This window comes from Trichosurus vulpecula, chromosome 3, assembly GCF_011100635.1.
Source record: "Trichosurus vulpecula isolate mTriVul1 chromosome 3, mTriVul1.pri, whole genome shotgun sequence".
Classification (NCBI taxonomy): Eukaryota; Metazoa; Chordata; class Mammalia; order Diprotodontia; family Phalangeridae; genus Trichosurus; species Trichosurus vulpecula.
The window spans coordinates 213,103,358-213,223,530 of NC_050575.1; the positions used below are offsets into that span (position 1 = coordinate 213,103,358).

Consider the following 120,173-nt stretch of genomic DNA (forward strand, 5'->3'; position numbering starts at 1 on the left):
GACGTCTTAACTCGTTTGTGAATTGTGTTTAAGTGAGGCAGAGTTGCACGAAGTCATTAGCCTCATGCTCTCTTCCAGAGTCATCAACGTCCAGTGACAAGACAAAAGTCAGGACGACTGGTGAGGGCCTGGGATGCAGTGGATGACTTCGGTGTCTTCAAGATCTGACCAAGCCCTAAGTACTCCACAGTGCCTGCTTCAGCCACCTTTATGGCTGATGGAACAAATTTTTCTCATTCACCTCTTCTATCAGGGGAAGTCTTTTTATGCTGGGTGTAGACACTCCCTTAACTCACGAGGTTTGAAGCCTATCAGTTACCCTCAACCTAGTTTTACTGTCATGCTAAGACAGTTTACTAGAGTGTGGCCACCATGCATGTCACAGCTTCCTGGTGGCACAGGTGAGAGTTGGGTGAAGGGTGGAAACCTAAGATAAGAAGTCCTGAAAAAGAGCTTGGCAAGTGATCACGCTGGAGATGCTAGTCTTCCCTAAGCACCCCATTCACCCCATCCTAGATACATGTACTATATATGTATATATGTAACTCAAGGGGCTGTCCTTCCAATTGCATACCATGATCCGGTCAATAACCATTCTTTATCCATTTGCTTTTTCCTGTGTGGATTGCAGACAAGTTTTTAAATGGTTGCGGATTTAATTGGAGAGGTCTTTATAGCACTCAGGAGGTGGAAGTAAATCTTCCACAAACAGAAATATCTAGACGACTTCACAGTCATTCGATTTCCATTTGGAATCTGCCCAAGACATACTCAGTTACAAGTAAACACTTTGGGGGACCATACATCCACTTGTTATGTACCTTGTTTGGTTTTGGCAATCCAAAAAGTATTGAACAAATTATCCATGTGATCGAATCTACCAAGAAATATCATATGATCTTAATTTATTCACAGGAGACACCTTGTTAAAGGAAAGTCCTCAAGGCAAGGCTGTATTTTGCTCTACTCAGTCAAATATTTTTCATAATAGTCCTTTTTCAGGGCTGTTCATCTACCTTAGGTGTCCACCTTTACCCAACTCTTATCTATGGCTCCAAGGAGCTGTAACATGCACAATGGCCACTCCCCAGTAAACCATTTTAGCATAAAGACAAAACCAGGTTGATGCTGACAGGACTCAAACCAGGTGAGTTAGGGGGGTGTCTGCCCCAAGCACAAGAAGACTTCCCTGGTAGAATGGGGGAGTGAGAAAATTTTGTTTCAATGGCCATGAAGGCAGTTGCAGCAGGTGCTATGGAGTGCTTAGAGTGTGGTCAGATATTGATACCACCAAGGTCATAGAAAGATCTGGTTTTTCCTCTACCAATTAGTAGTGATACTATGAAGATATGGCCTGCTTTAGGAAATCACTTGTGAAAGTTTGCTTATTCTGACCTCATATTTTCATCATATAAGATATGTCATAAATATGTTTGTAATTCATTCTTGTAACAATTCTATAGAGATAGTAAAGCAGGTAAATGAGTCGATAATTCCTGTGTGATCAATCACTTTTGGGGGGTAATAATAGTTTGTGATCCTCCTCCCTCCCCCCCAACAAAAAAAAACATATTTGGTGTCTTCCCTCTGCAATATCTTAAAGAGTTGATCCATTAATATTTTCAAAATGAAGTCACCTCTAGCACAGTTTTCTTCTGTGCCTGGTCCATATGTCCTTCCTATCTTCATCTTTGGATGGATTGCCATTTCCACTTCCTATGAATGCTGAGGTATTAGAACCCATTATTAGAACCTAGTTTGGTAGAGCTAAGTCATGCTCACAAATAATAATAATTACAAGATACAACATGAAAGGGCAGTACAGAAAATATGTGTTAGTTTGGTTCAGAGTAGGGAAGGATCACTTCCCACTGGAAAGAACATCATGGAGGAGATAGCATTTAAGTGTAGCCTTGGACAGGTGGAGTGGAGAGGGACAACATTCCAAAGAGAAGGAACAGCATGTCTCCTTCTAGATAAGTAAAGCCAGTCCCTACTGTTGTTGCTGTAAACATCAGAAGTTTTCCCTCGTAAATCTATTTGAAGAAGGTGAAAGGTTTCAAGAACGAAAAACAATTAAGTAGAAGAGGGAGTAGTCATGTTGCAAAGTTCAGAATACTTCTGCCCAGGCTTTAGCTCCCAGCACTACCTTGCTGGGTCCACTCTCGCAGGGCCAGGCCTGTTACATTTTACCCACCCCTCCACTCGGAAGGGATGGAGTGAGGGGATCTCCTCTATCCTTGGCTGGAGCCCCATCTAGCTGTGTTCTCCTCATTTTGGGGGCTCAGTGAGTAGCTCCCCCAGTTCCATTAGGTCATTTAAAATCAGATTAGCTTTTACAAAGGGATATTTACTTCAGAGATATAGCAAAAACAAATTTACAAATATTTCCTCCAACACCTCAGGGGCATAATTTTACCTATACAATTCAGTCTAGACTGAGTGAGAAGCTAGGCTCACAGTTTAGCCTAGTTCCTATATGGCTTTAGTGACACAAAATTCATGTTGAAAAGTGTCAGCCTTCTGCTGGTCAGGAGTTCTAGGAGCCTTTACCCTCGGGGCTTTGATGCTAGGTTGGCTTCAACATCTAGCCTGGATTCCTGGACTCCCAGAACCCTGTGGCTCAAGCTCCCTGGCCAGATCAAAGACTCCACAAAGGCCAAAGATGAAGGCTCATTTCTCTGGGCCACGTAGCCTCTGGAGGGGAAGGAGGCTCTAAAGTCCCATGATGTGAATGAAGTTACCTCCTGCCTTAGAGAAGAATGCCTACCACAAAAGCCACAGCAAGTGCTGAGTCAGGGGATTTTAAAGAACCCTACAGTTCTAGCTACAAAGTCAATGGAAAAAAAGATGCTTCCAACCACAGGGTAGATCAACACAGAAAGCCCACACATGCTCCAGTCCTCCTGTGCACAAGCTTTAGCCACATTTAGGATTGTATTTACCTGATTCATAGGCTTATACTTAAAGCCTTCCAAAATTGGAATGGACTGCCTTGGGAGGTAGTAGATTCCTCCTTATTAAAGATCTTCAGGCTGGGTAATCACTTGTCAGGTGTGTTATAATAAAGATTCCTTTTAGGAACGGGTTGGACTAGATAGCAATTGAAATCCCTTCCAACTCGTAGAATTCTGTGGTTCTTTATATTATGAAGTTGAATAAATTAACACATTGTTTGAACTCCATGGAAGGAGTTATATAAATGCAAAGTAACATTATACTAAATAACATATCACACACAAAAAAATTAAAGCCTACTCAGACTGTGTGTACTATATCCCTTCAAAATTAAGCTGACAAAAAAAAAAACACTCCACAATTGTATAATAATCCCAATCAGTCATCTACTCCAGACATCTTGTCAGGACTTCTAAATACCATTCTTTCTCTCCCCTCTACTTAATTTCCAAATCCCCACCCTGGGGCTGAGCTGTCCCAGCTGAGGAATGAGTGATTACAAACTCACCTAACCTACTATATCTAGCCAGTGCCAGATCATGCTTCATATCCCATCTAGCTATGTACTTTGGGGATCCTGAAGTCAATCTTTCTGCCATGTGCATGTGTCTCCTTCATTCTTTTCCAACTCCTGCCCTGAGGAGAATAATCAAATCATAAAGATAGTATATAGTAGGTCTGGGACCTGAACCCAGGTTGTCTGACTGCATGGCCTATACTTTTTCTACCATACCACATTTTCTTATCTAGACAACTGAAGTAGCTCTTACTTTGCTCAAAACAAAACACAACCTCTGATTGGCCACATAAACTCCTGTAGTCTTATAAATAGCAGACAGTTGACAAGACCATAGATATATAGACTCTTGTTAATAGATGTTCGATCTGTACAACTATGGTAAGGGTACCAGCACAATCAGTTATTAATCAATTAATCAACAAACACTGATTGAAAAAGTAGGCACTGGATAGCAGAGTGGATCAAAAACCAGAATCCTACAATGTGTTATAGCAACATTGTATGGTGATCAACTAGGAATGATTCTGCTCTTCTCAGCAACACAATGATCTAAGACAAGTACAAAGGACTTATGAAGGAAAATGCTAACGATATCAGATAAAGAATTGATGGACTCTGAATGTAGATCAGAGCATATTTTTTTCATTTGCTTCATTCTTTCTCATGTTTTTTTTTTCCTTTCGATCTGTTTTTTCTTTCACAGCTATGACTAACGTGGAAATATTTTTACATGATAGCACATGTATAAACTATATCAAACTGCCTACCATTTTCAGAAGAGAGGAGGGGAGGGAGGAAAGGAGAAAAATTTGGAACTCAAAATCTTGTAAAAATTAATGCTAAAAATTTTCTTCACATGTACCATGTGAAAAATAAAATGCAATTAAAAAAAAAAGAAAAAGTAGGCACTTAGTGCCAACTATCTATATGCTAGGTGCTATGATAGGCACTGGGGCTACAAGTACAAAAAATGAAATCATCCCTCTCCCTGATCTGCTAAATTAGGGCACTTCCCCTGGAGCCAAGTCTGGCCTTTTTTTTTTCAACCCTTGGACTAACCCCTTGCTAAAGGACTTAAATATGTGACCTGAAATTCCTACTTGATCTCCGTGGTTCCCATCACTGGGGATTGTGTCAAAAATGACTGATAATTAAGCAGGAAGCAAAGTCTATTCAGTATGCTATAAAAGGGAAAATGACCTGCTTTGGATCTTTATTTTCTTTTTTGAGAGGGTCACGTGGAACTCTACAGCTCTCCCTTAGACTTCCACTAAGTGAAAGAAGGGATTTCTCTTCTCTTCCTCTCTCCAGCCGCAGGTAGAGCTGTATGGCAGCTCTATGAACGTAGCAGTGAATACACGTGCTTGTTTAGGTGATCCTGAAGATAGATTTCAAGTCCCTAGCTGTCTCTTCTGCATTATGTCTTGATCTGAGCACATAGGTAACCAAAGAGCAATCTTGAGATGAAGTAGCCTTGAGACTACTTTAAGACCTCAAGAGATCTGGACTCCATGAACTGAAAAGGCTGTTTGCAATCATATTCTTTTCAGAGGAAAAGATGACAATCACCATGAGGATAAGTCATTTCCTGGCTGGCCAGAAGATCTGGACCTTGAGTTATTGCTCTGACATTGGAGACTATACATTTTTGTTACAAGGATTTTGTTTTTCTTTTCTCAGTGAGGAGAGAGGGAAAGAATCTATTTTTGTTATCTGAAAAAATTAATTAAAATAAAATTGGAATGTACATTTATCAAGCATATAGAATTAGATATACCTTTTTTCACAGTAAGGACATTTTAGCTCATTTAAACAAGAATTTAAATCATTGTTCATAAAGGTAGAATCAGATCAATCAAATAACCACTCTGAATCAGGAACTTAGCTTTAATAATATCTATGAGTGAATCACACGCATCACAGGCAGGCAGGGAAGACATACACACCAGGAAAATGAAGGGGCTAAGGCTCATGAGAAGAAAACATATGCCCATTCAAAAAATAGAATGCTGAGACTAGGAAAGGAGAACACAATTTCCAGGGAATATACTTCTGGGAAGACAGGACAGAGCAATTAAAATACCTTTCTCAGGATCCCATTGGACAAGTCTTACTAGAATACCTTTAAGCTCCTGGTTAGGCAGAAAAGGCTAGACAGTTCCTGAGCTTCTCAGTCCACAGCTAAGAAGCAATAGAAAGAGTGGAAAGGGGGAAAATCTACTCCTAATCTTCAATATGTATGAATTTCTGAATGGCAGAATGCATACATATCTTTGTGACCCTTTATATTCCCATGGTAAAAGATATGTACAAAAATGGTCTTTGACAGATATATAGATAGGTGAGAGTAAGAGAGAGAAAAGAATTAAATACCTTTTGATTTTTTTTTTTAAATTACCATCTTTTGTTGTTACATCAACTACTTTTCTCCTCTATTCCCTCCCCTAGTCATCTCCATAACAAAGAATCAAAAAAGAGAAAAGTCACAGTTGAGCAAAACCAAACACTTTGAACAAATTTGGCATCATAAACAGTACAGTGTTCCACACCCTTAGTCCCTCACCTCTTCAAAGAAGTGCAAGAGGCACCTTTTTTTTTGAATCTCTTCTTTAGGGCCCAGCATGGTCATTATAATTTCACAGCTTTCAGTTTCAATTGTTTGGCTGTTAAGAGTTCTTTCTACTTACATTTCTACAATTTATTAGGCGCCTATGACAGGCTAAACACAATGCTAAGTAAGTCCTGGGGATAAAACAGCTGCAATGAAATAACCCTTGTCTTCAAGGAGCTTATAGTCTACTGGGAGAATATTGACTAGGTCTTCAGCAATGGTCAATCTGTGACAAAACAAGAAGTTCCCTGTTTTTACTACTACCTTGATACAACTACTGTAAGATCTGGGATTTCTCCCTATGAACCCAGCCTTTACCCAACTCTTTATTGCTGTAATCTTCTGCATAATGTCATCAGTTATCTTTAGTCAAAAAAAAAAAACTGCTTTGCTACAAGCTAAAGATTTCAAAAAGTCAGTCTATATAGGCAGTCAGGTTAATACTCCTCTAGCTTAGAAGCTAATTCTAAGTGACTATTTGATTCTGGATAAATTCATCCCATTAGCTGAGCCCAAATTTGTTCCTGGCTCAGGCTCTTACCTCCTTGAAGCAATCGCTCTTACATGGTCTTCCCAGTTCATATCTTCCCCCCTCTCTCCCACCTCCACCACTCAGGACAGTCTACACCTTGACTAATACTACCATCTCTCTCCAATAACAGACCATACCAGGAACAGGGCTCCTCTAGAGCAGTCCACCCCAATCCATCCCTTCTGATTTTGCTTACTCTCCTCTTCTCTTTTTCTGGCTTTAAACTCCTCGGTGCTTTCATTCATTATTCTTCTGGGAAACCTGGAATCATAGATTCTAACCTTCCTTCAGTACCTAGGCCCTAATAGTTAGACTATGAACCAAGTGTCAGTTATGCAAATACACAGAAGGCAAAAGCCTGGTCACAGGGATCACATAACAGATCTCAGAATTTCAGAGTTGAAGGGGACACACTCCTAGAAGAATAAAAAATACCTCTGCAACAAGCGATGTACCAAGTGGTGAGAGCTGATTGTTAAATTTTTAGTGTGAATATTTATACCTTGAAAATAAGCAAATGTTACAAATCAGAGTTTGATTAAATGGTTTGTTGATTGTCTATAGACTTAAAAATGATAGAGAAAATATTAAGAATGCATATTAAACTTAAAAGTGTGTCTGTGTACATTTCTGCCGTGTGCCCCCCCAAGAGCTAATTATTGAATATTTACTAAGACACCACTGTCTACAACATACCTAACACATGGTGGAAATCTACCACCTCCTGGGGCAGCCCATTCCCCTTTAAGATAGCTCTTACTGTTAATGAAGTTTTTACTTATATAGCCCCAAACTAAATTTGCATTTTCTCACCATTGCTTTTAGTTCTGCCCTTTTCCAGGGCCCATAAGAGCAAGACTAATCTCTCTTCCACAAAGACAGTTTTTATATTTTCCCCAAGTTTTCTCCATGCTAAACATCCCCATTTCTTTCTAAACAGCCTCATATGGCATAAGCCAGGAAATCAGTAAGATGGAGGGAGGTGAAAAGGAGCTTTCACTCCGGGAGTTCAAGAAATAAAAAGCACATTAATGAGTTGGCAGTCACTCTGATGGTGCCTCTGCCACCCTCAGATGCACCCTGTCTGAAATGCACTCCCCCCTCACTATCCCTCTGAGAATTCCTAGCTTCCTTCAAGACTCAGCTCAAATGTCTCCTCCACTGCAGGAAACCTTTCCTGAGCCCAGTTTTTCCCTTCTGTACTCCCAAATTATCTCGTATTTAATTTGTATGTATTTTGTATGAACTCATATGTGTACATATTGTTTCCCCCTATAGAATGTAAGCTCCTTGGGGGCAAGACCTGTTTCATTTTTGCTTTTCTATCCCATGAGCCTAACACAGTGCCAGACACAAAGCAGACACTCAATAAATGCTTATTCATTAATTGTCCTTTGCTTCTACTTCTTTCCCAGGCAATGTGGAGCTATAAATAACATTAGTTCCATTCACCGATGCATTATGACCCTCAAGGATCATGTAACCTCACTGGTCTTAAAATACCTCCAACAAAACAAGGAACAGGTGAACAAGATATTTTGAGATTTTTTAAAGGAAAGGTATCAAACACTGTTCTTGTTATTCTCTGAAACTTGAATTTTAAGCAACTTCTTCTGACTACATATTGAAGTATCTTTTTGGTGAAGGTAAGCTAGAGAAGATAATAAATGTCAGCAAATATCCTCAACATAACTCCTCTATGTGTTTTACTGCAGTTGAATCTTATGTAAGAAAACCCTATACAGACATTTTTAGCTCTTTAATTTTTTTCCTGGGCAAATAATCACCCATCAGACAGAGAAATGGCCAGTTTGATACCTTCAATCTAGGCATTGAAGCCTGAGGGACAAAAGCTATCCACTGTATTTTCAGAGGGATGGGAAAAGGGGCTTCTTTCTCCCTTATTCCTTCCTTTTCTCCTTTCCCTTTTTGTATCATGGACTCAACCAACAGCAGGTATTTCTGAATGGATGAAAATGATGGAAAGTTGAAGAAATTAAGTTGACAGAGAAGGTGGAACTGCATACATTAATTTAAAACTCTCACAAAATGCTTATATGGTTCTAACATTGAGATGTGGTAGTTGGATACAGCCATTAGCAGAGGCTTCAATTACGAGCTTTTCCTTCTTTCAGGGGAAGGTGGAAGCTGTCCCAGGTTTCCCCTAATTCACTACCTCATTTCTGTTTCTAGCTTTGAGAGATACTAAAGAAAAGGAAAGGAAGGTATGAGCTAGGCAGCTAGGTGGTACAGTGCAAAAAGCAACAGACTTAGAGTCAAGATGGACTTGACTTCAAATCCTACCTCAGATACTTTAGATGTGTGACTGAACAAGTCTCTTAATCTCTCTCTGCCTCAGTTTCCTTATTCGTAAAATGGGAATAATATCACCTACCTCCCAGGGCTGTTGTGAGGATCAAATGAGCTAATATTTGTAAAGCGATTTGTAAACCTTAAAGCACTATATAAATGCTAGTTATTATTATTATGGCTTAACTCATTTAATTTTTGATAGTGTTCACCTAGGAGACTGCTTGGAATGAGAGGACCTCAGTCTATATATCCTGCTTTTCCCCATTACTCCAAGTGATCTTGGCCAACTCACTTCTCCCTTCTGGACCTCAGTTCCTCATTCATAAAATAATGGGACTGGAACCTTTCAGGTATAAATCCAATGATCTTAAGCCTTTTCCAAATTCTTTGTTGTTCAGTCATTTTTAGTCATGTCTGACTCTCTGTGACCCCATCTTAGCGTTTTCTTGACAAGGGTACTGGAGTGGTTTGCCGTTTTCTTCTCTAGCAAATTTTACAGATGAGGAACTGAGGCAAACAGGGTTAAGAGACTTGCGCAGGGTCACCTAGCTAGTCAGTATCTGAGGTCAAATTTGAACTCAGGTCTTCCTGACTTCAGGCCCAATATTCTACCCACATCTGTGCCTATGTACCACTAGAAAATAAATGGTCACAGAAGTCAGAGAAGAATGAAGGGCTATGGATAGAGCTACCTCTGTACATTAGGGATCAAGTTGAAAGAGTTCTAGATGTTTAGTTTGGAGAAGACTTAGTTGGAAGGAAAGGCAGGTAGGGAGAATGACATCCTTCTTGAAGGGGTGTTGCATGGAAAAGGGAATTGTGCTGCTTGACTCAAAAGGTTTGACATATGAGCAGTGGATGGAAGTTGAAAAAAAAAGCCAGAAAGTTTGGCTCCCAGACACTCAAATGAATTTGTGGTCTCATCCGTGTGGGCACCCCCTCTACGTCATTCATGCCTATTCATTCTTGTCGACTTTTGTTCTTGTCTTTCTGTAAGTTCTCTATGTTAACTTCGTATTTATGGCACATATACTTTTATATGTATTTCTTTTCCTTTCTTCTCCCCGTTAGAATGTAAGCTCATTGAGACCAGAGATTCTTTCATTCTTGTACTTGTATCCCCAACACCTACAATCAGCCGGGAATAGTAGATGCTTAATAAATAAATACTTGTTGATTGGTTGATTGTAAATAAGTGAGCAACAACTGTGCTGGGGACCATCCATTTTTGCTGTAATGAGGATACCATTGGAGCGTGAAGACTCTCCCTCAGCCATTCCTTGCTATCACCACATAACCAGTCCAGCTTCTTTTTCTTTCCCAAATTCCTCTGATGGCATCCTTTACGCTGTTCTTTTTTGTAATCTTTTGTTTGTAATATGTTGCATCCTACTCAAGCTGACCAAGAAACATCTCCACTTTCCCTTTGGGTGATACTCAGTTTCAATTCTTGGAAGACAATAGTGTTTCATGACTCACCAACATGCAACAAGAACATAAGCATTAAAAGAATATCTGAAGAATTAAAAGAATACCTGAAAGAATATCAGTATTTAAAAGATGAGCCCTTGTTTGAGGGAGAAGCTTGGTGTTGTTGAAAAACCTTTGAGGTTTTTTCAAGGCCTATTCTCTTCCTTTTGTTAAATTATCAATCCAACTCATTGTCCATTTGCACTATCTAAGATAGTGAGTAAGATGAGGGGGAGAGGTGGGAATTTTCACTCCAAGGGTTAAGGAAGGTAGTAGGGATATTAAAGAATTCAATCCAATCCAATAAACATTTATGAAGCACCTACTACGGCACTGTGCTGAGTGCTAGAGATACAATTAAAAGAAAGGCAGTCCCTGCCTTTGAGGAGCTTGCAATCTAATGGGGGAACAGGAGAAACAACATTCAAAGGAAGACGGGAAATATGGGTGAGACCAAAGGGTAGCTTGGAGTGGAGGGGGTGTCCACGTTGTTGAAACCAGGTAGAGCTACAGATGCAGAATTAACATCTGGCTCTGTTTTTTGTGTCCATGGTCTTCAGCAGCACCAAGTGTGTGTGTGTATGTGTGTGTGTGTGTGTGTGTTTGTGAGTATGTGTGTGTGTGTGTATTGATATTATATGTGTCTATGTAGTGATATAGTTCTATAGGCTTTCCATTAAACTGCATATCATAGTGATTTTTCATCCACTTAGTTTTTCTCATGTGGATTGTTAGACCAGACTCTTTAGAGTGGTCCTGGACTCATTTATTCTAGGGCTTGACACAATCAGAAAAAGATCACCCACAATTAAGAGTATCTGGAAGATCTTATCACCTATAGGAAATCTTTCCTTGACTTAGATTCTATGCTGCAGTTCCTCCTTGGCATCAGTGAATATCTTCAGGGACCAAACATCTTGCTTTTGTGTGCCCTGCTTGATATTAATGATCAGAGGGTCATCAAGCAAGGTTATTACTGCTGTTATATCTTTCAGAAATTTTATATAATTTTGACATGGTAGATGCCTTGTTAGAAGAGAGAACCCTTAAGGCAATGTTTCGCTCTACTGAATTAAATGCTTTTTAAAATCAATAAACAATAAGTATAGTGGGATTTTATATTCTCTACTTCTTTTAATCAATTGTGTAATGTTTGTGTAAGTTGTATAAATTAAAGACTAATATTATCTGTGGAAAGTCTACCTCTTCCCTACTAATATTTCCTTATTGTCAAGGCCCTTGTCTTATATGTAAACGATTCTCATAAACAATTTTCATAGTTGGGAAATGGTCCAAATGGCATAGGGGCCAATAATTATTGATGTCCTCTCAATTGCTTTTTTCCATTAATAATAAGGTACAAGATTTCTTTTCCCCAGCCCTTGTTTCCTGCTTTCAGATACCTGGAAAACTATTTCCTCAATGCCCACAAAATTGCGCTGCCATGGGTGATCTAGTTCAGCTGCTTTTCTCTATATTTGCCTTCGTCAGTGCCATTTCCTCTTCTTCTAGAAACACTTCTGGGACTCTGATAGGAGAATTCAAATGAAGTGGCTCCATTTTCCTTGTTGGTGAAAAGAGCTTGTTAATACATTTTTATTGGACCTTCTCCATCTTTCACTAGTTCCTAGTGTCTCCTTGTAGTGTCTTCTTTAAATGCCCTTGGGAAGACTTTGTTTTGAGGTTTCTCTGAGGCTTTCTTTAAATTGGTTTTCTCTCCACTGCTTCTTTTTGTCTTAAGAGGCAGTACCTACTAATTGTCTTTACCATCCTTCTTCTAAAGATTTTACAAGCGAGTTTATATTATAAAGTGGCATTGCCCTTGGCTGCCATATCAGTACTCTTCACAAATCAAGTATTTGTAGATTAAGGTTATTCTTTAATTTAGACTCTTTTGATCTCCCATTATGGCAACTGATTTACATTGCTTAAGCTGATTTTGTGGACAAAGGTCCCTTCTGTGAATCTGATCTTGTGCTCTGACCCATTAGCAAGAGATGAGCCTTTCTCTAATTACATAGGGAATTCCTTATTCCATCCTGGCAACTACGGTCTGGCTAGAAAATTATTGACTATTGAGATTCAAAGAGTGGGGCAAACTTATTGAAGAACCTTCCCTCTTTGGAGTCTACAAGAAGAGCTGTGGAAATGGCTGCACTTTTCTCTTTCGGATCCTTCTCTATTTGTATACCTCTTTCTCTCTCCTTTGAACAGCCAGCAAATGAAACCCTGGGGCAACAGCAGCTTGTAATCTAGGTATGCAACAGAACACTGATGTGCTGGCAAGGCTGAGGCATTGACCTGGACTCCCTGACTGCCCTTTTTGGTCTACCTTCACTATGTACAGGTCAACAACCAATGATCCTTAGAAATGGATATTTTTAGCCTTGGTGATAACGTCATGGGTTGTTTGATTTCAGTATCCAGACATCAGTCAACCAGAGGAAGGAGAATTTCTTTAGCAGCACACTTCACAGTGGAGAAGATGACTGACTACCTCCAGGGTCATCCTATAGCTAGGCAGCTAAGAATTTGAACATTGTGAGTTGTTTGGATAGTACAGGAGGCAAATGCAAATATCTGTCCTATATCATGTATATAATGGGCTATTTGAGTACTTTCTGAATTTCTTTTTTGTTTTGTTTTGTTTTTGAGGGGGGGAAGGCAGGGCAATTGGGGTTAAGTGACTTGCCCAAGGTCACACAACTAGTAAGTGTGTCAAGTATCTGAGGCCGGATTTGAATTCAGGTCCTCCTGACTCCAGGGCCGGTGCTCTACTCACTGCACCACCTAGCTGCCCCTCTGAATTTCTTTATGGTCTTTTTGCCTCATAGTTTCTGTGGCAGAAAAAATAAATTGCTATTCTATTGCTGATACCAATATTGTACATTGAATACCTTTTATTGAAATAATGTTGTTCTCCTTGGACACATAATAAAATCAATTTCACCAGCTCCTGTATTTCCTTTTCTAAGGCACAGACAAACCAAACAAGGCTCAATAGCTTTTGGTTTCCTTGCTATCATCGTTAATTCAACAGATACAAGGACACTCTCAAGGTCTCGCTGCAGAACTTTGAAATCAATTGTGAGACACGGAAGACACCGGCACAGAACTGCCCAGCATGGTGTGCCCACATCAGAGAAGTCACTGCGCTCTCTGAGCAAAGCGTAATTGAAATAACTCAAAAGAAGCATGAGATGCACAAATTTAGAGACTCTACCTCAAATGTTCACATGAACTATTTGCACTCGACCTGTGGTAGAATATTCTAAGCTCATATTAGTCTGATCAGCCCCTGTCAGACACACGGTAACTTGACTCTAAAATAGTGATGTCATTTTGGTCCTCTTAGAGAATGAAGGACAACAACCAAGCAACCAGCTGAGAAGACAAATAGGAGATAATAGCTAACAGGGATGGTCAGATCAAGTAGAGATTTTTTTCAAGAACAGGTGTGTTTGGGGACAGCTAGGTGGTGTAGTGAGTAGAGCACTGGCCCTGGAGTCAGGAGGACCTGAGTTCAAATCTGGCCTCAGACACTTGACACACTTACTAGCTGTGTGACCTTGGGCAAGTCACTTAACCCCAATTACCCTGTCTTCCCCCCTCCAAAAAAAATTAAAAAAAAAGAATGGGTGTGCTTGTAGGCAATAGGGAAGAAGCCAGTAAATAGAGATATTGAAAATTAGAAAGTGAGTGGGAAGATAATGGGGGCACTCTGCTGGAGAAGTTAAAGGAAATAGAATCAAGAGTGTACATAGAAAGGAGGATTTGCCTTAGCAAGAGAAAGGGTTACTTCTTTTTCAGATACAAGGTTGAAGGAGGAGATGGTAGGGGAAGATATCAGATTTATGGGAAACAAAGGAGAGAGAAGAAGGCTCTCAGTGAATGGCCTCATTACTTTCTTTTTTAAAAAAATATTTTTAAATTTATTTCATTAAATATTTCCCAATTACATGTTAAAAATTTTTTAACATTCATTTTTTTAAAATTTTGAGTTCCAAATTCTATCCCTCCCTCCTGCTCCTCTCCCACCCCTTGAGAAAGCAAGCAATATGATATCAATTATATATATGAAGACATGCAAAACATATTTCCATATTAGCCATGTTGTAAAAGAAAATATACACCCAAAAAAACAAGAAAAAGAAAGAAAAATGTACCCCAATTTGCACTCAGAATTCATCAATTCTCTCTTGAAGTAAATAGCATTTTTCATCATGGGTCCTTTGGAATTGTCTTGGATCATTATCTTGACCAAAGTAGCTAAGTCTTTGACAGTTGATCATCCTTACAGCATTGCTGTTACTGTGTACAATGTTCTCGTGGTTCTACTCACTTCACTTAGCTTCAGTTCATATAAGTCTTCCCAGGTTTTTCTGAAACCACCCTCCCTGTCGTTTCTTAAAACACAATAGTATTCCATCACAATCACATACCACAACTTGTTCAGCCACTCCCCAATTGATAGGCATCTCCTCAATTTCCAATTCTTTGCTCACATCTACTAGTATTATAAGGTTTGCAAAGTGATTTTCTCACAACAGACCAGTAACATAGGTTGGAATAGGGTTTGGACCTAGGACCTCAGTACAGTAGGGAACTCCCAGATAAAGAGATTCCCTCTATTAATCCAAGTGGGTATCTTTTCTGCAACTTGCTGGGTTGGATATGGCCTAGAACACTGAGAAACTGAGCAATTTACTGAGTGTTACACAGCCTACATGTGGCAGAGACTTGAACCCAAGTCTTTTAGGACAGCTCTCTATCCACCAGGCCAAGTAACTTCTTCTGAGGTTAACAATCCTTGTATTATGTCCATTTTGCAGATGAGGAAAACAAGGGGGCTCTGAAAAGCTAAGTGACTTTAGTCAATAGTCAAATTAATTTGAACCTTGGCCTCTTTGCTCCAAGTCCAGGCTGCTTCCAATATCACTACCTAATCCCTTTGCTCACTAAATTCTCTTTCTTCTCAAAGGAGAAGTGGGGTAAAAATAACTTTCACAAAAGACGATGAAAGATTTTCCCATGACTTCAAACCGAGACTATAATACCACTCTGAAAGTACACAAAGCCAAGCCCCTCTGTCAGCAAACATAGTTGGGCAGATAGCCTGTGGTTTCTATGCAACTAACTGCCTAGCAGTGATGTGGTTTCAAGTTTTCATTAAACCAATTAAGGACCTTAGGTGTGGTATACCTGCACACCCTGTGCTAGCCTCGGTGCACCCGAGGAAATTCTAATTAAGTGAAGAGGCAGTCTAGTTCTGTTGGATACCTTTAGAAGGAGAGCCTGCTTTCTACCTTTTCAGCCCTCATCTTGCTGAAGCAGATCTCAGATGAGTACTTTTACTATCAACAATCCCTTCATTTCAAGGCTTCAAAGGCGTTTCTCAGCATTAATTAAACCTCACTGCAACTCTATGAAGTGGGTAATTATTATAATCATTTCTCCATCCTGAATGGATAAACCTAAGGAGAGAGGTTAAGGGAAGTTAATTCCCCAAGTTAGGCTGACTCAGTGACAAAAATACCCAGGGGATTTTTATCATCGGGATCAGCAATAAAGAAATGGACATCATTGTACGGAACAAAAGGGGGTCTATTTACAGCTGAGTTGTTGAAAAGTTAAGTCTTCATTTTTCAAAAAATCCATCTCAGATCTGTAGAAGGAATCACAGACACACTTAAAATACCCCGTTACCATATCATTAAGCTCCATTTTTGTTCTTTGCCCCTCCACGCCCTCTCCCATTTTCCCTTCCTGGTGACCGTTGATAACCTTCTCAGTGTCTGAACTTTGGCTGTCTACCAGTTGTTGAGGCAGTAATTAGCCCACAGAGAACTATTATAAGTTTAAGAGATCTGGTGAAAGAGACCTCGAGCTTACTGAGGCGCTGGACATATTGCCTAAAGTAAAACAATCAGCACAGTTTGACGAGTGTTTATTAACCGATATATCAATTAACAATTATTTATTAAGTACCTGTGTGCCGCACTAGGTGGTGGAGATATGAGAACAAAAACCATATGGTCTAATGGGAAAGACAAGTACATATGCAAAATACATACAGTATGAATGTAAAGTTTATCAAATATATACAAGGTTGTTTGGGAGGGAGGGAGGATAGCAGCAGTTGTGGGGATTGGGAAAGGCTTCATGCGCAAGGCTTCAAGCTTATACTTGAGCAGCCTCTTAAAGGGAGAGATGGACTTTATAAGGCAGAGGAAAGGAAGAAGTGCATTCCAGGTATCTGCATCAATCACCCCAAAAACGTGGAGACAGGAGATGGAATGTTGTGAATGAGGAATCCAGAGAAGGCCATTTTTGTCTATTACTATGCTCAAGGCTTGTGATTATTGACCCTGTGATGTCATTGGTGTAAAAAACTCCCTCTGCTACTCTGCAAGCTAGTTCTAGAGAGTTGGGAGGAAGGGAAATAGGAGAGGAAGCACTGAGAGGTACATGTCAGAAGCAGGAAGTGAATTCAGGTTTAAAGCAGCTTTGTGGCACAGGGGGATAGAGCAGCAAGCCTGGAGATAGCAAGACCTGAGTTCAAATCCTGCCTCTTACTCAGACACTTACTATCAGTGTGACCTTGGGCAAGTCACTCAACTTCTGTTTGCCTCAGTTTCCTTATCTATAAAAAGAGGATAATAATAGCACCTGCTGTACAGGTTTATTATGAGGATCAAATGAGATAATAATTACAAAGTACTTAGCACAGTGCCTGACACATAGTAAGCATTACACACACACACACACACACACACACACACACACACACACACACATATAATATGCATTATATAATATATATAAAATATATATAATTATATCTAAAATCAAGGTTATTGTTATTATAGCATGCCTGGCCTAGAATCAAGATCTGAATCCAAATCCTGCCTCAGATACCTACTAGCTGTGTGACCCTGGTGAGTCACTTTACCTCTGTCTCCCTCAGATTCCTCAACAGTAAAATGGAGGTAATAATAAAACCTACTTCCCACTGTCGTGAGGATCAGACGAGATAATCTTTGTAGAGTGCTTAACACAGTCCTTGCCACAGATATTCTTGACTCCAAGGAACACTAGACAGGGCTGCTTCTTCATAAGTCCAGACCATTCCAGCTCTTCTGACCACCTGGGTGATGTTTGGAGAGTCATTTCAACTCTCAGAGTCTCCATTTGGAGTTGGACTCAATGGCTTCTAAGGCACCTTCCAGCTCTAAATAGTGTCTAAAGACACTGTACTAGGCACTGGCAAAACTGTTCAAGAGTCAAGAGGACCTGAGTTCAAACCCAGAATTAGACATTTGACACACTTACTAGCTGTGCGACCTTGGGCAAGTCACTTAACCCCAATTGTCCTGCCCTCCTCCCTCCAAAAAAACAAAAAACCACCCCCAAAACAAAAAAACCTGTTCAACCCTTGGCTTGGTTACTTAATAGATCTGTGATATTGGGAAAATCTCCCTGAACTGTACTGAGCCTCAGTTCTCCCATCTGTAAAACTAGTATAAAATTACATGCTCTGCCTGTCCTCTAGGGCTGTAAGGGTCAAATGAAGTATTGTCTGTTAATGTACTTCAAAAACTGCAGAGTGCTGTTCAAGTTGTACAAGTATTCTTTGAGCCACCTGAAAATGTAATTTTATGCCATCCTGTTCAATTATCATTCAAGCTTTATACTAAACCCTCTGCAGAAATTTTACCCAGATCTTCTACTTGTTCTTTTTGTCTGATGAAAGTACCAGCATAAGACTAAAAAGATCCTTTTGGTCTTTCATTTTTTGTCACACATGTGTGTGTGCGTGTGTATGCGTGTGTGTGATATATATTCAATGCTTCTCCTTCCGTTTCCTGTAGGGTGAATCTATCTATGTTCTTTGAGCTATGTAATGGGGTCAGGAATCTCTGACATTTCATCAGGACAAACCTCCTTCCTGATGAGTGATTGGCACCTGACCTGGAGAGTAGCCTCCAGCTCTGTTCCCACTTCCTCTTCAATCCCTGTGCTTTCTAGAGGCAACCCTAGGCTAATAATTTTCATGGACCAGCCCAGTGGAATAGAGGTGATAGAAAGAGAAGAAAGGGAAGCCTCTACAACCACACTGTTGTTGTCCTTTGTGCTCGAAGAGGACCAAAAATGACAACACTATGTTGGGTTAAGGTACAGTGTGTCTGACTGGCTGATCAGACCAGTATGAGTCCAGAAGGCTCTACCACAGTTCGGGCACAAACAGTCCAAATGAATGTTTGGAGTGGAGATGTCTGTATTTGTGCATCTCACATTTCACAACCACAAGTAACAGTAGAACATACTGTGTAATAGGAGGCACCCAGCAGGGAACTGGGAAAAGAAGAACCACAGAAAAAGACTCACTCTAGCTCAGACAGAAATGAAATTTGGAATTCTGTATAGCAAGACAAGTAAAGGAAGGGCTTTATTGTTTGTAGAAGGAGACCATTCTAGAGAGCAGCAGGGCAGTTAGTTTGAATAGGATAGCAAAAAAATTTCTGATACCCTGAAGACATTCTGTCCATGGGCATAAAAGAATTACAACATGTTAGCCAGCTAACCCCCTGAATCCAGCTCAGACTATTTCTTCTCAGTCTCTGTTGTTAGATCATCATCCATAACATACCCTTTTACTGTGAGTGAACCCCCAGGGCTTTGTCCTGAGCCTTTTTCTCTTTTCTTTCCACATTGTTTTACTCGGTGACTTCATCAGCTCCTCCGAGCTCAATTATCATCACTTCGAAGATGATTCACAGATTTAAACACCTAGCCTTAGTCTCTCCTGAGGACTGGTTTGATGTCAACAAATGTGTATTGGACATTTCCAACTGGAGGTCCCATTGACATATCAAATTCAAAATGTCCAAAATAGAACTTATTCTCTTTTGCTAAAAGCCTACTTCTCTTTTATGCTTCCTGTTTCTTCTGAGAGCACCACCATATTTCCAGTCATCCAGGTCGGAAATATCAGAGTCATTCAAGTTTTGTTAACTTCACTTCCATATCTCTTGTCTCTGTCTCCTTTTCTCCATTCACATGACCACTACCTTAGATTATTACCTCTTGCCTGGACTATTGCAATAGATCCAAATTGGTCTCCCTTCCTCAGCTCCCTTCCCTCTCTAATCCATCGTACCCATAGTTGCCAAAATGATATTCCTAAAGCACAAATCTTACCATGTAGTGACACGGTAAGTCACTTGGTAACTCTTGTTCAGTAAACTCCAGGAATTCCCAATTACCCAGAAAAGCAAATACAAACCCCTCTTTTGGCTATTTAAAGCCCTTTACAACCTTAGTCATTGTGACCTTTCCAATAATTATCATATAATATATGATACACACACCTCTCCAAGTTTATCATACATTATATTATTACTATTTACCCTCTACTCTGTGGTCCAGGCAAACTGACCTTCTTGCTCTTCCTCATACTTTCAATCTCCTATCTGTGTGCCTTTGCACCTAGGCATCCCCATACCTAAAATGCATTATCTCATCTCTGATTCTCAGAATTTCTGATTTCCCTCCAAGTTCAGCTCAAATGCCGTGTCCAAAAAGACCCCTTTTCTGATTCCCACAGCTGCTAATGTTTCTCCCACCACATTACCTTTTATTATTTGGGTAGACACACACACGTGTATTACATATATAACATGTTTGATGTGTACATGTCACATATTACATATGCAGGTGTGTATGAAGTATAAACTTATACATGTACATATTGTCTCCCTCATAGAACGTAAGTTCCTTGAGGGTAGGATTTGTTTCCCTTTTGTCTTTATATCCTTAGTGCCCAATACAACGTCTGGAATGCAGAAAGTGCTTAAAAATATTTGTTGATTGATTGAGGTTGAATGTAGAAGGAAAGGTCCCACATAATAAAATATTTATAGAAGTATTTTTGTGGCAGGAAAGGACCAGACACAAAGTGAGTACCAACCAACTGGTGAATGACTACACAAATTGTGGTATATAAATATAATAGAATATGATTGGACTATAAAAAGTAATGAATATGAATAATTTAGGTTTTTAAATGTTTTATTAATGCTTTCTTAAAACATTACTAACATTTCCACTAACTTTCTACCACTTCCAAAGAACACAGTCTTATAACAAATAAATAAAGTCAAGCAAAAGAAATTTACACATTAATCATATCTGAAAATGTATGCCTTATTCTGCCCCACTAGTCTACCGCTTCTCTGCCAAGAGGCATGCTTCACCATCCATCTTATAAAGTCTTTGTTGTGCACTGCATTGATTAAGGTTTTTGATGTCCTTTGATGTTCTCCTTTATATTATTTTAACATCATAAAAATTAGTTCCTGGTTGTACTTACTTTTCTTTGTACCAGTTCCTGTACAACTTCCCAAATTACTCTGAACACTTCATATTTTTCATTTCTTACAGCAAAATAATATTCTATTATATTCATACATCACTATTTGTTTAATATGAAGGCCAAAAACACTTGGGAATCTCAAATTAATATGAATGAATGCAGAGTGAAGTAAGCAGAACCAGAAGAAAAATTATATGATGACCACAGTAATATAAAGTTAAACACTAAAAGACTTTAGAACTCTCATCAATACAGTGACCAACCTTGACTTGAGAAGATAATTATGAAATTATTTCCCATCTCCGTAGGCACGTAATGATCCTTACACTAGTTGACATGTCCATTGTTTTTGATTGTTTTCGTCGATTGTACTTCTTTGTTACAAGAAACACCCTTTTGTTATACCCTGTTGCACCCTTTATTTAAATGGGATCATGTTATTGAGAAGTGACATCTATATTGAAAAAGAATCAATAAAACTATTTCTCCTTAGTATAATACTTCCTCAAAAATCAATAAACAGTAAATGTGGTGACATCTTCTAGTTGATATACCTAGATATACCTAGAAAATTGCATGTGAAAGTCTACTTGTTCCCTCCTTATGTTTTCAATCAGTGTTCCTTCCATGCTTGAAATGCACGCAAAGATAAAGTGATACTATTGTTGAACCCTCCTCTGCTTCTCTAGGGTCTACTAAGTTCCACTCATGAGGAGGTCAGCACCAAGCTTAATGTGTCTCTTGAGTCACTAGCTGGCAAGAATCTGGGCTATTTTTAGCAGAAGCTATGTAAGGAAAGACCCAGGTCTGAAGGCATCAGGCTAAGAGAAGTGGGAAAAGTTCACCTCCAGCTTTGGAGCCAAGGTTTAAAACAGGAAAGAGGCTATGAAGGAGAATAATAATGCCTTTGCGAGGGAGCTAGGTAGTGTAGTGATGGAGAACCTGACTTGGATTTAGGAAGATTTGAGTTTGAATCCTGGCTCAGACTCTTATTAGATGTATGACTAGAGGCAAGTCACTTAAACTCTGTGTCTCAGCATCCTCATCTGTACAATGAGGATAATAAGGGTACCAACCTTACACGGTCATAATGAGGACCAAATGAGACAGCATATGGGAAATGTTTTAGGAACCCCAAAGTTCTATGTAAATATTAGTCCAGTCAGGTCAATAAGTATTTATTATGCACCTTCCCAGTTCAAGGTACTATATTAAACACATGGGAGGCAAAGAAAAGAAAACGAGATAAACAATCTCCGCTCTCAAGAAATTCACAGTCTAATGGAGGGTGACAACATGCAAATAGCTATGTACCAACAAGATACATACAGGATAAACTGGAGATAATTTCAGAGGGAAGGCAATAAGATGGAAGCCAGAAAGACCAAAGTCAGAAAGGAGTTTGGCAAAAAGTGAAATTTTAGTTGAGATTTGAAGAAAGTCAGGGAAATCAGGAAGCAGAGATGAGGAAGGAGAAATTTCTAGTTACAGAGGGCAGTTGGTCAAAATGCCCAGTTAGGAGATGAAGAATAGATGGAGGGAAATGAGGTGTAAGGAGACTGGAAAGGATTGCATGTATTTTCAGACTTTTTCAAAGTATTGATTGGTTATGCTCTTTTTGGGGGGGAGTCTTAAAAATACTCTTTGTTATATGGGATGCCTCTCTGAGAGAGGAAAGGAGAATAATATTAGGAAAAAATCATGATGATGCAAAAAACAAAAGACTTCAATAAAAGCTTATTTAAAAAAAAAAAAAGGAAAGGATTGAGTTATGAAGGGCTTTAAAAGCTGCTGCCAGCAAAAAGCCAGACTGAAAATCTTACATTTGACCTGCAGGAAATAGGGAGGCACTAGGGTTTACCGAGTGGGGGAGGGGATGACCTGGTGAGACCTGCCTTTAGGTAGATTAATTTAACAGTTATTTCTTTCATATCTTTTACTTAAGTACTGAGTATTTAAGTCCAGTGCCCTACATAGATGAGATGCTACATAAAATGCTGATGGACTGAGGAAAAGTGATATAAATGGTTGTTCATGGGTAGAGTACATGTTCAATCATGCAAAACATATTACCATATTAGTTACGTTGTGAAAGCAAACATGGACACAAAGGGAAAAAGATAACCACGAAAAACACACAGAAAGTGAAAAATAGTCTGCTTCAATCTGCATTCAGACTCCATCAGTTCTTTCTCTGGATGTAAATGGCCTTTTTCATCGTGAGTACTTTGGAATTGTCTTGGATCACTGTATTGCTGAGAATAGCTAAGTCATTCACAGTTGTTCATTGTACAGTATTGCTGTTACTGTATATAATGTTCTCCTACTTCTGCTCACTTCACTTTCCATCAGTTCATTTAAGTCTTTCCAAGTTTTTCTGAAATCTGTCTGCTAGATAAAAGAGTATGCCCTTTGGGCATAGTTCCAAATTGCTCTGCAGAATGGTTAGATCAGTTCACAACTCTACCAACAGTGCATTAGTGTCCCAATTTTTCCACATCCCCTACCACATTTGTTATTTTCCTTTTCTGTCATATTAGCCAATCTGATAGGTGTGAGGTAGTGCCTCAGAGTTGTTTTAATTTGCAATTCTCCAATCAATAGTGATTTAGAGCACTTTTTTGTATGACTATAGATACCTTTGATTTCTGAATCTGAAAACTGCCTGTTCATATCCTTTGACCATTTATCAATTGGGGAATGAATTGTAGTCTTATAAATTTGACTCAGTTGTCTATATTTTTTAGAAATGAGGCCTTTATCAGAAACAGTTGCTGTAAAAATTGTTTCCCTGCCTTCTGCACAAGTCCTATTTTAATTACATAACTTCTCTGCTCAAAAGCCTTTAGTGGCTCCCTGGTTCCTACCATATTTAGGTTATTTATAAACTAGTCCTTACTTACCCATCCAAAGCAATTTCTCACTCTTCTCCCATAGCACGATACAGTGGAAAGAACACTGGCTTTGGAGTCAGAGGACCTATGGTTCAAATCCCAGCACTACTGCTTACCACTTTTGTGACCTTGGACAAGTAACTTGACTTCCTTAGACCTCAGTTTCTTAATCTGTAAAATGAAGGAGGTTGAACTAGTTGGCCTTTGAGGTCCTTTCTAGCTCTGGATCTATGATCCTTTCTCATCTTTGTAATTTTGTCATCTAGCACTGTGCATTGCACATAGTAGGTTCTGGGTCCACACAGATTAGGTCTGATTTCGGGAGACTGTACCACAATATCACTTTCTGCTTGAATTTGATCCTATTCGGTTTACTCCGGGAGATCTCCAAATATAGCTTGCACTCATTTCTAGGATTCCATAAATATATAAACAGTGCTCAGCTCTCATACAGATACTCAAGGTACCAAATACATTTATTGGCTATAGGACAGCCTTTATTTACCCCATAGGAAAATTTGAAGCCACAAAGGACTCACAGGAGCCTGTAAAGAAGTGCAGGAAACAAATAAAAAATTCACAAGTGCTCATAAACAATTCAAGTCTCTGGTCCTGTTTCCCACTTTTCCGAAAGGTCTGGAAGTCTTTCAGTCTCAATACCTCTCCATGAACTGAATCTGGGGTTCCCAGTGATGCAACCCAGTCATCCTCTGACACTTTGATGAGTCCCTCTTCCCAGAGAGTCCCACAAGTCCCCCTGATTTGTAGTACTACCCTGTAATTTCTTTCTAGAAGGGAAACTTTGGGACTGCTAGACCAGCGACATCCTAATATTCCACTTAGTTCCCCTTTGATACAACAGAGACCTTTCGAGGTCTGGACACCCTCAGATGGGAAATACACTTAGGAATACTAGAAAGGCAATATCTATCTCATTGAGATAGGATTCCAATTCCAATTTCCAGGCCATCTGAATAATTTACCCTAATATTAAAGAGCAAAGTTCAGGTACCTTTCTCTTCTGTATCGTGGCTTTATTTTCTTACTGATGCTGCTATCAAATATTGAAGACCTTGTATATAATCCTCCTTTGTCACAAAGATGCATAGTACTCAGGAAATAGCCCTTCTTTCAACAGGACAGATCCCCAAACTTAAAAGTTGGGATGACTTACAAAGTAAATAGACCCTGAAACTGTCCCTGACCAAGAAATCCCTCTTCTTTGGTTAGAAGGCTAGACTCTGGAATTATGCTCTTCAGGAAATCCTCCCACCCCACCCAATTAGGAGGCAGGAACTCAGGAATGACATTGGCTAGGAACTCCTCTCTCTGGACATGTGGACGAGCACATACCTGCTTCTGCTCCATTCTTCTCCAAAGCTGCCATTAACCTGTGAGGGGAGGCAGAGAAATACTGTACTCTCAGGATCTCTCCAGAAGGAAGGTGAAAAGATTGAATGTAGTCTGTTGATTCCTTTTTGTAGGGCAGCACAAAGAAGTGGCTCTTCCCAAAATGACTATGTCACAAAGGAAGGAACCAATCAGTTTTCTTGGGGTCAATTCCCATCTCTGAAACCCATCATGGAGGAGATACTAAGGGATGTGTAAATAAAAAGATGAAATCAAAAATCCTATTTGAGCCTCACCTTAAAAGCTTGTCAAATCTATCGGAATTAATTCCCTTGATAAGCCTTCTAGAAATGTTAGCTGAATTGAATTGAGTTATTATTGCCTGTGTTCAGTGATCCTGTCTTCTGAAATCCTAAAACATTTATAGTCTGAATCATACAAAATATAATCATAAAGACCCTCTAATTTCTTTCCCCCTCCCATCACTACCAAGTCTAGCAATACCTCTGTTTCTCATTCTATCCTTCCACCCTGAAAGGTAACCAATTTTACACCCTATACTGGAGCAACACTGCTACCCAAGGATACAGGAAGACTTGCATTCAAGTCCTATCTCTGATACACACTGGTTATGTAATCATGGTTAGACCCAGAACCTACCCTTTCAATGCCCTAGGCAACTCTTTAAAATTATAAGTTTCAGAACAGATGCTACTTTGAATTAGTAGAGGGAGGGTGTTTCCTCATGGGCAGTTCCTTATGCCAATTATTATAGGAACAATTGTGCTAGCTAGTCCTAAAGCCATAGCCCAACAAAGGCTAGGCTAGTTTTTCCTTAAAATGTATTAATATAATTCTTAAAGTTCAGAGGACTAAAGGTTTGAGTCATTCATTAATACGGCTTCCTGGTGGCTCAGGTACAAAGAAGCCAGGGGCCCCTCAGGTTTCTGACTTGGTAGACTGCAATGGGAAACACAGAAGCAAGGAATCTTTGCTCAGCTGAATCAGCGCTGACTTCTAACTGAATTTCGTTTTGCTGCCCTAAGCATCCTTCCATTGCCACAGCTAAGTAAACCTCCTTTTTCAAAGGATTAGATATTCAGTGAAACCTGAGTTACCACACCAGCCTCTGTTAGGCCTAGCCTCATACAGCAGTGAAATCCAATTCTAGCCCCGCGGCTCAGCTCCCCAAATCCTGGACCCAATCCATCCCACCGCTGCCTAGTTCTCGTGCAATATGAACACATCTTGTCCTGGAATCCCTAAGTGCCTTCCATATTCTAACACTGAAGCCAACCCTATCTCTCTGGTCCTCCAACCCCACTCCACGACCAACCTTACAGGCTAAAGAATCCCTCATTTCTCAACTCTCTTCAAAAACTTTTTTGGAAACTCAAATATATCTTCTCACAAAAACATTGCTATAAATGGTATTTCTGTAGTAGCAGAAGTGTTAAATATTTTGCCTACATTACTGCCAGATTAAAATGTAATTGGGAAATATTTAATAAAATAAATAAAATACAATAGATTATAGATAATGTTAATATATGGTTTCCTAAGTTAATATGCAGCCTGGAGCATCCTTATTATGGTTTAGTGGCCCTCTTTTCTATTTGAGTTTGATACCACTGCTATAGTAGTATTGGTGCTGTAATTTAGCTATATATTGGAATAAATAGATTTCTGTGGGCTGATCTAGGAACCTACTTAATGTACAGGACTTTATTTCTATTGGGAAATACCTTATAAGTTTCAAACAACTAACAAATAAACTTTTTGAAATATGGCCTATTGAGAAGTTGGAGATTGCCTAGATAGGAATATCTTGTACTGTTTATTATTGTTGCATATGTACTCATCTTATTTCCCCATCTCATTTGTAAGCTCCTTAAGGAAATAAATCACATCTTTATGCTTCTATTTCACTGCCACATTCAGCCTAGTTTGGGCTATATAGTAAGCATTCAACAAATACTTGAATTTAAATACCGGATTAGGTAATTTTTAAAAATGTTATACTCAAAATTATTGACAAATACAAATATTCAACTATAAATAAGAATAAAGGTAGTAATGACTATAAATAAATATATGAAACTATAAATGTTTATTATTTATAATTTTTTAGAATGTCTATAGAACCCTGGGCCCAAGACCCTCCAAGCCCTGCTCTCATACAGACCAGGTCTGGTTTCTCAAAAAAAAAAAAAAGGTCAATATCTTTTGGACTATTATTGCTCCCACTCAGAGTTTATTCTGGATAACATCCAAATATCACTTATGCATAGAGCTCACACAGAGGTTTCCATAAATGTGGGGCCCCAGCTCCCATATAAACACTCAGAGTAGTAAATGCATCTGAAGAACAAGTCAGTCTTTATTCTACACCACAGAAATTCAGAATTCACAAAGAATTTACATAACCAGATGCTAAAATTACAAACTATTCATAGCAACCCATAAATAATCAATACAATTCTGGTGGTTCTCAATTTTCCACCAAAGTGCTAGAGTCCTTTTGACTTAGTGACACAGAGTCATTTAGACCCTCTTCAAAAGGGAATTGAATTTGGTTTTGTCAACAGCACAACACCATGACATTCCAGTGAATTAATTCTTTGCTCTCCCAGAAGGGCCCACGTAGACCCTCCAAGATTTGCAGTGCCACCCTGTGGTTTGGACTCCCCTGGAAGGCAAACAAACTTCAGGACTGCTGGAAAAGCTATCCCTTCCCATTGGCTGTCTAAATAACTCATAGTAATAGTATGTGTGTGGGGTGCAGGTGGGAGAAGGGGTGCCAAAAGTCCTTATTGCTCCCTCATGTCATAGTTTTAGTCCCTTTAACACACCTCCTCCAACTATAGGGGTCAAGTGGGCAATCCTCGTCTCTCTTCAAGGTACAGGCTACGTAGGAACTTCCTCCTCTCTCTAAAAAGGTCAGTTCCCTGAAACTCTTTAATGTGAATTATCTCATGAGTGAACTCCCAAAACTGGCACTGCCCAAGAAATTTTCTTTTTCTGGCTAGAGGACTAGATTTTGGCATCATTATGCCCCAAACCCAAAATCTCCAACTCTTCAACATAGGAAATGTCGAATTTGGGAAGATCACCCATAAACTCTCCTCTGGGATCATAGAGGTTGGCATCTGTAACTTTTAAGTTCTTCTCCAGGATATACCACTACTGTCCCAGCTATTGCTGCTCTTGTACTGAGTAGGTAAACATGTTTGACTGCTATGTGCTTTTACTTTGTCAGCCATTAATGTCTCCTAGTAGAGACATGTGCCTAGGACCCAGGTCTGCTAGACCCAGGGGTGTGCTGGAGCCACCTTTAATAACTTGAGAGAGCCGATTGTTAAATTTTCAGTATGAGCATTTGTATCTCAGAAATCCTTGAATGCTATATATCAAGCCTCATTTACTGTTTAGTTGATTGTCTAGACTTAAGAAAATGATAGAGAAAATGTTAATTATGCAGATTAAGCTTAAAGGTTTGTTGTTTATAGTTTTTTCCTGGTGGTTAAACATTTGCCACCAAACCCCTGGCTACACCCCTGAAGAAAGGTAGAAGAGCAAATAAAAGCCAAAAGGACCTAAGAAGCTATGTTAACTCACTTTTATTGGCCAGAACAAAGGAGCAGCTCATCCTATAAGAATCCATTTTCCCAAGCTTTGGAGCCAACCAGTTCTTCCTAGGGGTAGCCCAGGCACATAATCATGAGTTGTCTTTTATCTTCTACACAAGGTGCTAATGGACATGTCCATCACTTAGTGGGAGAGGCATAGACAAACCAAACAAAGGCTCAATATCTTTTGATTTCCTTGCTATCACCCCTAGTTCAAGTGATACAAGGACACTCTCAAGGTCAGGTCTCTGAAGAACTTTGGTATCAATCATGACACATGGGAGACATTAACACAGGACCACCCAGCATGGAGTGCCCACATCAGAGAAGGTGCTGTGCTTTATGAGCAAAGCAGAATTGTAGTAACTCAAAAGATATGCTAGATGGGCAAATTTAGAGACATCTATACTCCAAAAGTTCATATAGACTATTTGCATCTGACCTTCCAAGCTTTATTGGTCTGATCAGCCACAGCCAGATACACTGTACCTTGCTTGGCTCCAACATAATGATGTTATTTCAGTCCTGTTTGAGATGGAATGACAACAACCAACCAACCAACCAGTTTATTAACATAGTTGTAGATTGACTGGTTCCTGAGCCAGCCCGTTTCCTCATCTATAAAATGAACATATAGAACTAGATCAGAGGTTCTCAGCCAGGAGTCCATGAACTTAAAAAAAAATGTTGATAACTATATTTCAATATGATTGGTTTCCTTTGTAATCCTACATATTTCAATTTATGCATTTAGAACCATGGTTCTGAAAGAGGGTTCACATGCTTCACCAGATTGCCAAAGGGATTTTTTGTTGAAGGTTAGGAATTGCTGAACTAGATCTTTAAGTTTTTTGCCAATCCTAACACCCAATTATTTAATTCAATTCAACACACATTTAGAAAGCACCTCTGCTACTGGTAAAAGAGACAAAAACGAAACAGTCTCTGTCTTTGAGAAGCTTGCACTGTATGGGAAAAATGCAACTCATGAACCAGTAAATAAATACAGTCTATGCAAAATAACACAAAGTAATTTCAAGAGATAGATCATGTATTATCCACAAACATGTTATTATTAAGCATCTACTGTGTGCAGTGTAGTGAATCATGATTCTAAATCACTATTAAAGGAAGCTTCAATTTGATTATTTTTTATTCTGTAAGAGAAAATGTTTTGCTTTGTGATTGTTGAAAACGCAATAAACATTCACATGTCAAAGGTGAGTTGTGTGAGGTATGAGGGAAACAAAAACAAAATTGAAATGGTCCCTATTTTCAGGAAGATTACATTCTGTCAAAAGACCCAACAGGTACACATATGCCATTTCAAGACTGGTACAAATATTGCATGAGACTATCCTCTTTGGTGGAGAGAATGATTACTTGGGGTGGAGTTGGTGAGAGCCTGGAAGAGGAGAGACATATTCTGGCTTCCAGTTTTTGGGAGAGGACACACAAAGTTCTAGGCTCTTTTAAGGGAGAGACCCCTGGGGAGAAAGAAAAGACTTTGAAAAGTTGTCAACATGTAGAGAAGGTGGTGTCTTGACACGTCCCAGATTTCTAGAGACTCTGAGAAATTTCCCTTTATGATTCTCTTGGTTGAGCTATCTCACTCCCAGGGGTAGCACTCATTCATTCCGTATATTTCTTGGTATAGTCTACTCTGTATAACGTCTGTGATTTCTACTTCCCATCTGCTTGGATAAATGGGTTTATTTGCTATTTACTATTTGCAATGGTCTTTTGTGTAACTAGCATTTGGTGGGAAGTATGTGAGGTAAATAAACGAAATGTGAAGCCTTCACAGGGGAGGATGTGTATAATATTCATATCTATTCATATCTATATACAGGAGTGTTTAAAAATCAAGAAATAGGGAAGTGGAAAATTCTGAGGCTGTGAGAGTCTGATGGCTCAGCCTCTGGGAAAGTTTACCCTGAAACTTTTTGTTCTTTCTTCTGGTTCTGGTTTAAAGATTTGCTCAGTAAGAACAGGGTCATAATGACCTGTTTTTCTCTACTGTAAAGAATGGAGAGGGTCTCCCCCTCCCCTTATCCTATTCTCCTTCTTTAGATTTATAGATGTCACCTCAGTTGTAATCATTAACTAAGGGAATGGGAATTGGAGTTTCTGTGCCTCAATTTCCCGGTTCTTTGTCTAGCTTTCATGCTCAGATTGTAAGCCCACCTCCCAGCCAGTGGTGAGAAGGGTCAGAGGTGGGCGGGAATTCTCTTGTGTTAGGTATAATTATGGGTGCCTTGCCTCTTGTAAAGCTCTTCCCTTGCTGGATTTGTTCTAGCAGGGGATGCCCAATTCTCGAGAATTGAATAAAATTTATTTCTGTTCCCATCCTGAGATGGCTCCTTATTAACTTTTAATTGGTGAGGGTCTTTCATCCCACACAGAAGGGAACCAAGCCTTCAGATATAATCATCCCCCTTTAAGGGATACTGACCAACTTAAACTTAAGAACAATGTAATTTCTCCTACATTGGCAATATTTAGGGGGTACAGAGTTATAATTCCAGTCTGGGACCCCCTCTCTCTTTAGAAGGCAGAACAAAGCTCTGTGGCTCTTCCTCCTGCCCCACTGAAGTCAAGACTCCAAGTCTCCTTTGGAGAAAGGTAGAAGAGATCTCAGAGATATCAATTTATGTCTTCCTGTGAGCTGAATTTAGAAAACCCATGTGAAATACATATAACCTATACGTATCTTAACAAAAATAGATATAAAGTGATTTTTGAGGAGCAGAGGGTAGCCATGTCAAGAAAGAGCTAAGGTGATGTTTTGAGGTGAGTCTTGAGGGGAAACCAGGGGATTCTAAGAGGTAGAGGAGAGGGGGGAAGTATATATCTGGCTTAGGCACAGCTAAGGAAATGGAGTACCTGGGATGTGGGGCAGGCTCACGAAGGGGAGTGGTGTGTAATAAAACAGGTCAGAGGTAAGGTTTAAGAACCAAAGTCAAACGGAGAAGTTTAGATTTGCTCCTAGAGGTAAGACAGAGCCACTGGACTTTACGGTTGTATGGCGAGACCTGTGGTTTAGGATAATTACTTTGGTTGTTTCTGCAGGGTAGGGTCCAGTTTGTTTTTTCTGCCTTTAAGTCTCCAGCTCTCCTCTAAGTCCCAACTAAAATTCCACTTTCTATAGGAAGCCTTCCCTAACTCCTCTTAATTCCAATGCTTTTCCTCTTTTAATCACTTCCTATTTATTCTGTTTATAGCTTGCTTTGTATATGTTTGTTTATATGTTCCCCCCCCCCTTTGAGGTCACGGTCTGTCTTTTGCCTCTTCTTGTATCCCCACAGCTTGGCACTTACTAGGGTAGTAGGTACTTAATAAATGTTTATTCATTGATTAACAGTGAGATGCCTGGCACGTACCGGTTCATAAATACTTGAATGAATATACCCCCCTCATTTTTAAGATAAGGAAAATGAGACTCAAGAGGGTAAGGGACGCATCCAAGATCATACAGGGAGTAAAAAGAGAATCAGGACCCGAGCCCAGGTCCGCTAAGCCAAGCTCCCCATTTTTCATAGTGGTTTAGGCTTTTCAGGGGACTTAACCTATGGTTAAGCTAACACTTGCCATAGTCCTCTGGGAACCCAGGTTACTACATAAACAGTCTTGCTGGTAGATGACTTACAATGCCTGAATTTTCCCGCACGGGGCAATCTTTTTGGAAATCCCAATCTCCGTTTCCAGAAGCAGCTAAATTATGGTTATTGTTCCCGGCAAGTTTAACTACGTTTAGTTCCTTAGGAAACGAAGGATGGAGACCAAAACTGGAAAGCAAGGGGGATGGGAGGGGAAGGCGGGGGAAGAGAACACAAGGAGCTTGGGCACCGCGCTTGCGTAGCCTCAGGCAGCTGGAGAGCCTGGGAAGAGCGTGGGGGAAGGGTTCCCTCGCTTACGTGCGCCGAGCGTAAGGGGAGCTTCAGCGGCCACGCAAAACGGCTGAGCCTCTGGGACGCCTTGCGTCGTCACTAGAGAGTCGGTGCGTTGGATCAGAAGGGAGAGCACATCGCACCGGCGCGGCACAGGAAATTTAGTGCGCTTGCGTGATGGGAGGGGCGCGCAGAGGAGAGGGAGGAGAGTTGCGCCTGCGCGGGAGCAAGCTTGGCTTTGGGGGCGGTGGGCCGCGGGGCCGGGGTTGCGGCTGCGGGTGGGGCCCGGGGCGGCGCTGCTGAGCTCTCCAGAGCTGGGCGGTGCCGACTAGGAGGAGCCTGGAGGTGGCGGCAGCGCTGGCGGCTTGTTCCTGACGCGACTGCGTTCGTGGGCGCTCCCTCCCTCTGGCCCCCCGCCTCTGGTTCACTTATTTAATTATTTATTTTCTGTCTCTGTGTGTGTAGGTCTGTGGGGGGTGAACGTGTCCTGCTCCGTGGGGCGGGGGGGAGGGAAAGGGGGAGCCGGGGCCGAGCCCACAGGGGTGTGATTCGCCCGGGAGCGCGGGCCGCCCGAGCCGTCGTCACCGTCACCGTCACGACCGCCGAAGCCCTTGTTCCCGCGGCCGGGAAGGAGAGTCGAGCGCCGACAAGATGGCGGACGGGGAGCTGAACGTGGATAGTCTCATCACCCGGCTTCTGGAGGGTGAGTGCGGGCGGGACGGGAGCGGGCGCCGGGGGCGCCGCCGCCTCCTCTCCAGTCCCCCGAGCTCCCGGGGATGCGGGGCAAGGCGGTGGAGGAGGCTGAGCGGAGCCCAGACCGTGGCGTGACCCCCTCTCCCAGGATCGCGGCCTCCCGCGGGGCAGGGGGGGCTCGGGGCTGAAGTCCTGTCCCCTCGGCTGGGAGCCGTGTGAATTGGCGGGGGAGGGAACGGCTCGGTCGGAGCGCGGGCCCCCTCCCTCTCGCTTCCCCGCCCCCCCTCCCCGGGGGCGGGGAGAGATTCGAGCTGGGGGGCTTGCTAAGAAACCCCTTCCATGGAAGGGGGGCGACTAGATCCGACTCCCTCCCCCCTGGTGCTCCGGGGTGGGGGCTGAGGAGGAGAAGGTACAGGGTGTCTCCGGGCATTCCGGAGGCTCACAGGTTGCACGGATGAATTCTGTGTCCTGGTCTCTGGAAATTGACCTTTGGTGGCTCCATCTCTTCCCCTCTTGTGTACCGGGTTCGGTTGATCTCTCGCCTTTGAGGGTTTGAATGCGCTTGTATTTTCGGGCCGCTTGCGGAGGGTAAAACATTATTGATAAAAAGGTGAAAGGGGGTTGGGGAGAGTTGAGTAGTACAGATTTACCAAAACATGACAGGTAGTGTGGCTAGGTTTTAGAGTTTGGGAATTTGAGGATGGGTTTTCCCCCTTTGGACAGACGCGAAAAGAAATGATCAGCGTGGAAAATCTTAGTGAAGTATTCTCAGTAAATAAAAAATGGTGGAATTGGAGGTGTGTGGCTTCACCGATTCAAATGAATTAAAGTTACTTTTGTGAAAATCACTCCTAATTAGCTTTGTGCAGAAATTGGAAAGCATCCTCCCCCAATCCCCTTTTTTTTCCTTAAGGATTTCAGTTAATAAATTTCGTTGACTATGTTTGAGTTCTGCTGAGCCATGGAGAGTCTTTTTTTTTCTTTTTCCTAAAGGGGTGAAGTAGAGTTTTAAAATTGTTTCTTATAAAATGTAAAAAGTGAATTGTAGGTTTTTCCGTCCTCCTAATCCTCCCCCAAGAAAAGCACCCTGAAATCTCCGTGACTAATTACTTTGTGTATTAGTTATAGAAGATAAACATTTTTATGCTAAGAATCCTTGTCAAATAACAAGAATATAGCATCAACTACCCTAATTTGTTTGCTTCCTAAATTACCTGAAAATAGTTGATACAGATCAGCAAAATAAGATTTATTTCCTTTTTGGAAAGTTTCTTTTTCCAACCTGTTTGTATCTAAAGAACTAATTCTGTATATTGTGTCCATTGCGTCACTAAATGTATTAAATCCAGATGTGAAAGTCCAATAACAGTTTATTGCTTAAATAGGAAACAAAGTTTTACCGTGAACTCTTTTTGCCTTTTCCTCTATGCTGTCAGTTATCATTGGGAGGCCCCCTGGTGCCTATAGTAAGTGTTAACTTCTTAACGGACTTCTAACCCATCCGAAAATTTTTCTGAGGTTGAAGTCTTTGCAACGTAGAGCCTTGATAAAAAACAAAAAAATTCCATGGAAAGTAAAGTAGGCTGGAGTAGTCTGGAAAGATAGGTGTGTCTTCTGTAGAAGGAGTTGGACTGTGAAAATGGCACAGCCCTATGGCAAAGAGCTTAATTTAATAAATGGTCTGGTTAGTGATAACATCATAACATGTCAGAATCCCCAAATATCCAAACTTTGTATATTGTAGTGAAAAGAACTTTGAGTTAGGGTTCAGGAAACATGGATTCTTGTCTTTTGGAGTTAAAGTGAATTTTATTAATTCTGAGAGCCCAAGATTATATATAGCAGCAGATCCTAATATGGCGGGAATACCATTTACTAGCTATGTGACACTGGACAAGTCACTTCACCTCTTTGTGCCTTGGCTTTCTTATTTGAATAATGAAAATAATTTTTAAGCTGCCTACCTCATGCTGTTTGGAGGATCAAATAAGAAAACAGATGTGAAAACACTTTGGAAACCAGAACACATCACACGTGTCAGGTATTACTCTTTTATGGTAAAATATATGTATACAAATACAAATACAAATGTATAAAATCTATTTAAAAAAAACATGTGCATACTTTCAATGAGTTGAATCATTAAATTTATGTAATCAAACATTGCTTTTAAGGTAGACTGCTGACTTGGAAATTTTTTTTAGAATTTTGCTGACCTCATCGGGGAGTTTAGGTCTTTCTAACACCATTGGTATGAATTCTGAGATTGGCTTTGGACTTTAGAAATAGGAATTAACTGGACCTGTGATCTCATTGATCTAGGGAATTTTGGACTTAAACCATTTTACAAGATTTTTTACTTCCTTATTTATGTTCATATATTTTGTTATGGCAGGGTACAATTATAATATTTTGTTAATTGGGATTTTGGAACATCTTTTTGAAATTCACTTTTTGGTATGACATTACTGTAATGAAAGTTCATGATCTTAAACAAAAAAAGTGAGCTAAAATCATATTGAAGCTATTTGTATTTGTGTGTGTGCATGTATTTCAATCACTAGTTTAAAATAAACAATTGAATTTCCCTGGTACTTAACCTTTAATGGATAGAGTGATAAATTTGGAGTTAGAAAGACTCAGATTCACATTCCACCTCTTGACATTTATCAAGTGTGCAACGCTGTTCCAGTCATTTACTCTCTCTGAGCCTCTTTACTCAGGTTGGACTCAGTGGCCTCTAAGGTCCCATCCAGCTCTAGATAACGTGATCCTAATTTGAAATAACTCTGCATTTTTTAGATTGAAAATTGGAGTTTCATTCTTATTTTTCAAAAGATTATTACAATTAAAAAATTTTTCTCCTCAACTTTAGTTTTCAGCTCTGTTATGCAGTATATGCCATACCCTTTTAAAGTTTCTTCCAAATTCAGCATATTTGTAAAGTTGCCTTGTGGTATAGCCAGGGTCAAGTTTGCCAACAATGAAGGGATCGGATACAAAATTTGCTGGTATTTCTACATATAGGAAAAAAGACAGTGGGTCTTTAAATTTGCTAAATGGTAATTGTACCATGTGGTCTTGATTTTTTTTTCTTGTTTTTAGCCTGAATCACCTGTAGCACACTTGTAGATATTTATGACTCATTTTATGTGAATTTGTCTATTTTAGAAATTCTTGACACCCATCATTGATGTAATATTTTTCAAAGGGCTTTTAGATCCTCTAGATTGAAGACATTTTTTAGTAGGTTACACGTAATGCATATTAACATCCTATTGATGAGTTACTTTGATAATGCATGTCTTCCAGTACAAATTATAAAAGACACTTTTTTTTGTTGTTCAGGACTAATAGTTTTTACCATTTAATTCCCAGTGGTGATTCTACCGCCATTCTTACCACATTTTTTGACTATCAAGAATTTTTCTTTACCTGGACCTGCTAGCTTTATGTATCTCATAGATACATACATACATACATACATACATACATACATACATACATACATACATATATATATGTGTATATATATATATCACAGAGGACATTGAGCCCCACTAGAGCAAGTCACTGTCCATCAAGCTAACTTATATGCCTATAGGCTTGACTTTTTTTTTTTTTAAATGGTTTCATTAATGTGAGGAACTTCACCTGATGCAGATCCTCATCATCTTTGCCACTTATTATCTTAGTAACCTGGGGTATTAAGTGGGTAACTGACTTGCCTTGGATGTCAGAGACAGGACTTGAACCTAGGTCTTCCAGAATAGAAGCCAGACTATATCTATCCTCCCCAGCACTCCATCATTCTTAGGCCTGACCTGCCAACAAGTCCTGATCTTGCTGAAACAAAAAATTCTGCTTCTTAGCCAATAGGTTCTATCGGTTGTTTGTGTGTGTGTGTGTGTGTGTGTGTGTGTGACTTTGTCTTTTATGCAATTTGTTAAGAATTTTACAATCTTTTTTTATTGACATCTTGTTTTTGTATCACTCTCATTTGAATTACTATATTTGTACCTAGCTAGCCATTCCTGTGTAACAAAGAATAAAAAAGAAAAAAGGTATTTCAACAAAACCAATCAACACAATAGCCAGTTTCTGATGGTATAGGCAATATTCCATACGGGTTGTTCCCCCAACTTGTGTAGTGATAAGAATGGCAGTGTATTTTGTAAGCTCTTCTTTGAAGGTAATCTTGGTTATATGATTACATGAAGTTCAATTTTGATTTTTAGTTCTTCAAATTTACATTATTGTATTCAGTGTATAGTTTTCCTAGCTCTTCTTCCCTCAGTTCATATTTCTTACTATGCTTCTCCGAATTTCTTGTTTATAGATTGTATATCATGATAATGCTTCTTTACATTCATGTACCACAATTTCTTTAGCCATTCTCTAATCGCTAGGTATGTACTTTGTGTGCAGTTCTTTGCTTCCACATAAGTGCTGCTGTGAATATTTTGGCATATGGGGTACCTTTCTGTCTTTATATCCTTGGGGTATATTATGGCTAACAGCAAGATTTCCAGATCAGAGAGTAAGGACATTTTAGTCGATTTTTATAAGAATAATTCCAAGTTGTTTTCCAGAATGGTTTGAAGAGTTATAGCTTCAGTGTTAGTGTATTTAGTATTCTTGTCTTTCTCTAGCTCTTTCCACGTTGAAGAGAAGTTGTAGTTTAACCACCTAGTCGTTTGAGAATAGATTTGAAGCCATTACTGGACATGTAACTGCTGTACACAGCTCTTTGATTTCCTTACATATACTTAGGATAGTGGGATTTTTTTGGCTTTATAATAAAGTTAAACTTAAACTTGAATATTATAACATGACCTCATCAAAAAATTGGCATTGCATAGGAATTTTTCCAAATGGGAGAATCAAATTGTATATTTTTAATTCAATAGTTTTTTTTTTACAAGAAATAGTTTTTTTTTTTTAAGACAAACCATTGCATTTTCCATCTTGCATCTAATTTCCCCCATTTTGCATGTAAATGTATAAAAAAGGATCCTTAGTCATTTTATGTGTTTCTTTCATTAACATCATTTGTGATCTTTTAGGATTGAATTGGCAGACTAAGTAAATAAAAATGTGCTTGGAAATCCATTTGTAGATATAATAACTGCATTTGAAAATGGAAGTAGACTGTGATGAAATCACTTTAAACTTGTTAAATTTTCTGATTAAATTGTTCGAATTATGGGTTCTTTTTTAGGGATCCTAGTCCCCTTTCCCTTTAAAAAAAATCTTAATAAAATCTCATCATTCTTGTAGAAAAGATGGGGAAAGATGGGTTCGCTGATAATACGGTTTCTTGGGTTCAGAATTGGTTGAATGGCCAGACTTGGAGCAGTCATTGTGGTTTGATGTCAACTTGGAAGGTGGTCTTCAGGAAAATGATCTAGGGATGGATGGTTGACCCTGTGTGTTCAACATTTTGATCAGCGTTTTGGATGTCCTTAACATTAGTCATTTCTCAACCTCTTTTGTGACAAAGAAAAAGAATTGAAAATGTCAGATACAGAAACTTTGGTAATATATACAATAGTCTCTTTTATTAGTCTCCCACCTTTTTGGCAATTATGTTATTGCTTCTCTATTACCTTCACTGATTTTTTCTATAACTTAGAGTTCAGTTTCCTTTTAATGATACTTTTCTTCCCATCTTCTTCATTTAGGGAACGTCCCTGTCAAGGGAATCCTGGCGACTCTAATATGTCTTAAAGACTCAACCCCATCATTTTTAGCCAACTGGCCCTATAATTCTCCCATAAAACCTTCCTTCATGTCCCCCTTTGGAAATAATTCTGTATTGGACCTTCTTTTTCTAAAGTTGTGATTTTTAGCTTTTTTGTAGTTACTTCTATAATATGTTCTCACTAGATTATAAACTCCCATGAGATTACTGATGTCTGTATCTCCTTTGTATTTAACATAATGTCTTACAACATAAGGACTTAATAAACCAAAGGGGAAAAGAGATGGTTGATGTAGTGTTCTAGTTTTGCTATATTTAGATCAATACCTTGGGATTCTCGGTGTGGGAATTCCCTCCACTGAAGCAGATGGCAACCAGTGATAACAGTGGTCAATCATCAAGGACCTATGATTTTGTTAGTGTGAGAATTCTAACACAAATTGAACCCCATCTATAATTTAATGGTCTTATTGTTGTATGAGCTTCAGAGAGGTTAAGTGATTTACCCAGTGGATTTGATAGCTAGTGTCAAAAGTAGGATTTGAACTCAGGTCTTCCTTACTCAAAGTCACTCTGTCTGCTCTCCACTTGGTCTACTGTGCCATGCTTAATCTCTCTGTTTACCGTGTTTAGTTCGCTATGTTCTAGTTCTTAATAGTCTTTTTAAAATATTTATTATAAGTTTTCAAATTCCATTTCCACAAGTTTTAAATTTTCTCCCCATCCATCCCCAAGATGGCATGCACTCCGATGTGTGCTCTACACATACATTCCTATTAAAGACATTTTCATATTAGTCATGTTGCATAACAAATGAGAGAAATGATGAGAAAAAAAACAGAACAAAAGAGGAAAAAATCTGCTTCAATCTGCATTCTAATTCCATAGTTCTTTCTCTGGATATGGATGGCATTTTCCATCATGGGTCCTTTGGAAAAGTTTTAGGTCCTTGAATTGCTGAGAAAGGCTAAGTCTATCAAAATCAGTTCACACTCAGTGTGGCTGTTAACTATATACAGTGTTCTCCTGGTTCTGCTCACTTCACTCAGCATCAGTTCATATAAGTCTTTCCAGGTTTTCCCGAAGTCCTCCTGCTCATCAGTTAATAATCTTTTATTCTATTAGTTTTTATCTTATTTTGAAAAGTTGAATGGAAAATTTCTGGTTATGATCTAAATCTTAGGTTTATAAGACCTCATACCAGCTGACCAGGGCATCAGCACTCCTTTGGTGGCACTTGCCAAAGTACAGAGAAGAAATAACCAACCCTTGAATATTGAATTTGCCAGCCTTTAAAAATGACTTGGTTATATGAACAAAGACATAAAGTGATGGTACCTATAAAAAATGATCTAAAAGAAACATTACAGAATTTTCATTCAAAAGTACTGTGAAATTCATAAAATATCTGTGCATTATGTACAATCAGGACTTATATTTAACTGTGACACTCCCTACAGAAATAAAGGAATATTTAAATAATTGGAGAGAGATTCATTCTTCATGCTTGGACCAAGCCAATATAATAGAAATGACCGTAATGCCTAAACTTACTTACAAATTTCATGTTCTGTCAAATAAATTTTCAAGGAATAGAACTTGAAAATATGTCAAGACATTTGGAGGAAACAAAGGTATAGAATCTCAAGAGAAATATGGGGAAATGTTGTTGTATTTGTCCTTTATTCTCAAAGAGGACCATGACATCAAGGAAGTGATGACATGACTTGCAGTTGACTTTGATTTGAGTGGGGGAGGGCTGCGCAAGATCACCAGCCTCACTTTCTCCTCCAGAGCCACCTGGGTCTAGTGGCCTGATATTCACCAGGACGACTCTGGGAAAATGTAGAAATGAAGGGGTCTCAAAATAAATATAAAGCAGTGATCTTGAAAACTTGGGATTGGTTAAAAACTAGAAAAATATAATCTATTACTAGTACAGACTACTACAGGAGCAGTTGAACATAAACAAGTGTTCAGTCAACTTGACAGCAACCTACTGAGAAATTTGGTAAGAGGTATGTGATGAATCAGGTTTATATACCAAATACTATAGTTAGCTCCAAATGGATACAGAGCTAAATATGAAAGGTCAGATTTTTTTTTTTAATGATATGAGAAAAGAAGACACTTTTCACAACAGTGATGAGGTGAAGATTTAAGCAATGGCCAGAGCTGATTGTGAAAGAGATTATTTTGATTCAATGAAATTAAAAGTTTTTAATTTTTTTTTTGGAGGGAAGAAGGCAGGGCAATTGGGGTTAAGTGACTTGCCCAAGGTCACACAGCTAGTAAGTGTGTCAAGTGTCTGAGGCCGGATTTGAACTCAGGTCCTCCTGACTCCAGGGCTGGTGCTCTATTCACTGTACCACCTAGCTGCCCCTGAAATTAAAAGTTTTTATATGAGTCAAATGTAACTAACAAAAGACTGTTGCCTTTGAGGGGCAGGATATTTACATAGTTTACATATTTGCATTTATTTATATCAAACTATTTCTTATATAGGTCTTATATCTTCATATCTTTACATATTTACATTTAAATATTTACATCAAGTTATCTCTTACAAAAGTCCTATATCCAGATATTTGTGTTGCCTTTGGATGTGACCTTTTGGGACAGATGTTTTGTAGGAATTTAATCAAGTCCTTCACTCTTCGCCACCAAGGTAGTATAGGGGGAGTGTATGGCTCCCAAGGTATTGGGGAACATTGTTGTTGCTCTATATCTTCCAAGTAAGTATATCTTTGTAAAAGCCCATTTTTTAAAACTGTGATTGGTTTTGTTTGTGCAAAGATTTTTTTATGTGTAATCGGAATTATCCATTTTGTCTTCCTTGTTCCCCATGTATCACTTGTTTGGTTGTGGGCTCTTCCCCTATCCATGTTTCTTTATGGTGATTTCTTCCTTGCTCTTCTGGTGATACTACCTTTTGTATCTGAGTCATGTGTCTACTTGGATCTTATCATGAGTTGTTAAGTTTGTGTCTAGTTTCTGCCAGACTGCTTTCTGGATTTCCCAGCAGTTTTTATTAGATGCTGAGTTCCTTACTCCACTGACTGAGGCTCTCTTTAGTTTCTTAAACCCCTCCTGATTTTGTCCAGCATTTCATTGGTTATGTTAGCCACAGCAGTACATTGGGCTGATAGCTTTAAATCCTTTTCCTGATTTGTAACTGGTAGTTGTGATGAAGTAATCATCATGATGATGAACTGAACATTAGTTAAGTTTAAAAAATATTTATTAAGTGACTACTTAATGTGCAAGGAATAGGCAGCATAATAGAAAGCATAGTCCTTAGGAAGAACTGTGTTCAGATCCCATATCTAACATACTGGCTATGTGTTTCTGAACAAATCACCTCGTAGTGGCCCAACAAATTTCTAAGACTATAACTTGGCAGAGCAGTTGCATTGTAATGGGAGTTCCTCACAGGAGTTTTCCCACTTCAATGAAAATACAGGTCTTGTAGGAGTGATACCTCTTTTATGTAGGTTGGGCTGATTGCTCTTTAAGGCAGTAGAGAGGACCTTCTTGGATCATCGTCAGTTTGGCTTCCTGGCTATCTGAGGCATAAAAGGTCTAGCCAAAGGGAGTTAGTATCAAGGTTTTAGGGAATTCCCACTACCCTGAATAAATGCCTTTTTGGTCTTGTTTGGCAAATTACTGTGGTGAATGCAGAGGTGGAAGGAAGTAGCCATTCTATCTAAATTAATATCCTTTTTAAACTTTAGAAATTGCATCAATTTTATTCTACTTCTAAGATTTTGCTTTATACCCTCAAAGATGACAAAAGATGGAAAAAATTCAGTGTAGGTGTCCATAAACAGAGAAATAGTTGAACAAATTGTAGTGTATGAATATAGTGGAATACTATTAAACTGTAAGAAAAATAATTGGTATCCAGAGAAACATGGGAACACTTATTTAAATAGTTGCAGTAAAATAAGAAAAACCAGCAGAACAGTAACAAAAAAACATACAATAAGTGAACATCTTAAATTCAGCTTGTCCAAAACTGAACTGATTGTCTTTTCCCCAAAATCCTCCCCTCTTCTTCACTTCTATTACTGTCAGGTGTACTGACTTCCTCCCATTTATCCAGCTTGCAACCTAGGTGTCATACTTAACTACAAACTCTTATATCCCTCATATCCAATCTAGTTTCCAAGTTCTATTGATCCATTTCCTCCATCATGTCTTCCCTTATCCCCTCTAAGTGACAAGTTATTTCTCACTCTTTAAATTTTCCTAGATCATTTTGCATCTTTTCTATTTTTTAAATTTTTAATATTTAATTTATTTTCAGTTTTCAGCATTCATTTGCATAAGTTTTAAATTTTCTCCCCTTCCCTCCTCCCTCCTTCCCCAAGATGGCATGCAATCTGATATGTGCTCTACACATACATTCTTATTAAACACATTTTCACCTTAGTCATGTTGCATAGAAAAATTAGAATGAATGGGAGAAACCATGAGAAAGAAAACAAAACAAAAGAGAGAAGAGTCTGCTTCACTCTGCATTCTGACTCTGTAGTTCTTTCTCTGGATGTGGATGGCATTTTCCATCATGCATCCTTTGGAAAAGTTTTAGGTCCTTGACTTGCTGAGAAGGGCTAACTCTATCAAAATCAGTTCTCACACAGTGTGGCTGTTACTGTATACAATGTTCTCCTGGTTCTGTTCACTTCACTCAGCATCAGTTCAACTTTTCCCGAAGTCTGCCTGCGCACAATAGTATTCCATTACATTCATATGCCACAACTTGTTTAGCCATTCCCCAGTCGATGGGCATCCCCTCAATTTCCAGTTCTTGGCCACCACAAAAAGAGCTGCTATAAATATTTTGTACATGTGCATCCTTCTTCCATTTTTGTGATCTCTTTGGGATACAGCTCTCCCTAGAAGTGATATTGCTGGATCAAAGGGTATGCACATTTTTATATCCCTTTGTGCATAGTTCCAAATTGTTCTCCAGAATGGTTGGATCAGCTCACAGCTCCCCCAACAATGAATTAGTGTTTCAACTTTCCCACATCTCCTCCAGCGTTTATCATATTCCTGTTTTGTCATGTTAGCCAATCTGATAGGTGCGATGTGGTACCTCAGAGTTGTTTTGATTTGCATCTTTAGTCGGGAATGATATAGAGCATTTTTTCATATGACTATAGATTGCTTTAATTTCTTCCTCTGAGAAGTGCATGTTCATATCCTTTGACCATTTATCAATTGATATGACTTGTATTCTTGTAAATTTGACTCAGTTCTCTATATATTTTAGAAATGAGGCCTTTATCAGAGACATTAGTTGTAAAATTTCTTTCCCAGTTTTCTTTGCCTCCTAATCTTGGTTTGCCTTTTCTGTTTTTAATCATACTTTCTGACTACTTGTTAAATATCCTCTTATAGATCATAAAGTCCTTTAGGACAAGAAGTTACCTCATCTTTTTTGTTTCCCCAGTGCCTATCATGTAGTGGGCATTTTTAATAACTTACCAAGGGTATGTGAATTGCTTTCCTTACAACAACCCTGTGAAGTATATAGTTATAAATATTATCCTATAGGTGAGGAAAATGATGCTGTGAGGATTGACTCATTTTTTGTCTATCTACAGGGAATGTGAGCACCTGTCTCCTGAGTCCTGTGCCCAGCACTTTTATTATACCACTCTTATCATGCCCATCAAGAAGAGACTTAACATCTAGAGTTGCATAGTGTAATCAATGGATATTATTTTAAAAAATCCAGATAACATGTGAATTTTTAGTTGAATTGAATTGGAATAACTGGAACTTTGAAACAGTTCTTACAGACCATTTGTACTGCTTTTTCTCCTATTTTTTGGACTACCCTTTTTTAAATTTTGGAGGAAGGGGATTGAATTGTGTAAGATAGTTTTGATAAATATTTGCCAAAAAAAAAATCTTAAATTTTTCATAGGAAAGGAGAGGGACCTAAAAGGCCACAAGTTATGGAATGTTACTCTCAAAGGAGTTGTTTTAAAAAATTTTTCCTGCGTAAATCTGATAGGGAACATTCTTACCTCCCCCCCTTTTTTTTGGCCTAAAGGGGTTGTATATTTTTAAAGCAGGGTTGGTAGATGAGCTAGGTCTTTACTTAGGGTTCTAATAACATTTCAGATTATTTGGCTGTCCCTTCTCTCCTTTCCCTTTCTCTTCCTCACCCATTTTTCTTTCTTTCCTGGGTATTATAGAACTGAAAGTCCCGTGGTACAATGGAATGGGTACTAGATTTGGTGTGAGAGGACCTGATTTGAATCTCACTCTACCACTTAAAATCTGTGTGACTTTAAGCAAGTTACTGTTCCTGTCTGACTCAGTTTCCTCATCTTTAAAATTTGGAAATTAGGCTTAGATGACCTCTAAAGTCCTTTACAACTCTGTGATCCTGTTGAGTGGGTGGGAGGATCTCTGTTGTATTAGTTGAATAGAACTTTCTGTTTTTAATTTCAAAAATGAATGAGGGAGGGGACTATTTCTCATAAAACTCTCAAGTTCTTATGTATTTTAACGTAAGCATGTTATGTTCTGTGTCTCTTTAATGCAGTCTCTTAGGGTCTTGAATAAATTCTCTACTTATTTTCTCTTCTCCATTATTGCTTTTTTCCTTGCAACAAATAGTTACTTCAAAAAACTCAAGCATGGCACTTTTCAGATGATCATCAAATAACACTTTAAAAAACCCCACTTGGAGTTTAGCCTTCCAAGATTTGATCACATTCTAAAAATGAATTTATTTTATTTCATTTTTTAAGTGAATACGATGGTGATTTTATTCAATTCAGCATTTACTGAACTCCTGTGTTGAGCCCAACATATAATTCTCAAATTACTGCTATTAGGTACTCCATAATTACTTGTTATTTAACTGGCTTTCTCCCATTCTTGCCTTGTTGGTAAGAACTTGGTGATCTTTCAAAGAATAAGCCATAAAGCAGACATTTGTTTAAAAATTTGAATGTTGATCATAGTTCCAAAATGTAGTTCTGCCTAGAAATACAGAAGAGAGGTAAATAAATTGTTCGTCACTGATAAGTAGCTTGCATTTTACTTAGCGAACTAGAGTACTTTTCCACCTAGCTAAGCCAGTATTTCATTCTTCCAAGTCTCTGTTTTACCTGTCTTTTTCTTTTCTGTTATTTTTTTTTTTGCTACCCATTCACCTCTCAACAGTTTTGTCTTCCTTATTTTCTATCTCACTCCATTCTGTTCACTTAAGCAATTTTTAAAATGGACTTATGTAACAACATGGCTTGCAGCTGCTGCTGAGGTATAAGACCCAACAAGACTAGCAACAAGAGCTGCCTGCACACGTTCTTTTGATCTGATTTGCCAAGGAAAGCAACCGTAAGGGGTTAACAATCTCACTTTAATCCAACATATATAAACAGAGCAAATAACACAATTCAATCTGTTTATAGCAATACATAGTTACCAGCACAGAAGCATCAACTTCTGGGTTTTTCCAGTGCTGGGGGGCTCTTAATAACCGCTGCCCAGAGTCTCCACATCAATACTCTTCAGTGAGTGAGAGCCCCAAACAAAACGCTAACCTCTGAGTTTATATACCCTATTCGCCATCAAAGGGCATCACAACCATGCGACTCAAACCCACATGACCTAAAAGCTTCTTCAGGATTAAAGGCCGTCACTCAAATGTAAACTAGGCTTTCCCTTGAGGTAAGCAGGTCTTCAAAGACAGTTGATTACTTAAGTGCTCCAAAAGAGAAAACAGTAAAAAAGTCCCACCCTGTTTAACCTTACAACTTAACATCACCAAACCTTTCAGTCTGTAAAAAGGATGATATATGAAATTGAACTTCAATTACATACTGCTCCTTAAAAATATGTATTAAATTGAACACAGAGTAACAAAACTGCCCTGGTTATCTGTGTTTTTTTCTGAACTTCCTTTTTCTAATTTCTTCTATGCTCCTACTCTTTCTAGTTCTTTCCTCGGGGCATATATCCCTCCCACTCAAAAGTCCTGGGTGAGTGTGTATATAACAACTTTTTATACCTTCCTAACTGTATTCCACTCACCACAGTGACTATTCCAAACCTTATCATCTCTTAATTGCCTTACCCCTTTGCCAACCCCTCTCAGCTGTGGATCTCAATTATTAAATACTTCATGCAAAAAAAAGGCCATTCACCAAGAGCCCTTCCTTCTTTCCTCATCACACATCACTCAAGCATCTTCCTTTAATGTCTCCTCCTTTGCCCCTGCATCCAATGAAGAGGTGGTTCTCTTGTTTGCCAAGTCTTGATTCCATCTTCTCCAGCACATTGCCCCATCATTATTCCACTCTTTCTCTTATCTTCAGTCTCTCCATATCTACTAGTTCCTTCCCAGTTTACTAATCTGCCCTCAAAAAAACAAAACAAAAACCCTCACTTGACTTGATATCTCTTTTAGATATCATCCTATATCCTTGTCTAGGCTAAACTCCTTGAGAAAGACCTCTATACTTGCTGCTTCCACTTTCCCCCCTTCTCATTTTTCTCTAAAGCATCTGCAATTTGGCTTCTGATCTCATTCAACTGAAACTGTTCTCTCCCAAGTTGTTAGTGCTTTCTAAATTGCCAAATATAATAATCTTTGCTCTGTCAATCCTCATCCTTGACCTCAGCAGCAGCTGGCAAAGCCAGTCATCTCCTCCTGGATACTCTCTCCTCTCTGGATTTTTATGATAGTTCCCTCTACTTGTTTTCTTTTCTGATCTCTCCTCAGTCTCTTTTGCTACATCTTCCATCTCTTGTCATACCCACTAACTGTAGACATCCCCCAAGACTCTCCCGGCCCTTCTTTATTTCCCCCTATACTAGTTCACTGGGTAATCTCATAAGTACCCATGATTTCAATTATCATCTTCATGTATATAATTGTCAGGTTCAAATATCCAATCTTAGTGTCACCATCTACCTTTAGGATATCTCAAGATATGTATATCCCATATATATGTCTCAATCTCAGCTTGCCCAAAACAGAATTGATTCTCCCTGCTCCCCGCCTAAACCCTCTCCTTAACTTCTCTTTTACTGTCAAGGGTACTAACAACATTCTCCTAGACTTGTAGCTATGGTGTTATCCTCAACTTACCCCTCATATCCAATCCATTGTTAAACCTTATTTCTGTTATCACAATGTCCCTTACATATGTCCCTTTCTCTCCACTCACATAGCTACCATCTTTGTACATGCCCTTATCACCTTTTACTTGGACTATTGCAATAGCCTTCCAATTGTCTCTCTGCCCTCAAGTCTCTTCCTACTCAGTGTTCCATTCAGCTGTCAAAATGATGTTCACAAAGTGCACATCTGTGCCCTAGTCAGTCAACTCCAGTGCCTCTCTGTTACATACTTCATGATCAGATATAAAATCTTTTGTCTGGCAAAAGCCCTTCACAACCTGGCCCCTTCTCTTTTCAATTCTTAGTCTGTGATCCAGCTACACAGCTTACTTGCTGTTCCGCACATATAACTCTATTTCCTAACTCCATGCATTTTTACTGTCGGTCTTCCATGCCTGTAATGTGTGTCCCTTTTTCCCCTCCCCCTTCCCATTCCTGGCTTCCCTTGTTCCTTCAAGATTTAGCTTTCAATCTATGATTACCTTCCATTTATGTATATGTCTTGAATGTATATATTTATTTGCATATTGCTTCCATCATTAGAATATAAACTGTTTGAGAGCAGGGACCTTGTTTTTGCCCTTTTTACTTTGTATCCTCAGTGCCTGGCACATAGAAAATGCTTAATAAGTGTTTGTTAATTGAAAAGTTTATTTTTAATCAGTTTTTATTGATGTATTTTTGAATTGCAATAGTTTCCACCTTTATCCCTTCTTCCCCTCCCAGAGAGACATCTCATATAAGAAATTGTGTTTTTAAGACAACAAAAAGGAGGAAAAAACAGCACAACTGATAAACATATTGAAAAAAGTCTGAAAATAATGTGCAATATACAACACTTGTATACTCCTACCTCTGTAAAGGAGAGGGGTGGGGGAGTTGTCTTTCCGTATCTCTTCTTTCAGGCCATGCTTTTTCATTATAATTTTGCAACATTTACTTGTGATTGTGTGTGTGTGTGTGTGTGTGTGTATGTAGTTCTTCCCATTTACATTGTTGTAGTCATTGTATATATTTTCTTGGTTTTGCAAACTTCACTCTACATCAGTTTATATAAATCTTTCCATGCTTCTCTATGGTCACCACATTCTTCATTTCTTACAGTATATCAGTATTCTATTACATGTACCACAGTTTGCTCTTTACTGTCACTAAATGTGCTGCTGTGATCATTTTCATGTGTTTGGGGACTTCTTATCATTGACTTCCTTAGAGTATAAGCCCCTTAGTAATGGAATCTCTGGGTCAGCCAGCATGGACACTTTAGTCACTTTATTTGTATAATTCTCTTGTGCTTTCCAAAACGGTTGTACAGAGTCACAGCTCCACCAACGATGCACTAATGTGCCTATCTTCCCACAACCCATCCAGCATTAACTATTCCCATCTTTTGTCATCTTTACCCATTTGCAGGCTGTGTGGTGAAATCTCAGAATTACTTGATTTGCATTTCACTTTTTAGTGATCTGACCCTTCTTTCATATGGATGTTTGTTAATTTTTTGCAGTTCTTTTGAAAATTTTTTGTTCATATCCTTTGATCACTTATCTATTGGGAATGGCTTTTGGTTATATAAAATCAACATACATTTACAGATATGTATGTTACTTGCTGTTCCTCACATATAATGCCAACAACAATTTAAAAAACGTATGTATATGTTGATTATTTATAGATTATTTATAGATCTTGGATACCAGACCCTTATCAATTTTAATATTAAGGTCATGTATCCATTTAGAATGTATAGTGGAATATGGTTTTGGTCTAACCTTAAGTTCTCCCAGACTACTTTCCAGTTTTCCCAGCATTTTTTTTAATCAAACAGGAAGTTCTTTCTTACGTAGTTTGTGTTGTCTGGTTTTTAAAAACTTGGTTAGTAAGTTCATTGTTTTGATTCTCTATTTTCTTAGAATTTCATCAAGGGCTACACAGAAGCAGCATCAATAGATGCTAGAAACCGGTTCCCTTTTGGGTTGGGTTTATCTTGACCTGAAGGACTGTCAACTACCTGTGAGGGGCTAGGTCTAGGAACACTAGGCATGGTTGAGTAGGTCAGAGAATCATTGAAGGGTAGGAGCAACCCTGGTGGTCAGACCTTTATTCTAACTTTCAAGACTAGGCATTGGTGTCTTGGGTTTCCATGCCATGGATTGTAAGGAGTTCATTAAATCAAAGTGAATGAAAAATAACTCACCATATCAGGTAATCTGCAGTTTGCAGATGCTATGAAATTTTTAAAAATATATTTGCCCACTGATGGAGTGATAGGGCCTCTCCAAAGAATATTGTCAGGTTTTAATGAAGCTTTGAGCCAGGTGAGTTGTTGCTCCCCTGTGGTATAATTTTGCTTTTTAATCACACTAATTTTTGTGAGTACATAAAGCGATGCAATGGATCGGATGAATTGTCATCTTGTGAGAGGATGCCCCCTGACTGCAACATTTGAAGCATCAATTTTCACCAAAGAGTTTTAATGGAGGTTCAGGTAGGTCAAAACTAGAGCTGATGCAAACTACCTATTGAGTTAAATGAAGGTATCCAACAAAAGCACTGTATTCCTCCCCCTTCCCAAGGGCGTTTTTAGCTATTTTATCAGGCATGTAGCCATCATAGAAAACTACTTGGTAAAGCAGTAATAGTCCGTGAACACTAGACACTGCTGTAGCTGTTGACAGAGCAGGGAATCCTTTTTGAAAGCTAGTCTCTACTTTTTGTGGATCCATCTGTTTGATTGTACCTTCTCAAGAATTACATTTTCACCTTTTTGAACTGGGACTTTGAATTTTCATCCAATTTTGATTCTGAGTTTTTCCTAAACAATATAATTTGTCCTCTCAAATGCAGATAGGGGTTAAGACTGCACCTGTGATTTTGTTGGTAAAAGAATTTAAAAAAATAAAAAGCTATTGCCTCTGGCTGATTTTGGAACATAGAAAAACTAGTTGATAACTCAGCCCTCTGATCTTGCTTAGCTACAATAATCTTGCTTTTCTTTCCATTTCCTTTCTTTAGCCTTAGAGCAAACAAATTTTGTGGACCTCCAAACCTCTTGGCAGACTTGTTTTAAGCTGGAACTGCTGCAGCTGCCCAAAGATTCTCTTTTCCCTGGAACTAAAGTGGTTAAGCACCAAATAAGAAACTTAAAAAGTTAAGTCTAAATGTAAACACCATATTTTAGCCACATTTATCACTCCATTAATTTGTCAGTTACCAGCACAAAAAGATCTAAGCGGTTTCTTACTCTTAAGAATCAAGGAATTACTGAAGAAAGAATCCTTAGGTTATTTAAATTTTAAGTAACTTTGCCAATGAAAACTGTAGCTTGATTCAAAGCAGGGATAGGGAACATGTGGCCCTGCAGGTCCTCAAGTGCAGCCATTTGCCTGAATCCAAACTTCACAGAACAAATCCCCTTAATAAAAGGATTTTTTTGTAAAACTTGGACTCAGTCAAAAGGCTGAGGCAAAAGGACCTAGGCCACAGGTTCCCCACCCTGGTTCAAAGCTTCATTAAAACTTGATATTCTTTGGAGAAAACCTATCAATACAAATAGATAGATTTAAAAAAAAAGACAAATAGATTTTTAAAAATTCATAATGTTGACAAACTGCAGATCCCAGATATGGTAAGCTGTGTTTCATTCACTTTGATTTAATCAACTCCTACATATCACGCCAAATACCCACCCTAACTCACCAACGCCTAGTCCTGAAAGTTAGAATATAGCTCTGACCACCAATGTTGTTTCTACCTTTTGATGATTCTCTAAGCTTTTCAACCATGTTTAGACTTTCTAGACTGGTGACTCTGTAACTCTGGGTATGTTTCTTAGTAAATGGGACTGAGATTGTCAAGATTAATGAATATTGCTAAGGTAGCAGCATGAAACTAGCTTTCAAATCTCCAAATACTCTCCTCTCCACCCCAATTTTAGACCAAAGTGGGTCTGGCAGGATATAATTCAAGGAAGTACTATTTGAATGAAATAAACAGATTTTAATGTTTCTTACAAAATGTTATTTGATGCCTTTTGTTTTTACATCATATCCATCTCTGAAGGTATCCATCCTTCTCTTGTGACAAAAATTTTAAAAGGAAAAAGGACAGTTCTAGAAAACCAACTAACATAATCTAGAGTCTGGAATAGATAGTCCTTCTAGCTGTAGAGCTGTGATCCTTTCTTTCTCTAATCCCCACAGTAAAGGAAGAAATGGTTCTCTTAATTATTCTCTCAGATCAATTATAATTTATTATTATAATGAATCAGTAAACATTTATTAAGTGAACAAAAACAAGCCAAATACTGGATGAATAGGACATAAGTAGAAGGGGGAAGGCACTAAAATTTAGAGAGGTTGGGAAAGGTTTCCATAAAAGGTGAGGTTTTAGTTGGGACTTAAGGAAGCCAGGGATGTCAGAAGGTAGAGATGAAGAGGGACAACATTGCAAGCTTGGGGGACAGCCAGAGAAAATGCCCAAAGCTCAGAAATGGAATGTCTTTGTGCAGCAGCTAGGAGCCTAGTGTCATTGGATTGAAGAGTAGGTTGTGGGGGTTGGAGAAGGTTAGGACTGGAAAAGTTAGGGGTTAGGTTACGAAGGGCTTTAAATACCAAACTGAGGATTTTGTATTTGAACCTGGAGAGCCACTGGAGTTTAATGAGTAAGAGGGTGACATGATTGGATCTGAGCTTTAGGAAATTTACTTTGCCTGACAAATAGAAGATGGATTAGAGTGGGGAAAGACTTGTGGTAGTCAGATCCACTGGCAGGCTACTACAGTAGTTCAAGTATTTGGAGGTGAGGACATTCTTCAGAGTGGTGGCATTGTTAGAGAAGAGAATAGGACACATTCAAGAGATGTTGTGAAGGTGTAATTAAAAGGCCTTGACAACAGATTGGATATACAGAGAATGAGAGACAGTGAAGGGTCTATAATGACACCTGGGTTGTGAGCCTGGGATGATGGGGATGCCCTGGGCAGTAATAGAGCAGTTTGGAAGGGGAGAGAATTTACAAGGAAAGATGAGTGTAGTTTTGAACATGTTGGGTTTAAGATGTCTTCTGGATATCCAGTTTGAAATGTCTGAAAAAAATTAGAGATATGAAATTGTAGGTTAGCAAAGAGTTTAGGGCAGGATGGGTAGATTTGGGAATCATCAATATAGAGATAGTAATTAAATCCATGGAAGCTGATGAGATCACCAAGTGAAGTAATACAGAGGGAAAATAAAATCATCTATTCATATAATCCTTTACATGATTACCTAGGTTCTTCATTATTTCATATTTCTAAAGGCCCAGTGATATGCTATAGCATCCACTTTCCGCAGTTTGTTTAGCAGTTTCTCATTTGATTGGTGCCTACATTGTTGCCTGGAAGGTAGGTGCTTTTTTAGCCCCATTTTACAGTTGAGGAAACAGAGGCACACAGGTTAAAAGACTTGCCCAAGGTTACGTAACTAGTAAAAATCTGAGGCCAGATAATTAGCTTATTAGATCATTAGATTAAAAGTTCCTCCATTAGATTGTAAGTTCCTTGAGGGCAGAGACTGCCTTGCCTCTTTTTGTATCTCTAGCATTTAGCACAGTGCCTGGCATATAGTAGGCATTTCGGTTCAGTTTAGTTTTTTTTTTTTCAGTCATGTGACCTCATTTGAAGTTTTCCTGGCAAAGGTAACTGGAGTGGTTTGTCCTTTCTTCTCTAGCTTATTTTACAGATGAGGAACTGAGGCAAATAGAGTTAAGTGACTTGCCCAGGATCACATGGCTAGGCCAGATTCAAACTCATGAAGATGAGACTTCTTGATTCCAAGTCCGGTATTGTGTTTGCTGCCCCATAGTGGACATTTAATAAATGGTAATTGATTAATTTATTCCAGGCCCAGTACCCTACTGACTACACCACATTTGATTAATGTACAAATTAAGATAGTTTCTTGTTCTTAGTGTAGAGAAATTCTCTTTTATACAAAAAAGATCTTTTTTAATTGATCATAAGATAATAGATTTAGAGCTGTAAGAAGTCTTTCAAGTCATCTAGTCCAACCCCCTAGTTTTATAGATGAGGAACTGAGATTAAGTGAGTTTATGATCTCTGACTCCAAACCTAGTCTGTACCAGTCTGCTTTCAGAGGGTGATTTCTGGAGTTGAAGGTAGGTGTCAAGAGGAAGCACCACTTTTGGCTAAAAGTAGGGTTCTTAACTTTTTTGTGTGTCATGGTGCCCTTTGGCAGTCTGGTGAAGCTTATGGACCTCCTCTCAGAATAATATTTTTAAATGTATAAAATACATAGAATAACCAAGGAAACTAATTTTATTGAAATAAAGTTATCAAAAAACTTTTTTTTAGGCTCTCTGACCCCAGATTAAGAATCTGAAAAGGAATGAGTTACTATGAAAAGGATAATATATGTAAAGTACTTTCCAGAGTGCTATAAAAATGCCATTTTGGTACCAAATAAGCTATATGACAGTGAAGTTCTACTAAAATTCCCCAATGTTTATACAGTATTATTTTTCAGGATTTCATGAAACACATCTGCTTATTAGAAGTTAATAGTATTTAAATAAGTCCTATAACAACTCTTTAATTTCACTTAAAAACCAATCCATTAGAGGTCATATACAAATAACTTTCTAATTGCTTGAGCTTTTTTTGTTTTTTAAGACTGAGAAATTCCGTAATAATTATTCACATTTTACATTCTGGAGAGCAATTTGGAACTATGCCCAAAGGGCTATAAAAATGTTCATACCCTTTGACCCAGCAATACCACTTCTAGGGCTGTATCCCAGAGATCACACAAGTGGGAAAAGAACCCATATGTACAAAAATGTTTATAGCGGCTCTTTTTGTAGTAGCTAAGAGTTGGAAATCAAGGGGATGCCCATCAATTGGGGAATGGCTGAACAAATCGTGGTATATGAATGTAATGGAATACTATTGTGCTGTAAGAAATGGGGACGATACGGACTTCATAACAACCTGGAAAAACCTACACAATGTAATGCTGAGTGAGCGGAGCAGAGCCAGGAGAACATTATATACAACCATAGATATGGATTCTGTGAAGCCTAACTCTGATAGACTTTGCTCTTCTCAGCAACACAAGGTGCAAAGGCAACTCCACAGGACTCACAATGGAGAATACTATCTACATCCAGGGAAGGAACTGTGAAATATGAATGCAGATTGAGGCACACTTTATGCTTGCCCTTTCCCCCCCTCCTTTTTTTTTCTCTCTTTTGTTTTGTTTTTGGGTTTGTTTGTTTTTTCTGGTTCTGTTTCTTCTTTCTCATGATTCATTCCATTGGTCATAATTCTTCTCCACAACTTGAATAGTGCGTAAATAAGTTCAGTACGAAGTTATACATAGATGTATAAGATTCCATGCCATCTTGGGAAGCGGGGGGGAGGGAGGGAAGAAAATCTGGAACTCAAAATTACGTAGAACTGAGTGTTGTAAACTAAAAATAAAAAAAAAGTTTTCTCGTTCAAAAAAAATAATTATTCACATTTGCACATTGCTTTATAGTTTACAAAGTATTTCCCTCCCAATAACCCTGTGAGGTGATTGACACAAGTATCACCTCCATTTTATAAAGAAATGGAAGCTCAGAGAGTTTAAGTGATTTCCCCAGGGTCACATAACTAGAAATGAGGAGTCACACAACCAGTGTTCTTTCTACTCTTCCATATACTGGTTTTTTTAGTAGCCTAAATTTATGTAAATTTTAATTTAGTTCAGTTCAAGAGACATAAAAAGCCTGTTAGGTACAAGTCACTGTGCTAGATCCTGGAGACACAAAGATATATCTAATAGAGCACTAAGTCTCAAGGGATATTCAATCTAATACAGTGTAAGAATTCATACAAATATATGATATGAGGAAAAGGGAAGACTGCAAAGGATAAGTCTAGGCAACATTAGGAGGAAGAGATCAATTTTATTTGAGTGCTGATGGGGGACCATGGAGAGAGAGGTAGGAATGGGTTTCATGAAAGAGGTGGCATCTAAATTTCCCCAGGAAGGGAGGTACCAGGAGGAGTACATTCCAGATATAGGGAGTTGTGTGAGTAAAGGTACAGAGCAAGGAAAAGAAAAAATGGGAATAAGGAAGAGGGGGGAAGACAGAGATAGAGAGTAGTCTGGTTTGACTCAAACAGGGTATGTGAAAGGGAGCAAGTGATATGAGGAAAATGCAAAGGTATAGGTCGAGTACCTTGAATGCCATGATCAAGGACTTCTATTTTATTTGGTAGACAGTAGGGAACCACAGAAGGATTTTTGTAGAGAAAAGTAATCCTCAGTTCTGTGTCTTGTGATTAGAGGAACATTAGTAAGAAGAATAAATTGTTGAGGCAGGAAGACCAGTTAGATTGTTACTGTAATTTAGGCAAAAGAGATGAGAGTGTAGTGGATGTTGAGGAAGGGAGCCAGATACAAGAGCTATTGGCTGAGACAGATACTTCAGAATTTGGCAACTGTTAAGACAATGTTTTTAAAGTGTTTTCTAAGCCTTAAAATATTACATAAATGCTAGCTTTTGTTACTACCACCACTACTACTACTGCTGCTACTACTACTACTACTACTACTACTACTACTACTAGTTCTGTTACTAATTTCAAAACATTCTGAGGAGTCCATAGGCTTTACCAGATTGCCAAAGGGGTCCATGACACAAAAAAGTTTAGAACCCCTTCTTATATGTAACCTCACTTTATATTTATCTTCAGCTTCCAAGTTGGTATATTAAAATAGATTCTCTGCTTCTCATGGTTTGGCCATTTTAATTGTACTTTAACAAAATTGCCCCCAACTGCTTGTTTTTTCATCAACAAAGGCATTTTTAAAATAGTGGATGGATTGTCTCTACATGTAGGTTCCATGAAGTGCTTACCAAAAAGATTGCAGAAATAGGTTATCTGAGAAGTCTTTATAGTAATATCATTCAATTCAACAATATTTCTTATGCATCTACTATGTTTTGGAGGCAGTGTGCTGATAGAGAGCTGGCCACAAAAGCAGGAAGACCTGGGTTCAAGATCAACACATTGGCTGTATGATCCTGGGCAAGTCGTCTATTCTTTCAGTGGTCTCTACAGTTCTCTAAATAGGTTACCTGGCCTCCATTCAAAGAGGGAGTTGTCTGATCTGGGAGCTGCCTATACAGATGAAATCACAGATCTAGACCCTATGCCTATCCTGTGTTCTAGGCACTCAGGGATACAAAGATATGTCTCACAGATGGGTAGACACATATGGGTTGTCATCTATATCATTAGATGAGGTCACAGATCTATTTCATTATTAAGTGGATGAATCAGAAGAATGCTTTAAGTCTAGTGTACATAGATTTTATTAAAGTATTTGACAATGTATCTCATGCCGTTTTTGTGTAAAAGATGTGGCGTAGACAATAATACAGTTATGTTGATTCAGAACTAGGTGTACGCTTGGCAGAAGGGTCTCCAGTGATACACTCCAAGAATTTGTGTGTAGCCCAGTAATATTTTCATCAGTGACTTGGATAAAGTCATAGACCTTTTGTTTATCAAATTTACAGATAACACACAATTAGCAGTGTTGCCTACTATGCTAAATAACAAGATCTACAAAGATCTTGACAAGCTACACTAAGCAAGGCCAATCTATTAAAATGAAATTTAAATTGCAATAAATGTTGTCCCAACACTTTGGTTTTTAAAAATCAAATTCCCATTTGTGGGGCTATATAGCAGTTTCCTTTTAAATAAATCCAGGGGTTGGAATGGATTGTAAGCTCATTATGGCAGCCTAGAAAGTTAATTTATATTAGGGTTTATTAAGAGAGAGCATTTAGGGATAGGGAAGTGATATCCCTGCTGTATTCTATGCGGATCAGACCGCAGCTGAGTATTGTGTTCAGTTCTGGGCATCCCATTTTAGGAAGCATTCTTTACTCTCTTGGCCACCATATGTTAGAAAAGGCCTTTTTCACCTCCTAGCTAGACTTGAAGTTCTCTCAGAAAATCAACTCCTGGCATTTAAAACCCTTTATAATATGACTCTAGCCTGTCTTTCAACACATATTTCATGATTCTCCCTCATGAACTCTTTATAGTCTATCTAGCCAAATTTACCTACTTAACTCTTCATATTTATTATCCAATTCCCACCTCCATTCCTTTGCTCAGAAAATCTAACCCCTCTACTTGACATTCTCTCCCCCCTCGTCTCCACCTCTTGGAATTCCTGGATCCCTTCAAGATTCAGCTCAGGTACCACCTATACAAAGCTTTACCCGATAATACTAGCAGGCAGCTAGCTAGGTGGCACAGTGAGTAGAATGCTGGGCCTCAAGTCAAGAAAACTAGAGTTAACATGTGATCTCAAACACTTACTTGATGTGTGGTGATGGGCAAATCACTTCGCCTCTGTCTAAATTTCCTTAACTGTAAAATGGGGATCATAGTAGCACTTACCTTCCAGGACTGTTGTCAGGGTCAAATGAAATAAAGTGCTTCATATAGTGTCTGCTATACAATAAGTGCTGTGTTAATGCTAGCTATTAATTATTTATTAATATCATCATCAGTACCCACCCTAACATTACTTTATATTTGGTTTGTATTTTGTATTTAATTATATGTGTATATGTTATATTCTCCAGTAGATTGTAAGGTCATGGAGAAAAGAGATAATTTAATTTTTGTATCCTTATTTCCTAGCACAGGACTGTCCAACCTTAGGTTTTTATTGAAACAATAGACACTATATTTTGATTTACCATTTTAGTGAGAGCTCTGCAGTAGCTCGGCTTCGTTTACTAAAGCATTTATGTAAATTTCTATGCTTGTAGGTGGGCACTGCCAAGCATGCCGGCCGCATTTTGGACAGCCCTGTCCTAACATATTGCTTTGCGCATACTAGGCACTTAGTGAATTGACTAAGAGAACATCCAGACCAGGGCAACCAGGATGGTGAAGCTTCCCGTTCATGTCATATGAAGATCTGTCGAAGAAATTGGATATTTTCCTGAGGGTTGAGGCTGGGGGAAAGCCTGACATGACAGCTGTCTTTTAATGTTTGGAAAGCTGCCATGTGGAATAGGGATTAGACTTCTTGTTCTTGTCAGAACTAGGAGCCAATGAGAGCCAGTTGCAAAGGGGGCAAATTTAGGATTGTCTTAAGGAAATACTTCCTAACAAAGTCATCCTAAAGCCAAAAATGGGCTGCTTCAGCAGGTAATTAATTCCCTCTCTTTGGAGAAGCTTTTTAAAGGCCACCTTAGTATGATGTAGTAAGGACTCTTGACTATGGCTTGAGCTCATCACTATGGAGTGAATTCCAACTGTGGAATTCTGGGAATCTTATTCTGTGAAAAGCCAACCAGTTTGTTTTGTTTTTAATAAATCAGTTCTCCTTATGGTTATGGCATAACAATAATTCACCTTTTTCCCCTCAAGAAAAGTATGAAGGAATTATAGGACTTTTAATCTTTACTGATAGCCTAAGAATTTTTTGAAGTTTTTTTTTTTATGTTTCTATGAACCTCTTTCTCCCAAATTCAGAATAATTTTTTGTATCCTTATTCTAATATTGATTTAGGAAAAAATGGTGGACTTGGCTTCCATCAAGGTTGTTTTTAAATAAGCCTTTTTATGGAGATTACAGACTTGAAATTATTTTAGTCAAATCCACCACAGATGTGGTTATTTAAAAAGAATCAGATGGCAGCACAGTTAAGTACTGTATGTTCTAATTTAGTACACTATATTTGGCTATTATTTTAGAGAGGTTGAATTTCATATTGAAACAACAGCATAGAAAAGTGTCAGAGCCAACTGTATAGTAATCAGCCTCAAACTAAAAAAAAGTATCCACCTCAGCACAATGTGGAGACTGGTTCATAGACCATTAGAATTGGAATGAACTTTAGAGATTATTTACTTTCAACTTGCTCTTTTTACAGATGAGGAAAATGAGCCTCTTAAAAGATTGTTCCCAGTGACTGACCCAAACGTACAAGAATGACAGACCTAGGACTAGAATTCATACCTACTTCAAGTCCAGTGTTCATAATTACTGTTTTAATATGTAAACATTCAATGCAGTACATGTGTTTTCTAAGAAATAAATTTTTGTTATGCTTATATTATGTTTGGAAATGATATTTTTAAAAAAGTATTGACATTCCTTACCGTTAGTTATGGATAAGTGGATTTCTAAAGACTGCAAAAATAACGGATATTGGAATGCTTCATGCTATTAGTTGGGTTAGTTTTCTTGAAGTATATTACAACTCTACCATTAGTGGCCTTTTTAAGAAAAGCCTTTCTTCCTCCTGTAAGCAAACTCATTTGTTTCAACCTTACAAATACTAGTAAAGGTAAAAGCACTTTTAAAGAAACATTTCTGCAGTGAGAATCAAGTTGAGATTTGTGGCCTTTCTTTGTTTCTTGATAGTTCGCTATATAGTATTTGGAATTAAGGAATCATGGGCTTATTTCTGACTATGTGGGTGTCTTAATTACTTATGTATATTCTTAAGGAATATATTCAAAATTTCTTTGTTTCCCTGTTTCAAAAGTTAAATGATTTGCAAAATATTATTCCATCTTCCCTGACAAAAAGAATTGTAGAAGTATAAAAATGAACACACTGGATTAAACAAAGTTAAATTTGCTCTGTCCTGAAAACTCATTCTAGTAAAATGCCATGTGTATAGTATGTACCAACTTGTTTTTAATGAAAATTATTTCCAAGAAAAAATTAGTCTTTATTCTGCTTGTTTCAGGTTGAGCAAAACATTGGGATTTAAATGTGCTTCTTCTGTGATGTGTCTTTGGTTCTTAAAAAAGCACTAGATTAGGAGTCAAGCCATCTTAGTTCATCTTGACTTTGCCACTATATGATTTAGTATGAGTCATGTAACCTTTCTGACCCTTAATTTTCTCATCTGTAATAAATGAGGAGGTTAGTTAGACTAGTTGTTCCTCTTCCAGCTCCATCATTTAATAATCCTATCATTATAAGCGTGTGTGTGTGTGTGTGTGTGTGTGTGTACATACATATAATACTGTATAGTATACTAGGACCAAATTAGAATTCTATATATTCTGAGACTATGCTGAGTAAAAGTAGTATCTCAAGCATACTTGTTAGGCATGGCATGCTGGGCAGAAACATTTAATTTTTGTCCTTTTTTGGTCAGTTTTTAATGCTCTTTCCATTGATTAGTAGTACTTTTCTTTAAGTCTTTGACTCTCTCACATTCAGTGCTTCATTATTTTAGAAAATGTTTAGTGGTTCAATAGTCAGTATAGTAAAATCAAGAGCTTGTTAATTCCTAAATTTCCCAAATACTTTAAATAAATTTTCTAAAGACCTACAGTTTAAATATTTTTTTGAGGGGGTAAGACAGGGCAATTGGGGTTAAGTGACTTGCCCAACGTCATACAACTAGTAAGTGTGTCAAGTGTCTGAGGCTGAATTTGAACTCAGGTCCTCCTGACTCCAGGGCCGGTGCTCTACTCACTGCGCCACCTAGCTGCCCTTAAATAAATTTCCTAGAAGCTATCTTGTTTTAGTCAAACCAAATCATCATGTGATGCTTCATGACTTCAGTTGGCAAGAATGTTTGCTGATGTTGAACATTGTTTCTTCTGCCCTTATTTCTCTATTACCACTAGGTAAATAGATCTTTTTTTATACTTTGGCTATACCTTTTATTTTTATATCACCTACATTTTCTAATATAGTCTTTCATCTCCTTTTAGAGAGCCATCCTTGTACTTATAAGCAAAAAATTAAAAAATGAGGGAAAACTGACCCAACACATTGTCCCAAACCCATTTTTCATTGCAAAGAAGTGTCTGAAGGACCTTTTCATTTCTCTTTGTGGCCACTTCAATCATAATTTCATATCATTCATACTGAATTGCTTTGTTCATTTTCCATTTACATTGTTGTAGTGATTCTACTTCCATTATTTTGCTTAAGTCTTCCCTTGTTTTTTGTATTTATCGTATTTTTTGTTTCATACACGCAATGCTTGATAAACCCCAAAATATTAATTACTTGGGGGAGGACAGGTTATGTGCCAGAGCCAACTCCTACTGGCTGACTAAACACTACAAATCAAGAATTGATGTATTGTTTTGGTGATTGTCTAGTTTTAAGAAAGTGATGAAGGCTAATAATACAGATCAAACTTTAAAGTGTGTTATGTGACTTGAATATTAAAGGTTATGCCATGAGAAAAGTAGATGAGGGTCCATTCACAGCTGTGGCTGGGGAAAGGGAGGGAGATATGAATATTCAAAGATAAAGCTTTTGTACAAACAAAATGAACAGAACTAAGATTGAAAAAGGAAGCAGTTTAATTGAGAAAGAAACATAGTACCAAAAATGTCTTCTAAGAATCTGATATTCAAGATATATTGGCAACTAAAAAAAGTTAGATGGGGCGTAGCCAAGATGGCTGCTGGAAAGCAGAGACTTGCGTGAGCTCCCCCCAGGTCCCTCCAAACACCTATAAAAATGGCTCTGAACAAATTCTAGAGTTGCAGAACCCAGGAAATAGCTAAGGGAAGCAGGGCTTCAGCTCAGGACAGCCTGGATGGTCTATCGCACAGAGCTGGGAGCAGAGTGGAGCAGAGCCCAGCGTGGGCCGCGCCAGGACCAACTGGACCAGGAGCCAGGCGGAACAGGTGTTGCGCCCTGAATCAGTGAGCTGTGGTAGTCACCAGACTTCTTAACCCACAAATGCCAAAGACAACAGAGAAGGTTAGTGGGAAAAGCTGCTGGGACAGAGTGAAAGGAGTTGGAGGTAGGCCACTGCCCTGGGGGCGGCGGAGGTGGTGCAACTTTGAGGCTGCTTCCAGAGCTACAGCTGCAGTTGCTTCTGGCCCCAGGCCCACCTGGTGGGAGGAATTAAGTGGTGGATCAGAGCAGGGGTGCAGAGCCAGCTTAGATCTGAGTCTGGTCCAGGTTGGCAGTTTTTGGGGGAGGAAGAGCACTGGTGTGGCAGAGTTTTCTGTGTAAAGGTAGCTCTGAAAATAGTAGTGCAGCCCCTCAAGCTTGGCACAAAATACTCTATACTCGACAAGCAGTCGCACCCTGATGAAAAACTCAAGGGTCAAGTAAGTTTACTGGGAACATGAACAGGCAGCGAAAACAGTCTCAGATTCAGAATCAGACATCGGAATCTTTCTTTGGTAACAAAGAGACCAAAACATACAGCCAGAAGAAGTCAACAAAGTCAAAGAGCCTACATCAAAAGCCTCCAAGAAAAACATGAACTGGTCTCAGGCCATGGAAGAGCTCAAAAAGGATTTGGAAAAGCAAGTTAGAGAAGTAGGGGAAAAACTGGGAAGAGAAATGACAGTGATGTGAGAAAACCATGAAAAACAAGTCAATGACTTGCTAAAGGAGACCCAAAAAAATACTGAAGAAAACAATACCTTAAAAAAATAGACTGACTCAAATGGCAAAAGAGCTCTTGAAAGGCAGAATTAGCCAAATGGAAAAGGATCCAAAAGACCACTGAAGAAAATACTACCTTAAAAATTAGATTGGAGCAAGTGGAAGCTAGTGACTTTAGGAGAAATCAAGATATTATAAAATAGAACCAAAGGAATGAAAAAATGGAAGAGTGTGAAATATCTCATTGGAAAAACCACTGACCTGGAAAATAGATGCAGGAGAGATAATTTAAAAATTATTGGACTACCTGAAAGCCATGATCAAAAAAAGAACCTAGATGTCATCTTTCAAGAAATTGTCAAGGAGAGCTGCCCTGATATTCTAGAGCCAGAAGGTAAAATAGAAATTGAAAGAATCCACAGATTGCCTCCTGAAAAAGATCCCAAAAAGAAGACTCCTAGGAACAGTGTTACCAAATTCCAGAGCTCCCAGATCAAGGAGAAAATACTGCAAGCAGCCAGAAAGAAACAATTTGAGTATTGTGGAAACACAATCAGGATGACACAAGATCTAGCAGCTTCTCCATTAAGGGATCGAAGGGCTTGGAATATGATATTCCAGAGGTCAATGGAGGTAGGATTAAAACCAAGAATCACCTACCCAGCAAAATTGAATATAATGCTCCAAGGCAAAATATGGATTTTCAATAAAATAGAGGACTTTCAAGCTTTCTCAATGAAAAGACCAGAGCTGAATAGAAAATTTGACTTTCAAACACAAGAATCAAGAGAAGCATGAAAAGGTAAACAAGAAAGAGAAAACTAAAGTTGAACTGTTTTCTTTACATTCCTACATGGAAAGATGATGTGCATAATTCATGAGACATCAGTATTAGGGTAGCTAAGGGAATATACATACATATATAAATATAGACAGAGAGCACAGGATGAGTTGGATATGAAGGGATGATAACTAAAAAAATAAAATCAAGTTAAGGGTTGAGAGAGGGAGAAAGGGAGAGATAGAATGGGGTAACTTATCTAGCATAAATGTGGCAAGAAAAATCAGTTCCTTGGAAGGGAAGAGGGGGCAGGTGAGTGGGAATGAGTGAATCTTGCTCTCATAGGATTTGACCTGAGGAGGGAATAATATACACACTTAATTGGGTATCTTACTCCACAGGAAAGAAGGAGGTAGGAGATTAAAAAGGGGGGTACGATAGAAGGGAGGGCAGATAAGGGTAGGAGATAATCAAAAACAAAAACTTTTGAAAAGGGACAGGGTCAAGGGAGAAAATTGAATAAGGGGGGATAGGATAGGGAGGAGCAAAATATAAGTTAGTCTTTCACAACATGAGAATTGTGGAAGGGTTTTACATAATGATATGCATGTGGCCTGTGTTGAACTGGCTTGCCTTCTTGGGGAGGGAAGAGGGAAGAGAATTTGGAACTCAAAAGTTTTAAAAACAGACGTTCAAAAAAATTTTTGCATGAAACTATGAAATAAGATATACAGACAGTGGGGCATAGAAAGCTATCTTGCCCTACAGTAAGGGAAAAGGGGATGGAGGGGGTTGGGGTGACAGAAAGGGGGCTGACTGGGGAACGGGGCAACCAGAATATATGCCATCTTGGAGTGGGGGGGTGGGTAGAATGGGGAGAAAATTTGTAATTCAAATTCTTGTGAAAATCAATGCTGAAAACTAAAAATATTAAATAAATTAAATAAAATTGCATTCTTTATGCCTCTTTCCAGAAAGGATTCCTTTCCCTCTCCTCATTATCTTCTGTTTCTGTTTTTACCCTGCTTTGTACACTGTTTGTACTCTCATTCTCTTGATTCATGACCTCTATGATTATCTGGTCCCTTTTTTTCTGTATTCTACATGCAATCAAAGGTTTCCAAGGTATCCATTCTAGGATTTTTCCTCAGATGCTTTCTGCCACTTTCATTTAAGGTTTACCCCCTGGATTCCCCTTTTCTATTTTGCCTCATTCTCAAAATAATGCTAATTATTGCAGATGTCAGAAATGATATTGTTCCATGGTAGGACACCTCTGTAACACTTATCTAAACCGTCTTTTTTTTCTTTTTTCAACATTTGCCTGGAAATTTCCCTGAGTCCATGCTCTCTCTCACCCCTCCAAGTGCTGGTTATTCCCAGGAGTTTCAGCCTTCCCACCCCTAAGTAGTCTTTTCAAGCATCATAGCCCTAGGCCTTATCCACGGTATGGTCCTCATCTCTCTTCATGCATTGGAGTAGTCAATGGAACCCCTTCCCACCTCCAAGGTTAGTCTTTCTTCCTTTCCCCCTTTCTGTTCACCCATTCTCCTTTAGGCTTTTCCCTTTCTGACATTACAGAGGTCTCTTTCCCCTCATTGTTTGCCCATATCACACACTTTCTATCCTCTTCCTATTCTCTCCCTCTTTCATGTGTCCTCCCTTGTTATAATGTAATCCTATTAAAGAAGCATTGTAGACAGGGTATTGTCAAGTTTTGTCCATAATGCCAACATAATGGTCCACCTCTTCACTTACATCTACCAGATTTCCACCTTCACCCTGTCTCCTTGTGTACATTAAGAAAGAAGTCCCTTGGTGGTCTTTATATTGTCACTCTGTTGCTGATCTTGCCTGCTTTGTTTATTCACTCTTCCTGCCTTTCTGTCATTTGAGGTGTTGAAAAAGCAAATAATCTCTTTAGTTCTGGTTGTCTTTCTAAAAATGTTTCAGACTCTATTATTGAACAATCTTTTGTCCTGTATGGTTAAGATCACATTTGCACGATAGGTCACCTTGGGCTCCATCCTTAGCTCCAGTGCTCTTTGGAACACATTATTCCATTCCCTCTTCCTTTTTCCACTGTGTGTGGGGATAATCTTATTTTATTGGAATGTCCTTTCCTTTATAATTGAAAATCTGCTGACTTACAGAATTTGCTCTTTCTGAATTGAATTGTTAAATTTAACCACTATGTGTCTTGGAGTTTGCAGCCTTGGGTTTTTTCCTGGAGGCATTCTGTGGATTCTCTAAATTTGAATTTCATTTTCTATGTTTAGAAATTCTGAGCTGTTCTCTTTTATTATTTCCATCATTATGGTGTAAGGGTTTTTTGTTCTGCCATGTTATTATGGGAGACCCATGATCCTTAGGTTGTGACAGTTTCTGTCTTTGAGATCCATGTGTTTTGCTTATGATTAGCTTATTTTCTTTTCATACTGTTGTTTTTTTCTTTTCTTCTAGGTTGTTCTTCACTTCTACCTATTTTTTATATTTCCAGTATATTCTTTCTTTTGTTCTTTGGTAAAGCTGACCATTTCAGATTCAGAGTTTTTTATTCTCCTTATTTTTGCTATGTAGAACATAAATTCTATTCTCATAATTCTTATTTCTTCTAAACCACTCAGGAATGGTGTGTTGTGATTACATGTTCTCCTCAGATTCCACAGGGTCCTGTGTTTCATCAAGTATTGGATCATTTTCCTTTGTTTTACAGTATTTATTCATAGATGCCTGAACTCATTTACTAGATCTGTAAGCCACATTTCTTTTTCTGTTGATTTATCTGTTTATGTTCAAAGTCTACGAAATTTTTTTCCCTGAAATCTTTGGTACTTTCAGGTTATCCCCCCCCCTCAGTTTTTTTCTTATCACTTACTTCCTGACTCCGTTTTCCTTGAGGGCTGGATCTCAGAGTCAGCCTTCTTCCTTACTTGGTAATCCATGGTTCACCAGCCTAGGTTTCTGTCCCACTTGATGATTGGTTGATCAGAACTGGCCCCATCTGGATGCTGTGCCCTTTCCCTCAGAAATATCAGAGGGTATATCGAGAAAATGTTGCACAACCTGCAACATGCACAGTGTCCTGTCCTGGTGACTTATCCCATTCCCTTTGCTCCTTAGTTCTCTGGACCAGTTCTAGCAGTTCAGAGATTTTTTCCCCCAGCACAGCTAGTCCAGCTCTTTGCAGTGCTAATGCTTCTGGGTTGCAATTCTAGGCAGGCTTTTGCTCCTGAAGGGCTGTGGCCATACTGACTGGAGGCATGAGCAAATTTCCACAGTCTGGAGTTGGGGGTCTCTGTAGCACTATAGTAAGCGGGGGAGGGGGGGAGACTGGCATATAGGGGGTAGGTTTTGGTGCAAACATATGTCGTGTCTTTGAGTCACGTAGTGTGGGAAAAGGGTGCAGCGTAAGCTCAAGGTCAATGAACATCAATTTCTGGGTTTATAGTTTATTTTTAAACTTCTTTTGGATTCTAGGTATTCTAGACCATGGTGAAAGTTTAAGTTGCTTTATATTTGGTGCATAATTTTTGTTTTGAATATGTTTAAGAGGTTTGTAGGGATTGGAAAAGATGGCTTGTTCAGTCTTGTTACTCATAACACTTTTTGGGTGGCATTTCTCACTCTCTTGGCTCTCCTCCTACTTTTTAGACCCCTTCATTTTCTTTGCTGCCTTGTTCATCTCTTGCCCCCTAATTGTGTGTGACCCCCGGTGCTCTATTACAGGCTCTATTTTCTCAATATACCCTCTCTGGGCTGTTATTAGTTCCTTTGAGTTCAATTATCTCCATAAAGATTACTCTCCAAGGGCAGAGCCAAGATGGCTGCTGGAAAGCAGGGACTTGTGTGAGCTCCCCACCAGGTCCCTCCAAACACCTGTAAAAATGGCTCTGAACAAATTCTAGAGTTGCAGAACCCAGGGAATGGCTAAGGGAAGCAGGGCTTCAGCCCAGGGCAGTCTGGATGGCCTATCGCACAGAGCTGGGAGCAGAGGAGCAGAGCCCAGCGTGGGACGCGCCAGGACCAACTGGACCAGGAGCCAGGCGGAACAGGTGTAGTGCCCTGAATCAGTGAGCTGTGGTAGTCACCAGACTTCTTAACCCACAAATGCCAAAGACAACAGAAAAGGTTAATGGGAAAAGCTGCTGGGACAGAGTGAAAGGAGTTGGAGGTAGGCCACTGCCCTGGGGGTGGTGGAGGTAGTGCAGCTTTGAGGCTGCTTCCAGAGCTACAGCTGCAGTTGCTTCTGGCCCCAGGCCCACCTGGTGGGAGGAATTAAGTGGTAGATCAGAGCAGGGGTGCAGAGCCAGCTTAGATCTGAGTCCGGTCCGGGTTGGCAGTTCTTGGGGGAGGAAGAGCACTGGTGTGGCAGAGCTTTCTGTGTAGAGGTAGCTCTGAAAATAGCAGCACAGCCCCTCAATCTTGGGACAAAGTACTCTGCTCTATAAGCAGTCGTACCCCAACAAAAAGCTCAAGGGTCAAGTAGTTGGCTGGGAACATGAATAGGCAGCGAAAACACACCCAGATTCAGTCTCAGACTTTGGAATCTTTCTTTGGTGACAAAGAGACCAAAACATACAGCCAGAGGAGGTCAACAAAGTCGTACTTTAAAGTTTACTAGTGCATACAAATAAGAGAGGTAGAGCACTCTGTAAACTTTAAAGTACGATATAAATGCTAGCTATTATTATTTTGGCATCCAGATGGCACTGTTAGATAGGGCCCCAGGCCCAGAATCAGGAAGACCTGAGTTCCAATCAAGCCTCAGAAACTTAGTAGCTGTGTGACCCCGGGCAAGTCACTTACTCTCTTGCCTCATTTTTCTCAAGTGTTAGATGGGGATAATAATAGCACCTACCTCCCAGGATGGTTGTGAAGATAAACTGAGGTCATATTTTAAACAGCTTAACACAATGCCTGGCACATATGTACTTAATAAATGCTTGTTTTTCCTTTCCCTGCCTTAATAATTTTCTAGATAGAGCTAATAGTTTCCATTACTTACAAACTGTGCTCTTTCATATTTTCAGTACTTCTTTGGTCATGATTGAATGGGAAAATTAAGTTCAGTTCATTAGTAAAATTGTGTATGTAATAGTACTTATTTAAGTTTGTACACCACTTGAAAACTAGGTAGAAATCTTGTGTACGTTTTCTTTAAAGCCTCTACTAAGTCTTCTAATTTGTATGTTCGTAAATCTTCTCATTTATTGTGGACTATTTTACTGTGACCTTGAAGAATACTAATAGTAAGATGTAGTAAACTACATGTTTAATAATTGACACTTTTTACATGTTTTGGTCCCCACAGTTCATGTCACCTTCTAGGATGCTCATTTGAGCAATAATTTTACTACTCTAAAACTTATGACAGAAATGTTAAGACTCTTGGTCGTGATGAAACTCTGTGACCTCCTGGCAGATGGGTACAAGCCCTTTCTCTTAACCACTGCTTCCTGTTCATGCTATTCTGGCATCATCCTACTACCCATCTAGATTCTAGTCTTGTTTCTGGGGGAAAGTGAGTGTACCTTCACTATCTTGTCCCTGCTGTCTTTCTGATTCTGAGAGTCTGCTGCTTTCACCTGAATGCCTAAGAATAAGTAGAGAGACTACAGAAAACATATTAGGGAGCAGAGGAAGCCATTGGTCACAGCTCTACATACACAGCCTTGAAGTGCCACATCAGCAGTCAGCAGACCAAATAAATCTGTGTCTGGTTTCCCCAAAGATATATGTGGATATATGTTTCTGAAGATCACATGTAGAATTTTCATTTACAAGACTAATTTATTAAATCCTTTGCATTTCAGTACGAGGATGTCGTCCTGGGAAGATTGTACAGATGACCGAAGCAGAGGTCCGAGGCTTATGCATTAAATCTCGGGAGATCTTCCTCAGTCAGCCTATACTTCTGGAGTTAGAAGCTCCCTTGAAAATTTGTGGTAGGTGGCCTATATGAACTGATTATCATCGCAATTATTTTAAGTTCTTCACTCCCAATTAAATTTATTTGTTTAATGATTTGAAGACAAGTTAAAAAATTATTATTTAATTGAGGAAAGCATCTTAAATTTAGTCTTCTGTTAAACTGTAGAATTATTATAATTATTTTAGGCATAGAATATAATTTTGGAGTTTTATATGGGCTTTAAGTGACAGCAGTGTGGCTTTTCTTTGAGAAGATGGATGATTGCTAAAGTTCTTACTGTTTATAATCTATAACTCCTGGAACAACAAAAATCTGTTCTTCATTCCAAAATCACAAAACATTGGAGAATTGAAAAGACAGAAAAACTTTGATTCTTTTTATTAGTAAATTTTAGTACCTGAAGAATATGTGACTTTTCTTCCTCCTCGCTTTAATATGACTAAAATTAGAAATTTTATCAAACAATACACATCCTGTTGTTCAGGCCATATTTCTAAAAATCCTAGGTTGTTTGAGGACCTACAAAACCTTAAAGAACCCAGGGTTACTTCCATGTTTTGAAGAAACATTGCAGTAGGGCTTTAGTGAAACAGGAGTATGTATACATGCATGCATGCATGTTTGTGTGTGTGTGTGTATGCACATACACATATGTTTATATATTGTTTTTAAAAGTAAAATTATGAATAAATATGGTGCACGTTCCTTATAACACTTTCTGAAACATCTTACAAGAGTTCAGACTTTACAGTTTTATAGTAAAACTTATTCCAGTCATTATCTTTATTGCAGATTCCTCCTTAGAAAGTATTTTATCATGGTTTAGTGAAAAGAGGATAAGATTGGGTGTCAGGAGATTTGAGTTATAGTCCTTTGCCACTGATTAACTTGGGTAATTTTTAACCTCTTTTGGTCTTGGTTTCCTCTTCTGTAAAATGAGGGAACTGGACTAGATAAGAAGTTCTTAATCTTTTTTATGTCATGGGTCCCTTTGGCAGTTTGAAGCCTCTGGATTTGTTCTCAGAATATTGTTTTTAAGTGCATAAAATACGTAGGGATTTCAAAGAAAATCAATTATATTGAAATTCATTTATCAAAAAGTAAAAAACAAACAAACAAAAAAAAACCCCTCACACATCCCAGATAAAGAGCCCCTGGACTAGATTATCTCTGAGGTAACTTAGAGGTCTTACAGTTTTTTGGTGCTTTCTTCATTCTGGCAACTAGACCTTGCATTTTTGTTGTTTTATTTGCATTCTATGTGTGCTTTTTTTTTCTACAGGTTGACAAACCTTGTTTAAAATATTTTTACGTAAGGTAATGCATTTTTAAACAGCGTTGAGGAATTGATTCTTAAGCTATCCAAAGACTTAATGTCAGGAAAAACACACTAACAAAAACATCCAAAAGTGGAATGGGGTTGCTTTTAAAGTGGCAGTTTTTTCTCATCCAAACTGAATAATCATATCACTTGTCACATATATTATATTGGGAATTCTTATTTGAGTATGGTTGGACTAGATAGATAAATGGCTACTGAGGTCCTTGACAACTCTAAAAATTCTTTGATTATTTAATTGAATATGGCTAAGTACAAAAAGTCACACCATTAAAAATTAGAAAAGAGCAGAAGTTTATATTTTTTTACAGTCATGTAGTTTATTATCAGGTCGACTAAGTGATAGAGGAGTTCACAATCTGCATCAGTGAAGAGATTGTCCATATTGATGAAATTACAGATCCTTGAAGTATTGAAGTGTTCATAAATAAGGTTTTTTTCCTAACTTTTTTGATTTCTCTAATTTATTTCAATGGTCACATTTTACCTGTTTTTTCTTGAAAGCTTACAGTGTCTTTTTGGCAAAAGCAGTAAAACAGCTGTAAAACCAGAAGTTCATAACTCATCATTTAGTGATCTGCTATCAGTAAGTTTGGATAGAGCCCCCAAAAATTGATTTATAAGATCTATCTTCTGCTGTAGCTATTCTTTGTAGTGTTTCTCACTTTGATAGACTCTTAGATTTGTCTTCTGCTTTTGCTTTAAAAAGGTCAGTTTAATTTGTGTTAAACTTTTCTAGCTTGTACTTTGTTTCTGAGAAGTCCCCAGTTGTACTACATTGATTAAATCTGTTCATTGTGCCCTTAAAGTGTTTCTTCTTGTCTTTATAGTGGTCTACTCAGCTCACCTAGATCGTCACATTTAAGGAAGATTTTCAGAGAAATCAAAACAAAATTTCTTCATAGTTAAATATTCTCACTTCATGTATTAATTTGAAATGAACTTCTTTTACTTTTAACCAGTCTCAAAAAATAAGCACACACAAATCATTTTACTCTCAACAGAGGCCTAGTTGGACATCTACTCTTTAAAAGTAATTTGACTTTAAATAGATAAAGAAAATGTGGATAACTTTAAGTAGATCTAGTTAAAACATGTTTGTATAAAGAAATACCCTGTTTATGGAACAACTGCTTATTCTCTAAGGTGATAGAGGTTTTTTAAAAATACTCAGTATTCAGTATTAAGTAATATAAATTTCAATTTGTAAACCTTTCTTTTTATTAAGTAATGGGCCATTTGAAAATAAACCTTGTTAGGGCATTTCTCCTTAACATAGCTTGACATTTTACTCTGCTGTGGTAATGAACAAGACTCCATGAGGTATAAGAGTTATACTTTTTTAAATAAATTAATGAAACAAAAATCTATTGCTTGGACTCTTCATATGCATGACTGACTTGTAAAAATGTGCTTTTTATTTTTAGGAGACATTCATGGTCAATATACAGACTTACTTCGATTATTTGAATATGGAGGATTCCCACCAGAAGCCAACTATCTTTTCCTGGGAGATTATGTGGACAGAGGAAAGCAATCTTTGGAAACCATTTGTTTGCTATTGGCTTATAAAATCAAGTACCCGGAGAACTTCTTCCTCTTAAGAGGAAACCATGAATGTGCTAGCATCAATCGTATTTATGGATTTTATGATGAATGTGAGTAAAAATGAAGGTTACTATGGAAAATTATTTAAATGCTAAAACAGTGGTGGGGAGGAGTAAATAAATTTAATCTGTGAGATTTGCACTTGAATGTTTAGCAAAATACAGTACAGCTTCAGGTATTTCAAAGACCAGGCATTCCGAATATGGAAAAAATGCAGGAAGGAGGTATATGTCTTATTCTTCTATTTCTTGGAGGAAGGGTTAGTCAGTGAGAGGGATTTTGCTATGTACAGCATAGTAGGACCTCATCAGCATGCAAATAATTCTAAGTTGACAGCAAGGACAGTAATCCAGATAAACCAGAGATGACAGTAGGTAAATCAGCTATGAAGGAGATTTGTCCTAGACATTTCTGTCCAGTTTTCTAGCAAGTACTGCGGGGTTGATTCTGAGTATTTTTGACAAGCTGTATTAATAAACCCCATGCCATGAGAACTGTTCAGCAGTTAAAATGTATTGCTACTACTAATTTGTGCCATTAAACCTGGATAGACAAGGATATTGTGTCCTCTGGGGTACACATCTACCAGTGCTACTCTTTTCAATTTCGTCATCCTTTTAAAAATATTTTTTCCTTTTTTATTTTCTATTTTTTGTCAGTAGGAGATATACTGTTAAGGTAAAAGTGTTTCCAAAGGATGAGAGGTCATAGCCCCATTTTCTTGCTCTTATTTTGTTCAGTTATGAACCAAAAAGCTACCTTCTTGCTGTTTTCTATTAGTTTCTCTTCTGTTGCTAAATCTGTTGGTTCAGAGATTTATTTAGTTACAAAATAAATATATAGAAGGGGGAAAGGAGAGAAAAATATTTTGATCATAGTATTAAGTATGAGTTTGTTTTGGAATTTACTAGTTTCTGTATAACTCTGAACCTGTTTTCTGGGTTCTCTTTGTTTTATCTATCCTATATTATGAGAGCAGGCCTTTTGAATAGAGAGCTAGTCTCAAAGCCAGAAAGACCTGGGTTCAAGTCCTACTCTTGATACCTACAGGTGGCATATCCTTGGACAAGTCACTCAGCTTCATAATGCTTTAGGTCAGAAGTATCAAACTTGTGCTGCTTTTGGCAGTTCTGTAAGACTTTAAGTTGCAGGGAACATACACATTGACAGAATTTCCACATCAGGGAGTTCCCTGTATCAATGACAAGAGTGTCTGTCTCTACCACACACACACAGAGTATAATAATAAACTAGTGTAAGAGCACCACTAATATATCATTATATAATAATTTAGCATAATAATGATGGTGTTGTAAATATATGTTAGAGACAGACTTTATTCATTAATTTCCTAATTTAGGATCTGTAACAATTTTTGTCAATTGACGTTCATCTTTGCACCATTTTAAATAACTTTTGCTTAGCAAAACTTTTAAAAAGATGTCAAAACTCAATACTGGGTGTGGAACATTGCATTTATTTTTTAGGTTTTTAAAATTATTAATTGGCTTTGCTAATTTTCTTCTTTTTGATAATTCTTTGTGATGTGACATAGTTCTCTGGGAGAGAGATGGGGTTGGGGGAGATACATGGGAAACTTTATTTGTTTGTTTTGGTTTTTTTGAGGGAGGAAGGTAGGGCAATTGGGGATAAGTGACTTACCCAAGATCACACAGCTAGTAAGTGTGTCAAGTGCCTGAGGTCAGATTTGAACTTAGGTCCTCCTGACTGCAGGGCCAGTGCTCTACTCACTGCACCACCTAGCTGCCCCACATGGAAAACTTTAAGGAGCATTAAGACAACAACAAAAAAATCTTAAACTCATTGCTCTCATGGGTACAGAGGAATAGTGGAGACATTGATTGCTAATAGAATTGCAAAACTTTAGAATCTTTTTGGAGAAGAGCCTGGCAGCATACATACAGCAAAGTTATAAGAATATACTTTGACTTATTATTGGGAATAGATCTTGAAGTTATTCTACAAAACAAAAAATTATTTCAGTGCTCCATAGCAGTATTATATGTAATCACATATAACTTTAGTATACATTAATGAAGGAATAGTTTAATAAATTCGGAACAGGAATATACAATGCACTCAAAACCAACAAGTATATGGAATACAAAGAAACCTGCAAAGATCTTTACGGAATAATGCAGAACTAATAAACTGAACCAGAAAAATGGAAGTAGACAGTAAGTATAGCCATATAGGAGGAAAAGTAAATGAGAATGGGTGGACAAAATACAAATGAGAATTTAGATGGAATGACTGAAAATTATTATCCTTTTTGTTGAAATTAATAGTTATGAAGAAAGTTTAATTGATTGTATTGATATTTGAAGGTAAGCTTTCTTTTAATTAAACAGTCTTGCTGAGCAAGTGAAAATTTTCATAGCTAAGGCAGTATTTGTTTATAAGAAAAGAATTTTAATTATCATGTACATTAGAAATATTCTTTTTGTTTATAAATCATTCTTTTCATAGATCTTTTCCCCAAGGACCTTTTTTCAAGTAAAACTTCCAGGTTTTTGTTATAGTTTTATGTATTTAAGTAATAAGCTCTTTTTAGAAAATTTATAATTTCACTGTTTTCCTAGAATTAATATGAATCAGTGAGATTTTGCTGTATTTCCATGGTTCTTTGGTTAAGATACCTGTGTCTCTAGTCATTTTAAGCTTTTTGAATTAGAATTAGTCATGGAAATCTCTTTTTTCAACATCCAGCTCTTCTAAAATTTACTTACTTGCTGCCAGTGGGAAGACGTGGAATTATGGCTGGCTTCTACTACCCAGAAAAAGAGCTTAAAGGAAAGAAATAATCAAACATGCTTTGATATGGGTTACATTCAGCTCTTACTGCTGATAAGTGTTGAGGCCAAGCCATGAAATTGAAAATTTAAGGAAACCAGCATTTAGTTCCTCCCTCCTATCCCACCTGTGGATCACTCACTTGTTACTATTATAGCATAATGGCAGCTTTAAATTGAATTGCAGAGTATGCGCAGGCCATTTGTTTTACTGAAGTTGCTTATAGCAAACTGCAGGAAGAGTTTTAGCATTTTAGTTTCCATTTATACCTTGCTATACATACAAGTAGTAAGATAGTAAGGCATTAAAAAATAAAAACTAGCTAGCATCTGGAAATGCCTCTTGCTTGGTTCCAGTTTTAAGCTTTGTTAACCAGTGATCCCTTAACCATCTTCTTAAAGTAAAAAAAATTTGACATTCTACCTTAAATCCCAATGCCCCCCCCCCCACTCCTCTCTTTATTTCTCTCACTCCCACCCATACTAAACACAGTACCAGCTAGCTTTTGAAAGTGAGTCATCAGCTGTTTGAATACATCTGAAGCTAGGTTAATATGCCTAAAGATATTTAGCAGACGCACCTTCAGTAAGGTGGCTTAGTGCTCATTATCTTTACATTAGGTCTTAAATTAATTCATTTTGGAAAATGATCCTTTAGCTTTAGTCATGGTATAGTTAGGGTATATGTGACTTCCTATAAACTTATTCTATATGTTGATTTTATAGGCAAACGAAGGTTTAATATTAAACTATGGAAGACTTTCACAGATTGTTTTAACTGTCTGCCTATTGCAGCCATTGTGGATGAGAAGATCTTCTGTTGTCATGGAGGTAAACTAAGAAATTCACCTTGTTTAGATTTCTTTTTCGTTATTATGGTTATCTTCCTGATAATAGAAGAATAATTAGGAAATCAAGCAACTGAAATTGGATCATGAGAAACAAAAATAGCTCTTTCACTAATTGAGAAATGTATTTGAGTAATGAAATTGTATAATATGTAAAGATATAAAATCTAAAAACTCCTGCTATCTTTTGGAGACTTTTTGATCTAAAGCAGTGGTCATATCAAACTACAGACTGAGGGTCAAATGTAAAAAAGCATTCCCAGCTCACTGGGAGGCTGCAGGCGAAATCCAGTGGGCAGAAGTTTTCTAGCCCCCAACCTAGAGTATTACTTGCTCCATTTGCAAATTGCATTTTGCTCTGATCTTATCAGAAGAATTTTTACAGTCATCTTGCTGCTGCGTCCCCTACATCATCAGTCCTAATCTCATTGAAAGGATTTTTTTTTTGTGCACATGGATAAAGCTTTAGACATAACAGATTACCTGTTGAAATAATAAAAACTTATATGGAAGATGAATATTGCTTTTCCATATGGCCTGTGCAATATATTAGAATGTGTAATAACTTTTGTGACAGCTAATGCTCTTCTGTCCATTTCAGCAAGTATTGAGTGTCTACTACCTTCTTTGTCTCTGGCCGCAAGGAGCTTAAAATCCATCCAATCAGAGAGAAAATATTTGTATATGTAAAAAAAATAGAACAAATTCCAAAATGTGTAGCACATCAAGTAAATGCTGTAAAATTTCAGAAAAAGTAGAGATCAGTAATGCCTAGAATTGTTGGGGAAAGCTTATTACAGAGGGCATAAGACTCTGGCTTTGATTTCAATGGCTAAGTTTTGGGGAAAAGATACTCCACATTTTCAGACTTTGTTATATATTCAGGGAACAGAGAGGTGACTTGCCTGTTTCCAGTTAAGAGAGTATATTTTGGCACCACGTGTGAAATAAATTTGTATCAGTAAACTAGGGACTTTAAATAGTCCCTAGCACAGGAGCTTGCCTTTATGTTCCAAGTAGAGAGATATATTCAGGGTTTTTGACTAGAGAAGTAACATTACAAAAGCATTTTTCAAGGAAATTGGGCAGCGATTCAAGTATAGAGTGATGAACATCATCATTCTTTTGGCAGGACACAGGTTAGTATAAGAAATTGCTTCCCTTTGCTACACCACATTATAATTTATGTAGTAACTTTTACATCCATTATTTCAACTGGGTATCACCAGCAATCCAGTGAGATTGGTAGAGAGTGTAAGAGATAGTTAATTTTTTTAAATTTTAAATTAATTTTTACTCTGAACTTGAACACCGAATAAAATGAACATTTTCGTATATGTAGAACAGAAAGAAGATTAACATATGGAAGTGAGGATCTATTAGGTACAGTTTGCTTTTTAAAAATATATGTAATAAATTCAACGTGTAACTTCAGAGCTGTCCTGTTTGGTGATGCCTTCTTTCTCATCATGCTTTAGTTAACTTTTTTTTTGGGGGGGGTGCAGGGAGTGGGGCAGTGGGCTCTCTTATCCTCAGTTCCCTTTTTCTACCCAGTTCCTCCAAGTTGGAAAAAACTTTTAAAAATCCCTTGTAACAGATAGGCACAGTCAAGCAAAACAAATTCCTGCATTGGTTCTATTAAAAAATGTATGTCTCATTCTGCTTCTGAAGTCCAGGGATGATTAAATATAATCATACTGCCCTACAGAGAAACTTGGAGAAATCCCAGTAGCCAGTCTTTTAAATTTACCCTCCTTTTCTAATTCTGTTGCTTTTCTTTGATTGATTTTATACTTTCCAAAAATCAGTAATTCAACAGCAGCCTTGATAAGCTTATTTACCAAGAAGAATAGAAAGCACCATTTTTTCTTAGTCACCACTGTTTAACCATAAAAGACATTTCATGACTTTTCTACATAGCCAAAACTATCTCCTATCTTCTTTCTATCCCCAATAGCTGCCCTTTTCTCCCCTCCAAATTGCTTTGTGGTCATTTGGAGCAAGAAAATACTTTTGAGAGAAAGGTGGGAATGTGGTTGATAAGAGATACAATCATGTTCTAATTGTGTTAGCCCTTGTTAAGTGTCTTGCTGAGGAGGAGCAGTGGATTGAACACTTTTACTTGGCAGAATTGGAAAGTTTGTTTTTGTTCAGTTGTTTTCAGTTGTGTCCAACTCTTAGCCACCCCATTTGGGGTTTTCTCGGCAAAGATACTGGGGTGGTTTACCATTTCCTTCTCCAGCTCATTTTACAGATAAGAAAACTGAGACAAGCAGGGTTAAGTGACTTGACTGGATCATACAGCTAATAAATGTCTGAGGTCATATTGAACTCAGGTCTTCCTGACTCCAAGGCTGGCGCTGTATCCACTGTAGCACCTAGTTGGAATCGGGAAGATCCGAGTTCAAATATGCCTCAGACACTTAATAACTTTGTGATCCTGGGCAAGTCGTTTTGCCTCTGTCAGCCCTGCTTTCTTCATTTGTGAAATAAGGGTGATAAAAGCACAAACCTTTGAGGATCAAATGAGGTAAGATATGTAAAGTACTTTGCAAATGTTAAAGTGTTATCTAAATGTTAGTTATTATTTTCCCTAGGGCCAGACCCTGGCATTTTCTGAATTTCCGTAGTATTTGAAATACTTCCAAAGCACTTTTTGATTTTCAAACACTAATAGGACTGATGGCTGGGAGGTAAGAGTAGGTAAAGCTGTATTTGTTTTAAAAGGCATACAATTTGGGGGCAGCTAGGTGACGCAGTGAGTAGAGCACTGGCCCTGGAGTCAGGAGGACCTGCTCAGACACTTGATACACTTACTAGCTGTGTGACCTTGGGCAAGTCACCTAACCCCAATTGCCTTGTGTGTTCCCCCCCCCCCAAAAAAAGAATAGCATAAATAAATAGATAAATAAAATAAAAGGAATACAAGTGAATTTCATAGAAGATGGAGGTAGGAGGAGGCAAAGGATACTTTTTTATTCCTTAACTCCTTCTACCCTGTTTATTCCAACTTGTGAGATCTCTAAAATAGTCTTTAGTTCTCAGTTTTATACTAACTTTCCACTTCTTGTCCCTGTACTATCAGATATTCTCTATACCCCTGCCATTCTAAATGACTTAGAAGTCTAGTGCTTGACTTCTACTTATTCTTTATTTCTTTAAAATTTCCCTGTGCCAAAGGCTACCAGTAACCATATCTTGAAGACTGAGTCTGATGATTAGCAAGAATCTCTAATTCTTGCTAATTCTTAACTCCTGCCTAAACCCTAATCCTTGCTGGAGTTCTTACTAATGCTTTTGTTCCCCAAGGAAGTGTTATGATAAATTTCTGCATCCCTCATTGTGTATCAGATATTTGCAGTAACTTCCCATGGTTATCCTGTCCCCAGTCTCCCTTCTCACAATCTGTCTTACACAACTGCCAATTTAATTAATAAATATTAAACTATTACTCTGTAACAGGCACTGTGCTAGGAAAATATCTAATGAATGAATTAGTCCCTTCTGTTTCTAAGACATATATATATATATAAGACTATCACTGTCTTAAGTGGCTCCCTGTTGCCTCTAGAATAAAATACAAAATTCTAGGCCTAGCATTTACCAAAATCTAGCTCCTACCTACCTTTCCAACTTTGTTTGATGTTATTTCCTCTCATGCATTCTATTATCATACCAACCTACTGTTCTTCAGACTTGATATACTACCTGCCACCTCCAGGCGTTTGCACAGGCCTATACCTGTAAAGCATTCCCTCTTCACTTCTACCTCATAGATTCCCTAGCTTTCTTCAGGTTCCATTCAGGTACAACTTCCTATGGGAAGCCCTTCCTGATATCCCTGTTAGTATTCTATCCTTTTCCTGAAATTACTTTGTATTTATTTATCTGATACTTATATCTACCCCAGGGCCCTCTTCCCTCTGCAGAATTGAGAATTCCTTGAGATCAGCAGTTTCATTCTTGCCAGTTTCATTTTTGTCTTTATATCTTCAACACCTGTCATGACTTTCGTATCATTGACTCTTAATAAAAATAAAAAATTAAATATATAAAATTATATTGAAATGTAATATAAAATAATATATTAAAATAATACAAAATATAGATTTAAAAATATTTGAATTGCATGTAGACTTCATTTGGGGGTTGTAGATGGAGCTGTCCCTTGTGTTCATTGTAAATGCATGTTTGTAAGTTAAAGGCAGCATAATATGGTGGAAGAGCAAGAAGATGAAGGACAAGACATTTTCTCTGATCCCTATGACCTCTCCAACCTCTTCAAAACAGAAATTATGCACCAAAGATAAAACAATTTCAGCTGTTTTCATGTTCTAGGTCGGAGACCCAGAATCTAAAAGAAGGTTAACAAAACAAAACACAAGAATCAGTGCGTACCCAGAGCTCACTCAGCAAACATCCCTCTTCTATCTGCTATTGCCCTAGGCAGCCCAAGGACCAGACATGGGTTTGCAACAAAATCCAACCTCACACTCTGGTCTGCCCCGCCCCCCCCCCCCCCCCCCCCCCCACACACACTCTCTCTTTCCAGTGTGAGAGTGAGACCCTTGCTCCAGGCTGTGGAAGTTTGCTCAAGCTGTGACAGAACTGCTGGTGCTAGGCCAGGGGACTGAGGAATGGAGAGAGTGTACAAGAAAATTGGAACAAGACACTCTGGAGGTAGGAAGCTTGCAGCACTTCCCTAAGCCTGAGGGAAGGAGCTCAGCATCCAGCTGGGTCCAGTTCCGTTTACACAAAAGTCACTTGGGGCAGAGACCTAGGCTGGTGAACTGTGGGGAGAAGACTGAGATGCACTGAGATCCAGCCCTCCATGGAAACTACCTTCAAAGAAGACAGAGTCAGAAAATGAGCAATAAGAGAAAATTGGGGTGAAATTACCAAATATTTCAGGAAGAAAAAAAACCCCAAAGACCTTGAATATAAGCAGGTAAATCAACAGAGAAAACATTAAAAACAGAAGGAAATATGGCCTCCAGATCTAGTAAATAAGTTCAGGTATCTATAAATAAATACTGCAAAATAGTGGAAAATGATCCAACACTTGATGAGATTGTGGACTATGTGGAAAATTAGGGGAACATAGAACCACACAACATGCTATTCCTGAGGGATTCAAAAGAAAAATCAGAATTGATTGAAATGAAAGCAGACTTTGTGGCCTGAGTAGCAAAAACAATGGGCAGAATAGAAAACTGGAATCTGCCATAGTGAGTCTCTCCCAAGAAACAAAAGAAGAATAGATTGGGAATGCATATATGCAGAAATGAAAGATAATCTAGGAGAAGCAAAATACAGTAACATTAAAATATGCTCACTGTGCAAGAAAACATACTAATCTCAAAGACAGGATATATGAAATGTGGTATAGTGATAAAAAACATCGAATTTGCAGTTAAAAGTCGTTGGTTCGTTTTAAGATTTGGCTTTGAAACTTGTAAATCATGTGACTATGCAGGAGATCACTTAACCTTATTATCTACCTTTCTATTAAAGGCAAGTGTTTTGTAAACTGTCAATTGCTATGCAAATGTGAGATCTTTTCTATGATGTTTGGGAGATATAAAATAAGAGATTACAAGATTAGAAGCCTGGGAAGAGCTAGTTTCAGGAGATGATTTTGACTAAGTCAGCTGTATAATCTGGTGCCAACCATTGTGTTTTATTAAGATAGAGATAATGACTAGACCTGTGGTTTCATTGGCATAGGGAAACCCCCTCTCAGTGCAAATCAGCATCTCTGCAAAATGTATGGTCTTGGTTGCCTAGAGCAGAGGTGTCAAAAATGACAGGTATCGATTAAAGCAGATTAAAATGTATTTGAGAAATATTTAATGAAATAAATAAGAATGCAGTAAAATATCGATAACATGATAGCATTATTGGTCCCCAGTTCTATGTGAGTTTGACACTCCCAGCCTGAAGTCCTCAGAAGTTATATTTTACCCAGGGTCAAAAAGCAAGTAAGGGTGAGAGCCAGGACTGGAACCAAGGCTTTCTGGGTGTCAGCGCCAGTTCTCTATCCATGACACCATGTTGCCTTTATTAGTTTATTTTTTTTTAATTAAGAATACTTTATTACATTTCTAAAGGATAGTATAGCATTTATGTTAACATTTCATGGTTTTTTGGCGTTCACAAAAGAATATCTTTTTTGTGTAGGTTGGACTAGATAGTCCTTTAATCTCTTCTAACTCTGATTCTGTGATTTCCTCTACTTTCCAATTTTTACAAATACATTGTACATTTAATATTTCTCTGATAAAGAGAACTAGAAAGTGACCATAGAAATTATATAGTCATACCCTTATTGTCCAGATAAGGAAACTGGGGACTGGAAAGCTTGTGACTTAATACAATTGTCCTTTCCACATTGCAACTGTCCGCATCCACAGTTTTGATGTATCGTGAGTCAGCATAAGAAATTAAATGGGAATTTTGGGGGAGTTTTGCAAAAGTCACAGATATGACACACAGAGTTCTAGCAGATGACACAGAAAAAGTTTGGAAACTCAGGAATGTGTAAAATATATATAGACTGTTGGATAAGATCAACATTTTATCTTTTAATACCATATATATACACTGTTTCTTTTTTAAAGTTAAAATAAGTAAAAAGTTGAAGTTTGTGAAAAGAATATGAAAGTCAGCAGATGACAGACAAAGGCTAAAAATGTAGAAATATCACATTGACCTACATATAGCCTGTGACCAAATACTTAACCCAAATTTTACAGTAAGGTACTGTAAATATTCCATAAAAGAAAAAATTCAGACTTCTCTGGTACAAAGGGAGGGCCAAAAATTTTCAGGATTTTCCAGATCACAGGGGCATCACTCTCCTAACCCCCACGGTGTGGAAGGGATAAATGTAGTAGTATTTATATAGCATTTTAAGGTTTGCACAACATTTTACATATTTTGGCTCATTTGATTTTCACAACAGTCCTGCGAAGTAGATGCTGCTATTATCTTCATTTCATAGATGAAAAAAATGAGACTGAAAATGGTTGAATTACCCTGGGTCACTCAGGTAATAAGTGTCTAAAGCAGCATTTGAACTTGGGTCTTCCTGACTCCAAATCCAGTGCTCTTTCTATTATAGCACCTAGCTGCTAACGTGATTTGTCTAAGGTCATAAGAAGTAGCAAAACTGGGGTTTGAGCTCAGCATCTCAGACTCCAAGTCTAGTGTCCTTTCCACTAAACCACAGGTTTGACTAAAAATGCAACAATTTTGGTGGATATTTAAAAACAATATTCTACCCAAAATTTCTATTTTTAGTGTAAACTCTTTCTGAGTTCTGGTGAAAGAAGTTGCAGGGACGAGTGAGTGGACTTAGAGAATTTGTTTGACATATTCTCATGAATGGTAATGTTTGGTTTACTGTTCCCAGAGCAAGAGTTGTAAGGGGTAGGGGGCAGCAGCTTTGAAACGGCTGCAGTTAGAAGGCCAGAGCAGTAAATGAAGTCTGGTGCTCAGGAGCATGTTATGAACGTGGCTGGAAGAAAAGTGTTTTTTGACACCGAAGAGTAACCTTAGAATGCTTTACTAAATCAAATTATGAAATTTTCTTTGTGTAGGCTTTTTGAATGGAATAGCTTCTCATCCCTCTTATTAGAAATGGCTCTCTGAATAACTAGGCATAAAACTCTGTATCGCTGCTAGATTTTTTTCAGATTGCCCGTAAAACTGAACTGAAAAAAATTGTAGTCACTAAAAGAATAACTGTTTAAAATATAGTATGACATTAAGTTATATAAAATATGTATCCTATATTTCAAAATGTGATATCATGAATTAATAAGATCGTGATGTTTTTCTGTTGACATCTGACTTTTGTAGATACTTGTGAATGTATACTTGAGTAGCTATCAACAGTCAGAAGCAAAGTTGATTGTATATGTATATAGATTTTAAGTTCCTTGAAGTCAGATATTCCTGGGTTTCTCCCTGCTTCAAAATGAATGTATGTTTCTAGATTTTTGGTAGGTTTTTTTAATTTAAAAAGAAAAAACATAATGATAAACTTCATATTTGCTCTCAGTTCTGGAATTGTCATTTTTTGAAGTACTTTTTATTGAATGAATACTAAATATTTATACCACCTGTATTTTCTCTTTCTATTTAGGACTTTCACCAGATCTTCAGTCAATGGAACAGATTCGGAGAATTATGAGACCAACAGATGTCCCTGATACAGGTATATTATGCTGAGGACTTGGATAAAACATTCGTCTTGGGTAAAATGCATTCAGTTGGGAGATTTAGCAATATGGCTATAATTTAGTTATGTTTAGAGTTCTATCTTGGTGCTGCTCTATCTAGTAGGTGGACTAAATGGAGACTGCTTGTTCTGTACTAATATTTCTTTATATTGAAATTATCACACCAAAAAAAATGGATTTGATAATCTACTATCATGTGATTCTGCCCATCTCTTATTCAGTCTCTAAGTTTTTCTCATGCTTCTTCCTCTATTAGTATATACTTTTGAATGGTACCTTCACATTTAATTTCTTTTCTAAGTGTTGGTCATTTCATGCAAAACTAACTTCTCTTCAGTCTTTTTCAGAACAATTTTTTTTAATGTGTGTATGTATGTATGTGTATATCTAATGTAATGTTAGTCACTTTCTTTAGATTTTTCCATTAGTTCCTTTATAATCTTCTACCTCTAGTCTGCTAACTTGATAAGGCCCTTCCCAAGAGTTAGCCAGCTTTATTTAATTAAATAATGTTAAGTGAGGTAACAGAATAACTTTTGAGGAACTGTAGCAAGTCCAAACAAAGTAAGCAAAATTTACCTGGATGGCAAAGTGTGGTGGTTGACTTCTGCAAATGGTCTTGACGTACTTCATCTAGGACAGTTAGTTTACTTCCCATTACAATAGTAATGAAGGGAAGCAGAAATTCATTCATCTAAAACCTCTGCATTGGCTTCGTAATGTACATTTGGGCGTTATGTGAGTATGTACATATATAATCAAGGAATTAGTATAAAGTCATATTAGTAAGGCCTAACTTGGGGACAAGGAAAGTTTTCCAAATAAACTACTCTTATTCAACTCTTCCTTGGAATAGCATTATCTTTCATAACAGTGCAAAACACTGACTTTGCCTCATACTTCCATTTTGCAGAGCCTCTTTGCTGGCCTACAAATTGCCTACCAGCAAAGGAAATGGAGTAGCAGATGTCAACAAATTACTAAATTATGCAGACAGTACTGGACTTAACGTTGACATATGAGAGAAAAGAAATTCAGTGAGCAAGTAGCTCAGCCTCTCTGGATCTCTATTTCCTCATATGTAAAGAAAGAAACTTAGACTTAATGGATCTCTAAAGTCCTCTTCAGCCCTAAATCTATCATCAAAGATTTATTAAACACTTGCCTTGTGCTAAGAAGTGTGCTAGATATTTACAAGCATAAACATAAGATGTAAATATAATGAGGAAGAAGGTGAATTAAGATTACCATAGCACAGTAACAGTGATAAAAATTCAAATGGTAACTACCCCTTAGAAAAATAGCATGCTAAACAAGTACATTAAACTGAGCCTTTGTGAAAGGAGCCTAACAATCTAACAAGGTTATATCATTTTGACCATTTGATTGATTGTGTGTGTGTATGTATGTATGCGGTCCAAGGCACATAAAATAAACTTTAGCCATCAGTAAAACAGTCATGTTTAGTGAATCCAGTGGAAGGAAAAGGAGCAAGTCAGGTGGTACATAAACATGGGGACAATGGTACTGCAACGGATGGAAATAGTATAGTTAATAGGAAGAAGTGGCTATGATCATAAACTGGTTTGTGTTTTAGATGGGTGGAACATCCCAAGGGGCAATGTCATGTGGGTAGCCAGAGATACTGTTTTGGAATTCAAAAGAGAGGTCAAAGCTAGTGATAAAAGATTTGATAGTCACTTGCAGAGATGAAGCCATAAGAGTAAATGAGATTGCCAGAGAGGAGAGTGTAGAGAAGTTAAATATTTAAGGGCAAAATCTTGAGAATTACCTTCCTAAAAGATTAAAAAGGAATTGGTAAAGGGAGACAAAGGAGAAAAATCAGAAAAACAGGAAAAGTGGTGAATCTGAAGCCATAAGAGAAAAGAATATCCATAAAGATAGGGTTAATCAAAGTGTCAGATGCTATAAATTGTGTCAGTGAAGAGGATGACTAAACAGGTTATTGGATTTAACAGTTAAGAGATCATTGGAAATCTTTTGGAAAACAATTTCAGTTTTTTGTTGGTGGCAGAAGTCAGATTGTAAGGGAATTGAGAATAACACGTGGTGAGAAAATGCAGTTTATGCCCTTCACATTGCAACTTTCCCCAACACAGTTTCGATCATCTTGGGTTGGCATAAGAAATTAAATGGGAATTTTGGGGGAGTTTTGTGGAGGCTACAGATGACATGGGAAGACCAGCAGATGACACAGAAAAATTTCAGAAACTCCAAAATGCATAAAATATATGTATGATATGTAATATCAACATATTTTATCACTTAATACCATAAATATGCCCAAATTTTACAATGAAGTACTCTGTAAACAACTCATAAAAGAAAAGGTTCAGACTTCTCTGGTACAAAGGAAGGGCCAAAAAATTTTATGTGGATTTTCTAGATCACAGGGACACTATGCCCCTGTGTGGAAGGGATAAGAGTAGCAACCTGTTTTTTGGTTTGTTTGTTTTATTTAGTATTTAATTTTTCCCCAGTTAAATATAAAAACAATTTTTAACGTTTGGTTTTGAAACTTTTAAGTTCCAAATTCTCTCCCTTCCTCCCTCCATCTTCCCTTCCCCCCCAATTGAGAAGGCAAGCAATTCCATCGAGGTTATATATATGTAGTCGTGCAAAACATATTCATAATGGTCTTGTTGTGAACGAAAACATAGACAAAAAAACTCAAGAAAATAAAGACAGTGAAAAAGAAAACAAAACTTGCTTCAATCTGTATTCATATCCCATCACTTCTTTCTCTGGGGATGGATAGCATTTTTCATCCTAAGTCCTTCAGAGTTGTCATGGATCATTGTATTGCTAAGAATAGCTAAGTCATTCACAGCTGATCATCTTACAATATTGCTCTTACTTTTTACCCAGTACATTTCATTTTGCATCAACCTGTGTAAGTCTTTCTAGGATTTTCTGAGAGCATCCTGTTTATTGTTTCTTATATCACAATAGTATTCCATCATAATTACATAACAACTTATTCAGCCATTCCCCAGTAGATGTGCATCCCCTCAATTTCTAATTTTTTAACCCCAGAAAAGAGCTGTTATAAATGTTTTTGTACTTATAGGTCCTTTTCCTTTTTGTTTTTAATCTCTTTTGAGATACAGACCTAGTAGTGGTATTGCTAAGTCAAAGGGTATGCATGATTTTATAGCTCTGTCGGCATAGTTTCAAAATGGCTCTACAGGGTGGTTTAACCTCTTCCCAACTCTGACAACAGTGTATTAATGTCTCATTTTTCCCCACATCCCCTCCACAACATATGTCATTTACCTTTTCTGTCCTACTGTCTAATAGGTATGAGGTAGTACCTCAGAATTGTTTTAACCTGCATTTCTCCAATCAATAATGAATTAGAATATTTTTTCTAATATCTATAAATAGCTTTGATTACTTCACCTGAAAACTGATTATATCTTTTGATCACTTATCAATTGGGGAGTAGATCTTATTTTTATAAATTTGACACTGTTCTTTATATTACAGAAATGAGGCCTTATCAGAGAAACTTAGCAACCTGTTTTTAAAAAGCAACTCTCTTGAATCCCAGTGGTGTCTTTATATCCCATCGTTGCTCAATTATCCTGGTAGCGTAAGAATATAATGACTTTAATTCTAAGTAATTTTATGTAAGATCAATGTCTAAAAGTCAAAAGGAACTAAAAATTCATCCATGTGAATGAATGAATAAGCATTTACTATGTACCAAGTACTGTATTAAATGTGGAGATAAAAATTAAAAAAGGAAGAATAATTCCTGACCTCAAGGAATATACTTTCTAACAGGGGAAGACCATTGTAAATATAAAACAGAGTGGTAGCCAGGAAGGGATGTTTTGGTTTAGGAAGTTATCAGGATAGTGTGAGTGGGAGTTTGGGGAGTAGATGAACATGCCCTTTCAAGACACAATGGAAGTATTGATTTGATTATGAGTCCAGAATTGAAAAGTTTGAAGAGTAGAGCAAGTAAGGCAGTATAGAGGTAGGAAGTAAAGTAAGGCATGACCTCAAATAATGATCCTTACTAGGCATTAATCATATCCTAGGCAAACTAGATCCTAATTTCTCTTTAGAGGTTGCAGAAATATAGACTTTGAAACATTACCATTGTGCCTTTAATTATAAATTTTGTCTGGTATTTAATATTGGTACATTTTATGACAAATTTTAAAAACATCTGGAGCCAAAATGGTGACTGGAAAGCAGGGACATGCCTAAAGATCTCCCCCAGGACCATCTAAACACCTATAAAAATGGCTCTGAACAACTTTTAGAACTGCAGAACCCACAAAATAGCAGAGGGAAGCAGGGCTCCAGCCCAGGACAGCCTGGATGGTTGCTGGGTAAGGTCTACCGCGTGGAGTTGGGAGCAGAGCGTAGCAGAGCCCAGCATGGGCTGTGCCCGGACCAACCAGACTGGGAGCTGGGCAGAACAGGCCCTAGGGTCCTGAATCAGTGAGCTGTGGCACTTACCAGACATCTCAACCCACAAACACCAAAAACAACAGAGAAAGTTAGTGGGAAAAAAAACTGCAGGGATAAGAGTTTCTGAAAGGAGTTTGCGGTTTGGCCACTGCCTGGCAGGGGTTGGGGGGGGGGGGGGCGTGGTGCAGCTACAGAACTACAGCTGCAGTTGCTTCCAGCCCCAGGCCCACCTGGTGGGAGGAATTAAGTGGCAGATCAGAGCAGGAGTGCAGAGCCTGCTCAGATGTGAGTCCCAGTCCAGGTTGGCGGTTCCTGGGGGAGGAGGAACACTGGTGTGGCAGAGCTTGCTGTGTAGAAAAAGCTCTGAAAACAAAAGCACATCCCCTCAAGCTTGGGACAAAGTATTCTATACTCCACAAGCAGTCATACAAACTCAAGGGTGAAGTAGTTGGCTGGGAACATGGCCAGGCAGCGAAAATGGACTCAGATTCAGACTCAGACTTTGGAATCTTTCAGACCAAAATAAAGTCAAAGAGCCTACATCAAAAGCCTCCAAGAAAAACATGAACTGGTCTCAGGCCATGGAAGAGCTCAAAAAGGATTTGGAAAAGCAAGTTAGAGAAGTAGAGGAAAAATTGGGAAGAGAAATGAGAGTGATGTGAGAAAACCATGAAAAACAAGTCAATGACTTGCTAAAGGAGACCCAAAAAAAAAATACTGAAGAAAATAACACCTTAAAAAAATAGACTAACTCAAATGGCAAAAGAGCTCCAAAAAGCCAATGAGGAGAAGAATGCCTTGAAAGGCAGAATTAGCCAAATGGAAAAGGAGGTCCAAAAGACCACTGAAGAAAATACCACCTTAGAAATTAGATTGGAGCAAGTAGAAGCTAGTGACTTTATTAGAAATCAAGGTATTATAAAATAGAACCAAAGGAATGAAAAAATGGAAGACAATGTGAAATATCTCATTGGAAAAACCACTCACCTGGAAAATAGATCCAGGAGAGATCATTTGAAAATTATTGGACTACCTGAAAGCCATGATCAGAAAAAGAGCCTAGTTATCATCTTTCAAGAAATTATCAAGGAGAACTGCCCTGATATTCTAGAGCCAGAGGGTAAAATAGAAATTGAAAGAATCCACAGATCACCTCCTCAAAAAGATCCCCAAAAGAAAATTCCTAGAAATAGTGTTGCCAAATTCCAGAGCTCCCAGATCAAGGAGAAAATACTGCAAGCAGCTGGAAAGAAACAATTTGAGTATTGTGGAAACACAATCAGAATAGCACAAGATCTAGCAGCTTCTGCATTAACGGATTGAAGGACTTGGAATATGATATTCCGGAGGTCAATGGAGCTAGGATTAAAACCAAGAATCACCTACCCAGCGAAACTGAGTATCATGCTCCAAGGCAAAATATGGATCTTCAATAAAATAGAGGACTTTCAAGCTTTCTCAGCAAAAAGACCAGAGCTGAATAGAAAATTTGACTTTAAAACAGAAGAATGAAGAGAAGTATGAGAAGGTAAACAAGAAAGAGAAAAGTTGAACTGTTTTGTTTACATTCCTAAATGGAAAGATGTTGTGTATGCTTCATGAGACCTCAGTATTAGGGTAGCTGAAGGGAGTATACATATAAGTGTATGTATGTATATATGTGTATGTGTGTGTGTGTGCGTGTATTTATAGACAGGGCACAGGGTGAGTTGAATATGAAGGGATGATATCTAAAAAAATCTAAGGGATGAGAGAGGAATATATTGAGAGAGGGAGAAAGAGATAGAATGGGGTAAATTATCTCGCATAAAAGTGGCAAGAAAAAGCAGCTCTGTAGGAAGGGAAGAGGGGGCAGGTGAGGGGGAATGAGTGAATCTTGCTCTCATCGGATTTGACCTGAGGAGGGAGTAACATACACAGTCAATTGGGTTTCTTACCCCACAGGAAAGGAGGAGGAAGAATATAAAAAAGGGGGGACAATAGAAGGGAGGGCAGATGGGGGTGGAGGTAATCAAAAACACACTTTTGGAAAGGGACAGGGTCAAGGGAGAAAATTGAATAAAGGGGGATAGGTTAGGAAGGAGCAAAATATAGTTAGTCTTTCACAACATGAGTATTGTGGAAGGGTTTACATAATGATATGCATGTGGCATATGTTGAATTGCTTGCCTTTTTAGGGAGGGTGGGTGGGGAGGGAAGAGGGGAGAGAATTTGGAACTCAGAGTTTTAAAAACAGATGTTAAAAAAAAAGTTTTTGCATGCAACTAGGAAATAAGATATACAGGCAATGGGGCATAGAAATTTATCTTGCCCTACAAGAAAGTAAGGGAAAGGGGGTTGGGAGGGGAGTGGGGTGACAGAAGGGAGGGCTGACTGGGGAATGGGGCAACCAGAATATATGCCATCTTGGAGTGGGGGTGGAGGGTAGAAATGGGGAGAAAATTCGTAATTCAAACTCTTGTGAAAATCAGTGCTGAAAACTTATTATATTAAATTTAAAAGAAAAAATTTTTTAAAACTTCCTACTAAATAAACCAATTATAGTCTAACCTTTGTAAGATTTGGCCCCCAGATTGCAAATTTCTGACCAACTATTGTAGTCTTATGTTTCACTTAATATGCCTTGGGAGGTAATATCTACTGCAGGAACAAAGATTACTAAGGAATGATAATGATGGCATGAAGAAGAGTCTTATGCCCAATTTAAAGTCAGCACTGGATTCTTCAAGGAAAATCTTGTAAAATGTGTATCTCTAGCTTCAGGATACCTGCAATTTCCTAGGTTAGGTAGTCAGAGTCTAAACCAGTATGTACATTCAGTGTAAAATTAGAGTATTTTTGATTATCTTAACAATGTAAAAGTTTTTCTAATTAAAAAAATGCAAATGTGAAAAATAGGTGCAAAAGAGGTTCATTGTTCTTAATTGCAGACACGAAAATTATCTTTTGTGACAACTAATAAAAGAATAGCAGAGCAAACATAAGAATCTGAACACAACTAAGAGTACAGGTATAGAACTGATCATGTTTTGGTTTGACTATTAATGGAAATCAGAATTTTCTTTTTGAAAGTATTTCAGATTGCCATTATCATTCTATTTCTTCCCAGTTATCCATAACACTCTCTTTGTTTTGCCATCTAATACCAACCACTTTTCTAGCTGATTTCATTTTCTGCCTGGAATTGTTTCCTAATCTGGACAGGTTAGTTTATTTAGTAGAGCTTTTAGTTTCATCTTCCAGTCTGGCCTCACAAGGTAGTCCCTGAAGGAGTTGTCTACATCAGTGAGAGTGTCTCTGAGAATAATTTATGATAGCTCTCATCCTTAAATTTCACCTGGCTTTTTAGATAGCATTTTCTTTCTAGCATCAATGAGACTGTCCCCAAATCCAGATTTGATTTGTAGTTTTCATATCTTTTGTTCAAAAATTCATTTAAACTTTGGAGGTTTATATTTATTAAGCATTGAGGTTACTTTTCTCAAGCCTTATAGAAGCTGGCTCCCTGAACTTTCATGGAAAGTTGAGGCACTGAGAGTAATTGAGTCTTAAAATCTTTGTTTTCAGAGGAGATTTCCTTTCACTGGCTCTCCATTAGAGGAATCAATTCGGAAACAGTTTGTCCTTGTTCCTTTTCCATACGTTACAGGCTGTAGGACTTGATTTTTAATCTTTGACCAAAAGTTGCTAAGAGTAGGAGATAAAGCAAAGAAAAAAAAATGAGTAGAGGAAGAGGTTGGTAATTGAGGAAATCCTCTTGGATGATTTCAATCTCAGTGAAGTAAAAGACCTGCTAATATAGAGTATAGAAGTACTGATTCAGACTTAAAAGAAAAAATTTGAAGCATTTACAGTAAGGAATTTGGTAGGACATAAGTAAGAATAGTCAATAATATAAGCACTTATTATATGACAGGCATCGTTCTAAATGCTGGGGATAGAAAGAATGGCACAGAACATTAAACGATGAGGTGTATGGAAGTACATAGAGTAGTCGACAGTAATCTGAAAAGAAAAGCCTTAGCAGCAGGGGCAGGGCCAGGAAAGACTTCTTTCAGAAGGTAGAATTTGTTGGGAGTTTTGAAGGAAGCCAAGAGTAGGGTTGAACTTTGACAAAACTTTCCATAGTCTTTTGTGATTTGGTGTTAAAGGATTTATGAATAGATACTCTCTCATGTAGAATAAATACTACTTTAGAATATTTGCAATTTCTGTTTTAACTTAAAATATCGAAGCATTCCACCTATCAAATAGATTACCTTTTTATTGGAACATTATGTGGGCTGCCTCTGATTTACATACACATATATATAAATTTTATTTCATTGTTGCAGAAAACTCTTGGTGTGGAAAATTCCTCCACTAGTGTAAGTCTTAAACTCAGTTTTAGTGCCTAGGGAACAGAGTTTAACAACTTGTCCCATGGTCACAGCTAGAATGTGTCAGATGCAGGATTTGATCTAAGATATTCTTGCTCCAAGGTCAACTCTTTACTGTGCCATATTGCCTCTCATTGTACTCTAGTAGGCTTCATTATAATTATTTTTCACTTTTATGTATATGGTTATATGTCATACCACCAGGTACAGTAAACATTCACATCTAAGGTAGTATTGCTTTTAATTTGTATTTGGATCTTCACATTCAAATTAGAAATTAAAGATAACCACAAAGGTTGAGTGTCCTCCCTCTTCCTACAAATTTTCCCACACAAAATAACACAGAGAGGGGCTGTTTAATTTAATCCTTCTAATTTTTCCACTGTATGTGTATCTTTCTTTGTAACTCCAGTGCATAGTACATTGTCTGGCACATAGTAGTTGTTGAGTCATGTAGTTCAGTCATGTCTGACTCTTCATGATCACATTTGGGATTTTCTTGTCAAGGATACTGGAGTGGTTTGCCATTTCCTTCTCCAACTCATTTTACAGATGAGGAAACCAAGGCAAACAGGATTACGTGACTTGCCCAGGGTGACACAGCTAGTAAGTGTCTAAGGCCAAATTTGAACTCAGGAAGATGAGTCTTCCTGACTCCAGTCACTTCCTGACTAGCACATAGTAAGCATTTAACAAATGCATGTTGACTGTACAAGTTAAGATATACAAGAAAGAAAGATAGGTTTTTTAACCTTGAGTTTAACTTATGAAAACTAAATAAAAATTTAAAAGCCTCAGAAACCAATAGTAGAGGAGAAGAGAAAGAATTTTATCCCATATAATTCAAACAAATTTCCTTTCTCCTTTACCACAATTGTCTTTCTAAAGCATACTTTTTTTTTCTCTTGAGCCATCTTCTTTGCTTATGCTTTTTTCTTCCCATATCCTTCACAAAAAAACAATTATGGAAAGTGTGAAATTGAAGGACAACAAACAGATACAAACTGAAAAGGATTCTTAGGATTAGTATAACATATTACTCTTCCATCAGTGACCGTGGAGTCCCTATATCCCCTGAGTGATAATACAAGTTATACACAGAAGAGTTTTATGCTGAAGATGATACAATTTTCAGGTCATTGAAGGAATCAGTTTTTAAGATATTTGAAACAAAAGAGGATACCATTATTACTGAAAAAGACTGAGAAAATAGCAACTAAATATCAGCCTATTTTCCTGTCTCTACAAAATCTTCATGAAACTAATCTACACACTTATCAAGGACATCTTTGATGAAAATATGAGAATTAAACAGGCACACTTTTGCATACATTCTTAAAAACACATCACATTTTTACATAATTTCCTACAAGGCCTAGAGAATATAAAATTCCACCTTTCTGTTACTGTCATACTCTTTGCTAGTAGAGTATGGTGGTTTTAATGACTTGGAGGGAAAGAAGTAGATGAAAGAATCTAAGTTGAGTACTCAACTTTGTAAGTTAAGGATAGTTAAGTATTCAGCTTTATAAAGTTAAAAATAATAAGTTCCTATCATATGCTAGGCATAGTATAAAAATGAAAGTTGACCTAATACTCTACCCTCAGGGAGCTACAGTCCAGTGAGATCGGGGAGAATACAATACAATTGTATGATAGTAGAAAATGGTTAAGTTACACATATGCTTACTTCAATAGATGGAGTTAAGGTTGGAGTGTTGATCTAAATAGCATGGAAGATTGACATGATTAAAATTAGATAGGTGAGAGAAGTTTAAGAGTAGAACTGGGACAGAGTGTTCTGGTTTGTTCAAGGGGAGGTGTTAGAAACCAGGCAGGACAGCAGTTAGGTTGGATCCAGGTAACAAGATGGCCTTGAATGCCAGTGTCTGGTGGTCTAAGGGTTGAGAGAACAAAAGGTAAGCAAGGAAGAGAATACTTCTATATTGTATTTCTAGTAACTTTTTCATTTCTATCTTTTTTAAGGTTTACTTTGTGATTTGCTGTGGTCTGACCCAGATAAGGATGTACAGGGTTGGGGAGAAAATGATCGTGGTGTTTCTTTCACATTTGGGGCCGATGTGGTCAGTAAATTCCTGAATCGTCATGACTTGGACTTGATTTGTCGAGCTCATCAGGTATGAAATCTAAAGCTTGTTTTGATAAATATTTTTTAATGTTTTACCACATCTAGTGGACTTATAAGGAGAGAGATCTTTATTCCTTGTAGATCCTTAATTTAACACGTATTTTATTAAGCAACTGTATGTGAGACACTAAGCTAAGTGCTAGGAATAGGAATAGAAAAATGAAACATTCCCTGCCCTTAAGGAGTTTATATTCTACTGGAATAGAAGTTTTTCTTTAAAAATTTGTAAAGGGATATAATTTTACCATGTTTCACATGCTACCTCCACAAGTAAAGAATGAGTTTTACATTCTAAAATAATGTTTTGTTGTATTTAAAAAGGTAAAAATCATTCTTAGCTCTGCCTTACAAAAACAGGCAGCTGGCCTTGAGCAAACCTGACCCCTGTTTTACATAATTAACATCTGCCACTGAATTATTAAGTGCTTACTGTGGTGCAAGACTTTGTGTACAAAAACAGAAGTGAAGATCCTTGTCTTCAAGGAATTGACATTCTAATGGTTTTACAGCCCTAATTTCTCAACCTAAACTCAGACCTTAGCAAGGATTAGAAACATTTCTAATTTGTCTGTTTCTTTTGTTTTCTTATGTAATTTTCTGAAAACTTGTAGAAAATATTTAGCCACGCTGTGCCTTGGTCATTTATTTTCTTTTTAAAAAAATCTAACTTCCTCATGTTATTGATTCAAAAAAAGGTTTTCTAATAATTACATGAGAATACTCAAGTAAAACTTCAACTGACATGGCTTATTACACATATATCTTTGCAAAAACTATTTTAAGAGTAAAAATCTTTGCATGACTGGCTCTTGTGCCAGGAATGCACTCCCTTCTTGCCTTTACTTTATAGAATTCCCTTGTTATTTTCAAGGCTTGGCTTAAGCAAAATCTTTTGCATAAAGCCTTTCTTGAAATCCCTTTCTGATGGTATACCCTCAATTCATTTGTATATCCTGGTATCACCTCCCTGATGTCATGGTTCTCTTTGTGAATGAAGGACAAACAGCAACCTCTGTGAGTAGGAAAGGAGCTACCCACTGGGACCCAAAGTAGAACTGGCTAGTTGGGCAACAAGTCTTCTTTCCTTCCCTTTCTTCCTTTCTATCTGTCCACATACAGTATCACATCTCAAAGGGAATGTAAATTTTTTATCTCAGATTGTTGTCCCCGCCCCCCCCCCTCCCTTTTCTCTTATAGACCAGCCTTAAAACCAATTCACTCTGGCTCTCTAAATCACTCTAGCTCTCTTGGATTGGCCCATAATAGGTCCCAGGCCTAGCCCTACTTGGTCATTGTTCAGGCCCTGATTGGCTCAGAATGAATGTAAATAGCAGTTGTTTCTATTTTGGCCAGAAACCCTGAGGGTCTTCCCCTCCCAAATCTTTTTTTTTTTTTAAGAGGACGTTCTTTGCCTCATTTCTTATTAAACCTTAATCACTGAGTAAGTGTTGCCTCTGTCAAACTGAGACCTGTTGCTTAAAAAGGCCAAGGTTCTCCACTGCATCCTGGGCCATCTCCCGTTGTGATCTATGTCTGGCCAGAGGATCCAGATGACTCCAGAGGTCAGTGTGAGGCTGATAACTCTGCACAGCCCTTTCTCACTTAAATCCAATTCACTTGCCTGTCATGGCATCATCTCCCTGATGTCATGGTCCTCTTTGAGAATAAAGTACAAACAGCAACCTGCAAGTACCTTCCTGTTCTTCCAACCCATGATCTCCTGTTCATTTTTTATATTAGATGTATACATGTTGTTTACCCTGATAGTAAATAAACTTTTTTATGGCTGAGATTAATTTTGCTTTTGAATTTGTATCCCCAGCATCTAGTACAGTGTCTGGAACGTAGTAGGTGCTTAATAATTCTTGTTGACCATTATAAAGTGTTATTTGTCCTGTCTCCTAACATCAGCTTTTTTAATGCAAATTTTACCAGTTTGCCTTCAGTTTTTAAGAAGAGTAATTTCTTCCAAGTATTTGAATATCAGGAACCAGGTTAACTCTGAAATGTAGCTACCAGGGACCAAATTATGAAATTGGAAGCATTTTGAATAGTCTTTTCTGACCTAGTTTTTAGATATTTGCAGTAATTTATGATATATGTATTTGGACTGAGCATCTTGCACATCGAGTTAAACAAGATAGCATCTATTTTGAGAGAAATGTTTTATTTTTAAAGTATAGGTGTGTCTTATTTTGTCAGAACACTTTTGTTAAATGTTGACATCTAAACTATGAATGTATTTAATGTATAACTACTATCATTGCCAAGAATGATTAATAAATTGATAATATATTCATATCAATCACCACTATTCTGTATGTTGGGGGAAATATTTTTTGCCTAGTGTGATCCTTCTCCCGCCTACTTTGCCACTATATTCTTTTGTTTATCTTACCTGCTGTCTCTACTTTTGTTAAGCAGAATAATAAACTTTAAAAAGATCTGTTTACATTATACTGTTTACTAGCTGCATATGTTGAGTTATTTTTGTCACATAGTAGTTGTCTTCTGTCTTCCTTAATAGGTTTCTTGACTGCTCAGTTTTGATTCAAGACATCCCCATGTCTTCACTCAACACCTTAAGAAAGCCATCTACATTTGTTTCCTCTGCTTTCTCTCCTCTCACTTCCTTTAAAATCCTTTGCAGTCTGGTATCTAACTTCATCATTCACATTAGACTGCTTTCCAAAGTTACAGTGATATTTTAATTGCCAAATCAAGTGACCCTTTCTCAGTTCTGATCTTTCTTGACTTTTTTGTGGCATTTGACATTTTTATTTCATTTTTAATTTATGGAATAAAACAAGCATTTCCGTAACATAATACAATAAAAAAAGATGATTGTACATGAAACTACAAATCTACCATTTACAACTGGCTGTTCTTTTCAAACAGACGACAAAATTATCATGCAAATTTCTTTTTTTTTCCCTTCCTCCCCCCCCCCCCCCCGCATTGGCTACCATTAGACACAAAGAAAGAAATAGAGAAATATATGTAGCATGTATATATGTAATATGTGTGTGTGTTTATATATGTGTATAATATGTAATGTATGTAAAGTTTTTATATACATCTATCTATCAGTTCTTTCACTGGATGCAGATAGTGTCTTTCTTTATATGCCCTTATAGTTAATTTGTGTATTTATAAGAAACAAGATAGCTTATTCAGTCAAAGTCATTCTTTAAGCAGTATTGCTGTTACCATATATAACGTTCTCTTGGTTTTGCTCATTTCTCTCTTCATTACTTCATGCCAGTCTTTCCATATTTTTCTAAAATCATTGCGCTCATCATTTCTTACAGCACAGTAGTACTCCATCACAACCATGCCACAGCTTGTTTAGTCATTCCCTAATTGATGGGTATCCCTACAAATTCCAGTTCTTTGCCATCACAGAGAGCTGCTATAAACATTTTAAAACATATAGGTTCTTTTCCTTTTTCCCTAATCGTCTTTGGAAATAGAGCAAGTAGTGGTTTTAGCCAATCTCGTAGGTGTAAAATGGTATCTCAAGGTTGTTTTAATCTGCATTTCTGTAATCAATAATGACTGAGAGCATTTTTATATGACTATAAATTGTTTTGATTTCTTCATTGGAAAACTGCCTGTTCGTATCCTTTCACCATTTATCAATTGGGGAATGACTCATATTCTTACAGATTTGGTCAAGTTCTTCATTTGTTTGAGATATGAGACCTTTATCTGATAAACTGTCTATTAAATTTTCCCCCCAATTTTCTGCTTTCCTTCTGATCTTGGCTATTTTTGTTTTATTTGTACAAAACCTGTTTAATTTAATGTAATCAAAATTATCTATTTTATACCTAATATTGCTCTGTCTTTTGTTCATAAATTCATATGTTGTTCACTTATCCATAAGTCAAATAAGAAGATAATAGAGATATTAATTGTTCGTGGGTAGGCAGGGCCAATATAATAAAAATTATAATTTTACCCAAACTAATTTATATGTTCAGTGCCATCCCAATTAAGTGTTGCAACAATTCAGCTAGCAGCTGTTGTGGAGGTGAAAGACCCACCAACAACCAGCACACAGAAAGCTGTCAACACAGGTTCTTTTAATCTGCTTTACTAAGGAAAGTAACGTTAAGAGGTTAACAATCTCAATTTAATCGAACATACGAATATTATTCCCTTAGTTCAGGGGCAAAAGCCAGCACCTGGAACTTCAGAGCAAATACAAATTACAAACATCAACAGACACACCTTGTCTAATTCAAATCTCAATGCATAGTTACCAGGGTTTCTGATAAGGTTCAAAGTCTGAACATCCAGGTTTACAAGCTGGGGGGGCTCTTAACTGCAGGTGCCCAGAGTCGCCACATCAGCTGCCAAGAGAGAGAACCCCAAGCAAATAGCTCTGTTCTCTCTTTTTATACGCTCTTTAGCTGTCATCAGATGTCATCTGAGTGACCAGAATTCAGGCTCCTACTATTGGCTCTGGTCTTAGCAACTCCTCTTAGGACCCTGAGGTCTTCACGCCCACATAGGCTTAAGCGCCTAGCAGATAGGGGTTTGGGCCTGGGGTTAGCACCTAGTAAGACTCAATCAAAGACACCCAACTTAATTGATATGACATTAAGTTACCAAAAAAATTATTTTACTGAATTAGAAAAAATAAAAACAAAATTCATTTGAAAAAACAGAAAGTCAAGAATATGCCAGGAAATAATGAAAAAAAAAATGTAAAGGAAGGAGGATTAGCAGTGCCAGATCTTAAACTGTATTACAAGGCAGTAATTATCAAAACTATCTAGTACTGGCTAAGAAATTAAAAAGGTAGATCAATGGAATAGAGTAAATATAACAATTTACAGTAGCAAATAAATGTAATACTTGTATTTGACAAGTAAAGACCTAAGATTTGGGGATAAGAATTCATTATTTGGTTAAAAAAATTGTTGGGAAAACTGGAAAGCAGTATAGGAGAAATTGGGCCTTGACCAATATCTTACCCCATTTACCAAGATAAAGTAAGAATGAATACATGACCTAGATATAAAGAGAAATTTTACAAGAAAATTAAAAGAGCATTTGAGAGAAGTTGTTGATTAACTTCTCTCATATACTCTTTGCTCTTTAGGTTTTTGTGACACTTCTTTCCTCCTCCTCTCTGTTGACTGTACCACATTTTATTTGCTGTATATCTTTCTGCCTTGCCCCTATTGAAGGGGGTGGGGTGGACTTGTCCTCCAAGGCTCTGTCTTAGACCCTCTTTTTATCCTGTCCTTCTTGGTGATCTCATCAGCTCCAGTCAGTTCAATAATCATTTCTATGCAGATGATTCCTAGCTCTGCATCTCAAACTCTAGCCTCTCCTGAGCTATAGTCCCACATATAGCCAGGTCCTCTGCTCCAGGCACTGAAGTTGCTTTGGCTAATTGCGGGGAGGGGAGGGCCAGCACTATATGAGGCCCCACATACTAGAGGTGCTCAGGCTTCTAGGTCTTAAGAGCTGGGGTGGGCAGAGTGAGGAAGGAGCAGCAGCCACCAAGCTTCTTGCGGGGAGGAGGTGGTCTGTGGAACAGTCTGCTTATGGCAACAGTCTATATACATCCTTTTTCTGTGCAGTATCATAACTATCCCCTAATTCAGGCTCTCTTGTTCAGACCAATACACAATAGCCTTTTAACTGGTTTCCCTGCCCCGAGTCTATACTTCACTTAGCTGCCAAGGTGATTTTTCTGATCATGTGACCTACTCCCTACTCTTCACCAGTAAGCTCTGGTGGTTCCCTTGTTTTCTCCAGAATCAAATATAAGCTGCTTTATGTGACTTTGAAAGCTCTTCATAATCTGGCTTCTAACTATGTTGCCACATCATCTTAGACAGTACTCCCTTCCATGCGCTCTGGAAGCTGACTACACTTCACTTCCCTTATCAGAAACTGACAAAGTACCATGATAATTATTTGCATTATAAAGGATGTTTTACTTTCAGAAATGGATTGACTTAATACTTTAAAGTGATCTTTCCTAGTGCAAAGTTAAAAAATTAACAGATTTTGGTTCTGAGAATTTAATGTCCTTTGTGTTTAGAACCAAATCCTTTTTTAAGGATCAATCACAAATGAAAACAAAGGATTTCTAGAAATTATGAAAGTCATAATGAAATGAAAAAGTCATCAATGAAATTTTAAAAATCAGTTTTCTAGTACCTCTTTAAAATAATTTGCCATTTTAAACTAGTGTTATCTCAGTATGTAGTTGTGCAATTCAAATAGAATTGGAAATATGACAAAAAAGGCCTTCAGAAATTACATTTTTATTTTCTTTATTACCTCCTATTTATAAGCATCTTTCTTTGAATTGAGATTTCTATGGCTAAACAATGATGCATGTTGTGAGAAGGCATTCATTGTTCTTGCTGTCTACAGACTTCGTGCCCATTCAAATCCATTCATTCAGCAGTAAAATCAATTGTATGTGCAAGACATAGTGCTAGGTACAGGGGATATAAGGACAAAAATGAAATATCTCTGGCCCTTAAGGAGCTTACATTACACTGAGTAAAACAACATTTATAAAAATTAGTAAATACGAAATACATAAATAACTTTGGATCCAGGGAAGGGGTCAGTAAGCAGTGAAGAGAAGAAGTCTTGTTGTAAGGGTGGCACTTGAGCCGCATCTTACAGGAAAGGTAGAGATTCCAAAATACGTTAGAGGGAGAACAGACAAGACTTAACAACTAATTGGATATATAGAGGGTAACACTGAGTCAACCACTGAAAACAATTGAGGTTCAGAACCTGAGTGCCTGGAAGGATTATGTCCTCGCAAGAAACAGGGAAAGTAGGAAGAAAGGGTTAGATTTTAGAGGTGTCATAGGGTTGAGAAAATCTAGTATGTGTACTAGGGAAGGCTACTCCTAAAGTATCTGACCATGAGGTTAACACTGAAGTGTCCAAAAATGAGTACAGAGAGTGGTGTGATCTGTGAATATTCTCCCTTTACCCCCAAAAGTTACACAGTGGATTCTGAATAAAAATTTTTTTCCCATTGACCACTATTTTTGGGTTATGTTATTGTTTCACTATATTAATATTGACAATCAGGAATTAATTATAAATTAACATTTTATTTTGATAGGTGGTTGAAGATGGATATGAATTTTTTGCCAAGCGACAGCTGGTAACCTTATTTTCAGCCCCAAATTACTGTGGCGAATTTGATAATGCTGGTGGAATGATGAGTGTAGATGAAACTTTGATGTGTTCATTTCAGGTATGGTATTAATATTTAATCAGTCCCGTGAATACCCTTTGTTCATGGTTTTTAGTTTTTTTTTTTTCCCGTGGTAGAAGTGTGGTAAAACATTCTAGATGCTGTGATAACCCAAATTAACTTCTAAGCTACCAATAACTGTTGGTAGTAAGGCGTTGCCTACTTTATAGTTACTATACATGTAAGGTTAATAAATATAGTGAGTACTTTTGAAATAATTCCCTTTAATTAAGTAAAAATTATTAAATAGCTGCTGTCTACAAGGTACTCTGAGGACTAAAGAGGCCACTGCTATTCCTATTCTTAATTAAAGAACCTATAATTTTATAGATGAGGGAGGAAAGGATACAGTATTTATAAAAATGAGTATGATTTCACTATAGAATGTGATAGGATCAAATGAAAAATCCAAACAAAATAAATGCTTTAAGAAAATGTAAGGAGTAAGAGCTCTCTTTGCTCAGAAGTTAAGCAACTTAGTGAACCACAGGAAACCTAAATCAGCTTTCAGTGAACATTATTCAAAATAAAAGTATACAGAAAATGACAACTTTGCTCTAGACTTAAAATGTCTCTTAAAAATTATTCTTATTTGCTCATTAAAGTAGAATATTATTTAACACTGTTAAAAAGAAATTATATGTGTGAAATAAAAAACTTTTAAAAAAAATTATACAATATAAATTCCACAAATTTAGACTGCTTCCTTCTTCTATCAGTTTTAATTCAACAATTATATATGTATTCAAATCTCCACCTTAAATAGAGCTACACACATCTATTTCTTGTAATACTGATTCAAATACAGAATATGTACCTAAAACAATGTAGGTATATGCTGAAAGACTGTTACACAAAAGTACCATATAAAATAGTTTATGTGAAGTTTTCTTTTTCATTTTCTTATTGCTATTTTCATTATTACTTTTATTGTTCTCACTGGGATTGGGTGTGGGGGAAGACTGCTTTATATCTAGACCTATATGATAGTCTATAGTAACTTGAAAGAGTGATCCTCCCTAAATTATTATTAGGAATTTTACTTCTCCACTAGAATAAAGATTATCATAACTCTAAAACTTTTGATGGTTTGACTGTTTTTCCCCCTACAGGATCATAGAATCTAATCCACTTAGGTTTTAGAATAAAATCATCAAATCATAGCCTTAGTCTAATCCCTTGATTTTATAGTTGAAGAAATGTGGTTTTGGGGAGAACTTATCCAATTTAACCCATTAACTTAACCAATATCATACAATTAATGGCCCCCAAATTAAAGAGTACTTGGATCCTCAGCCTTCTAGTATTTGTACATACCACACTATCTCTTGATTTATTAGAACAACTTAAAACATATTGTACGAAGGCCAGGAATCAAGCATTTGACATAATTTTTTTTGCTAGTCATATAAATATATAGTGATACTGAATAAAAACATGCAAACTATGGACAGGGTGATTTTGATTAAGAAGGTATGCTTAGTCATGAAACTATAGATAATAAAAGTTAACAGTCATGTTTTAAGGAGCTTTTCTGATTTCCTATTTTGAAGGTATTTTCTTTAGATAGAGTTCAAAAAATATTACTTAACATTTCTGTCATCACACTATTTTATCGTAATTCTTATGACACTTTCTTGATAAATTCTTTACTACAGATACTAAAACCATCTGAAAAGAAAGCCAAGTACCAGTATGGCGGACTGAATTCTGGACGTCCTGTCACTCCACCTCGAACAGCTAATCCCCCGAAGAAAAGGTGAAGAAAGGATCTGTGTAGAGAACCCATTAGATCTGTCAAGGACAAAACTCCATAATATATAAGTGTGCACTGTAAAACCATCCAGCCATTTGACACTCTTTATGATGTCACACACATTTAACTTAAAGAGACGGGTAAAGGATCTTCATTTTTTTCTAGTAGAAAGATGTGCAACACTGTATTGTAATAAGTATACTCTGTTCTAATATCCAGCAAAGTTAAATCCAGATTCAAAAATACCCATTAAAGTTCCATATGCACTTATCATGGTTTTTAAAGTTGAAAAGCATCCCAGTTAAAACTAGATGTGATAGTTAAACCAGATGAAAGCATGATGATCCACTTGTGTAACGTGGTTTTTAGTGTTGCTTGATTGTTTAATTACTTTGGGTTTGTTTGGGGGGTGGGGGGAGGTTTGTTTTGGATTTTTTTAAGCTAGAATAATGGCATATGGTTTTCATTTTCCCTAGATTTTTTTGGAAGTGAAACATGGGGAGGGGCTTTTAAAAACAGCCACTGACTTATTTTCCCTTGCTTATTGAGCTGTTTACCTGTTTAACTTAGTAAATATGCAGCCCATTATACTTTTTTAAAAGGATAATATACAGTGATAGTGAATAAAAACATGCAAACTAGGTCTGATCTAGTAACTTAAGCAACTTGACTGAGCAATCTGACCAGCTGACGGTAAACTTTTTGCTTTTTACTTAAATTGCCACTGATTTGGACTTGCGCACTATAATATTTTAACTTATTAATGCTATATTGTGCAGTAGCATTTCATTTAACTTTAAGATAAGGCTCAAATAGTATTACCCAATTAGTTAGTAATGTGATTATGTGGTACCTTGGCTTTAGATTTAATTAGCACGAAACACCTTTTGGCATGCTTAGCTTTCAGGTAACACCCTCACCTGCATCAGAACATTTTTTTTGTAGATCCCCAGAATGTGAGGATCCTTTTTTGATAAGCCTCAGAAAGCTGATACTTTCTTTTTAAATTTTTCCTAAAGAAGGGATGTATTTAAATGGATGCTGATTGGTGGGACACTGTCAACTATATGGATATTGGGTGCTTAACTGTCTAGTATTGCCATGTGGATGTTGTATGCGATTGTAAGGCTTATATCACTAAAGATTTTATCCTCCTGGATTTTCATGATCAAAGTTCATACAATATTACTGTATAGACTTATGCTTTGTAGTGTACTATAGTAGCAATAATTTCTGTACATGATCAAGAGTTTATTGCTGTATTTCTTTTACTGTTCTTTTCCCCCTCCCCTTTTTAAGGGTTAACATTAGCAAATGGCAAGGTGTAAAAAAGTCACTTAAAGTTCTTAGTAAGACGAAAATTGCAAGATACAGATTTGTGGTTCTTTACTGAATGTAATAATAAAGGTTTTTATTGAACATTGTCAAATTTGTAAGCTTGGAGAAAGATATCAGATTTATAATGCCATTCTGAATGTGCTACAATAGATGTAAAACTCTTTAATATTGTCTTTGAAAATGTTAAATTGAGGATTCTAGTAACTTACATTTGAATTGGCACGTTATATAATGCAAGAGATATTTGATTTTTGACACAGTGAAAAAGTTCTTTAAAATAGATGTCTCTTTTCTAATTCCATTTTGTTTTAAAGGCATATTTCAAATGTAGTTTTTTTTTCCATTTAGTAAAAGTTGTCTAATTGATTTGAAACCTGACTGGTTATTTGTCTTTTTTCTTTCCAATGAAATTTTAAAACAACAAACAACAACAATAACAAGTACAACAACAACACATTTTCCTTTGAAGGACTTGTCTTTATAGACTTGCTGTATGCCGGCTCGGTGCCTCTTCAGAAAACCATCTATACTGTAGACTATCTAAATCTACATGCGTGTAGGTATAGATATCTATATAGCTGTCTACACAGATACATATAAACATACATGAAATATGTAAATGCTACTATCATTGCTTCATGTTTGGTATACTGGGTAAATTTAACAATAGCACTTTGTCTAACTGGATTTTAAATGTCAGTTTATTCAAATGGTAATCAGAGCTGAAACTAAATAGTAGACTCTTCAAGGATTTCAGATTCAGTGTGTTTTTGATGTGGGTATATATAAGGAAGGCATGTTTTAGATGGCATGGAAGATGGAAAAATTGTATCTTTTGTGAACTGTACATAATACATTCAAACCTCTTTAATTCAAATTCATTTGATTGGAAATTTGTAATAATTCAAATAGGACTGAAGTTTACCTTTATACATCTATGAAAAAAGATGGCTAATTATGTAAATTTGTATAGTATAAACTAAATTAGAAGAGGGTATAAACTAAAGTAGGAGGAAGAATAAGCTAAATTATTTGGGGAGTATGTTAGCCTACTTAAGAAATTTTTTAACCCCTCTTAACCACTTTAGCAACATCATTTGCATACAAATAATGTATTCATTACAAATGTTTATCTGCTTGGCTACACTGTTACATATTGCTATGTACTTGAAAGTAATAAAACTTAATTTCTTTTTTTAACAAAAGTACTATAATTCTGGTGTCACTAATTCAGACTATTCCCCCACCCCAGGCATTAAGCTTAAAATATAAAGCTTCAGAATAATAATCTTCAAAACTATGAGTTTACATAAATAGCCTAAATAATATTACCAAAAGACAGCAATGACATTTTTAGGAATATGTAGGTGGGCTTTTTTATGCAAAAAAAAAAATTGTTAAAAGAGAAGAATGACTTCGCTGCTTCGTCTTCCATTATGTTTTCCCCATGTTGACCATGTCCAAACCCGGGCTACTATAAGTAACTAGGCACTTGATTTAACTTCATGGGAGATGTTTAGCACTAAATATTATTTCCTTCTGCTAGTTAGGTTTCAGTAATCATCTAAAAACAACAAAGATGTATTTGGAAGTTTCATCATAAACATAACATTTCAGTTCTAACGTTTTTTGATTCATGGGATCATAAGATTCAAGGTTGAAAGGACCTAATCTACCTTGACTCTCAACTACTTTCATTTTATAGATGTAAAGCTGGGTCATAGTTGTGATAAATCATTTTATCATTTTAAATTCTACCTTCAAATATGTATCATCGCCAAATCCAGTTTTCTTCAAAATATCTCCATTGTCCATCTTGTTGCCACCACTTTAGCCCCCTAACTGAATTAGTTCAGTAGCTTCTTCAGCTGGTTCTCCACATCAGTCTCTTCCTTCTAATCCAAGGGATTTCCAGACTTTGTCAGTTCCTGTAATCTTGGTTTTCAGTAAATCCTACATCCTATTTAATATGAAAAGAAATTTTTGAGTTTACTATGCTACATACACTTAAGAAATGAAAAGGATTAATTTTTCATAAAGCTCTATTTGGCACACAGTGTCTTTTCACTAGCATTACTACTTTGCGAATATTTCAGTAGGATATTATAGCTGTTTGTCAAATATTCCCCATACCTATTTCATAAGTTTCTCATAATCTTTGGGAGTATATGTATCCCAGGTTAGGAACTCCACCTCTAATCTATCCTATACATGGCAACCAGATTTTTGACATTTTGCTGAAAGACTTAGCTGTTTCCTGTTGTCTATAGGATCAATTCAACTCAACTTTGCCTTCAAAGTCATCTAAAATTCATTTTACCAAGAGGTACGGTGTAGTGTATTGGGAATTGCACTGAATTTGGAGTCAGAGAACTCAGATTCAAGGCCTAGCTTTGTCACTAGTTAACTCTATAACCTTGACCAAGTTATTTAACCTCTGTGGGCCTCAGTTGACTAGTATAATAGAAGAGGCATAGCTTATATAATCACTAAGGTCCCAGCGTGACACTTATACATGGTATAGGCAAATGCTACGGAAATTCTGAAAGGGGAGAACATGGTTAAGGAAAAGGCTTCATGGAGAAGGTAGGATGGGTTAGATTTGGTGATAACAGGAATCACATAAAATTGAAAAGGCAGACCTGACCTTTCACGGTTAGATAAAAAAGTCAAGAGTGGCCTGGCCAGAATGTAATGGAATTTTGTCAAGAAATTGAAACTTGAGAGTGTAATGTGGGACTGGAGTTTGGTTTGCATTGGATCGACAAAGGGAGAATAACCTTAGATGTTTGGGCAGAATAAAGGTGTGAATATAGCAGCTGTATGTAGCTTGTGTTAGGAGAGAAACATGCCTAGGAACCCAGAAAGTAGGCTATTATAAAATCCCTGTGTAAACTAAAGAAAACCTAAACTGACCACCTTGGTTGAGACAGCAGTTACAGCTTATTTACATGGCTTCTATAGATGGTACAAAGAAAGGGTTTGGGAGAAAACAGGCTTTCTGTACATACTAAATAACAATGCGAGGCTGCATATAAGTGCAAGATAAGTACTCACATTTCAGAGATTTCAAATAATCAAGAACTGTAATATAACAATTTATTGATAGGCTGTTTATAAAGAAAAACCATTATAGTTGAGCAGAGTTCCACACCACTATCCCCAGGGACTTTCTTGTTTAGAGATAAGCCAACATTCCTAGTGATTCTTTACTGTAAGAAGTAAAGGAATGTTTTAAAAGGTGGTCAAATTTGAACTGATAATTGGAAGATGAGTAGAACTGAGAGAAGTTAAGAAAGGTATTCTAAGATTGGGAAAATGGTAAAAGTTTAAATGTCAGGGAAGTGGAAAACGTGAAGTGTGATTAGGGAGAGGGAGGGAAATAGGTTGGTATCACAGACCTGGATTGCCAGGCTGGAGAATTTGGACATTATCATTAAGACCAGAAACTCAGCCTGGGGTCTATGAATTTTATTTTCAATTTCTGATTACTAATGTAATTAGTTTTCTTTTTATTCATTTTATTCATTTGAAAATATCCTGTGAAGGTGGCCATAGCTTTCACCAGACTGCCAAAGGGCCCTCAGAGAGGTCTATGACATAAAAATCTCCTGCTTTAGGCAGTGTGAAAACATTATTAATAGCTTGTTGTAAAAAGTGTATTTTTTGAAAATAGCTGACAAGTATGTAGTTTTAGCATTTTTCAAAGATTTTTCCCCCCAAAGATTTTTCAGTTCTTATTTGAGGCTCCCAACAGTTTTGTTCAGGTACTTATCCCTATTTGACAGGTCAGGAAACTGAGGGTCTGAGAGATTAAGTGCTTTGCCTAAAATTACACAGCTTTATAAGTGTTGGAGGCAAAGTCGTTTGATACCCTTTCTGTTGTATCACAAAGCGCACTTTCAAGCAGAGGAGTGGCATTGATGTTAAAAGTGTTGTTTCAGGAAGACTCACTTGCATAAATACAGGATATATAAAGATAAAAGATGGCACAAGGGAAATTGATTCAGAGGTTGTTTTAATACTTTAGATGTGAGGTCATGAAAGTATTTTAAGCCTGAGTGACTAAGAGAATAATGGTGCCATTGAAAGAAATGAATAAATCAGTAGGGAAGGCTGGCTTGAAGGCAAATAATAGCTTGTGTTTATGAAGAACTTTATAGTTTAAAACAATTTTTCAAAACTACTCAAAAATGCAGTCATCATTTTACATATAAGGAGACTAGTCTGCAGAGTTTAGGGCTTACCAGGTCACATAGCCAATTGGATCCATTGATTCTAACCCATGACTCCATACTACACTGAATTTGATAGTAGTTGAGGATTTTTCTTTTGGTATAGGGGAGACCAGACCTTTGATTTTGTTAGTGTAGAGTTGCCTGGGGCCCTGGGAAGTTGTGATTAGTCCAAGATCATACACAGCCATTATGTGTCAGAGATGGGACTTGGATTCAAGACTTCCTGACTGAAGCTGGCTCTATACACCATTACTACACCGCCTCTCAATTTAGGGATACTGAGAAGAAATGTCTCACAGAGAGGTCAGGGCTAGAGATGTAAATTTGGAGGCTGTAGTAAAACAAAACAAAAACAAAAACTGTTAGCCTGAATTAACAGAAACATGGCAGCCAAAACAAGGGAGGCTTTTTTTTTTTTTTACTGTGTCCTGGTCAAACCACAACTCAAGTAGTGTGTTTAATTAAAGGGGCAACATTTTTTAGGATATAAAAAAGCTACTTACTGACAAGTCCCATTCCTATGACTTTATTTTAGCATAGACTTAACGCTAGATTCTCAAAGGGGAGATTATTTGCTATTTGTTGAAGCTGCCAGTGACTCAAGCCAGCAAACATCATGAGTGAATGAAACAGATCAGCTAATCGGATAGATATTTAACGTGGATTAAGCCAGGCCTGGTGGTATAGTGGTGTAGTCCCTATTTCTAGGGAGGCTGATGTTGGTGCACCACATAAGTTTGGGTGTTCTGAACTGCAGTAGGACTGAGGCTCATTGATCAAGTATATACTCTATATCCAGTACCAATATGGTGAGCCTTCAGGAACAGTGAGGTCAAGCTGTGAGTAGTCACTGCATGCACTTTAAACCTAGGTGGAGGATAAAACAAAGGATTACCGGATTTAACCTTTTTATTTATGCTGGTATGCTTTCCTGGAATATTTTGGCTCCTCTTTGATTTTCTAGTTCGTACCCAATTTTTCCAAGCCTAGCTGAAGTCACAGCTGCTCCATGAAATCTTTTCAGTTTAATCCTGATTTGGTCTCTAGTATATCATTATGCAATTTAGAACTGCTTTGACTTTATGATTTCATTTATAGTAGGAATGTTAATATGGATATTGTTCAGTTCCTTAAGTATTATATCAATTCTTTGCTCAAAATATTTCACATTTTGGGGCAGCTAGATGGCGCAGTGAGTAGAGCACCGGCCCTGGAGTCAGGAGGACCTGAGTTCAAATGCGGCCTCAGACACTTGACATATGTGCTAGCTGTGTGACCTTGGGCAAGTCACTTAACCCCGATTGCCCTGCCAAAAAGCAAAAAAAAAAAAAAAAAAAAAATTTCACATTTGGAATACCAACATCTAGTTTTTATAGATGGTCTAAAATCTGGGTGATTCTTAGCATCCCTGCCCTCTTTATTGTCATACCCACCCAATCATCACTGTAGAAGGTGTTCTTACAGTAATCAAAGCCATTTTGTATTTTTTTTAATGTTTCACGTATCATTGTAGCCAAAGGATTTATCTGTTAGTGACCAACCTGTTTCATGGTGAGCTCCATATTTAGACTGCTTCTAGGATCATGTCCAAAGCCTTTCCATCCTGACAGATCCTGTTAGAGTTTGTATTCCTCTGGAATAATTTTTGAGAATTTAATTTCAGCAGAGGAGTGGCATTGATGTTAAAAGTGTTGTTTTGCTGCAATAAAGTCATAGGAATAGGACTTTTCAGTAAGAAGCTTTTTTTTATATCCTTAAAAATGTTGCCCCTTTAATTAAACACACTACTTGAGCTGTGGTTTGACCAGGACATGGTAAAAAAAAAAAAAAAAAAAAAGTCTCCCTTGTTTTAGCTGCTATACTTTAGATAATTCAGGCTAATAGTTTTTGTGTTTGTTTTGTTTTACCACTGTGTCACATCGTTGACCTATTGAGTATTGAGTGTAGCATAGAGAGGTGACCTCCAAGCCAGGAAAACCTGGCCTCAAGTCCAGCTTTTGACATATACTGCCTATATGTGATCCTTGGCAAATCATCTCACTTCTCAATACTCAAGGCCACTCTAAGGTTATAAGATTCAGAGAAAGTGCCACCCTGCATCGGTGAAAGGGAGATCCCTGATGGAGTGTCTTCTACCAATAAACTGGTAGGTAGAGTCTGGCCTTACTGAGTGAGTACACACAGTGCACTCCAACTTCTATTTACTCTTTCATGCGCTAAAACTCCCAAAGGAGTTGCCTATGAACATTGCCTAAGAACACACAATCAGAATCAAGGCCTGTGCTAGAGAGAATCAAAAAGCTCCATGAATGAGAGGGACGATGTCTGTTGATCTATCTCTTCTGAGCACCTTCAGCAGCTTCCCTATTGCCTGTAGGATGACACACAAACTGCTTTATCTAACTTTCCAAAGCCATCCACAATCCGGTTCAAACCTATCTTTTGAGCCTTATTTCATACTATTCCCCTTAGCGGCTCAACGTTCCTGGCAATTTTGACTTCTGCTCCCTGGTCTTGAATGATGTAAGACCTCTCTGAGTTTTCCCCTCATTGAAGTTGGATTGAACAGAGTCTGTTTCCTTTCAATTCTTAAATCCTGCCTCTTGGTCTTCATGCAAGCTGTCCTCTGCCTGAAATGCACCCCTTCCTCATTCACCTTCAATAGCTCATTTACTCCTTCAGAGGAAATTTTAGTATCTGTTTCTTTTCTATTTTTAGGGCTCTACTTATGTTGGGTATTAAGGAAATATTTGTCAGAATGGCCAAAAGCATTCACTAGCTGTGATCCTTTTGGTACCATTAATTAGAACCTAGTGAGGCCAGCAGGTGCCGTATGCTACTGAAAGAAACAAAACATAGCCAGTTCCTGCCTGACTTTGAGAGGCCCCTAAAAGAGAAAGCCTGCAGCAGTGAGGCTGTATTTGGGCCTCAGTTTCCTAGTTTGCAAAAGGAGGAGGTTGGACTAAGTATCTTTCACAATCTATTCCAGCTCTAAATGTAATCTTATGATCTAGTCCAACTAGGATAAGGTCCAAATTCCACCCCCCACTTCTTTTTTCAGAGAACTGTTAAAAGTACTTAAGTACCCGAGTCACACCATTTGTGGCAGAGCCACAGCCAGCCACAGAATATATAGGATCTTTTGATTTTCAGGCCAGTGCTCTTCCCACTACATCTCCCCGCCTGTGAGTCCCATCCAAAGAAACAATTTTGGGTGGTGGAGCCAAGATGGCGGCTGGAAAGCAGGGATTAGCATGAGCTCCCTGCCAACTCCCTCCAAAAACCTATAAAAAATGGCTCTGTACCAATTCTAGAACTGCAGAACCCACAAAATAGCAGAGGGAAGCAGGGCTCCAGCCCAGGACAGCCTGGATGGTTGCTGGGTAAGGCCTATCACACACAGAGCTGGGAGCAGAGCAGAGCCCAGCATGGGCTGCTCAGACCAACCAGACCAGGAGCTGGACAGAACAGGCCCTAGTGCCCTGAATCAGTGAGCTGCAGCAGTTACCAGACTTCTCAACCCACAAACACCAAAGACAACAGAGAAGGTTAGTGGGAAAAGCTGCTGAGGACAGGGTGATAGAGTTGGTGGTTCAGGGGGGCAGCAGAGGTGGTGCAGCTACAGAACTACAGCTGCAGTTGCTTCTGGCCCCAGGCCCACCTGGTGGGATGAATTAAGTGGCGGATCAGAGCAGGAGTGCAGAGCCTGCTGAAGATCTGAGTCCAGTCCGGGTTGAGGGTTCTTGGGGAAGGAGGAGTACTGGTGTGGCAGAGCTGGCTGTAATAGCTCTGAAAACAACAGTGCATCCCCTCAAGCTTGGAACAAAGTACTCTTTACAAGCAGTCATACCTCGCTGAAAAACTGAAGGATCAAGTAAGTTGGCTGGGAACATGGCCAGGCAGCAAAAACGCACCCCTATTCAGTCTCAGACTTTGGAATCTTTCTTTGGTGACAAAGAAGACCAAAACATACAGCCAGAAGAAGTCAACAAAGTCAAAGAGCCTACAACAAAAGCCTCCAAGAGAAATATGAACTGGTCTCAGGCCATGGAAGACGTCAAAAAGGATTTGGAAAAGCAAATTAGAGAAGTAGAGGAAAAATTGGGAAGAGAAATGAGAAGGATGTGAGAAAACCATGAAAAACAAGTCAATGACTTGCTAAAGGAGACCCAAAAAAATACTGAAAAATATACTGAAGAAAACACCACCTTAAAAAATAGACTAACTCAAATATCAAAAGAGCTCCAAAAAGCCAATGAGGAGAAGAATGCCTTGAAAGGCAGAATTAGCCAAGTGGAAAAGGAGGTCCAAAAGACCACTGAAGAAAATACTATCTTAAAAATTAGATTGGAGACCAGAACTGAATAGAAAATTTGACTTTCAAACATAAGAATCAAGAGAAGCATGAAAAGGTAATCAAGAAACGGAAATTGCAAGGGACTTACTAAAGTTGAACTGTTTTGTTTACATTCCTACATGGAAAGAGGACATGGATGATTCATGAGACCTCAGTATTAGGGTAGCTGAAGGGAATATGCATATATATATATATGTTTATGTATATATATAAGTGAATGTGTATGTATGTATATATCTATGTGTATATATATGTGTGACACAGGGTGAGTTGAAGATGAAGGGAACATATCTAAAAGAAATAAAATGAAATTAAGAGATGAGAGAGCATCATACTGAGAGAGGGAGATAGGGAGAGATAGAATGGGGTGAATTATCTCACATAAAGGTGGCAAGAGGAAGCAGTTCTGTGGGAGGAGGGGAGAGGGCAGGTGAGGGGGGAATGAGTGAACCTTGCGCTCATCAGATTTGGCCTGAGGAGGGAATACCATACATACTCAGTTGTGTATCTTACCCCACCGGAAAGAAGAGGGAGGAAGAAAAAAAAAAGGGGGGGGGATGATGGAGGGGAGGGCAGATGGGGGTGAAGGTAATCAAAAACAAACACTTTGGAAAGGGGACAGGGTCAAGGGAGAAAATTCAATAAAGCGGGATGGGATGGGAAGGAGCAAAATGTAGTTAGTCTTTCACAACATGAGTATTATGGAAGGGTTATACATAATGATACACATGCGGCCTAGGTTAAATTGCTCGACTTCTTAGGGAGGGTGGGTGGGAAGGGAAGAGGGGAGAGAATTTGGAACTCAAAGTTTTAAAAACAGATGTTCAAAAACAACAAAAAAAAAGTTTTTGCATGCAACTAGAAAATAAGATACACAGGCAATGGGGCGTAGAAATTTATCTTGCCCTACAAGAAAGGAAGGGAAAAGGAGATGAGAGGGGAGGGGGGTGATAGAGGGGAGGGCTGACTGGGGAACAGGGCAACCAGAATATACGCCATCTTGGAGTGGGGGGGGAGGGTAGAAATGGGGAGAAAATTTGTAATTCAAACTATTGTGAAAATCAATGCTGAAAACTAAATATGTCAAATAAATTTAAATTTAAAAAAAAATTAGATTGGAGCAAGTGGAAGCTAGTGACTTTAGGAGAAATCAAGATATTATCAAACAGAACCAAAGGATTGAAAAAGTGGAAGACAATGTCAAATATCTCATTAGAAAAACCACTAACCTGGAAAACAGATCCAGGAGAGATCATTTAAAAATTATTGGACTACCTGAAAGCCATGATCAAAAAAAAAGACTAGATGTCATCTTTCAAGAAATTATCAAGGAGAACTGCCCTGATATTCTAGAGCCACAGGGAAAAATGGAAATTGAAATAATCCATCGATCGCCTCCTCAAATAGATCCCAAAAAGAAATCTCCCAGGAATATTGTCGCCAAATTCCAGAGCTCCCAGATCAAGGAGAAAATACTGCAAGCAGCCAGAAAGAAACAATTTGAGTATTGTGGAAATACAATCAGAATAATCCAAGATCTAGCAGCTTGCACATTAAGGGACCGAAGGGCTTGAAACACGATATTCCGGAGGTCAGTGGAGCTTGGATTAAAACCAAGGATCACCTACCCAGCAAAATTGAGTATCATGCTCCAAGGCAAAATATGGATTTTCAATAAAATAGAGGACTTTCAAGCTTTCTCAGTGAAAAGACCAGAGCTGAATAGAAAATTTGACTTTCAAACACAAGAATCAAGAGAAGCATGAAAAGGTAATCAAGAAAAAGAGCAAGAAAAAGAAATTGCAAGGGACTTGCTAAAGTTGAACTGTTTTGTTTACATTCCTTCATGGAAAGATGATGTGTATGATTCATGAGATCTCAGTATTAGGGTAGCTGAAGGGAATATGCATATGTGTGTGTGTGTGTATACATATATATGTGTGTATGTATATATGTATGTGTATGTATATATGTGTGTGTGTGTGTGTGTGTGTGTGTGTGTATACAGAGAGAGAGAGGGAGAGAGAGAGGGCACAGGGTGAGTTGAATATGAAGGGAGTGATATCTAAAATAAAATCAAATTAAGGGATGAGAGGAATATATTGAGAGAGGGAGAAAGAGAGGGATAGAATGGGGTAAATTATCTCGCATAAAAGTGGCAAGCAAAAGCAGTTCTGTAGGAAGAGAAGAGAAGGCAGGTGAGCGGGAATGAGTGAATCTTGCTTTCCTTGGATTTGACTTGAGGAAGGAATACTATACACACTCAATTGGGTATCTTACCCCACAGGAAAGAAGGAGGAAGATTTAAAAAAGGGGGGATGATAGAAGGGAGGGCAGATGGGGGAGGAGGTAATCAAAAACAAACACTTTCGAAAAGGGACAGGGTCAAGGGAAAAAATTGGATAAAGGGGGATAGGTTAGGAAGGAGCAAAATATAGTTAGTCTTTCACAACATGAGTATTGTGGAAGGGTTATACATAATGATACTCATGTGGCCTGTGTTGAATTGCTTGACTTCTTAGGGAGGGTGGGTGGGAAGGGAAGAGAGGAGAGAATTTGGAAGTCAAAGTTTTAAAAACAGATGCTCAAAAACAACAACAACAAAAAAAAAGTTTTTGCATACAACTAGAAAATAAGATACACAGGCAATGGGGCATAGAAATTTATCTTGCCCTGCAAGAAAGGAAGGGAAAATGGGATGGGGAGGGGAGTGAGGTGACAGAAGGGAGGGCTGACTGGGGACCAGGGCAACCAGAATATACGCCATCTTGGAGTTGGGGGGAGGGTAGAAATGGGGAGAAAATTTGTAATTCAAACTCTTGTGAAAATCAATGCTGAAAACTAAATATATTAAATAAATTTTACAAAAGAAACAATTTCTCTGGGAGAAAATAACTAACAGACATTCGCTAAACTTCATAAGGTTCTGGGATTACCTGCCCCCATCCCCCCCCCCCCCAAAAGATCCCCCTAAAAGGAAACGCTACTATTGGGCAATTTGGTAATTAGCACTTTATTGAATAACATCCAAGTGCATGCTTTCCTTCCTTCAGGTATTGCCTTATTCGGTATAAAGAGCTCATTACAGGCCATGAACTTGGGGACAAAACAGGCCAAGGCCAGTGCCACTGGTACCCGTGGAAGGCGCCTAAGCTATGGCGGCCCTGCAGCAGGCTTACAGCCCGGAGTCAGAAGCAGGCCCCAAGAGGCTCGCCCGATCGGACAAGATGGTGCCCAAGAGGGGCGTTCATCATGACCGTACCACCTCTCACTTGACTTCACACTGGGCGAAGCCGCTGACTGCATGGCTCCCGAGCGCGAGCGCGGGCGCGAGGGACGGAGAGGGATTGGGCACGTGGCGCCGGGAGCGCGTCGCTCAGAGCCTGCCCGGGGCTCGAGGGCTCACGGGACGCCCCGCCCCGGGCGCCTCCGCGCCCTCTGATTGGCCGCCTGGAGCCCGGGCTCGCGCTCCCTCGCGCCTGCTCCGTCTGGGTTGGCGGGAGGTTCCGAGTGTCCCGTGGTGTGCAGCTGTTTGCCGTCGAGTGAAGTAACTGCTCCCGGCTTTCGCTAAGGCCGATCGCCTCAGGACTTGCTCCTGCCCTCCCTTTGTTCCGCAGACCCCGAGCCCGGGCATTCTGTCCCCCTCAGGTATACCCCCCATCTCGGGTTTGGTTGCCTCTGCACCGGAGGCTCCGGAGAGCGAGCGGGCGACGAGGGACGCCCACCTAGAGCGCCTTCCCGCCGGGCTTTTCGTGGACAGTTCCTCGGACTGGCGGCCCGGTCTATCGCCCTTCCTTGTCCCGGGAGTAGCTGGTGGGGCGGTGGGGGGAGGGGAGACAGGCTTAAGAGGGGGCCGAGTTGGGTTTAAGCGTGCGTGGCCGGGCTGTCAGCTCAGGCCGGGTCTAGAGTGTGTGAAGCGGACCTTTCGGGATGGGGAGCGCATGAGAGGTGTGTGGATGTGTGCTGAGTGTGCATGGGCGGGAGGGGAGAGGAAAAGTATGTGAGTGTGTGCCGAGGGTGCATCAAGGGGGAAGGCGTGAGGGAAGTGGGTATGTGGTGAGTGTGCATCCAAGGGGGAGGTGTGAGGGAAAGTGTGGGTGTGGTGAATGTGTATCCAGGGGGAGAGGTGTGAGGGAAAGTGGGTGTGTGGTGAATGTGTATCCAGGGGGGAGGTATGAAGGACAGTGGGTGTGGTGAGTGTGCATCGAGGGGGAGATGTGAGGGAAGGTGTGTTGTGATGAGTGTTCAGGGCTGTGTAGGTCAGTATGCACAAGCGCCTGGCTCTTCCTTGAGAAGGGCTTTGTGACAGGAACCCTTAGGGAGGCCCCTTTCATTTTGCGCTGCTGGAATTTGACTCACTGCTGTACCTTTTCCTTCCAGTAGGGGGCAGTGCCCGAGGGTCACAGACTTCAAGGTAGCTGGCTGCTAGGACAGGTGAGTTTAAACTAGGGCTGAAAAGTCTCGTAGGTATTGAATTGTGTGGACACCCATAAGACAGTTCTGGGGAATCCACTCCAATTGTTTTGTTTGAGAGTAGGATCTTTTTACCTTAACCCTCTTCTAGTGCTTGAGGCAAATGCTTCCCTGTTTGTGCGCTGCTATAGCATACATATTTGGCCTTGGATATTTTTACACTTGAATTTTCAAAGTTAAACTGTCTCAGGGAGGCTATTTCTGTAAAATCACAAATTTGTGTGAATTTAGAGGAGGCCAAATGTCATAGAGTTGTTAATCCTGTAAGTAATGTAGCTCCTGGATAATTTCTGTGTAATACTAAATCTGTATGTATTGGACAAATGAAATTGTACATATTACCCATAGAATAAATTCATATGATTTATTCAAAACTTTATGCACTGCAAAAATCAGAGCTGTTTACTTCTCGTAGCCACTGGATCTAGCACTTTTTCCTTGATTACTTCAAAAATGTTTGGACTACTATATAAATAATACTAATTGTAGAGTTTTGTGTAAACTGTTTGTATGTAAAGAAATGGTAAACTTACCATTTGTGCCTGGTTATATTGAGTATGCATGTCTTTAAATGTTAGATTAATTTTATTGTAAGTTGCACTAAACTTTCATGTATACTCATTCTTCATGATCTTTCTGCTTTCACAACCTAGTCATTTGTCCATTTACAGTAACTTCAAAAAATTAAGGAATTTTTT

General features: G+C 38.1%; 1 protein-coding gene across 1 annotated transcript; it reads left to right on the top strand.

Annotated features, from left to right (window-relative positions):
- Positions 1–32,584: 32,584 nt before the first annotated feature.
- On the top strand, positions 32,585–106,785 carry PPP1CB (protein phosphatase 1 catalytic subunit beta). Its single transcript, XM_036749545.1, has 8 exons — positions 32,585–33,245; positions 70,109–70,240; positions 72,994–73,224; positions 76,714–76,818; positions 84,985–85,056; positions 95,896–96,047; positions 103,179–103,313; positions 104,972–106,785. The coding sequence occupies exons 1-8, from the start codon at positions 33,194–33,196 to the stop codon at positions 105,074–105,076; spliced, it is 984 nt and encodes a 327-aa protein (XP_036605440.1). The 5' UTR covers positions 32,585–33,193; the 3' UTR covers positions 105,077–106,785.
- Positions 106,786–120,173: the final 13,388 nt, after the last annotated feature.

Excerpts from the sequence above, each read along its gene's own strand:
- PPP1CB (XM_036749545.1), top strand. The coding sequence starts at position 33,194 with ATGGCGGACGGGGAGCTGAACGTGGATAGTCTCATCACCCGGCTTCTG. Across the intron at positions 76,819-84,984 it reads GATCTTCTGTTGTCATGGAG|GACTTTCACCAGATCTTCAG; the intron begins GTAAACTAAGAA and ends CTTTCTATTTAG. Across the intron at positions 85,057-95,895 it reads AACAGATGTCCCTGATACAG|GTTTACTTTGTGATTTGCTG; the intron begins GTATATTATGCT and ends ATCTTTTTTAAG.